The 144,179-nt window shown below is 37.5% G+C and overlaps 1 protein-coding gene across 1 annotated transcript; it reads left to right on the top strand.

Annotated features, from left to right (window-relative positions):
* Positions 1-50,845: 50,845 nt before the first annotated feature.
* On the top strand, positions 50,846-141,203 carry LOC140170453 (uncharacterized). The gene is made up of 11 exons (XM_072193820.1): positions 50,846-50,998; positions 94,420-94,555; positions 98,506-98,838; positions 127,027-127,347; positions 128,965-129,069; positions 129,678-129,713; positions 136,338-136,433; positions 136,558-136,646; positions 137,405-137,597; positions 137,866-137,994; positions 138,579-141,203. The coding sequence occupies exons 2-11, from the start codon at positions 94,486-94,488 to the stop codon at positions 138,656-138,658; spliced, it is 1,452 nt and encodes a 483-aa protein (XP_072049921.1). The 5' UTR covers positions 50,846-50,998; positions 94,420-94,485; the 3' UTR covers positions 138,659-141,203.
* Positions 141,204-144,179: the final 2,976 nt, after the last annotated feature.

The following is a 144,179-nucleotide window of genomic DNA, read 5'->3' as shown; positions in this document are numbered from 1 at the left end:
GTAGGTTGTGTCATATTTTCCGTGATTTTAATCTTATCTATTGCTTATCCTTTATTCTCTGCTGGTCAGTTGGAACAGATTTTCCCTGTTTTTATATCAACCCTTCACATCATAACAGAAGACGTTTTATGTTAACATTTTATATAAAACATGTTTTACAGTACTTCGATATTATTTTTTAACTTTGTAACTTTATTATGATTAACATAACTGTATTTCAAAGCGTCAAACTATATCATTATTTTGTCCCAACAAAGATAATCCAGGGAATAAAATTTTCATTCATATGTTTATTTATTTTATTCAACCTGGGCCATTTCTACTGGTGCACATGCATTAATACATAATAATTTGTCTATAATACCTTATACAAGCATCATCAAAGCACAATTTGTCACAAGATTTGAAAAGTAAATAGCCTATGTACACACTGAACACAATGTACATACAAGCTGTATGTAAGTCCATACAGAGGCTGTCAGTATAAAATGATATATATGACCTTCACGATGCTGTTAATTTAGCCCAAACATTAGGAAAACTAGCAAAACTGGTGAACTGGCACTGTTCAAATAAAAACATCTGCAAATCTTGCTGCAATTTCCAAATAGTATTTCTATTACTTAAATAATTATTTTTGTTATTTCTTTTAATACAAACACATTACTGCCTATGACGACTTTATCGTATTACTTACATATCAAAATCAAGTAATAATTACAAAACTCGCCGTAAACTATCACCTCTGTGGGTGTTTGAGATATAACCGGCACGAATATTTTCTCAACACTGCGGCATGTGAAAAAGTAGGTCAATAGTCAGAGAATACAGGGCGGGTGCGGCACGCCGCACCCGCCCAAAAAGCAATAGCTCTCTGGGTTATTGAAAAGAATTATAAATATAAATATAAATAACTTGATAAACTTGAAAATTTGTCAGAAAACTTTCAAGAGTATTACGAAATATTTCTGTATAGTTTCTCAAGTCCAAAACGCGAGTAATTTACATTGACTCAGGGGTAGAGCGAGCTTAATGTTAAGAGTCCAGTTGATTTTTCCGGACCCTTTAAGCCCTGCCAAACCCTAATTTAAGGGGCCCAGTGAGAATCTAAGGGGTTTATTTGCATGCGCAACCAGAAATACATGGTAACTTAACTTAAGTTAAGTTCTTAAGGTTGATGTTATTGCGTTGGCATTGCATTGACCGATTATTTTCATAATTTTTGAACGCCTATTCGGAATATTTTTTAGGTTTTCTGTGTCATAATTGGTTCTTTTTTTGCATCGACAATGACAAAATAAGATATTCCTGAAAAAAAAATTGGTGTCAGTTCCTATTTACAAATGAGGTGGCTAATTTGAATATTTTGCGACAATAACGTGGGATCTTAAGACTGCCCCTTTACCACCACCCTACCAAGTTACATCTATATACCCCCTACCAGTTCCGAAAAATGGCAAAAAGCGTTTTTAAAAATAGAAAAAAAGGAAATGAGGTGGCTGATTTGCATATTTTGTGACAAAAATAGCATCTGATCTTAAGAGTGCTCTTAACCATCACCCAACCAAATTACATTTCTATATGCCTCACCAGTTCCGAAAAATGGCCAATAGCATTTTGACAAATGTGATGACTAATTTGCATATCTTGCGACAAAAATCGCATCGGATCTTACGACTTAAAACAATTTTTAAGTTAAATATGCAAATTATCTACCTAAAATTTCATCAAGTCTTAGCCGCTTACCACCACCCTACCAAGTTACACCCCAATACACTTCACCAGCTCCGAGAAACTAACTTGGAAGCCAAAGGCATTTAAAAACAAAGTTCACACAGTACAAATGTATAAGACCCCGTTAAAGCATAAGGCAATTTATAAGTCATTTTAAATGATTTTAAATGTGACGTATAAAATTTGTCTATAACACAGGGAGATATAAAATGTAGGGATTTGGGTACTTTTTGTTCAATTTTCACAGAAATTGAAGGATTTTGACCCATGTTTTTGTTTGTCTGTTCACCCCCAGGGTCGCTGAAACAAAGAATTATATTAATCAAATCATCATCACCTAATTTAAGTTTCTAGTTAAACAATAGTAACATCCCTGTTGTGCACAAAAAAATAACTCTATACGACAATGCAAATCAGGATCAATTCATGGACTACGTGCACAGGGAAATGTTGATTTCTCAGCGGATGGAACAGCCATTTTTTTCAGAGGGAGTATGTAAATTAAATGGAACAGCTGTTTTTGGAGCCATTATTTTTAGATGGAGTATGTAAATTAAATGGAACAGCCAAAATGCCAATAGGTATGTAATTTAACTAGAGAAGCCTTAAATTGATATTGATATCAATATTGACGTCACAGATTCGATTTGTCACGTGATCGTCAAACCTGTACTAGAAGGTGTCAGTTCTCCAGGAACTGACACAAAAATTTTATGACCAACTTAGCAATTAATTACTTGATAAAAGCTTCCGTGCATCGTATAATTTAAGGGGTCCATGAAGTTTTAATCGGACCCGTTGGTCAGTTTCAACTTGTTATTTCATGGGGTTCAAAACAAAATGTAAGAGGTCCATGACGCACAGACGCACAAGAAAGCGACCCCTTAGAGATAGTGATCTTAATAGAGACGGGGGCCTGCCTCCAGTAAAGAGAAATAAAAAATAAGAAACATACTATATGCTTTAAATTGTTGAAAGTAAACACTTACTAGTTATGGCACATATTATGAGCGGCAATAGAGCCAGGTTACGGAAATAGCAATCGAAGAACATGGCTGTAATGAAAAATTAATAATATGTGGTAAAGAAGACAAAGGGAAACGAGCTCAAACAAGACTGATGAAACATGAAACAAGTGGTACTGGTAATTCATGGAAATTCCAAAAATTCCTAAGCCCGATCTTTATTGATATTCAAGTTTTAGCCAAACGAATGTTAAGGGCCTCTTGCTTTTCCTTTATCAAACCTCAGTCAATAAGATTTGATAGCATTTTTAATATTATCAGTGGGTTATACAGGGCATCCTATTTTTTACGTCAGCTTGGGAAGGTTCTGTATTTTTCTTTGAGCAATCTGCCTCGTCAATCTCAGTGTTAAAGTGGTCGCAGAAGACACTCGTCGCTAATTTGTCTGTTTCTTCATGATTAGGTCCAATATTCTTTCTCACCATGAAGAGCGTCGATCTTTTTATCATCATCTTCGATTTGTTTTTATTGAGCGCTTTGGGGGTTCCAGTCATTTAGTTGCATCTTTCGATTGCTTTACTTGCATCGTGTTCGACGCTCTCACTTCAGTTTTATTTTATCACAACACACAAGTAAAGTACATGTATAATATAATACAGAGGACACAAATACAAAATGCAATACATACTAATTAATATACAAATGAGATTATAATAAACACAGCACCAAAAGATAGTCCTCGCTTATGCAGTCAGCCACCTGGACAACCGATTCTTTAGAAATGCTTAGTCGTGCTAAAAGTCGATCGATACAATGTTAAAATCAGCACAATTCAGAGATACACCTTTTTGCTATGAAATTAACTTTCTCGGTCAAATATAAAGCAATTTTTTTTTTTTTTTTAATGTCAATTAAAAACTTGGTGCTTGGATATACATTTTTTTTTTAATCCTGGTGTTAAAATTAAGCCTCAAATTGTGTCTTTTAGTGTGATATTTTTAATTTTTATAGGCCTTGAGTTCGCCCGCGAGCTTTTTACGGAATTCATGTTTTAGCGTCTCAAACTAATATAGTTTGCTAAAGAAAGATATTTCCCATCTCTGTAAGGCACATCGTGTGGGTCTATATGTTATAGTTTTGTCAGAATTTCCGTTTTTATTTTACCCTTTTCCCTTCATGCTCCGAAAATGTCAAACTCAGTACTTTTATCTCGAGAGCAACCAGCGGAAATAGTCGATATTTCCTTTGTTGTTATCCAGGTCGATTTTTCATTGAAAGCAAATTGCCCGACTAGCGATTTGGTAGCCCAAATCCCCAATTGGGTGTTCTGGTTAAACATGTCAGTAGGAGCGCTATAGGCCTGGGAATTTCTTTGCTATATTGAAGTTCTGGCAACACTGTAGCCATGCCGGTATTCCTATTAAACCCAGGGATATCGATCCACAATGCTAGTATTAGCCTTAGATTTCAATGTTGATTTTGAAAAATTTTCAGCCGACAGTAAAAGATGGTGAAATCAAACGGAAATTCTGACAAAACTATGATATATCGCTCACGGTGATGTGCGTTAGAAAGTTGGGAAAAATCCTTCATTAGCGAACTATCTTACTTTGAAAAGCTAAAAGGTTGATACAAAAAACGCTCGCGGGCAGAGTTTAAGCCTATCAAAATCGAAAATCTTACACTAAATGACTAAATTTCACGCCTAAGTTTAACACTAGGATTTGAAAAAAAAATACAGTATCAAGCACTACAATTTTTCCTGACATTTACTGAAAAATGAAAATGATTGCTTTTCATTTGGCCGAGAAAATTAATTTTACATTGAAAAGGTGTAACTCAAAATTTAGCTCATTTCAACACCAAATTCGATCATTTGTATTGCCTCATTAAATGACTGAGTGAGCCTTGCATAACAAAAGAATCGGTTGTCCAGGTTGCTGAGTGTATGTAACCTGTCATAAATCTAAACCTGCTTATGTTGTGACAATTTGATTGACACAATCATGTGCAACATCTTGCCAGCTCCAATTTGATCAGTGCTTATTTGTTACCCAAAACTCTAAATTATTGACAAAGATTCGGTATCCATAATTCCTGTATGGTTGTTTCAATGTGCTTGGTATATAAATCCAAATTTACCATCCACTTATGGTTTGTTTGTTGTATCCAAGCCACCTTTATTTCACATGCCTGATACAGGCTATGGATAAATAATGGTTCAAAATGATATCTTATGTAGTTTTTACAAATGTATGTATTGTTGTTTTAATATACAATAATTATGAGCCTGATATAATCATTGTTAATTCCACAATTGATAACTTTGGCATATCTTTAAAACCTTGTAGGTTAACATGTACAATGTTTTGATATACTATCTCATTACGGTTCTAAATAATATCTATGTTGTATCTATGTAGGTTAATATACCATTATGTTCCCGATAGGAATCCATGTTCAGTTGGATACAAAATGATTAATTTTACTGATGAACGTGAATTCCAACTTGTATTGTGTAGCTGTTTTGAGGACATGTCGGCTGATACTATAATGGAATCTCATTTTGAAAACATCAAATAGAATTCGCTAGACAATAATGATGCATCTGAAGTAAAAAAAAAAAAGAAACAGCCGGTATAAAAAGCAGCAATTTATCATTACTTTGTAGTAATGTAAGAAGTCTGAATTGTGATGCATTAAAGGAGTTACTCTCAAAAATTGATGTCAACTTTCAAATCATTGAACTGGTTAAAACTTGATTGAAAGAAAAACCTCCTGATTACGATCATCTCAGACGATATAACCTCAAATTGTATAATAGAAATGACAAGAGAGGCGGTGGTGTATCTGTGTATGTTGATGAGAATATTGCTTATAATTTTAGACATGATATTAATGATCTGAAGCATATGCAGTGTACGAATGTACATTATATATAAGATATGTCGTAACAGGTTAAACTCCTTATTGAGGAGGTCAAAACAAAATTATTTTAGTTCTCAACTGGAAAAAGAAATACGTAGAAAATTCTGAATTCGGTATTCAGATCTCCAAATAAAGATATCTTCTCAAAAGTTTGTAAGTGACAATGATCCTTATAGTGATCCCTCAAAAGCATTGAATTCAATCAATTCTTTGCTGGCATTGGACCTACACTTCCTGCCTCTATAAAACACTAAGGAAATAATCTTGATGAGTATCTACCGAATAGTTGCAACTTTACTTGTTTTTTCCAACCGACAGGCGAAAATGAAATCCTGAAGATTTGCCACTGAAATTTTATATCCATTGAAAATAATTTTCAGCAAGTCACTCACAGAAGGAATAGTTCCTGATGCTTTGAAAATAGCAAAGGTTGTACATATAAGAAAGACTCTCCACAATCATTTGGTAATTATAGAACAGTATCTATGTTGCCTTGTTTTTCCAAAATTCTTGAAAGAATTGTTCATGAAAGATATAGTAGCTTTTTAAATGCCAAAGAATCACTGTACAATAGGCAATATGGGTTTCGCCATAAACATTCTACGTATATGGCTGTATTAGACTTAATTAAAGATACAAACATGGCTATTTATGGAAATATGTATACTGATGTTTTGAAAATAGCAAAGGTTGTACCTATAAGAAAGACTCTCCACAATCATTTGGTAATTATAGAACAGTATCTGCAAGGAGATCTATCTTCATGGACATTTCAAAGACTTTTGATACTATTGATCATGACACCTTATTACAAAAGTTGTACCATTATGGCTTTCGTGGTGTACCGTATAAATGGTTTGAAAACTATCTGTCAAACCGTAAACAATATGTATCTTTTAATTCTGCAAAATCAGCGTATACCAGTGTGAAGGGTGGGTTGCCACAGGGCTTCATCCTGGGACCACTGCTATTTATTGTATATATGAATGGCATTAGCAGAACATCTAAAGGTCTATCTTTTATATTATTTGTAGATGACACAACTGTTTTTTCTTTCTGATAACAATATTCAAAGGCTTTGTGATAATATGAATAAATAATTGAAGGAGATTGTTAACTGGTTTAAGTGGAACAAGGTATCCTTGAATGTCAGCCAAACAAATATTATGTGTATTGGAACACCTCATCAAATAAAAATATAACTGATATCCACAATGTACTTTTTGATGGATGCAAACTTTCACGTGTATGACGTTAAATTTCTGGACATTACACTAAGTCAACCTAATTTGGAGATCACATTATTGTTGTGTGCCCCAAATAAAAATAGTCCATGATATGGATTAAAAGTTGTGCATTTTGTCATCAGACATTGGTTAATATTTATCTCAATTGGTTTGTTCATGGACAATTCTGGGATGCTAATGATTAAAGTGAACAAGCAATTCATATCTAGTTATGTGTAGAAGTTTCTGCAACATAATAGAATCAATTAGTATGGTCACCACAGTAGTGAGTGCTGGCACTATGCCAATAATCATGGTTAAGTACACAATGAATCTGATTGGTTTGTGTTGAGGTATTGTGTTATTTTTAGAACTGATGTATACTGACTAATGAGTCTGATTGGCTTGTGGTGATGTAATGGCTTATTTTAAGAAATAATGTAATGTGCCATATATGGGATGATTAAAATGTTGTAATATGCCATAAATAGTTAAGATTGTTCTGGAATGATAAGAAATGATATATAAAACCTGGATAAAGCCTGCATGAAGTTCTAAGAGGGAACTCTGTGAAATTAATGTCAACCAGTAGTGGTTAATGTTACTCTTTGATTCAGGAATACAAACCTTCTCGTAATCTACGTTCATCCTCTAAACGCTATCTCGTTTCTACATCAGTTGCTACTGTATCTTATGGTCAGAGATCTTTCTCCTCAATTTGTCGGGAAAAAGACAATCGCCGAGATATCGTGTCTTGTAAAGTTATTGTTATCCAAATCTTTAGCTTATTGTGACTGAAAATTTGGAATTGTCATTTTTTGTGTGTGTTTGTCAAAAAATTGTACGTTTATTATCAAATATTATTTCCACGTAAATTATTTTCATATTTTCTTTTATGTGAAATAGTTCGGAAATATATAACTGTAAATTTTGATGTATATATATCTTATGTTGTAAATTATGTGAAACAAACGAAATCCAAAGGCATAAAATTAACAGTGACCTGGTGGTGAAGTGATGTAATATAATGTTGTTTTGGTTTTAGCCATTCAAATATGTTTTGTGATATGAGAAAGGTTTTTAACACAAGTTTTGTGATGTTTAGAATAAAAGTAATAATTGTTTCTTTTAATTTAAAATCATGCAGAAGTTGTTTAAAAGATCTTGTTGATTTTAAACATGATTAACATCATGATCAGATCTTTTTTTGCAAATTTTTTTATTGCAGCGTTTCGGGGCTGACTGTAAATTGTAAATGAGTTCATAAATATCATTGCCAAGACAGCATGAGCAAGACAGCATACTCCAGACTATGGAGTAGCGTCGTCTGAGGTGGTTGGAAAGCATCGTCTTGTGTGGCTGAATAGACCAATGCGAGAATTGTAGATTCTGTTGCAGACCTGGCATCTGAAGACTGATGCATTTAGTAAGGTTGGTTTGAATGTTTCACACTGACTGGCTTTGCGCCTTGCTCGTTTATCATCAGGAGCTTTCTGAATGAGGTCTTCTCCACTTTTCAGGCCATCAGAGAGATATTGCCTCCAAGTTTTTCTGCCACTAGCAGCATATTCCCAGGTGACCCAGTTCATGTCAAGTGCTTTCAAGTCACGCTTACAGACATCCTTGAAGCGGAGTAGCGGTCGACCCTTTCTTCTGCGTCCTGAAGACAGCTCTCCATTGAGGAGATCCTTGGGAATGCGACCATCTTCCATTCGACTGACATGTCCTAGCCATCGAAAGCGACCTTGATGTAGTAGCGTATATATTGATGGGATACCCGCCTTAGACATGACTTCATTGTTTGTGACCTTGTCTTTCCAGGAGATTCCAAGAATGCGGCGTAGACATCTCAGGTGAAATACTTGCAGCTTCCGTTCTTGTGGAGAGTAGGTTGTCCATGATTCACTACCATAGAGGAGCGTGCTAATTACGCATGCCTTGTAGACCGCCATCTTTGTTGTATTGGTGAGCTGCTTGTTCTCCCATACTTTCTTAGATAACCTGGAGAGAGTACAGGCCGCCTTGCCAATCATTTTGTTTAGCTCTGCATCCAGAGATAGATTGTCTGTGGCAGTAGAGCCTAGATAGGTGAATTGGTGAACTACCTCAAGTTGCTGATCACTGATGTGGATTGATGGTGGAACTATAGTGCCCTGTCCCATGACTTGAGTCTTCTTCAGACTTAGGCTGAAGAGGTCGCAGGCTGATGCGAAATGATCCATCATCCGCGAATAGCATGTCTCTAATCAGCAGTTCCTTTATTTTTGGCGTGCAATGTTAAAGAGGTTACCGTCAGATCGTGAGTGAAGGTACACTCCCTCTGTGGTTGCCTTGAAGGCGTGCTTGAGAAGTAGTGCAAAGAAAATGCAAAACAGTGTTGGTGCAAGTACACAGCCTTGCTTTACTCCACTTTTGACACCAAATTCTTCAGACATTGAGCCATCGAACTGAACAGTACTCATCATACCATCATGGAAAGAACGAATTATGCTGAGTAGTTTGGGTGGACAGCCAATCAGAGGAAGCATCTTGAATAGACCGTTCCTGCTAACAAGATCAAATGCTTTAGTCAAATCAATGAGTGCCAGGTAAAGGGGGTTTTGCTGCTCTCTGCATTTTTCTTGCAGTTGCCGTAGCGAGAAGATCATATCAATTGTTGATCTCTTGGAGCGAAACCCACACTGTGACTCTGGATATATTCTGTCAGCCAGCTTTTGTAGACGCAGTAGAATTATGCGAGCAAACAGCTTCCCGACCATGCTAAGCAATGAGATGCCGCGGTAGTTGTTGCAGTCACATCGGTCTCCTTTGTTCTTGTAGATTGTGACGATGTTAGCATATCTCATATCTTGTGGCACACTCCCCTCTTCCCAGCACTGACAAAGTGGAGTGGTTCCAACAAAGTGGCCTTTCCGCATTGAGTAATGTGCTAACCATCTCTCCATCCAACTGCTGTGTACAACTGCTGTGTACAACTGCTGTGTACAACTGCTGTGTACAACTGCTGTGTACAACTGCTGTGTACAACTGCTGTGTACAACTGCTGTGTACAACTGCTGTGTACAACTGCTGTGTACAACTGCTGTGTACAACTGCTGTGTACAACTGCTGTGTACAACTGCTGTGTACAACTGCTGTGTACAACTGCTGTGTACAACTGTGTGTACAACTGCTGTGTACAACTGCTGTGTACAACTGCTGTGTACAACTGCTGTGTACAACTGCTGTGTACAACTGCTGTGTACAACTGCTGTGTACAACTGCTGTGTACAACAGTTTAATGTAAACATACCAAATACTGCAGTCTTCAAAATATTGAGGTTAAATTGGATTAAAATCAAAGGACCAACTACTCTGTTAATTTAAATTATATTATATATACTTTGTATGGTAAAATATCTTCATCTTCATTTTGAATTCAACGATTTCCTGGAGAAATAAAATATTATTATTTATAGTGTTTCGCTGATTGAATCATGTCTACACAATTTAGAATGAACTTTAAATTCAACAATTTTCCGGAGAAAAATACATTTGTTATTTTTTCACTGACTGGATTATGTCTACGCAATATAGAATGATTTTTCATTTGAATCATCAATTTGCATGTGAATAATTATCGTGAACTTTAACTGTATCATTATTATAATAATATGAGACTTTGTAAAAATTGAAATTATTATAAATGTATATCCTTTTGCTCTTGTCATATATTGTTGTTGAATCTAGCACTTATGCTTCAGGTATTTATCATATATTATTGAACTTGGTCATGGTCACTAACTGTAAATTCAAGTTAGCAGATAGTAAGGTTACATGCTTTATAATTGATAAAAAAAAAGGAAGCATAAACAATGTATAATGTTGCAGCAAATATCAAGTAAAATGTAACAAAATGTATTTAAAGAAATAATAAATTTAAATGCAAATGGTACCAAGGAAAGCACTGGCATGGAGGACATGTAATAAGCTCACCAAAATCTGGAAATCCCATCTTAAATAAATAAATAATAAATAATAATAAATAAATTTTGGATTTATAAAGCGCCTTTCTCCAGATCATAGAGGACTCAAAGCGCTGTAATTTCGCTGCAATGGTGAATCATCACAATCAGATCGCGTCAACTAGGTTGCTGCCGAACGGCGCACACCTATCCGCATTTAGATTGTAACATCCACCAATTATCTGTGCAGCTCCCCAAATTCCATTGGGTGAAGGAAGTTTTTGATAACCAAACAACTAATCACCGATTTTTGCGATACAGGAGGAAACCGGAGATCCCGGAGAAACCTGCGAGAGTGAGCATGGAATCAGGATAAACCAAGTGCACATGAGTCCTTGGGCCGCGCCGGGGCTTGAACCCGGGACCTCAGTGGTGCAAAGCGAGGGAATTACCGCTGCGCTAACTCGCCCTCCCTTCTTCCAAGGCAGATTAAAGTCAAGCTATTCCAAGCAACAGTAGAAAGCATCCTGCTCTATGGTTCAGAAACATGGACAGTGACAACAAAGATCCGCAAGTTGTTGGATGGTTGTTACACAAGGCTACTTAGATCAGCTCTTGATATAAGTTGGAGGACACATACCACAAATAAAGAACTGTATGGAAAACTCCCAAAGGTAACTGATAAAATCGGGAAAAGGAGACTACAATTTGCTAGTCACTGTTTAAGAAGTACAGGGCAGGTGGTGTCAGACCTAGTGTTGTGGAAACCCAGTCACGGCAAAAGAAGTGTGGGGCGACCGAGCAATACCTATGTAGATCTTCTGTGTGAGGACACTGGACAGGAACCAAACGAAATCCGGAGCTGCATGCAGGACAGACACATCTGGGGAGCCATCATAGGAGTCCGACAGAAGTCGTCCGAGTGAGTGAGTGATTGAATTTAGTTATTTTGCGTTATTTACAAGCTGAAAGTAAATGTCTAAATCTATGCAACGCGCCCATTTTTCAGGACTAAAAAGTCTCATTTTGAAAGTAAAGTCATGATGTATGGATGTAGTGATCTTTAATCTAGCAAAATATATGTTTTGTGGCAACTATAATATTTGGGCGGCACAAAAAAACAAAACAATTAAGGGCTGGGGTATGAACGTTTGGACAGTATTTATTTTGGGACATTAGAGCACATCAGACATATCGAATTGCATTCTGAATACGAAGAATGTCATTCTGATATCAAATAATTTTGATTTTTGAAATTCGCAATTTAATACACATTTTATGGCAAATCATTAAAATTGATATTTTTGATATTTAACAGTACTTGAAGTAAACTTTATAAATCTGATGATTTATACTTAAAGTGTATGTAGGTGGGATGAAAAGCCGACGATCAATTGAAAATTTTGACCTTTCGTATTGAAGATATGGATTTTTTTCCCAAAACACCAACAAAAAAAATTAGGTCTTTTTGGGAAAAAATCCATATCTTCAATATGAAAGGTCAAAATTTTCAATTGACCGTCGGCTTTTCCTTCCTGCTACAAACACTTTAAGAATATATCATTAGATTTATATATTTACTTCGAGGACTGTTATATATCACAAATTTGAAAAATATCAAATTTTTATAATTTGTCATAAAATTTGTATTATATTGTGATTTTCAAAAATGAAAATTATTTGATATCAGAAAGACATGCTTCGTATTCAGAATGCAATTCGATAGGTCTGAGGTGCTCTCATGTCCCACAAAAATACTGTCGAAACGCAATAAACGCTCATTTTAGATCCCTTAAGTTTAATCAGCATGTAGGTCAAAATTTTAGTCAAAATCAAAAGCGGCCTGTTTGAATTAAGCAGACACTCAGCTTACTGTTATTTTTTCAACCACTATGCCCTCTATCGACCTAGATTAGATAAGATCAAATATACCAGTCTTCATTCCAGCTGACTTGTTCTCCTTCGTGACGAATGAGCACAATCCAGTTTGGAACCGAGACTAGCAATATTTAACACCGTATTAACGTACGTAAAAACGCAAGTGAAAATTAAACGTACGTTCCACGTGCTGCGTTTGGAACATCGCAATGTCTCTGTTATGTTGGAAATTCTGTATTTTCTTGAAAATCAAATAAAAACCGCGATTTGCTGTTGATGTTCAAAATGGGACCAAGTTTCAAAAGGTGAGCCGAGGTGGGGGCTTTTTAAACTTGTTGATTTCTAAACGTTGTCAACGGGTTTTTTTTAGATTTTCTTTCTTTTTATGAATGTAGCCAAGCAGCCCCAAGCTTGGAAAGTCATCATGTTACGAAGTACTCCATAAAAGGAATAAAACGAAAAATAGATGTTTGAAATTTTGTTATCCTTGATTTATGACAATAAATAATTATATAAAACTTTATCAGTCGTTTCTTTTTTTTAAACTTGCTGGTCACAGCTACCGCGTGAGACGTGACTGTAATGTTAATTGGGATACATAATGATCTATATACATTTCAATATACTTTAATTAATCAAGGCAACTTGAAAAATGTAAATATGAACAACACATACCAAATTTTGACAATGAGACACAGAGTCAGTCCGATTTACTTCAAGTTGGAACTGCGAAATGCGCATATGTAGCTAGGCTAATACTACGGAACTTAGCGTCCAAGTGCCACGACTTGGCAAGATAATTATGTTTTAATGATTGTTGTTCTTTGCAGCCCTACGGGACAATATAGTTGGATATCCCGCGGTTTGTGGTTCTATGTAGCCCAGCTGGGCAATATAGTTGGATCTTCCGGTTGAGCGGCGATTGTTGACGGTCTTTCGCTGTTTGTGGTTTTATTTTCCCTCATTCTTCAAGATATGCCTTCTATTTGGGGTTAATTTATAGCTTAAGCTTGTTGGATAACCATACTTTGCGGTGTGTGGTTCTCTGTAGCCCTGCTGGGCAATCTAGTTGGATATCCAAATTTCGCGGTTTGTGGTTCTTTGTAGCCCTGTGGGCCAATCTAGTTGGGTATCCCTAGTGAGCGGCGGTTGATGGCGTTCTTTCGCGGTTTCTAGTTTTAATTTTTCTAATTTTCAAGTCCTGCCCTCTAATTGGTGGCTAATTTGTAATTTAAGCTTGTTGGATATCCATATTTCGCGGTTTGTAGTTGGACGGTACAATCTAGTTAGACACCCGTATTAAGCGGCGGTTGTTGGCGGTATTTCGCCGTTGGTGGTTTTAATTTCCATTATTCCTCAAGCCCTGCCCTCTATCGATGGTTAATTTATAGCTTAAGCTTGTTGAATAATCATACTTCGCGCTGTGTGATTCTATGTAGCCCTGCTGGGCAATCTAGTTGGATATTCAAATTTCGCGGTTTGTGGTTCTTTGCAGCCCTGAGGGGCAATCTTGCTAGATATCCCTATTGAGCGGCGGTTGTTGGCGGTCTTTCGCGGTTTCTAGTTTTAATTTTTCTAATTTTCAAGCTTTAATTTGTTGGATATCCATATTTCGTGGCATGTGGTTCTTTGTAGCTAGCCCTTTCTTATTTCCAAACCGTGTTAAGTCTACAATCATTATGTTTCTCATTTTCAAGAATGCTGGTTAACAATATGCAGACCATTGTCTCATTTCGTAAACAAAAGCCCACATGGTATCGTTACCTTGCGTTTGATTTTGTAATCGGTTACCCAACTGAAACTATAATACAAGCTCATTGCAATTCCCCCAGGTAAAACAGAAACATGTGTGGTGTTGATTTAACCACAGAAGGTCTGATTTAATCAGTTGAGCTGTTTTCAATTAGTGTTATCTTGGTTTAATAGCTTTTAATGGGGTTTAAGTCCTACAAAGGTCGTGGTGAATTCTACTGTAGACATGACTGCATCATGGAGAGAGAGAGAGGAGAGAGAGAGAGAGAGAGAGAGAGAGAGAGAGAGAGAGAGAGAGAGAGAGAGAGAGAGAGAGAGAGAGAGGAGAGAGGTGGAGAGAGGGAGCGAGTAGATAAAAACTACAATTAGTCCATATAGCGCCTATAGAGGTTATACACTTCTCTCATGTGTGACTTCTAACAAAAGACGATGATTACCGTACTATTCCTCATTCAAACCAATTCAATGCATGACTCTTGGCGGGCTATTCTGAAACAGTCATGGTTTCACATGCAGGTACTTTTTTTGAAAGTCCTAAACAAGGTATAGAAGTCGTTGATAGGATATGCAGCTTATAGAACACGGATAACATCTATTGGGCCGGTTGCAGGCGCGGTGTTGAGGTGATGCAGACAAAGAACTAATAATTTTGCAAGATCGGCAAAATATGTCATGTATATCTGCGCATTTCATCACCAGTGATCACCCTCACAACGAGCCATTAATCAGCATAGGCGTAGATCCTAGGGGATGGGGGATAAATACCTTAAATATATTGCTTGGGAACCCAATGTTGACGCCTGTATGTAGGTTTCTGACCAAACTAACCACATACGGTATTTGACCACTTTAGCCACAATGGCGCGAATTTATTCCACTTTTGCACAATATTTCACTAGTTAAGCTTCAATATGGCAAAAATTTTCACGCACTTCATCACGAATTTATTCTGTCGCCAAAGGCTGCTGGATTCACTATACTTCACGATTTTTTCAACCCCATGCAGCTACCTCAATATCAAAAAGTGATCTACGCCACTGTTCATCATCAGATAAGTTGTGACAAATTTACGATTTGCATCTTCCTTTGGGTCTATTTGGTTTGCCATTCACCTCCAATCTGTCTTGGTCCAAACACATCATCGGTGTGACAGCTCGTGCAAATAAAATCCCGGGGCTCATCCGCAGAAATCTGAGAGGATGCTCTCGCAAGTTGAAGGAACAAGCCTACATGTCGCTCGTTCGACCTCATCTTGAATACACGTGTCCAGTCTGGTCTCCATACCATGAAAAGGACATCAATAAAATTGAAAATATACAGAGGCAGGCTGCAAGATTCGTCCTCCACCGATACAGACGGCAAGACAGTGTTTCACCAATGCTTCAAGAATTACAGTGGGTCTCCCTCGCGAGCAAAGGCGCAAAACATCCAGTCTCATTCTCATGTACAACTTGTACAAGATATGTAACAACCTTGTGGCAGTCAACCCGGCTCTTTACATGACTCCAATGCTTCCATCCTCCACAAGAGCCTACCATCCTAGTAAATTCAATCCACTACCAGCCCGTATCCAGCTCTTCAAAGCTTCGTTTTTCCCGCGTATAGTCGCCTGGTGGAATTCTCTACCAGCGAGCACCTTGTCTTCTTCAACTTACGAGGTGTTCAGGGGAACAGTTACTGGTTCAATGTACTTCCAGGTCCAATTTTATTCGCACTTTGTATATACCAGCACCTTCATTACCTGCACTGCACGTCACACAGACTTACTCATTACGTGAAGCGAATTTATTCATTAAGAATTTGCCAGACGAGCGTCACGTAGCTGCAAGATATCCTCGGTCACGAAAGTTATGATTCAAAAAGTAGTTTATGAAAAGTACGAACCGACTTATTATTAAGATGGACATGAACTCATAAGAAACTCATACAGTATTGTACATAACTATATAGCTAGGCAGAGTGGTGGTAAACCATGCACACAGTTCTGCGATTTGCAGTGTATCGCCGGGAGCTAATTTGTATAACTTGCGCGGTGTGGCCTGCGGAATTCGACCTTCAGCAAACTGCAAACCAGTTCGGATTTACTTTATATACTAGTAGTAGGCCATACATACTGTAGTTACTGTCCGCTTTCCTATAAGTTTACCGTTTAAGTCCTTAAAAGGTCGTGGTGAATTCTACTGTAGACGTGACTGCATCATGATTATTTTAAAGTCAACAACATTCAACAATATGATCACCGTGATAGTATGACAGCAGTACCGTGGGTGTCAGTGATCCTGGCCTGACACAGTAGACAAACAAACAAACAAACACGCCACACACATGACACATGCATGCAAGGTAACATTGACTATACACTAATCAAACAATGGTATTGATCCTGTACAACTGGTCGTGGTTTATTTACAATCGATTCATTTAAAATCCCCATAGTAAACATTAATTTTGGCAAGAGTTTTTTCTCTCTGGAACGAGGATGCATCCACTGGCTCCGCGTAATGAAAAGATCTAACATGATTGGTCAATTTAGCTCCGCGAAGCGAAAAGTAAGCTACGCGTAGCAGCTCCACGTTGTGGCGGTTACGACCAGCCATATTCTGATCATGCGAAAATCGTAAAACATAGAATAGAAACAGTGTGGCAGGCTCTCAAAATCTCAAATTGTATGCTTAGCCTGAGTCGCACGGCCTATCTCGAACAAGATCACCATGCGTAGCTGTTGAAAAACGTGAGGAATCATCGTACTATCACGGCAATTTTTGACACGAAGATATAGGGATGATGACGGTGTGCGTCAGCAACAAGTTTTCTTCCTTGGCACTACATCCAGAGTTTTTCGGAACTACAATCCGCAAAATTAATAGTTGGCACACTTGCGTGCCCTATTAAAATTGGGGAGGCGAGGGAAACATGCATGCAATATATGTGAAGTACAGACTCCCCCTATATCTCACCCTTCCCCACTCCTTATCTTTCAATGTTGAAGGGTCTCACGGACCTGTTGATAACATGGCTTGGTCCAACATTGAATTGGGGGGAGCGGGGTGTGGAGATATACCAAAAGATAGATAAAGTGTGCCAACCTTTTTTTCGTGGATTGTCCGAGTCAAATCCTAAATATTGCATCTGTTTTCCGTTTTTCTCAATAACTTTGCAACGGAATGTTGTATCAATTTCATATTTCACACAAAAACATATAAGTGATGGGGCTTTACGATAAGTAAAATAATAGAAAAAATGTATTTGTTTATTTAGAGAGTGGTCATTAAAAACATCGCTAAAACCTGGTTTTGCGTCTTGGCTTGGGTCTGAATTACGCGAGAACTCTTTGGCAAAAAAAGAAAGAATGATTTTTAAATACAGTATTACATCGAATTGCTTCTAATTCAAATGATAAATAAAAAGAACTGAATGAGCAATTTTCAATCAGCTATTATTACTTCAAATTAATGTAATTGCACCCGTATCATAGAATTTTACGTATGTCTATGTAAAAACATCATCATTGCGTCAATTACGATGATATTTGTACAGTGCCGTAAAATATAGGTAGACATACAGAAAAAAGACGGACATTGGCAAAGATTAATAGAATGACAAATATATTATGATGAAGAATATTGTAAAAAAAATAATGAAAAAGAAAAGAAAACGAAATCTAAAAACATTCAGGGGCTCGAACACATGTTCCACTGCGCCTGTGGTAGATGCCGTAACCGTAACCATTGCGCCACAGAGCTGTAACAGGCTTAAACTATAATATAATGCTATAATTCAAGATGCATGTATATAAATATACGCTCTACAGACGATATACAGTCCAAACAATTACATTTTTACGGCATTTGTTTCATTAACTGAATATTTATCATATAGCAGGTGTTGGCTGACATTGTGCTCCACATTTAGTTTAGTTTTTGTCCGGGATAAATGACTACGGGACAAAATCGGACGGTATACACGTCTTTAAAGAGTAAAGAATTTTAATATAATATTACTTTCTTTTTTATTTTTACAAACGTGTATATCGTACAGGCGTAGTGGAACACGGGTTCGAGCCTCTGAATATATTTAGTTTACTTTTTCTTTTCTTTTTTGTTATTATTTTACAATATCCTTCATCATATTATATTCGTCATTCTATTCATTTTTGCCAATGTCCGTCCTTTTTTTCTGTATTTCTACCTTTATTTTACCGCACTTTACAAATATCACCATAATTGTCGTACCGAGTTGTTTGTCAAAATGGAAATTCGGATGGCTTTCAAAACAGAGCAACACGTGTCCACGGCCATGATGATTGAACTTGAAGTTTTAAATTCACAGTTTTTAATAGATTTCCTGTTTATTTTGACAATTTACCCTCTCATGTCAAGGACCAACTCTTGATGAGTCTTCCTAGCTTTTTACAAGATACAAAAAATATTTAAATGAAATCAGCTGACTGGTCCAGAACTAATCCTGATTTCTTTTTTACCTTTTTGGGTGCAATAACTGCAATTTCCTTTCTGTACTTTTGCATTTTTGTTCTTTTTATAATTTTACATAATATTTTATTTACAGTTTTAGATGTTCATATGAGCTGCCTGGCCTGGTGGGAGTTTTGTCTTCATCCTGGGGGTCTCTCAGCCCTTTTTGTTGTTTTGTGTTTGTTGAGAGCCATACGGTTAGCCACTTTGAAAGTTGACTTCTTGTCACTGTTTGGCTTTCCCTGCCAGGGTTCTCTTGTTTTCCGTCCTGTTTTGTCAATTTGTTGCTCCAACCCACCCTCCCGGGGGTTGTTGCTATCTGCCCAGCAGGCCATGTTGCTCAATTCCCATATGTGTACATCCATATCGGGGCGGTGCGCTTGTCGCTTGCTGCATGTGTCTCGTTTCACATGATAGCTGGGGTGGGTGCCGGGCTTGTCTCGGGTGGGGGTCGCTTCGGGTCGTCCACTGGTCGCATGGTTTGGGAATACGTTTCTGTATTCCTGAATCAGGTGAAATCGGTATGGCTTGGGGTGGCTTAGGCTTGGGAAGGGTCTGGTATTTGTCCCTGGCTGTTTGTGTGGAATGCAACGCGTGTGGCGGCCGACGGGTGCATCGTTTTGATGTGGATGTACACATATGTAGTGCTTACATACATGTTGTACTATTGGTGAATTTTATTTTGGGGGTTCGGTAGTTAGCTCGCGTTTTGGACGTCTCATCTTCCGGTCGGGGGACGTCATTGGTGATGCTGGGCTGGCGGCAGTCCTACTCTCGTTCCGGAGTGTGCAGACTTTGCTGTGGTTGGTCATATGCATGATTTGGTGGGGGTGTCCAGGCCTTGCCGTCTACATTTCAAAGGCGAGTGGTCAATCGCTCGCAACCTCGATGCTAGACGAGAGTAATCGAATCACTCGCTAGTGGTCAAATCACTCGCTAGTGGTCGAATCACTCGCTAGTGGTCGAATCACTCTCTAGGTCTGAAAGAGCAATTAGTATGAAACACTTTCGCAGTGCTGACATCCTGTCTTCCAGAAATCGAGACTAATTTATTACGATAAATTGAATACATTGGAAGTGCTAAAACTTGAATGTAATTTAGATTCAATTTGGGTGATTGACAGCGAGCGATATTTATTGTCTATGGTGAGTGGAAAATCGCTCGCTAGAAATTGAGTTTGGGCGAGTGGTGGTTCAAACGGCAAGGCCTGGGTGTCCCTTCAGCACCGTTATTGGCGGTCTCTTCCATTCGATGCTTTGGTTTTGATGTGACGCATGATCTGTGATGGCGGACTTGTTTATGAAGGGACGGACATGACCACTAAGTCATGTGTGTGGCTGGCTGCTGTGGGGAGCTGTGCGCTCTGGAGATGGGGGTGGGGGTGTTGCTGGTTCGTCGTGTTGCTGATGGGGTCCTCCGATCGGGGGTGGGACGTCTGGAGAGGGAGTGAATTGTTGTACTCGTGAAGCGGTTTACCATTGGTATGTTATCCAACAGTCCTGATGAACTTATTCAAGGGGCTTATATTTAATCGTTTTTAAATATCTAATTATTTTTAATGTAGTACTTATATATGTGCAATATTGTATTTTATAATGTTTTGCTGGCGAATAAAATGAAATGAAATGAAATGAACTAAAAAAAGTTTGAAATTGACAAACACAATGCCTAATATGGCCATTATATACCATGAGAGATTTTTCAATTCAGAAAAAAATATTTGAACCGTATTTTACGAAAAATTTGAATTTTAAGGTGGTACAATCCAAACCGGAAACAAGTTTCGTTCCTTCAGGTTGCATGAGATATGATGTGCATATAAATGGTAAAAAAATGATGCTTTTATAGCACTTTGGAGAAAGGCATATTTTCAAATTGAACTTGAACTTGAATTGGCTGCGTAGGCCTATACATTTTTAAACATTGACTATTAAAAGATGATTTATTGATTATCGATGATCGATAATAATTGATTATCGATAATATTTTTGATTAATTTATTTATTTTTTGCATATTGACACGAATATGAGGGTTAATCCCTGAACATTTGTTGGCCATATGCTTAATGGTTTATATTTTATAAGCCAAAATATGAAATTAGATGCATTTTTGGAAGAATTATCATAGCTTTAAACTACGAAAATAATCGGCAATCATATCGTCATGAACACGGCAGAGTGCCGAATACGCAAAATTGCTGTTCTGAGTAAACGGCGTTTGAAAATCTTGGTACCATTCCATTGGTCCTTCTAAAAATTTAGAACATTCGTGAGCACTCATTTGAAATGTATATTATAGAAGTGAATGTACACGAATTATTGGCAATACTTGCATGTTCTGAAATAATCGATATATCCCTCAGAACGCGTTTTAACAGCTATTCGGCTTTATGCTGTATCCAAAATGTGTCTACCACTGCGCAGAGAGAGGTCGAATACGCATTCAACTACGTGTAAACCATAGCACGCATTCTTGATTTGGGGCTTTTGTGTAGAAATTACTGGTTGTTCTAAGGCTATGTAGACTAACTTGCTATATAATTTATATATAGTCATCCCTGTAATATTTAGCAAAAACTCGAGGATTTTAAAGCAAAAATAACAATACTGGCCTATATTTTGCGTATGATTTTCAGGGATTATCCAATTTCACGGGCGCGCACTCACATTATTAAGACACAGCAATATCATGTGGGGAATGTTTGTACTTATTTTGGTATCACTGGATAGAAGATACCTACAGCTATACGTTGGTATCAAATATATTAGTATAGGACATGTAATATAGAAACTTCGGGGTTTCCCGCTATACAATACTGAGATCAACATGATTTGTACAGCTGAGTATACGATTCGTCTCTCTGCCGAATTCATTTATCGCACTTAGGCGCGATTCGTCCAAATCAAAAAACTACGTCGGTGACTAAGATTTAACATTAATATTTGGTGAAAATAAAAGATAACCTGAAACATAATCATAAGCATACAAAAACTCTGCCGAATTCATAACGATATAATATTCTTTTGACTTATCCCTTATTTCACAATATGTTTTGTTTTTAATATGTTTTATTAATATGAACTTTACATATTGATATAAATGTGAGGATTATTCCCTGAAAATTTGGTGGCCATACCTTTAATGGTTTTTATTTTACAAGCCATAATATGAAATTGAATGCATATTTTTGGAATTGATTCGGACAATCCGCCATATTAATAGTTGGCACACTTGCACTAAACAATGGAAATGCGTGCCCTATTAAAATTGGGGAGGCGAGGGAAAAATGCATGCAATATATGTGAAGTACAGACTCCCCCTATAACTCACCCTTCCTCACTCGCCATCTTTAAATGTTGAAGGGTCTCACGGACCTGTTGACAACATGGCTTGGTCCAACATTGAATTGGGAGAGCGGGGGGGGCAGAGATATAACTAGAGCTACTGTGGCTCAGGAGCCACGAATGTCAGGCGGTGATTGATTCTGATTGGCATCGTTTGACCTTAGACCTTGGGTAAACTCATGCTATACTCACCAAGTGTCAAGGATCATTTTCTGCAAGTTGCAGCTCGATTGGAGCAACTTTAAATTTGACCTGACCTTTGACCTCGGATGACCTTTGCGGTTTTATACTCCTGAGGTATTAGGGATTGTTTTCCCGGAGTTACAGGCTGATCGGAGTAACTTTGTATTTGACCCGACCTTTAACCTTGGATGACCTTTGCGGTTTTATACTCCTGAAATGACGGGGATCATTTGTCCTGAGTTGCAGCTCAATCGGAGCAACTTAAAATTTGACCTGACCTTTGACCTCTGATGACCTTTACTCCTCCAGTGTCAGGGATTGTTTTCCCTGAGTCACAGGCTGTTTGGAGCAACGTAATATTTGACCTGACCTTTGACCTCAGATGACCTTTGCGGTTTTACACTCCTGAAGTGTCGAGGATCATTTTTCCTGAGTTGCAGCTCAATCGGAGCAACTTAAAATTTGACCTGACCTTTGACCTCAGATGACCTTTATGGATTTATACTCCTTAAGTGTCAGGGATTGTTTTCCCTGAGCTACAGGCTAATTGGAGCAACTTTAAATTTGACCTGACCTTTGACCTCGGATGACCTTTGCAATTTCATATTCCTCAATTGTCAGTGATCATTTTCTCGGAGTTACAGCCCCATCGGATTAACTTTGAATTTGACCTGACTCCCCCTCCTCCCCTACCCACGCTGCCCTCCCGCACTTTCCCATATAACCAAGCAAAAGTGCATTCCTAACACAGTTCCCCGTGCCTATTACAAATAGACCCCCCCCCCAAAAAAAAAAGAAAATCTTATGTGAGATCCACTGTCAGCTATCTTCCCAAAACCACACCACTGCCCCTACACTAAACAATCTCTGACATGTTCAGTTTGGTCTAGACTGTGGTTAAGATTTAATATATATTTCAAAATATTTACTATGCTTATCTCTCGTTATCAAAACAGCAGACAAGCTGTCTCCCTGCCTAAGTTATCTGCAAAATTGCTGCCTCTAATGATAGCTGCTTCATTACATTTCACGCAAATATTTTCACAAAATGACCCCTATCAAGCTTTACATTGAACTTCGACCCCAATCTGTGGTACAACTTATTTGAAGCTTGGGCTAGCAGTTCTTGCTGACCATGTTTGGTGGTCATAGCATGTCATTTAAAGGAGCAGTAACATTTTTAAGATTTTCACAAAATGACCCCTAATAACCCTTATGTGACATTTGACCCCTATCAATGTAGGAGTTATATTAAGCTTGGGTCAGTGCTTCTTGTGGCCAAGTTTGGTCAAAATTGGTGCAAGCGTCTGGCACTAGTAGCAATTTTTGGTTCTACTAAAGAAGAAAGAAAGAAAGAAGAAGATTTGAGAGCTAATCCGCCTGACATAATACCAAACTAGACTTAGCTGTGGTCTAAGACCACGAACACAGCCGTGTGGTGACCCCTTAATCACCTTTGACCCCAAAATATATGAAAACCCCATAGACATTGGCTAATGTCAATGCACGTGTCCACGTGGCATCACTTTGCTATGCTTTTTGTGGCAGAAGGGCCATTTTGAAGGTATATCGTTTTATACCGGAAGTGACTCCTTACTGACCATTGACCCCAAATGTGTGTACACCATATAGACACTGTGTTATAATAATGCATGTGTGCAAGTGGCGTCACTGTCCTACGTAATTTGTGGAAGAAGAAGCATTTTAAAGGTATTTCGTTTTATACCGGAAGTGACCCCTTAATGACCTTTGACCCCAAATAAAATAATACCACATATAAACTGGGTAATCACAATTCATGTGTGAACATACCGTTACTGTCCTATGTTTTTCTTAGCAAATAAAATTTTTTGAAGGTTTTCGTTTTATACCGGAAGTGACCCCTTAATGACCTTTGACCCCAAATCTGTGTACACCCCATATACACTGGGTAATAACAATGCATGTGTGCAAGTGGCGTCTCTGTCCTACAGAATTTGTGGAAGAAGATGCATTTTAAAGGTATTTCGTTTTATACCGGAAGTGACCCCTTAATGAGATTTGACCCCAAATAAAAAAAATACCACATATACATTGGGTGACTGCAGATAATGTGTGAACATACCGTTACTGTCCCATGTTTTACTTAGCTAATAACATTTTTGAAGGTATTTCGTTTTATACCGGAAGTGACCCCTTAATGACCTTTGACCCCAAATCTGTGTACACCCCATAGACACTGGGTAATAACAATGCATGTGTGCAAGTGGCGTCTCTGTCCCACATAATTTGTGGAAGAAGATGCATTTTAAAGGTATTTCTTTTTATACCGGAAGTGACCCCTTAATGACCTTTGACCCCAAATAAAAAAATACCACATATACATTGGGTGACTGCAGATCATATGTGAACATACCGTTACTGTGCTATGTTTTATTTAGCTAATAAAAATTTGTAAATGTTTTTTTTTTTTTTTTTGAAGTGACCCCTTAATGACCTTTGACCCCAAATCTGTGTACACCACATAGACACTGGGTAATAGCAATACATGTGTGCAAGTGGGGTTGCTGTCCTACGTAAGTTGTGGGAGAAGATGCATTTTTAGTTGAAATCACGTTTTTGACCCCTGTGACCTCTGCGTGACCTTTGACCCCGCGAGTTTCATGTGACATGTAGGGGCATGGTCAATGATCATTGTGACCAAGTTAGGTGAAAATCGATGTAAGCATGTGAGTGCTAGAGCAAATGTAATGGTTGACAGAAGAAGAAAGAAGAAGAAAGAAGAAACTAGACTTAGCTGTGGTCTAAGACCACGAACACAGCCGTGTTGTGGCCCCTTAATGACCTTTGACCCCAAAATATATGAAAACCCCATAGACATTGGCTAATGTCAATGTATGTGTGCACGTGGCATCACTTTGCCATGTTGTGGCAGAAGGGGCATTTTGAAGTGTTTTTTGTCTCAGACCGGAAATGACCCTTAATAACCTTTCACCGCAAATAAAAAAAATACCACGTATACACTGAGTAACATCAATTCATGTGTGAATGTACCGTATCTGTGCTAGATTTTTCTTGGCTGATAAATTTTTTTGAAGTTATTTCGTTTTATACCGGAAGTGACCCCTTAATGACCTTTGACCCCAAATCTGTGTACACCCCATAGACACTGGGTAATAACAATGCATGTGTGCAAGTGGCATCACTGTCCTACGTAATTTGTGGGAGAAGATGCATTTTAAAGGTATTTCGTTTTATACCGGAAATGACCCCTTAATGACATTTGACCCCAAATAAAAAATACCATATATACATTGGGTAAACACAATTCATGTGTGAGCACACCATCACTCTCCTATGTTTTTCTTAGCTAATAAAAATTTTTGAAGTTATTTCGTTTTATACCGGAAGTGACCCCTTAATGACCTTTTACCCCAAATCTGTGTACACCCCATAGACACTGGGTAATAACAATGCATGTGTGCAAGTGGCGTCACTGTCCTACAGAATCTGTGGAAGAAGATGCATTTTAAAGGTATTTCGTTTTATACCGGAAGTGACCCCTTAATGAGCTTTGACCCCAAATAAAAAATACCACATATACATTGGGTGACTGCAGATCATATGTGAACATACCGTTACTGTGCTATGTTTTACTTAGCTAATAAAAAATTTTGAAGGTTTTTCGTTTTATACCGGAAGTGACCTTTTAATGACCTTTGACCACAAATCTGTGTACACCACTTAGACACTGGGTAATAACAATGCATGTGTGCAAGTGGGGTCGCTGTCCTACGTAAGTTGTAGGAGAAGATGCATTTTTAGTTGAAATCACGTTTGTGACCCCTGCGTGACCTTTGACCCCGCGAGTTTCATATGACATGTAGGGGCATGGTCAATGATCATTGTGACCAAGTTAGGTCAAAATCGATGTAAGCATGTGAGTGCTAGAGCAAATGTAATGGTTGACAGAAGAAGAAGAAGATCCTGTAAGAAAAAAGACACAGCCGTGACTAACGTCACGGCTGTGTAACTAGAGTCAACAGACGCTGAATACAAGCCGCAATTTGACCCCTATAACTTGACCCCTGGGTTACGGATGGGGTCAACTGCTCTTACATTGTGCTTAGGATGTCATAAGAAATATTCCTGGTGAATTTCAGCTTAATCGGAACTTATACATGGATTTTGATTTTTGAAAATTTTTGATTGACCTTTTGGCCCTCTTAATGACCTTTGACCTCAATGAAAAAAAAACCTTATATACACCGACAAAATGCATTGTTCTAATTTTAATTAAAAAATTCTAACATGTTTAGTTCTTGAGATAAAAATTCTTGAAGTTATTTAGCTAAAAACAGGAAGTGACCCCTTAATGACCTTTGACCCCCAAAATAAAAATACCATACATACATCAGGTAACACTGATTCATGTATGATGGTTATATTACTCTGGTCTGTCTACATTTTGAGACAAAATTTTTTTGAAAATTTTTGATAATTTTGGTTTTTGACCGGAAGTAACCCCTTAATGACATTTGACCCCAAAACTGTAGGCATCCTAAAGACCCTGGCTAGTAGCAATGCATGTGTGCTAATGGCGACTCTCTGCTATGTAATTTGTAAAGACAGTGATTTTTTGAATATTTTTAGACTTTGACCGGAAATGACCCTTAATGACCTTTGACCCCTTATCTGAGCACACCCTATAGACACCGACTAAAGTCGAGTCATATGATATAACCATGTCCTCATCGCATGAAATTTGTGGAAGGAGTAGCATTTTTTGTGAAATCACATTTTTGACCATTATAGCTAGGTCAAAGGTCACAGGGAGGTCAAAGTCAAATGGAAGGTTTGGCCTAGCCCAATGGTCATTTGGGTCAACTTTGGTTGAAATCTGTCAATCCCTTGCGGAGCTACATGCAGTTGATTGCGGTTGCCAGAAGAAGAAAGAAGAAAGAAAGAACTAGACTTAGCTGTGGTCTAAGACCACGAACACAGCCGTGGTGTGACCCCTTAATGACCTTTGACTCCAAAATCTCAGAACACTCCATAGACATCTGCTGATCTCAATGCATGTGTGCACGTGGCATCACTCTGCTATGTTATTTGTGCCAGAAGAGGCATTTAGAAGGAATTTCATTTTATACCGGAAGTGACCCCTTAATGACCTTTGACCCCAAATCTGTGTACACCCCATAGACACTGGGAAATAACAATGCATGTGTGTAAGTGGCATCACTGTCCTACGTAATTTGTGGGAGAAGATGCATTTTAAAGGTATTTCGTTTTATACCGGAAATGACCCCTTAATGACCTTTGACCCCAAATAAAAAAAACCATATATACATTGGGTAAACACAATTCATGTGTGAACATATCATCACTCTCCTATGTTTTTCTTTAGCTAATAAATTTTTTTGAAGATATTTCGATTTATACCGGAAGTGACTCCTTAATGACCTTTGACCCCAAATCTGTGTACACCCCATAGACACTGGGTAATAACAATGCATGTGTGCAAGTGGCGTCTCTGTCCCACATGATTTGTGAAAGAAGATGCATTTTAAAGGTATTTCTTTTATACCGGAAGTGACCCCTTAATGAGCTTTGACCCCAAAAAAAAAAAATACCACATATACATTGGGTGACTGCAGATCATATGTGAACATACCGTTACTGTGCTATGTTTTACTTAGCTAATAAATTTTTTTAAAGGTTTTTCGTTTTATACCGGAACTGACCCCTTAATGACCTTTGACCACAAATCTGTGTACACCACATAGACACTGGGTAATAACAATGCATGTGTGCAAGTGGGGTCGCTGTCCTACGTAAGTTGTAGGAGAAGATGCATTTTAGTTGAAATCACGTTTTTGACCCCTGTGACCCCTGCGTGACCTTTGACCCCGCAAGTTTCATGTGACATGTAGGGGCATGGTCAATGATCATTGTGACCAAATTAGGTCAAAATCGATGTAAGCACGTGAGTGCTAGAGCAAATGTAATGGTTGACAGAAGAAGAAGAAGAAAGAAAGAACCTGTAAGAAAAAAGACACAGCCGTGACTAACGTCACGGCTGTGTAACTAGAGTCAACAGACGCTGAATACAAGCCGCAATTTGACCCCTATAACTTGACCCCTGGGTTACGGATGGAGTCAACTGCTCTTGCATTGTGCTAAGGATGTCATAAGAAATATTCCTGGTGAATTTCAGCTTAATCTGAACTTATACATGGATTTTGATTTTTTGAAAATTTTTGATTGACCTTTTGACCCCCTTAATGACCTTTGACCTCAATGAAAAAAACCCTTATGTACACCGACAAAATGCATTGTTCCAATTTTAATTTAAAAATTCTACTATGTTTAGTTGTCCAGATAAAAATTCTTGAAGTTATTTAGCTAAAAACAGGAAGTGACCCCTTAATGACCTTTGACCCCCAAAATAAAAATACCATGCATACATCAAGTAACACTGATTCATGTATGATGGTTATATTACTCTGGTCTGTTTACATTTTGCGATAAAAATCTTCTGAACATTTTGGTTTTTGACCGGAAGTAACCCCTTAATGACATTTGACCCCAAAACTGTAGGCATCCTAAAGACCCTGGCTAGTAGAGATGCATGTGTGCTAATGGCGACTCTCTGCTATGTAATTTGTAAAGACAGTGATTTTTTTAATATTTTTTAGACTTTGACCGGAAATGACCCCTTAATGACCTTTGACCCCTTATTTGAGCACACCCTATAGACACCGACTAAAGTCAAGTCACATGATATAACCATGTTCTCATCGCATGAAATTTGTGGAAGGATTATCATTTTTTGTGAAATCACATTTTTGACCATTATAGCTAGGTCAAAGGTCACAGCAAGGTCAAAGTCAAATGGAAGGTTTGGCCTAGTCCAGTGGTCATTTGGCTCAAGTATGGTTGAAATCTGTCGAAGCATAAGAGAGCTAGGGCAAAATGTCACGAGGTTGCCAGAGGAAAGAAGAAAGAAAGAAAGAAGAAGAATTGAGAAGAGACAGAACAAGCCGACATTCGTCGTCGGCTTGTAAGAATTGAGAAGAGACAGAACAAGCCGACATTCGTCGTCGGCTTGTAAGAAAGAAAGAACCTGTAAGAAAAAAGACAGCCGTGACTAACGTCACGGCTGTGTAAAGACAGGCAAAGTGTGCCAACCTTTTTTTCGTGGATTGTAGAGATATATGCCGTTGGTGGCGTCTGGCCAGATGAAGGGGGCTATACCCGGCTACCTGTACATGTATAGACCCGTGACGTCAGGCAGACGTCACGGGTCTATTAGATCTGTCGATTAAATGCACTTTTTGGCCCAGATCTATGCTGTTTCGTATATTTAGCAGCGTTTTCAACCCTTTTGAAACCATTCTAAGGCATTCCATGCGCTACAATGTCATACTTGTGGCTACATCATAGATATCTCGGGCATCTCAGAGCATTACCTGGTCTGAGCATACGAAAGTAATTCAGGTGTTCAATCAAAGCTTTCGTCGTGTGCTGCCAACTAGCGGTGGTTCCGGGAACTTGGCGTCCAGACTTAATGGACCTTGCCAAGTATTTACGTAGAGGTAGAGGTGACTGTAGGATCTGTATCACTTTTTAGATTAATGAGTTGTTAAAATATTACACTTCGGACAGTAAATAAGATTTAGTATAGTTTTAGATATATTTTGTACCCAGCGAAAAATATCATAGAACAATAGAACTGAAGTGTTTTGTGTTCCGTGTAAATATATCGTAGGAGCATCTGTTTATTCTTCTTTATCAGTCGGGTTTTTTAAAACTTGCTGGTCACGGCTATACCGTGTGATTCAATGTGGACCTGATTGTGTCAACTGGTATCAATTTTGTGCATGAAGATTCTAGGATCCCATCTAGAAGATACCCTGGAATACCCAAATGTTAATGGATTTATGTTGAAAACATTTCCATCAGAGTTGTTATATTTTGTGGCTATCTTGTCTATCTTGTTTGGTTCTTTATTCATTAACAATGCCACTGTACCAGCACGTATATTACATACTGCAGTTACTGTCCGTTTTCCTATACACAATACACAGTGCTCTTCCCATTGACGCGTGACCTCTACAAATAGCGTACGTTAGAAGTATGGGGATTTTCCTAGTTAACGTCGCTGTGTGAAAAATAACCGGCCGATATTAAAAGTACTCTTCTAAAATTCGAGAAAATATAGTTTTGTAACATGTCCTAAATTTTTAGCTAATTTAGATGTTTGGAAATATTCGTACTTTGGTGTTTTAGGAAGGATATGTAAACGACAGATAACACCAAAAATACGAAGAAATTATTTCCAAACCGTGTTAAGTCAACAATCATTATGTTGCTCATTTTCAAGAATGCTGGTTAACAAAAAGCAGGCCATTGTCTCATTTCGTGAACAAAGGTCCACATACCATTGTTTCCTTGCGTTTCCTGTATAATCGGTTACCCAACTGAAGCTATAATACCAACTCATTGCGATACTAGGGGGTCATGGCAGAAGCGTTTACGTTCGCGACTCCTACCAGTTTTGCTAAGCAACTCGGCCAGTTTTGTTAAGCAACTCTGCTAATTCTGCCACCACCTTACACCACCACTGTATTGTGTACTGCTAATCAGCTGCAATGCCTCGAGACTGCAACAGACGTCAGTGTCATCAACTCGGGCCTTTCTCAAGGCCGGCATTGACAGTATTGTCTGCCAACGTCGAGGGGCTCTCTAGGGTGAAAGAAGAGCTCATCACCAACATATGCAAGGAAACTGATTGTGACGTCCTATGTCTCCAAGAGACTCACCGCGGGAAAGGCAACATCCGACCCAAGATCAGTGGAATGAAGCTTGCCGTAGAAAGACCACACGAGAAATACGGTAGTGCAGTGTTCGACAAGGAAAGTACAATCATTGAGTCTACTTCCAAGTCAGATGAGAACAACATAGAAATCCTGACCATAGAACTCAGTGGAATCATCATATCTTCTGTTTATAAACCACCTGGCTCTCCGTTTGACTTCAAGGACCCAATGGGGAATACCCAGACTAAAACAAGGGTAATCATTGGAGACTTCAACAGCCATAGCACGGTATGGGGCTATGATAAAACCGATAAGGATGGCGAAATGGTAGAGGAATGGATAGACCAACAACAGCTAAGCCTTATCCACGACCCTAAACAGCCTAAGTCATTCAACAGTAGCCGATGGAAACGTGGATACAACCCCGACCTGGCCTTTGCTAGTAACAGAGTTGCTCAACTGTGTCACAAGATGGTGATGGATCCCATCCCCGCACTCAGCACCGACCAATCGGTCTACAGATCAGAGCAGCTGTAAGCCCAGCCTCAGTACCATTCCGTAGAAGATTCAACTACCAAAAGGCAAACTGGGAAGGTTTCTCTAGTGACTTAGATGCAGCAGTCTCAATGGCTCCTCCAGTTCTTCAATGAATGCATGCGCTGCCACAAAATCCCGAAGATCTGGCGACGGACACGAGTGATAGCACTCCTGAAACCAGGAAAGGACCCATCAGAGGCAAAGAGCTTCAGACCAATATCTCTGCTATGCCATAGCTACAAGCTGTTTGAGCGGCTCATCCTGAACCGCCTTGCGTCACATGTAGATGGTCTACTGATCCCTGAACAAGCTGGCTTCCGCCCAGGGAAATCAACAACCAGCCAGCTGCTAAACCTCACCCAACACATTGAGGATGGATTTGAGAGAGGGCAGATCACAGGTGCTGTCTTCGTCGACCTTTCTGCAGCTTATGACACAGTCACCCATCGCCGGCTACTCGCCAAAGTGCTTGAGATGACTAAGGATGTTCACCTCACCAGGCTTCTACAAACCCTGCTCCAGAACAGAAGGTTCTTTGTTGAACTAGGAGGGAAGCGAAGCCGATGGCGCAGACAACGAAACGGACTCACCCAAGGAAGTGTCCTAGCTCCTCTGCTATACAACATCTATACCAACGACCAGCCAGTTGACAGCCAAACCAAGCGGTTTATATATGCAGATGACTTGTGCGTAACCAGCCAGAGTACCAGCTTTGAGGTGATCGAAGACACTCTGACAGATACACTGACTGGACTAGGAGAGTACTACGACGAGAATCAACTGCGCGCAAACCCAGGGAAGACCCAGGTCTGTGCCTTCCACCTTATCAACAAGGAAGCCAAGCGACAGTTGAACATCACCTGGTCTGGTACCAAGCTCCCTTTCTGCTCTAACCCAGTGTACCTGGGGGTCACACTAGATCGATGCCTATCCTACAAGGCCCATGTGGAGAAGACCAAGGCCAAGGTCAGCACACGCAACAACATCTTGCGCAAACTTGCCAACACCAGACCGGGGTGCTAGCCCAGATACCATCAGATCAACAGCACTGGCTCTGAGTTTCTCCACCGCGGAATACGCATGCCCTGCTTGGGAGAGATCATCACATGCTAGGAAGCTAGACTCTGCACTCAACGCAAGCTGCCGCTCCATCACAGGATGTTTAAGGCCTACCAACATGGACAAGGTCTACCTCTTGGCAGGTATCGCACCACCTGACATCCGGAGAGCTGTGGCAAGCAAAGAGGAACGCCGTAAACAGACCATGGACGTAAGACACCCCCTCTTCAACCATACACAACCAACCAGACGGTTGAAGTCAAGGAAAAGCTTCATCACAAGCACCCTCCCTCTGCAAACAACATCATCAGAGGCTCGCACCAAGATGTGGAAAGAAAGGCCTTCATCTGAAGCAGCCACCACTGAGATGGGGATTCAACCCACAGAATCACTACCTCCAGGAGCAAACGAAGTCTGGGCAAACTGGAGATGCCTTAACCGCCTCCGAACCGGTGTTGGGCGTTGCAAGGATACCCTTCACAAATGGGGATACATCAGTGGCCCGACCATCTGGCGCAATTTTCTCAACGGGCACAAAAGTGTGTTTCTCAGTGGATAAGTACAGTTTGATGTAAGGACACGAAAGAAGAAGAAGAAGATTGCGATACCGCACATATAAAACAGACACGTGTGCACAACCAGAGAAGATCTGATTTAATCAGTTGAGCTGTTTTCAATGAGTGTTATCTTGGTTTAATAGCTTTTAATGGGGTTAAAGTCCTGCAAAGTTCGAAATGAATTCTACTGTAGACATGACTGCATCATGATTAGAAATGACGCTAGCAAGTCTCTGTGACCTTGGATGATCTTCAAGGACGTTCATTCCATCATTGAACTCTAATGACCACTCCGTTGCTGTTGAATACAGGCTGTATCAAAATGATTGGTACCCATCAGTTTTGATGGTTATTTAAAGGTCTGCTTCTTTGAAATGCAACGTAGGATCTTCTTGAAATGACCATAGTTTATAGTTATGACTGTTTATGACATTAATCAACAAATCATGTGGATCCTATCGTCGGCCGTATCACATACTGACGTATTCGACATTTTTAATATTTTTGAGAAAATTGGTATATTAGTTTGTTATGTTCTACTCTATATATTCACCAAAAACCATGCCTCAAAGTGGCTTAATTAGTAAGATATTAATTAATTAAATTTTGACGTATTTACAAAACCTTGAAATGTCTGTATCACATAACGACGTATTTGCCGATCACCTATACTGCGCAAGCCCAGTATGTCGTATCTGCAATTTGAAGGATTTGCCGTTTCACATACTGACGTATTTGCGCGACGTATTTGCGCGACTTTGTCATTACACGATAAAATCGCTGTTTTGTCCTTTTCACATACTGACGTATTTGCGCAACTGTTTCACATACTGACGTATTTGCGCGACGTATTTGTCATTTGAACAGCGAAATTGTCATTAGTCCTTTTCACATAGTGACGTATTTTATTTAATATTGTTTTTTGCAGAATAAGTTATGCTCTGATAGTAATAAGTGAATTATATTGAAAATATAGTATATTCGCTTTACTGCTAACCTGGATTTAATCGACAATAATGTTTTAATCAAGATTATGAAGCAAATGAAAATCTCTAAATTTTCAACTTCGATTTTCTCGAAATGCGTATTTTGCAAATACGTCAGTATGTGATGCGGCCGACGCTATGTTGCATTTTGATATGGTAGTCATGTCCATATCACTGGTAACTGATGGGTACCATCATTTTGATACAGCCTGTATCAAGGACTTCGTCACAATTTACACCAACTGTACGTTTCATTTGAGTTTTCATCACCGTCGGGAGAAATTTCCAAGATGAACCTGTGTGTATTTACTTCTGGTAGTACCTGTGATTTCAAGGAGCTAGACTTCTTATGCAGAGTGTCCTGCCCATATAAACTCCTCAACGAAAGTTTGGAAAGTTTTTTCAAGCATCTGTATCTCCAATTATTTGTGACATATTCATATCGTGTTGCATATCACTGGATAGCTACAATACTCCCTTTACAATGACACCCCATTTGAAACAATAACATTTTTCACGGCTGAGTACATGCCTTGTGATTGTAGTGGGGTCTCAAAATGAATTTGCCAAATTGACCATTATTCTGTGCAGCAAGCTGCAATCCCATAACTTCACAATCTGGGACCTAATGCAATCCTCCAAGATGACACCGCTCGCCCCACATAACCAGAATATGGGAGTAGAGTCAAAATGGCCTGCCATCAGGCCAGACTCAGGGGCCAGACCTCAACCCGATTTAACACTTGTGGGACCAGCTTGATCGTGCTGTGCGTGCCAAAGAAGCCCATAGGCAACCACATTGAATGACCTGCGACGAATCCTTGTGGAAGAATGGAATTCCATCCCACAGTAACGTGTAACCAGGTCGGTGAGCAGCATGAGGAGAAGGTGCCTGACTATTGTGGCTGCCTGTGGTTTTTCCACCCGCTATTGAGGTTAGTGGCTAGCTTTGTTTGAGCACAGAATAATGGTCAATTTGGCAAATTCATTTTGAGACCCCACTACATTCACAAGGCGTGTACTCAGCCGTGAAAAATGTTGTTGTTTCAAATGGGGTGTCATTGTAAAGGGAGTATTGTAGCTATCCAGTGATATGCAACACGATATGAATATGTCACAAATAATTGAGATACAGATGCTTGAAAAACTTTCCAAACTTTCGTTGAGGAGTTACATTGATGCAAAAAACGAATATCTTTAGATTATTTTTTCGAAGGAAACAGGCTTTCAAATAAGACCAACTTCATTACCGTGCGACAAAGTATAGCGTACCTTCATAGGGCAATCTGTACTAACAAATTTCTTCATAGAATCGGTAGAGCTGACTCACCAAACTGTTATTTTTGCAACAATTTTCCTGAAACACTTGTGCATTTATTTTGTGAATGTGTTAAGGTTACTCCTATATGGGATGAATTTTACTTTTTTTAAATCAATAATGTGCCTGGGGAGTCTTTTACATTTACCAATTTAAAAAAATGTTTGGTGTTACCAATTTGTCCGAACATGATAGTTGTATCAATTTTCGTTTTTTATGTTTGAAATTTTATTTGCACAGATGTAAATTTAAAAAAAAACAAGCCAAATTTGGTTGCTTTTTTAAATTTGGTTAAAATTAAGAGAAACACCGAATATAAAATTGCTGAAAGCAAGGGAAAACTTGTAAGAAATGGACCCTTGATCTTGAAGCCTCTTAATTTGTTTTACCCTGTTAATATCTGTTTTTCTTTGCTATTGCTTTTAGGCCACATCATTGCACCATCCGTTTCTATTTGTCTGTTTTGTATGTTGTGTTGTGATTGTTGTTTTTGTATTGTTTTGTTTGTGTTGGGATGGGTGGGTTTGGGTTTATCTTCTTACCCTGGTATTAAAGGTTTCACTTCTTTTTTACAACTACTGTGTACAATTAATTATGTGTTGTTTTCGTATGAAAAGTGATTCCTCTTCATGATTTTGTTGTTTAATATGTCAATGCAACTATTGGGTTGATATATGTCTGTAATTTCCCGGCTTTTTGGCTGTCCGTGCTTCTTACCATGTGCATTCCCTTTCTACTGGGCACAGATCATTTCCATGTGTTTTAATCGTAAATAACTTTTCATGATGTGTGATTTGATTGTATGAACAGTAGTTGATTAAGAGCAGGGGGTTGGTGGTTATTGTTTTTGTACCAGAGATCTAAGGTTTCGGGAAACCTCCTGGGTTTGTATTGGGTTGGTTCGTTTTGGGGCATTTTCAGGCTTTTCGCAAAAGTTTTTTTCGTGGCTTACATCTCTCTTGTGTGTCTTTTTCACCCACCAGTCCCAAGTACAGGAAATGAAAAAAAAAAAGTATAGCGTACTTACCTTGTTCTACAAACTCTTTGACCGCCCTCGTATTTCAATAGATAGCGAAAAGCCGGCTTTTCAACTTTTTGGACTTCGTTGATCTTTTCAATAGCAAAATATTTTGAGGGTTTTTTTTTTTAAAACTTTTTAAACGTACGTCGACTTTAAAACTTGTTTAGGCCTCATCGATATTTTGTCAATACGAAAATTGTTTTGTTACATTCAAGTTTTCAAATTTTCGAAATTTGCAAGTCGGCTGTTATGCCTGCAACCTTTTTTTCAATTTTTCTGCATTAGGCCGGCTACCTAAGTAGCACAGTTGTTTGATGGCATGTAAAACGGGAGTCATTTTAAAGAAAAGTTAAACAATGATAGCGCTATTTATCTTAAATCTTGTTTGCATCTTTACAAGGGGTAGACATTTTTATAATTGTATTGGAACATCAGCAAAAATACTACCAAATGACAAGGGCATTTTCAAACAACTTTTTTATCTTAATATGTAAGGTACAATTCATATCATTAATTTGGCTAATTTAAATTAAAAATATATGCAAATAGCGCCCTCAATTTGCGCACAAATGTACAGTTAATACTAATAGAATAAAAAATGCCAAAAAAGCAGAAAAAATTAATAATTTGATATAGAAACGGAAATCTATGTTAACAATTGCTACAAAATATGTGTATATACAGTTTATTATTTAGATCTAGAATTGAACATTATAATATATTGTTTTGTTAGAAAAAAAATGATCACATCAAACAACGGAGGTAGAGAATGAAACATCAAAATGTATCAAAAGACTTTCCTAACATGCGAAATGTATTAATTATTTGCTGTATATTTATTAGGCTAGGCCCTAAATATTATCCCAGTAGATACGGAGAAACATGAAATATCAACTATTATACAGACCGCAAAATAATTAAGGTACCAGTTGTTTTTTACACCTGCATATGAAGAGCTTGTTTCCAAACCATGTTAAGTCCACAACCCAATGTTTCTCATTTTACAATTACTTGTGAGATACAATCACAATTACGGTGACAAGTTTGACAGTAGCAACTGTGAGTTGTACCATCAGCAAGCCATCATTTACCACAACAATGCTGTTAAACAATGCAGACTATTGTTCTCATTTGGGAAACAAAGGCCTCACACAGTATTATTACTGTGCATCCATCCACTGTTTGCTTATAATGGTGCATCCAACTGAAATTACTATACCTACAGCATAACAATCCATTGCAATATCGCACAGGTAAATCAGACACATGTGTTTGTGGACTTAACATGGTTTGGAAACAAGCTCTTCATATCCAGAACAAAGACAAATTAAGCAGCAGCCAATAGGCATAGCTGTATCGTTTAGATTTAAGACCTCATTAGTTAACATCGTTCAAGAAATAAAGACACAATAAAGAGGCAATCGGCCTGAATTGTCAAAAAGTGGCTGAAAAGAACACAAAATGTGTCATTTTGCAAAAGGTGGGGGTACGTCCCCCTTCCCCCCGGGATTGACGTCCATGCCTAGACACACACCCCGACCCACCCCATACACACCCCGACAAACGCACCCCAACACACCGCATAGACATATACACCAAACACCATTACACGCACATTCTCATACTATCATAATAGACTTTGAGCGCAGAATGTGGAAAAATACATGTAGAGCTCACACATAATGCCGTGAAACTCAGTAACCGTTGCCTTTCTACTTTGAATTTTGTTTTTACGCTCTCCTGTAATGGGATTGAGCACTCTTAAATTAAGTTAATTGCCAAGTTAGTCTACCTGTAAATAATACTGTTATTATATATATTATCATTAATATATAGAGATGTGTGGCTAAACATTTCTATACTTTACGCCTTACCTTTCTAATCTTTGCACGACGACTTTAGGAAATAACTACATCATTAACTTCTGTCTCTGGAGAAGTTTTTTATTGTTCAATTGCGGTAGACGGTGTATTTCCCTCGTCAAGTAGCACACATTGTTTGCTACAAAATACAAAATCCGATAAAGTACTTTAATCACAATGAAGTTACACTATTTTAAAGGAAAATGTTATCAAACCATTATTTTGACGTCGATTTTTAACACGGGATGGTCCATAATGGGTTGTACTGCACATAAGTGTAGAGCTAGAGGGAAGTGCACCACGTCAAAGTAATAATAACAAAAAAGTGTCCCATACAAACTTTGAGGGCGGTAGCACAAACTGCAAAGTAGCCCAGGCGGCATAGGAAGCGCAACACGTGACGTACCAGGCTGGCGAAGATACAGGGCTGACAGCCCCATTCAAAATACACGGTTAGCAATTACAAATGGAAAATTAACATACTTGCAGTGTGGTACATTGTCGTACCCCGACGGTTTTAGAGTAAGATAATTTTGCTTTGACACCACATAACAAATTTAGAATTGTTTGTGAAGATTTCATGATTATGTGTTAATCCAATGGCGACCTCAAAATTGGCGATATCGCTTCCATCACCGCCTGAAGTTGCCATCGGCTCAGGGGCTGCCCTGCATGGCCTGAAAGTATCAATCAAGTGGTGGGTCAAATATTTGGAACTATTTTAATTCTAGAATTCTTACGACAGCTGTCAAAAAGTTGGAATAATTTTATAACGTCGGGTTCATGCTATTTTCTTAAAGGAATCTGATGAGGGGAAAACCCTGAGTTGGGCTATTCCAGAAAATAGATGCACTCCCCCTATAGAGGAGTTCGGATTTCCAGACTTTTTTGTCCAGTCGCGATTGTTGGAAATCCAGACTTTTAAAGTTACCAAAGCCGAACAAATCCAGCAGAAATTGTGTTCAAAATCAAAAATCCTCAACTTGAGAGCTCATTTTGGACAAATCCGTGATTGTTCATTGATTTAATCGCATTTCCAAGCTTTTTCCAGTAACATCGGCAACTGGAATTCCGGTTATTTTCAGAAATCAAACTTGAAAATCCAGACATTTCTTTTATTTTTAAGTTACTCCTCTATAGGGGTGTCCCGGGTGTGCACTTATTTTCTGGAATAACCCAATGTTAAGCTACCGTTTTGGGTTCGGGCAGCCCTTGAGGCCTATGACCAACCAGAAAACCAAGAATAGTAAAACACTTATTGATGTTATAATATTATTGTACAAATCCTTCCAAGATATCGGTGATTCTGGAGTAATTCATTTCGGTATAAGTGACCATTCAATATCATTTTATTAAATCAGCCAGTTTATTCTCATACATTACATATACAAAGACAAATAATGATACATGAATAAAATAAATATAGCAACAATAAAATACATAGAAAGTAATACAAACTGGCAGTGAAAAATCTAGGACACGGAGATACCCGACCAGTGAGTCTCCGGCAAGATAGAATATTATTAAAAAAAACACCAATTGTTAAAAGACATTATAGTTTAAACAGTGGTGGATCAATCCATGATGGTTCGGATTTGGAACAATATAAACTAAAAGATGTGCACAGGACGATTTTCATAAGATTATTCCGAACGTTCTTAAAAGTTGTACCAGAGAGATGTATAAGTGACTTAAGAGTAGATGTATTTTCAGGAGATAGGTAACCTCTACTACCAATTTCAAAAGCATGAATGTACAAAGACACTGAGGAACATAAACCCCAGAAAAGGCATCTAAACCCCACATAAGGTGCCTTAACTCTAGATAAGGGTCGTTAACCCCAGATAAGGGTCGTAAACCTCAGATAAGACATCTAAACCCAAGATAAGGCGCCTTAACCCCAGATAAGAGACGTAAACTCAGATATGGCAGTCTAAACCCCCGATAAGGCGCCGTAACCCCAGATAAGGGACGTACACCTCAGATAAACCAGTACCAACCCCAAATAAGGCGCCTTAACCCTAGGCCTAAATAAGGAACATAAACCTATAAGAGAAGTAAACCCTAGACGGCGCCTTATCTGGGGTTTAGACTGCCATATCTGAGTTTACGTCTCTTATCTGGGGTTAAGGCGCCTTATCTTGGGTTTAGATGCCTTATCTGAGGTTTACGACCCTTATCTGGTGTTAACAACCCTTATCTAGAGTTAAGGCACCTTATGTGGGGTTTAGATGCCTTTTCTGGGTTTTATGTTCCTTATTAGGGTTAAAGCACCTTATTTGGGGTTTAGACTGCTTTATCTGGGGTCTACGTCGCTTATCTGGGGTTACGGCGCATTATCTGGGGTTTATATGCCTTATCTGGGTTTAGACTGCGATATGCTAAGGTTAAGGCATCTTAGCCACAGGTAAGGAACGTAAACCCAGGATAAGGCCGTCTAAACCACAGATAAGGCGCCTTATCCCTAGATAAGGGATGTAAACCCAAGATAAGGCAGTTTAAACCCCATATAAGAGACATGAACCCCAGATAAGGCGGAAATGACACACTTATGCTTCTGCTCTCATTCAAAAATCACATTTACGTTCTACCAAATGGGGGCCATCTTGGATTTCTGGGCAAAAATTATGTTGTAACGTCAAATTAATGTCAGATTCGGATTTCTTGGGGTCGACTTACCGGAAAAAGTGTCTTTGTACACGATTTTAGGTAATCTGGTTCAAAACTTTCCTTGTGGTCGACTTATCCAAAAAAGTGTCTTTGTACACGATTTTAGGTCCTCTTGTTCAAAACTAAATTTTTCAAGATGGTGCCGGCCACTATCTTGGATTTCTGGGTGAAAATGATGCCGTAATGTCAAACTAATGTCAGAATCGGAATCCTTGTACTCGACATATCCGAAAAAGTGTCTTTGTGCATGATTATAGGCCCTAGGTGCTCTGGTTCAAAACTTAAATTTTCAAAATGGTGGCGGCGGCCATTTTGGATTTTTGCCTCTAGCGAAAAATGCCGGGATTTTCGCGAGGGACATGGTTGCTAATTTTTTCTAAATGGTCCATAGAAGTCGAATCAATCGTCAAACCTTACTAGCCAGAGAGTGGTCACCAAATTGAACTTTTTCACCTAACTATTAAGATCAAACCAGGTAAGGTGAACTGTTTTTCTGAGCAAGTCTGGCGTGACGCATAATTTCAGTTACCGTTACCGCCCGCACCGCTTGCGCGACCATCCACACACGTAACTCCCCGCGCAAGCATTCCAGTTATTTTATACCCCGTTTACATTGGGCAAAAGTCGTAATCGACTTAAGCTGTATTTTGAATTATAACGACAGCAGATATATCCGTTTGGTGGGTGTTTACACTACATCGACTGAATTCGATTCCAAATTCGCATTCACGAATATCGAATTCGTTTGTTACCAGTGGTTACGGCAGGTAAATACGAATTCGTTTACATTAGCGAAAAGTCGTAATTAAGGGTACTTTCTCTTTTTGGTTGAAATCTTTGGCGGGAAATAATCCCGCCAAAATATTAAAGTAATATTTTTCCACAACTAAATATCATATACCCCGTTTACATTGGGCGAAAGTCGTAATCGAATTCACTAAAGTCGTAATCGACTTAATTCGTATCATACGTGTAAACAGGCACAGTCGTAATCGTAATTCAATAATTCTTGATTTGTTTTTACAGAGTGTTGAATTGTCGAGGCTATTTGTAAAAAAAGGTGCACTCGGTGTATTTTGAAACTTGAGGCATAACTCTTCTCAAATTAACCCCAAATCATAATTTATTATATACGCGTGTAGCAAACCCCTTTGGGAATAATTGGACGCTGTTTGCGGAGCCTAAATTTGATTCGATTTTATTTCACAATATTTCTGGGGTGAACATTTTGACCTGACATTTTTTTTCGGATTTCCCAGTCGGATTTTATAAATAAATACATTTTGAATAAATAATGAGTACGCTTACCTTTCTGCAACACTTCCTGATACCATTGGGCATCTGCTGATAGCCAACATTTTAGCTGAAAACAGTCCCTTCCTATCAATTTTGAACAAAATATGGTTCAAAAGTAAGAGAGCTATTTACGGTGGGGTGTCTATTGTAAGCTATTAGGGTATAGTATATCTTCCCGCAAGTGACAAGATATGTCAAGCAGGTGCATACATAAGGGCGGTATATTCAAATGGTATTGTCTGGATCATTGAGTATTGATTGCGCACGTATACACGAGCTTACACGGATGTGTGTGGTCACTCCCCAGGTTTTGACATGAATTACAATGACGTCGTGAATGACCCAGCGTTTTCATTTTATTTTACAAAATTAATCGTCGTTTATGACGAGTCCCAAGAGTCATACCAGTTCAATTCATTAAAATTAATTTGTATTAAATGAAAAACAAACAGACAAGTAGAATCATATGTCTTTCTATGACTGTATTCCTACCAAAATCTGATTTTCAATACACTAGAAACGTGTTGATATGTATATATATATCTTTGAAAATCGCCGAATATTAACCACAGTCACCGTGGCACAGTAGGCATGTTTAGCATTCATAGTGCATTGGCAGTGGTTCGAACCCTGGTGTAAATTTTAGTATTTTTTATTCATTTTACTAATGCGCTATGCCGTTTTTCAAACACGCCCCTGAATGAAATTGATGGGCAAGTACCCTTAATGACGACTTATTCGAATTCACTTGAAATGAATGATGATACAAACTATCATTGGAATTACGACTTTTGAATTACGATTAATTGCGACTGTACCTGTTTACACTTATGATACGAATTAAGTCGAATACGACTTTAGTGAATTCGATTACGGCTTTCGCCCAATGTAAACGGGGTAGGCCTATTACTAGTGTCATTCCCTGATGACACATGATGAGAGGTAGGTCCGCCTAGTGCGCCTACTTCGAAAAAAATTGTCGGAATGGATGTATAAAAATATTATATTATGATTATCTCTCGAATGTTTTTAATATTGATGTTGACTGTTGCTGCATCAGATTCTTGGAATTGTCGAAATTCTGGAATTTTGACAATTCCAAGATTCTAACGCAGCCTGTTAAAAACTTGGAATTGTCAATATTCCAGAATTTCTACAGTACAGGTTTCTGACGCAGCCTGTCAGAAACTTGGAATGGTCAGAATTCTAGAATTATAGAAGGATGCTGATTGGACCATGCTGCCAGAACGTGCTTGTCACTATATAAAAATGATGTAGGATAAGTTCTTCTAATTATAGAAGTACGCAAATAAAATCTTGCAAAGACAGATGTAAGGAATTGGGAACAATAATTTCTAAATAGGCCTACTATAAGTAATCGACTAAAAAAACTGTACGATTCCTGAAATTTGACAGATAACTAATACAACAAAGTAAAGAACATTAAGATATTTCTGTGACGCGTCCCCGGGACGCGTCACCACCACCAGCTGGGTGTGGCTGGGAAGTAAGAAAGACATTATAACGTAGGCCTATGTGAGGGATTTCAATACACTTAGGCTATATGGATATTATCGATAAAGTGATTTAAAGGGGTACGGTATTTTGCATGGCATTCTGGAGACCAAAACATCAGAAGCATTGTAAAAAAAAAAAAACGTTCAACTTTTTGACAGCTGTCGAAATTCCAGAATTTGGACACCTCTCAGAATTCTAGAATCCCGACAGTTCCAATCTGACACACAACTGTTGAGTATTTTTGACTCAACGTGAATCGTTTTTAAAAAGAGCCTGGGCCATAGGGGGCCTACCGGTACCTAATAATTGTATAAAGTAAGACGATTATCTTTGATTTTTATCCTTTAGCCTACATTTATGATACTCGGCTCTCCATTTAGCCCCCTGTAATATATCTCATTTCGTTCGTATTATGTACAATCCCATTCGATCTGTCGGACACCCGCCGCGTTACCTGCTAGATTGCCTGCCTGAATCGCTCACTTTGCTTACGCCCTCACTCAGTGGCCTTAACGTATATGATTGCTGTTGCGCCTGTGTCGCCACAGCATCGCTGGCTAGTCATTCAAGAAGGGGGGGGTGCGAAGCCCAACAACGAGACCGAAGGCCGAGTAGCGAGGCCGAATATGAGTTTTAAACTTCTGTCAGCCCAGAGTCATTCTTGAAGGACTATCGCCCTGCCGGCAGCATCCCGGGTGTCCAGTTCGCTTTCAGTAGGAAATTTACAGGTTTTGTAGTTGTTGGAATTTTCTCTTGTTCTTTAGGCTTATTATATTTTATAATATCAGTAGGCCTACACCGTCTGCCTGGGAGTTACTAATAGGCTATATATAGTTGTAAACAATCCGCGTGAGAGAAAACGCGGATTTAGGGTGGTTTTGAAAAGCAAAACGAGGATCCGCGCGGATCCACCATTAGGATCTCAAAACACTCATTTTACTAAAACTAAAAGAAGGGGTGTTCACATGATGGTCACTAACTTTTGCATTTGGCGCCCAATTGGGCGCTTTTTTATTTAAGGTGCTATGAGGATAATGCTTATATCAATTAAAGTTTATAACAAGGGCTTCCACATGGTGGTCACCAACTTTTGGATTTGGCGCCCAATTGGGCGGTTTTTTATTTTAGGTGCTATGATATGATACTTATATCATTTAAAGCTTATACCAAGGGGTATAAGTTTTCGTTTTGTGAATAGGGGAAGGGGGGATTGGGTGTGGTCACGGGCATAGATATTCGTGTTTGGTCAAACACAACTGTGGTTTCTAGTTGTCTATCCTTGTTTAGGGGTAAATTTCAAACCAATTCCTCGCTTTAGGGTGTTTTTATTTGGGTAAAATCCTTGTTTAGGGTTAATTTCACAATCTCGACTTTCTAGCTTAGGGCATTTTTAAAAGTCAATTCATGCTGATGCTTACAACTTTTATACATCATTGGCCACGGTGACCCTTTGAATGAAAAAGATGCATCTGTTCGCTAATTGCAAAGGCTTGCTCGCGCCGGGTGCCTGTTCATCACTGGTATTATAGGTCACATTTTTAAAACGTTGTATACGCAAAAACACTACACCAACTTCTTTTAGTATATGTTCATTGTTTAAAATTGCTTCTAAATAGGAGAAATAGGCCTATATAATATTTTTTCGCTTTTTTCGCTATTTTTGTCCGCTTCATTTACTTACGTAATCAGCCCGCTGCCTTTAATGTCGCTTCAAACAGGGGAAAGGACACGTACGAGCCCGAACTTTACCAATACAATTTCTCTTTTTTCAGGAGAAATACACACTGAAAAATTGCAATGAGTGTCAACTTGTAATGTAATATTGAAAGATAAAAAAAAAAACTTGTAATGTAATAATTATTCTATTCGAATTGAGATAAACTTGTTTTTGCAATAGATATGCCCTTAAGGGGGTCTCCCAGGCCCGTACGCAGGATTTTTTTGGGGGGTGCTGATTTTGAAAAAGTGGACTTTTTTGCCAAAGGGGGGGGCGATTTTGTGAAAAGTGGACTTTTCCCCCCAAATTTGGACCTTTTTTTGACCAAAAATAAAAACATGATTTTTTGGCTCGCTACGCTCGCAAATTCTTAAATTTTGGGACTTTTTGCATACTTTTGCAAATTTGGGGAGGTGCGGTCGCACCCCCCGCACCCCCCCTGCGTACGGGCCTGGGGTCTCCTCCGGCAATCACAACATTATGCCTTACCGTATATCATTTATATGTAAGAAAAATAATTATCAAGCATGACTCTCCCGTGGTTTTATTTAAAACAAACTCATATAGTGACCATAAAAATTAATAAAAACATTCCGTCTTTCAACACGCGGTAGGCCCTATTCAAAATTCCCGGGCACTACGGTACTCAAAATATTGGACCTGCCTGTCGTCTATCACACGGTAGAGGATAGTCAAAATAAAAATTCCTATCGTTTATTCTCCCATTCTTCTTCATAAAACCCAGGTGGTGAGTGCCGCGCATTCTCTAAATTCAGTACATTTCCGTTGTCAACCGTTTAATTGAATGGGATTATTTTGAAATTTTAAAACGCTTAAAATATCACACAAAAAGATACCCGGTACCGTAATAAATAATAAATACAAGCTAAACCGTTGGGGTTCGATAATGAGTCCCACAAAACTAAACCAAGTGTGTGGAAAATGCCCGGGGGCACTTGGATACAGGGCCTAGGTGTGCGCACTTTCGCACTAAGGGGCATTCGGTGAGAGCAAAATGTACAAAATATGGGGTCAATGGGCGAGAGCATGATTTTTGGCATTCGGTGAGCAAAATGTAAAAAATATGGGGTCATCGGGTGAGAACATGAGCTTTTTTTTTTAATGGAATCTTTGGGTGAACCGAAACAGCGCCACAGAAACCTCGAAAATGGAATTTCTAGTTCTAAATGGCTTCAAATTTCTTTGTTTTTCAAAATAAGTAACAAAATCAGTGATAAATGAAAGTTGCTGTTCAAATCGAACTTGTAAGGGTCTTTGGGTGACAGATCAGATGGAAAAATAGGGGGTCTTCGGGTGGCAGAGCATGTGTTCGTATATGGGGTCTTTGGGTGACAGCGATGCTGAAAAAGGGGGTCTTAACAGCCCTACGCGTCACCTCCAAAGTTGGAGTGCCTCCCCCCACACCGACATCGCCTGGCTAATAATTATTTGGTGCAGCAGAGACATTAAAATGAATACACGGGATCCATACACGTGAATTGCTATGCACGATTTTGATATCAGACGAAAATCTTCGGATACTGGGTTACAAAATGATGAATATCTCCCGTAAATGAATTTTTCTCAAGAAACCAGATGTGGTCTCATACACTTGAAAATACGTGTATTATAGTCGTTAGCGTGCGCTTTGAAAATTGGCCGTGCGCTTTGAAGTCAAAATTTGACCAAAACTCTCAATTTTATATTGCGTTGGTCCTATATGGACTACAGCGCGCAGCAGACTATAGCGGCACTCACTCAAGTGGAGAGTATAACCATTGACCGCAATGTCGTATGTACAAGCTTGCTCACAGAGCGAGGAATCAATTACCCCGTCTATACAGTAGCCTTAGTCAAGTCACTTCGCTAATAATATGCATCTCATAAGGTCCGAATAAAATGGTCATAGGTGGCTGTGGATTCAACCTACCATGGCGATTTCTACTATGAAGATATCGGGGCGATGTCACTGTGCCCCCGAGGGAAAATGCCCGGGGGAAATGCCATAGGCCTAAAGGCTGAGGGGTTTTGCCGGCTCTCTCCGACCTGCTCCGACCATCATGCCACTCGCCGCCTGATAAAATTGATCGAAACTGGCCATATTTTCTAGCTAGCAAACCAGCGGGATTTGGAACTCGTTTTGCGTGCTTAAATAGAACAACCGTGAATTTAGTGTCACCCGTTGGTTGTTCCATATATACTATTGCCATAGATGAACTCCTGGATGGGGCAGCTTTAATTAGCATGAGGCCACATTGATATGTAAATAGCGTATTGTTATTTAAATTTGTGCCCAGACGTATTGAGGGCGACAGTCATGTTATCCAGACGGAGAATGGCTGCATATGCCGGGCATGTCAATATGCTGAGTGAAGGCTGATAATCACCTTTCTGTATAGGTAATAAGCTAGTATATTTCGTGTACCAGTTGGTTATAACAAAAATTAGTATCATATTAAATATATTAAATGTATAAACTTTGAAATTTACATGAATTTGAAGAGCAGAGCTTCGAAATCTAGCTAAGTCAGGTGATGTGAAATTCTGCTGCGTAACCCCCTCTGCGTGGTAGAATTATATTCATAAAACATTGAATTTAACAGATATCATGGTCAGCCAACCACGATTTATCAGCATTTAAAATATATGCATATCAAAACCTTTCTATGTGAAAAGTAACATGTTTTTACCCAAAATAATATTCACTGCGCAATGAAAAGCGAAAGTGACCTTGATCAACGCGAGCTGTGTGGAGTCATGCTAAAAATAGATCGTATAGTCTACGCAAAGTCTACGCTTGGTCGCATTTCACTGTAATGCGAATTATGCTGTGCCATATAGACTGTGACTAAGACTAGTGGGTTTTTGTATGCGGCGAGACTAAATTCAGGTCTCACTGTTGGCAGGGCACCCTTTTAAAGGGTGCCACTTGGAAATTTGGAAAATCCTTAAAAGGGTGGGGGTTTAAACTTTGTTGGTAAAAAGGGTGGATTGATATAAAGGGTGGGAGTAAAATAAAAAGGGTGGGAGTGCCAGCTTACAATATAATTATTTTCATTGAATGATAAAATCATCCTAGTTTCCAAGAATAAGTGCATGCCAAACCACTGCCAGCAAACCATATCGCAAACCAACTTCGCAAGATAAAATTCCATTTGATGCATATTTACATCCACTAGGTTATCGTGTGATGATAGGTGCAGAATTCGCCGTACTTGATTTACTTCGAACCAAATTGCCTATGACTTCAATGTAGGCCTATACAAATAGGGGAAAAAGCAAAAAGTGATGGGGTCAGGAATTTTCATTATAAAGGGTGCCTCAGTAAAAAGCATGGGGGTCAGGAATTTTCAATATAAAGGGTGCCTCAATAAGGGACCGCTCATTATTAATGTCGGGGGGGGGCCGGGAAAAATGTAGGGGGGTTATGTGATTTTCACTTTGACAAATAGGGGGGTTATGTGATTTTATTTTTCCTGATAGGGGGGTCATGTGAAATTTAATAGTCATTCACTATTTTTTTAATACCAAGTATCCAGGAAGGTCTTGCATGTACAGTAACAATATATCGGAGGGGGGGGTTATGTGATTTTGTTTGATTCAATAGGGGGGGGTTACGTGAAATTGATTCATCGCAATAGGGGGGGTTAGGTATTTTTCACCCATAAAGCTCAACATTTTCCCGCCCCCCCTCCCGCATTAATAATGAGCGGTCCCTAAAAAGGGTGGGGGTAAAATAAAAAGGGTGGGGGTCAAACCCCACTGCCAAGTATGGGTCTATCATAATAAATAAATTATAAATAAATTTTGGATTTATAAATTCATAACCATTAGGGAAAATGTCTATACAGTCGATTAACCCGAGGACATTTTTAATAGCGTAGCGCTATTTCGTAGAGTGACTGTTGGAACAGGGCAGGTTTGACAGGAAAACCCAGAAAAACTTGATTCGACGCAGGGAAAGGAACACAATTTAGTGAAAACATGGAATAAATAAAAATTCAGACGGGTTCGTGGAAGCACCTACAGCTTCAAAAAAATAATTTTAGGGTTAAGGAATATCTCAAGGTAATATAAACGTGGGAACAGAATTCTGAGTTCACTAGTTCGAAATTGACGGCGATTTAAAGAAAAATTTGGCAATTTTTAGCCAGTTTTCTGTTGCGTTTTGAATGGCCAAGTCTGTCGTGGATTCACTGATTCTGAAATGTTAAAGGTTTTGATATGTTAATTAACAAAGATAAATAATAAAGAGTAGGCTACAAATGGCAATTAACTAGTAAACAAGCCTGAAATCTTAAAATGTTGCCACGTGATTTCCCGAACACATGATATGTCATATGTGACCACTGTGCATTTCTTTACCTCCGTATAAAATTAATCAATAATTCATGCTGGGAGCCAAGTAACATTCTGTGATTTTCTGTCTGCTTTGTGCAGATTGGTATTTTATTTTACTTGAGAGCATAATAGAAATACATAAGACGAATAAGGCGCCATGATGGAAGGTCAGGTCGGGTATCAAAGGTTATTATAACTTAAATAGGCCTACTACTTGTATTTCACACCTTGCCTCTGTCACATATTTCCTTCATATTATTGACAGCAAGTCCTAATTTTGACTTTACTATTGCAAAATGTCATTTCATATCAAATTAGTAGACTTTCTTTGAAAAAACATATCACTGGTGCCTAATGGGAATACCCGTCCGCCATTTCATTAAACTGGATCGTTTTCGCCTGGTTTGTGCCCAGATGTATGAGGGAAGTGCTATACTCTCATTGAACAGGCAAAGTTCGCAAAACGAACAACGTTGTTATTTGCCAATATCAATTAACATGATCCAAGGGGTCGAACATGAATTATTCATAACGGATCGATAACTGGCCTCAATTTCTAGGTAGTACTGTAAACCAGCGGAATTTTTCATAGGTTTTGCGTTGCTAATAGAACAACCGTGAATTTAGTGTCACCCCCTTGCTATTGCTACTATCTATTTTTCTCGGTTGCTACATCCTGATTCTTTTATCCATGGTTTGGTTGTGGCATCCGCATACACGGCGGTGTGAAGTTCTCGCTTGCCTTTGCTGCAGTTTAAGCTAGATTTCCAATTTTCACAAAGCTCTGGCGTAGCCATAAGCTATACATGTTCGACTGTGACATTCATGCATTTGGACGTTAATATCATGTTGGATATAGTGATTGTCTCTGTCTCTGGAAAATGGTAAGTCCGATCAACTGTCCGATCCCGGCCATCATGATCATGATCATCGGGGTTGTTCCAGTGTTGTTGTAATGCTTCCGTCAATTGCAAGCCCGGCTACCAGGGACCCGGGCACTGTAGACACAATACCCGGGACTGTCACCCTTAGTACAAGGAACTTATCGCTCATTCTACAAAATCCGGTGCCAATAGCCTTTTTTCCATTCTTTGGTCCACAAACACTTTGTCGAGCATTTAGGTCATCACATATGTTGTTTTTCTGGTAGAACTCAACGAGATCTACACGGACATATATAGTTTTCCATACTTTAAATGCTTTCTTCAGCATGATTAACCCTTGCAAAGGCTCAAAATCGCTAAAATGCGTTTCCACTGCTCAAGTGTCATATCTGACCCTGAATATTTTCTTTGAATAAATGCGATTTCTTTACATATTTGTTGTTTTTTAATTAGATAACGCACCATCATATTGTTTATCAACATTATTTTTTAGTTTTTAAAACGTCTTTGTGTAATTCTAAAATAAATTGCACTTTCCACCAAAACGCTGTGAGCTACGGTACCCTTTTTTAACACACGTTATTGGAAAGAAGTAAAACAGAGGTATCAATGTAATTTGCGGTTTTTGAAAGGAAACACTCATAGGTTTTTAAAATCACAGTAAAAATCGTGATGCTGTAGCATTTTTGGCATAGAAATGTTGTAAACATTGAAATTTCGACCGACCATGTTAAGATTGGTGAGCTACGTTACCAGGATTCTATAGTATGCACTTGTATTACATGTACTTCCTAATAATATGTGAAAGCTACCAGTGGTCGAACCCCATTTATATTAGAATTAACCGACATAACGTTCTAACGTTCGCAAATCACGTTTAAAAAACATTAAAAACCCGTGAACTACGTTACTGTGAGCTACGTTACACACTCATTTACGCATCTTCAAAACTTCTATGAAATGGTGAAATCGGTTTTACATTTCACTCAAGTGATCTTTAGTTTGCATTTTATGACCTTGGATTGAGTAAAACCAGCCCATTTTGTAGTCGGTTACGTAGCTCACATTACATTGAGTTTTAGTGTTAAAAACATCATGACTTCTTGAAAGAAAAATATGCAAGTGGTGTTGGCAATTTTTTACATCTGAAAGTAGTGATACATTTACTCTTAAAAAACACTAAAAGCAGGTAATTTTGAACAACTTTATTTTTTTCATTTTTTTTAGTGGATTGGCACCGGATTTTGTAGAATGAGCGTTATACGATGTCCTCATTCACAAACTGATACTATCTGTCCATCGTATAAGACTGTTACCGCACGGCAACTGGTTGAAGGAATATTACACAGTCAAGAATAGGCTCCATCATTTTTGTGTTCTGATTCCTCCCAGTCTCCCAAAACATCAAAACATCAAAAGCGTTGCACTTATACTTACTTAAAGGAGTATTTCGTGATCCTAGCATCCTATTTTTATGACATTTTTCAGTACATATCCACGAAAAAAGCATATTCCCAAAATTTCAGTTGATTCCGATATTGCGTTATGCGAGTTATGCATGATTATGTGTATTACACTGCTCCATAGACAATGCATTGTAATTTCGTTCTGGTGCACCAGAACGAAATTCAAATTTCACAATATCTTTGCAAAACGAATCAATCTGCAAGAAATATTTTGTACATAAACATTATGTAGCCAGAGGTTTCCAGTGATATAAAAATCTCAACTTTTTTTGAGAAAAGTGGGGGGATAAGGCTGTGGATCACGAAATGCCCCTTTAAGACTGTCCTTTTTCATATAACGCAGACAAAGTAGGGCCAACTTGCCTAGAAATGGTCATATTTTGGCAAGAAATATCTCTGTGTAATCCTATGTAAGTCCCATATCACATCGTTATCGGCGATCGAGGACGAGGTTTTTTTCTTCTGAAGTTTGGTTGGTACCCACCAGCGTCATGCATGTGATGTGACACGGCTAAAATAAGCGACCGGGAATCGGGGATCGTTAAAACGTCAACAAATTTCAAAACATAGAAAGCAGTAAACTTATTGGCGAGCGGTCCGAATTTTGAGCCATAAGTTTACGTGGCGTGGTGAACTATGTCACCCTGAAATTACCAGAAAGTACGTCCCCGGTACCCGGGATGTACAATCAGTCGTCCAGGTAGCGGGGCCATGAAACATGAAAATACTTAAATTTTGGATTTGCTGATTAAAAACATTGAAAATTAAATAATTAATACCGGTACAGCACTTTGAAACCCGGCTGGCATGGGCGGGGCCGGGGACAGTACCGGGGGTTTCACCCACAATTTGTGACCCGGTACCCGGGGCATGGCGGGGATTATTACAATTGCCTTTGGTAATCTTCCCCGCTACGTCCCCGCTGTGCCCGGGTCCCTGGTAGCCGGGCTTGCAATTGACGGAAGCATAAAACTTAGCCCGAGGTAGTTAACTGTAACCATCAGAGGTGTAAAGCTGGTTTCATACTACCCTGCCCCTTGCCGCTGAGCGGTGTGGCGCCGCGCACTGCAGACAAACAGACACAATCAAGGCTTGTCATTGGTTGAATCGCCCTGCCGCTTGCCGCTGCGGCAGGAAAGTATGCTGGGGGGCATAAGTCTTCCGGAAATTCCCGGAATTCCGGAAATGTTTTTTTTTTACATTTCCGGGATTGGATGATGATAATTAGTCATAAAAAGAGCAAAAAAAAAATAAAATTTGAGGGGGGGTGTGATACCTAGTCCTGCCAGCAAGACTTCAGTCTTTATCATAATGACATCTACGGAGCTGGTATGACGAGTTACAGTTACTGGAACTAGGGTGATACCCTGCAGCCTATTCCCCGGACAAGCCCTGTGCACTTCCGGAAATTTGGCGAGGTGCTCGCCTTTGGCTCGCATGTTTTTCAGGGAGTGGATCGTTACCTCGCTTACACTTCTGAACCATAGGTCCGTACATGTATGTACATGTAGATGTCATTATGTTTATGATAAAGACTGAAGACAGAAAACACAATAAACTTATCCCAATTATCTTTTACAATTAAATTAAAAAATGTTTTTGGTTTCCTATGCATTACACACAATTTCTGACATTAAAAAGTGTCATATTAACAGGTCATGGCAAAAAGTTATCTTTTTTTCACTTTTTATTGAAAGAATTCATGTACGGTATATCAACACATTAAAATAGTTTGCATTGGTCTGGGAACACTTTTTAAAAAAAACCTTGACTTGCCGTTTATTGGGTTTTCTGTCTGAATTAAGTCTTGCTCAAGACTATAGCCCGAAACATCATGGCCCTGTTCCTTCGTACAGAGAAGGACAGTGGAAATCGTAGTGACGGAGTGAGTACCTCGGGCTTTAAGCAAGACTAATGCCCTCAGCATACTTTCCTGCCGCTGCGGCAGGCGACAGGGCATTTCAACCAATGACAAGCCGTGATTGTCTTCGTTTGTCTGCAATGCGCGTGAGCCATGCCGCTCAGCGGCAAGCGGCAGGGTTACAGTATGAAACCAGCTTTAAGCTGAATATATATACTCAATCGCTGAGCGATTGTGATTACACGCTTTTGAAAAGCAATGGGTAATCGCCGAATTTTGCGATGTATCGCTCGTCGCTTTGCATTTATATTTATCACGGCGATAGCGATTGCAGACGACAATTAAAATATTCTAAATGCCACAAAATACATTTTTAAAACATCCGTTGCTGTCAATAATTATTGCTTTGAATTAACAATTCATCACCAAAAATTAATAATCGAGAAAGGTAAATTAATTAGCAAAATAATAGATTCAGATGGTTGTATATGATTGGTTGACGCATTCACGTGTCAAGCGATATCGCAGGGAAGTTGAGATTTCTTCAACTTGCAATTTAAGCGACATCGTTTTTGCCTCGGCGATTTGAATCGATTGATCGGCTTGACGCTCTGGAAATGTAAGTATAAACATTGAGCATGCGTGAAAATCGCTTTTCTGCAAAAGCGATTGAGTATAAATTCAGCTTAAGCCCGAGGTACTCACACCTCCGTCACTACGATTTGTGCAGTCCTGTGAGGAAAGAACAACTATAGGGCCATGTAGTCCGAATAATCAGACCCAGAACAAATTAATTTCTGACATGATCGTGTTCTGGGTCTGAACTGTTTCCATTCGAAATCTTGATGCCAAATTGGACAAAAGAAGCACATGGTCCTTTCAAACTTCACTTTTTTTTTTAATCCCCTATTCATGTTGCGTGAATCACTCTATTGTGGACCATCCTTTTGATACTTGAGTATTTGGACAAGCGGAACAGTTTTGACGGGCCCTTTGTCTACCTCTCTGTTTGTAAACAAACGAGGAGGTCGAAATTGTCCTCCTCTGCGAATATACGAAAGGCAGCGTAATAGTACGGCACTAAGGGCCATGATGTTTCGGGCTAGTTGTAACTACAAATTTCGTTTGAGGACTTCATGACTTGTTCTCAGGTTGTAGTAGTCAGAATAATCAGACCCAGAACAAAATATTAATTTCTGACATGATCGTGTTCTGGCAGCAGGTGCATCTATAGGGTGTCTTCAGTGTTAATTTTTAATTTGTTTTCATCCGGGTGGGGGGGGGGGGAGGGGGGACTTCAATATGAATGGTAAAGGTGTAGGGCTGGCACTTTCGCACTAAGGGGCATTCGGTGAGAGCAAAATGTAAAAAAATATGGGGTCATTGGGTGAGAGCATGATTTTTGGCATTCAGTGAGAGCAAAATGTAAAAAATATGGGGTCATTGGGTGAGAACGTGACCTTTTTTAAATGGAATCTTTGGGTGAGAGCTGAAAAAGCACTACAGAAACCTTGAAAATCAAATTTCTGCAAGTTCTAAATCAATCTAAATGGCTTCAAATGTCTTTTTTTTTTTTAATAAGTAACAAAATCAGTGATAAATAAAAGTTGCTGTCTTTGGGTGACAGATCAAATGAAAAAAAATAGGGGGTCTTCGGGTGCCAGAGCATGTGTTCGTAAAAAAATATGGGGTCTTTGGGTAACAGCGATGCTGAAAAAGGGGGTCTTAACAGCCCTACATACGCGTCACCTCCAAAGTTGGAGTGCCCCCCGGGGTTTTCATTATACATGTAAAGGTCGCAAAATATTAATATTGACAATAATTTCCGGCCCCCAACTCAACACAAAAGTTGACAACCATGAGAGTTACCAAATCTTTGAAAGGCCCCTTTGCAGTGATTTTATTTTTCATCAAATTTTATACCACCCTTTTTCATGCAAAATCTAGGACAAAATTTGGCCAAAAACAACCCCTTTTTTGTGGTTTTCAACTATAATTTTAAACATCCCTTTTCAATGATTAGAATTTCAAACACCCCTTTCAATTACACTATAATCAAGTACTGCGGGTACTCCTTTTATCCTATTACCCCTATTTTGTTGATTTCACTGTCAAATTTCATGGACAGTGCAAATGAAATACCCCCTATTTTGCCAATTTCGCGGTCCTTGGTACTGGTAAAAAAATTACCCCTTTTCCGCGCAGGCGCAGGGCGGTCGCTAGACCATTTTCTCAGGGGGGTGTCGAAATATTAAAATTTTGCTGGTTAAGGCCTATTATGGCCGGATTTACCTTTTGCTGGCCCTTCAGCAACATGATTACCACCCCTGGCTCTTCGGATAGAAGACATCCCTCCACCACACTGAAGTTTTTCCAAGCTGCCCCCAGAATTCCTTTACTGAGGAAAAATGCACAAAATCTTGATATAAAGTGCGCGCACAGTGCACAAAAATTTGCTATTTCAATCCTAAAATTCAATGAGGGATGAACCGGAGTCACCGAGCCCGGGGGTAAAATTCCCTATTGTCCCACTGATCTAGTTTACAAAAGAATATTACTGGGACTTATGCGCGCGAAGCGCGAAAACAATGCAATTTCAATGCTAAAATGAACACAATTGAGGACAATTGTGGGTCCCAGTACTAATATTGTGCGAAAGGAAGATATCTAGGCCTTTCACATCTTTTTGTTAATTTAGTCCAGGTATTTTGATCCAGCTCATGAGTTTTATGCTTATATGAGTTTTATGCTTTATACAGCAATTTGGCAGTTTAATGCTAAATGTTTCAAAATGGTCTTAATTTTTTGTCTAAAATAGACCAAAAGGAAGATGCAAATCGCAAATTTTGTCGCAACATTTCTGCCGACTGAGCAGGGAAGGGACTAACTTGCCACCATGCCCATATGGCCAGTGGCGTAGAATTCTTTTTAACATTAGGGGATGGGGTTGAAAATATTTCTTGAAGTATCTAGTGAATCCGGCACCTTATCAGATTATGCTATGCACGCAAAGCGCGGGAAACAATTACCATATTGAAGCTAAACCAGTGGTGAAGTGTGGTACAAAAGTGGAATTAATTCTAATTTGCACTTTTTAGGTTTATATGGCCAAATGTGAGGTTAATTCGGTCATTGGGGTTCTCAACTTTTAACTGTTAAATCAGCAAGTAATTTAAAGTTCTGCTTTCTTTAAAGTCTCTGTTTGTCTTGGGTTTTTTCAAGACATTTCTTATTTCAGTCTTTAAACATGTGTATTTTCACAATGTTTACATTGTTAAATAAACTGAAAGTAAGTTTCAACTTAACTTGATTGTCTCTTGTATGATTATTTCACTTTTCTGGTTATTTTGATGGCTTTTCAAAATATTATGAAAATAATTATTTCCTGAAAACTAAATTTCTTTTTCCTTTTAAAGAAATTTCCAAAATATTTGCATATTTTAGCAACAAAATAAATTCCAAAATATTTGCAAATTTTTTTTTTTTTTTTTGTTTTTTTTGCAAATAGCTTAGGCGTTTTTTTTTCCTGCCTATTTTTTTTTTTTCTCCTGATTTTTTTCAGGATTTTATGATGAAGTAAGTGTCCTTTCACAGTTCATAGTTCTTTCAGTGTCCTTTCACAATTCTTCATCCAACAATCTTCAATCTTGCACTGATGATTCTCAGGTTTCGTAGTCACTCAGGTACGCTGGTTTCCGTCGACTCCTTTGTAGCCTTGGTGTCTTTGTCGTAGCCACTGGTTCCGGATCTGAAGTTAGTTGTGGTGGTTCTTCTGTTGTTTCTTGTGGTTCTTGATTTTGCTGAACCATGTCTTGAACAGGTGCTTGAATATTTGCCAACATGTGTTCTCTCCAATCTGGCGTTAACTCAGCTTGAACTTCATCTTCTCTGTTTTGCACTACAGCATTTGCCAACTTAAATCTAGCTGCATCACGGTAGATCTCTCTTCCATCCGTGACTCTTCTGGCTGCAATAGATGATCCATCAATTATATAACATAGAATGCTGGTTCATAAGCTGTTGTCCATTTAGTCTTCTTTGTTTGCTTCAGCAATACATAATCTCCAACAACAAATGTATGCTGTTTAGTGTTCTTGTTTTCTGCCTGGTGTTTCACTTTGTCTTTGTAATCTTGATCTTGCTTGTTGATATCTTGCTGAATGTCTTCTTGATCAGGATTTGTGATCTGATCTAGCTTTGTTCTGACTTTTCTGTTCATGAGCGCTTTGTATGGTGCTATGCCAGTTGCTGGGTGTGGTGTTGAGCGATACCCAATTAACATATCTTGCATAGCTAGAATGCTATTTCTTCCTTGTAACTTGGCAATTTGTTCAGTCTTATTCACCATCTTCATGAAACTCTCTGCTTCACCATTAGCTCTAGCATGCTCCGGTGTCACTTTGTGATGTGTGAATCCCTCTTCTTTTGCAAAATCTGCAAATGCTTGTGAGTTGAACGGTGGGCCGTTATCACTTTCGACTCTTCTCGGAGTTCTGTGCGTTGCGAACATCTTCTTTAGTGCTTTCTTGGTAGGTTCTGCACTTGTCGAATAGGTAACTTCCACTTCAGGATATCTGGTTCTCTTGTCAATGCATACAAAATTGTAATGTCCATCTGGATATGGTCCTCCGAAATCTATCGCAACAACATCCCATGGTTTCTCTGGTATCGGTGTCATTTTAACAGGTTCGGTCTTGTGTTCTTTAGTTGTAACTCTACACTCGTAGCATTGGCCTATAATCTCTTCAACCATACTGTTCATGGTCGGAAACCAGTATTTATCTCTCAGTAGTTTCTTGGTTTTAGTCATGCCAAGGTGTCCTAGACTATGTGCCGCCTTGATCACCTTTCTCTGAAGTACTCTTGGAATTACAATCTGACTCATTCTGAAGATTATATCTTCCTCGATGTACAACTCATATCTGACGTTGTGGAATGGCTGTATGTCTTGATCTTTCTTGGAACAATCCCAGTCATTCTTCAGGATTCGCTGCTTCACCTTCTGCAGTTGTTCATCTTGTGCTGTCTCTTCTTTGATTCTGTCTATCACTACTGCATGATCTTCTTCAATGTGCTTAACCATGTGCTCTGTTTCCTCGCTTTCTGTTTCTGGCAAAGGATGTCTTGATAGGAAGTCTAACGGATCTTGCTCATCTCTACCTGGCTCATAGATTAGTTCATAGTCAATGTCTTGTAGATCCATAACCCACTTCTCAATTCTTGGTGGTAGCTTAGCAGTTGCCTTATTGAACATTGGAATTAATGGCTTGTGTGCTGTTATGATCTTGAACTTCGGTGCTCCTAACAGGTACATTCTGAATCTGTTCTTCGCCCACTTGATGGCGAGAGCATCTTTCTCTGTCTGACTATATCTCTTCTCAGCATCTTCCATTGTTCTACTGATGAAGTGTACAGGCTGAACTCCTTTATCAGTTTCTTGAAATAAGCCAGCTGATAAACCTTCATGGAAACTAGCCTCTGCTCTAACTATGATAGGCTTCCTTGGATCAAAGAACGCTATAGTCTCTGCACTTGTGATTGCTTCCTTGATTTCATTGAAACATCTGTCTTCTTCTGGACCCCATTTGAACTTTGCATCCTTATGTGTGATAGCTCTCAGTGGTGCTGTAAGACTTGAATATCTTGGTACGAACTTCGCAAGATACCCGACCATCCCGAGGAAGCTCATCACTGCTTGCTTCGACTCTGGAGGTTTGCTTTCTCTCACAGCTCTCACTTTCTCTTCTGTTGGTTCTAGGCCTTCTTTTGTGAACTTGTATCCATAAAACTCCAACTGGTCCACGCCAAATTTACACTTCTCTGGGCTAAATGTAATCCCATATTCTGCTGCTCTTTGTAGAACATTCTTCAGTGCTTCATTATGTTCCTCTTCAGTTGCTCCACCAATCAGAATGTCATCTTGTTGGTTCAGACAATTTGGGATGTCCCCAAATATCCTGAAGATGGTCTCGTCAAACATGTCCTGTGACGACTTGGCTCCGAAAATTAATCTTTTCGGTCTGTAATTGCCCCATGGTGTACTAAATGTAGCTACCTTCCTGGACTCGGGATCTAGCATTAGCTGGTGATACCCTGCTTTCATATCCATCTTGGAGAAAATCTTACAGTTGTGGAATTTGTACGTAAAATCTTCCACTACCGTTGCTTGCGTAAATTCTGTTACGGTCCATATACTTGTTCGGTACTCAGTAAATCAACACTTGCTCTGATCATGTGTGGCTCTAGATCTTCTTTCGGTGTTGTCTTGAATCTTGGTTTGGGTTGGACTACCAATGGGCTACACCACGTTACTGACTCGCCTTCCGGTACCCTCTCAAAAATCTCTTGCTTTTCGCTGTCATCTAACCATTTCTTCAACGGTGCTTGCAAATAATATGGTACTTGTCTCGGCTTCTGAGCTACTGGTGCCACTCCAGCTTGCATATTCAGCTTTGCATATATCTCCTTGTCTCCTTTAATGTCTCTAATTTTCCCTATTCCATTGAAGACTTGTGGATACCCATCAACGATTTCTTGGATTGATGATCCGCTTGTCTTTGCTGTATACTTCACACTTGAAATTTCATCTGGAATTCTGAGGTTATTTATCTTCCCAAGTGATCCATCTGGTCTTATCTCCAGCATGCCTAGATCACGTAGTGTGTACTTGCCAAGGAGTGGTGGTGAATTTATTCTTCCATAAACCACGACGAACTTGGTCTTGACTCCCCGTGTGCTGTTTCTCACCACAGCTTTGAACTCCCCTTTCACTGATAACTCGCTTTGAAGAGCACTCAGTTTGACTGTACTTTCAGTAAGTAATTGTTCATTCTCTGATCTGTGAGTGAATGCCTTGTATTGATGTTCATCCATGATGTTGACATCCGCACCGCTATCTGGGTCTATTTGTACTTCCACGTCATTGATCATTACAGTTACTGTATCACTATTATTGTCATTGTCATGTATCTTCTTCACCGGTCTGACTAAGTGTTTTGCTGACTCTCTGAAAAACTCATCATCGGAACTAGTTGATTCCGTATCTTGATACGCTTTTCTGACTTTGTGTTTCTTCTTCACACCTTGTGTTTCTTCTTTCTTCTTGCTTGTATCCTTGTGATAACTTGCTTCACAACATATGGCAAAGTGGTTATACTTGTTACACTTTCGGCATCTCTTCCCGTATGCAGGACAATTTTCACCTGGAGCGTGGCTGTCGGTTCTACCGCAGTACTTGCATGCTTGCCCTGTCCCTTGCTTGGGGTAAGACTTCTTGTACTTTGATGTGTATGGCCTCTGGTATTTCTTGTACTTTGATACTTTGGCTGACTTGACATCGCTTGACTGCGCACCCATCTCTTTCAGTTGCAGTTGAGTATCTTCCAGTTGACCTGCTTCCTTGAGAAGTTGACTCAGGTTCCACTTCTTGTTAATTGCTTTCTGTACTAGGCTTTGCTTTTCTATCATTTGGATTAAATGTTCCAAAATACGTTCCTCGTAGCTATCGCCAAACTCGCATTCTGTTGCTTTTTCTCTCAGCCTGGCTGCATATGCCACAACTGTTTCCTTATTGTTAGGTTTCATCTTCAAGAACAGATACCTGGCATGGTGTTTATTTTTCTTAGGAGTATAATAGTCATTCAACTTTTCTCTCACTTTCTCATACTCATTACTCTGTGCTGGATCTGGTAGACTCTTTGCTAGTCTAGCTATGTCTTTGCCTCCATAAATTATGAGAGCATCTTTCTTATCTACTGCCTCAGTTATCTTGAAATATCTGAACTCCCTTTCTATCTCTTCTAACCAATCTTGCCATGCTATACCAACGCTAATGTGATCATCCACCGAGTGTGTAAATGGATCTATTTTCAAGTTCCTATTGACTACTGTAACGGTTGCTTCTTGATCACCCATTTTTCTTGTCTTCTTCTTCTCTTATTTTCTCTAATTTCTTAGCGTCGACTCACCCTAACAATGCTTCTGGCGATGGAGGAAATATTGCTTTACATGTACCTTCCGCTGTAGGAATTGTTCATCCTCGTCGCCAATTTCGGGACTTAGGCTTGGATAACAAATGACACAAATCACACAAATGATTGTTTAAATGTCTGCCATGTTGTTAACAAAGATTTACCGTATCATTGATGCATAACTATACCGTGCACTTGATGTTTTACTTAAGGGTGCACAACACTGGATATTACAGTATATGACCATCCCCTTATCAATATATTGGGTGATTTATCCCTCATCACCCCTGGGATCTACACCTATGCCTATGGCTAATCTCCATTGGTGCTGATGAAGGGCGCGGTGCAGAAGGGTGATGAGATGCACACATATTTTGTCGATCTTGCAAAATCATTAGTTTATGTCCACATCATCTCAACGGAGTCAACACGCCTGACGACCAACATCATTGTAGGTCCATTATACCCATCCAATAGGGCCTATATTACGAACTGAATGAAGTTTTCTCCCCTTAGTCCCCTCCCTCTCCTCTCCCACTTCTCGTCTCTTTTCCCTCCCCCCCTTTTCTTTCTGCCTTCCCTCTCTCTCCCCCTTCTCTCTCCCTTTCTTTCTTCCTTTCTCTCTTTCCCCCTTGTCGCACCCCCTACACCCTAGACCCTCCCTCGGGTCCATGGAGAACAACTGGTAATGTAGATTACATAGCATTAAAAATCAACCCAATACATGGACCCTCCCAGTCTGTAAGCAATTTGCCTTCCAGTTCCAACAAAATGCTGGGAGTTCACTTTTACGGATTTGGAGTCACGCAATCTTTCTACATACCACGTTCATGTTTTCACTACATTAACGTTTGTGTAAGCGACTAAAACAACGATATTGTATCCGACCAATCAACGCAGCTTGGCAGCGCGGGGATATTTGAAAAGGCTTCCCTAGCTAAATAATGTGCAAACATTTGCAAGCCGCACGCGATAATATACGCAATAGGGACAAGAGGCCTAAGTCCGAGTCGAGTGGTTGCCTTTTTTATTATTGCGCTGCACCATGGGTCTATCAGACGCGTGCCACTTGAGCTCAATACCTCTCAGTTGTTGTTGACAAGTGTCCCATCCGATCTTGTGTCACATCCCGCGGCATAGCTTTGTGCTACCATATTTGAATTGAAACTGGGCGGGCTTTCGTAATTGACATCGAAACAACGTGCTTCGTTGAACGAATATTTGGAAGGAAGATCTCTGACAGATTGGACCAGTCTCGGAATCAGCGCTCAATGGACTTTCGCGTTCACTTATAATACAAGTATATTTCTATATTGCTGCATGGTTGACTGTGGTGGGTGTAATTAGTGGGCGTCGATTTGTGGATGAAGAGGAATGGGTTTTTTTTGGCATAGAAGAAAATAAGGGGGGGTTACAGGACTTTGGCATTTTTTTCATAGGGCATTATGTAATTATTTATTGTTACATTATCCAGAGATGGAACCGAACCGAGACTGGGGGCCAGTCTACCTACACCCCCATCAGTCCATGCGAAAATTAATTCAAGCTTGATCAGAATTGCTGGAAACTTCCAGCTTTTACTTGCATAACCAAGCTTATCTAAGCTTTGGCCAAGGGGAAAATCCCGGTTAAATTCAAACCTTCTGGTTTTAAGCCAGGATAAAAGCTGGAATAAAAATAATCCAGGCTTTTCCAGCTCGTTCTACCTGTAAGAGCTTGGACTTCTCAAACTTGGAGAGAAAAGCTTGAACTCCAACATTATGAGCATGGAAAGCTTGGACTTTAACAGATGAAGCTTGTAGTTTATAACACATTAAAGTCCAAGCTTTTAAGAACAGTGCATTATTGGAGTGGAGGTCAGAGGTCGCCAACTGACAAGGTGAGTTTTCTGGAATACTCTCAGAAGCTACCATTAATTTCAAAAATTTCAAAGTTTAAGGATCATATTTTACAGATGAAATTGTGATATACCAAGACTATAGCTGGAAGAAAGATCAGCTTGTCATAAGTTTATAAACTGTATTTTGTTCCTTTGTTGTTGTTTTTTTGAGGAAACATTCTGGCTTAGAGGTTGTTGAATTCAGCAGACATGCACTGCATTATACATAGGCCCCTACTACAGCATTGATTTGGGTCATTTAGTGACCTGGGTGACCCTGGTAAAAATGTTAGGGTGGTCATGCTGATGTTGTTGGGGTTTATGTTGATGTCTTCAGTCCTGGGCATGTTTCCAGGGCATGTTTGTACTTGTACTTTGAAGTGGGAGAGGTTTCAAATAGGGAGTTCAAACATGGTGAGTTGTCACATCTTCACTGAATTGGAATAATATTTGGATCATAATGGTTTATATATGTTTGTACTTTGAAGAATATGATGTATGGATTTTTGTACTTTGAAGTGGGAGAGTGTCATTTAGAAAGTTCAAATATGGTGAGTTGTTAATTGGTGAGTTCAAATATGGTTAGTTGTCACCTCCGACATATCATTGGACGAGGGTTTTTTTTTGATGAAGTTGGAATGTGGTGTATGTATTGGGGATGTTTACACCTTGAATTGGGATAGGGTTATTTAGAAAGTTCAAATATGGTGAGTTGTTATTTGGAGAGTTCAAATATGGCGAGTTGTCACCTCCAGCATATTATTGTACGAGTTTTGTTTGATAAAGTTGGCATGTGGTGTACTATGTCAATGTTTTGGGGGATGTTTGCACCTTGAATTGGCCTTGAATTGGGAGAGGGTCATTTAAAGTTCAAATATGTGAGTTTGTTATTCAGAGAGTTCAAATATGGTGAGTTACAAGTCACCTACAACACAATAATAAGATTTTTGGTAATTAAAGCTGGGATGTGGTGTGCTAATTCAATGTATTGGTATTGGGGTTATTAGTTTTTTTTCTCCATTAAATTGTTTGATCATTTTCGTTGGATAATCCAAGCTTTATCAAAGCTCAAAATGTCCATTTCAACCACCACAGGCAGCCTAGAAAATGCAGGGAATTCAAGCTTTATCCAAGCTTTCAAATTTCCTGCAGAAAGCCAGGATTTCAATTTTTCTTCCAGCTTTATTTATTCTAGCTTATCCCCTCCAAATTACAACCAGCTTTTCCTAGAAAATGCCGCGAATTCCAAGCTTTCAAATTTCCTGCAGAAAGCTAGGATATCAATTTTTCTTCCAGCTTTATTTATTCCAGCTTATCTCGTCCAAATTACCGCCAGAAGCCAGCTTTATTCAAGCTTTCAAATTTCCTGCAGAAATCCAGGATTTCATTTTTTCTTCCAGCTTTATTTATTCTAGCTTATCTCGTCCAAATTACCGCCAGAAGCCAACTTTTTCCACGCTTTCTAATTTCCTGCAGAAAGACAGGATTTTTCTGCCAGCTTTATATATTCTAGTTTATCCTAGCTTATCCCATCCAAATTACCGCTGGGTTTTTCCAGCTTTTTGCTGGGATTATCCTGGGTTTTTATTCTAGGATATTCTGGAATTATTCTGGTATTTTCTAGCTATTTTTCGTGTGGGCGGGCGACGGCCCTGTTTCCGCGCAATTTGGTAACAACCTGTTTGACCGAGCTCCATATATTCATACATTGCTCACCTATGTTTTCATATCATATTTTGTGCTGAAAAATGATTACAAATGTGTAATTGATCATATGTGACCTCTTCTCATAAGACAAACTGATATCATAAAATCCTCACCGGCACTTGCAAAAGTAATAAATGAACGCTGTACAATGGTTTATACATGTACTCGTCACATGTGTAGGCCTACAATTGCCATGGTCGGGTCATGTACATGTAGGCCTATTCATGCTATTTGCATGCTTGTCATGGGTCGACCTGCCTAAAAATCCTGGGTGTTTGCGGGCAGAATGTGGCAACCCAAAATTTACGTCGACCTGGGAGAAACCGATTTTTAGATAATGTTACGGGATTTCCCCATAAATAGCGTGTTTTCCACTATTTGCAAGACAAATAATCACATGTTTTGCAGTATACATCAAGGTATTTTTGTAATTGCTCAACCCCTGGTCATGTACCACACTTGGGTTGTTTTTGTAAGTTCTGCATTGTGTTCAGCGCATACATTGGCGTACAAGCAACGTTAATCAGGAAGCGGCATCGCCTTTGTGAAGATTTAGCAATCGAGGACGCTGATTGGTTGAAAGTCAGCTAATCAAAACTTTAGCGTGGTCTTGAGGTGCGCGATTTGAGAAACTTGTAAGACCAAGAGACCGATTCGTGATGTGAGACTGATTCAAGAGACCAAGAGACCGACCGACTGTGTGGGTGCAGACCTGTGACGTGATGGATAGGCGAGTGGAAGACGACGAGAGAAGACAATTTCGACAAATGGACAGATAAATTTACCTTTGTATGCTTTCCTAGAAGAGTGAGACGAGAGTTTGGAGGCGATGGAAATTACCGTGACAGTATTTTCTGTAAAAGCCTGAGCAAATTTCGACAGCAGCAAATGGAAGATACAAATTTACCAAGTTTGACGAGTTTTGATTGTATACATTTTAACTTCGTAATATGCTGAGAAATGGAGAAAGATTCACATTTTTCCTTATTTGAGTGGATATTACTGCCTAGATTGGGGTTATGTCTTCAATGGAGTTTTGGCAGCTCATGATGCAATGGATTGGACATGGTATTTTAACGATGATTCAAATGATCAGCGAAGACATCATTTTCTGCATCGCATGTTTCTGCAATGGACATTTCACGATTAAAAAGCTGGCCAGCAAAATGTTGGATTTTAATTACTGCGAAAGTGCACTTCGCGACAACGACAGACAAGCATGATCGACAGGCGACGACATGGGACATTGAACATTGTGTGTATAAATTTAATGTGAGTTTGTGATTTCATGATTTTTATATGCATATCTAAATGTAAACAAACAATTTGTGCTTCTTGAGGGGGGAGGAGTTAAACAAATGTTTGCCAAATTGGGATGTGTTTTGAGCAATGTTTTTGGTTGTATTTGTTTTGGACATTGTTTTGATGAGTAAAACAGTCTGAAATTGGGTCAGAGTTCAAGTTCAGGTCATTGTTTGGTAGGGATTGGGACAAAACCTTGTGGAAAGTAAGTGGGTTCAAATATGATGTTTTTGAAGAACAAGCAGCACAGATAATTGCAAATTGTCATGACATTTTGTGTTTAAAGTGTGATGTGCCCTGAGTAATTTAATTTGATGATTTATCTTTGTTTACAAAGTTACATGAGTGATGACATTTTGGGGAATTCCCTCTCAAATTGAGCAAAACAAGTTGAATCATATCTAATTTGGAATATTTGGAAACCCCCCTGAGGTTGTAAAGTGAAGATGACATCGCATGATTCCCCTCAGGAAATGATGTCATGTGAAAGGTTAATGTTATAATTAAGGCTTGGGAATTTCCAAGATCACATTTGGCTATTAATATTTGGGATTTTCCACTGCTTGATATATAAGAAAAGGTAAACATAATTCTTCACAGTTTGTAGTTGTTGATCTGGGCTAGCTATAGCTAATATGCTTACAGTCCAATTCCTTCAAAGAAAGGAAATTGCGAACCAGAATTAATTTAAGTGGTCAATGCACTACTACATGTACCTGCCAGTGTTGTCGGAGAAGATCTAGAATATGTCAAAGAACGTACTTTATCCAAGAAAGGAATATAAATTCTTCTGTCAACTCGCTGAAGTCTGGTTCATGCATAGATTATCCAAATATGATGATCTATGATTTTTGATACAACACAGCTGTCAAAATAAGTAGGGACAACTGCATCGCAGTCCTGCTTCCTGAAGATATTGTGTGAAAGGTGGAAATAGCACCAAGTTTGGAGAAAGCAGCGCAAGGAGTTAAGTTTAGAGAAAGCAGCGCAAGAAGATAACGGTTTGGAGAAAGCAATGCCATTTTTGTGTGAGGATTTTATACGCAAGGATATTTATAAACTCAAGTGTACACTGGACTTCGCTGATTTTCGCAGGACAAGTGAATAAGGATATATTACATCAGTCGTCCAGAACATTGCAAGAACTTTATGATCACCAAGAAGAAGAATGCTGGCTAAGTACTAAATAGATAAAGAGTGATTATATTTGATTATTGTGTATGTGCATTTGTTGTCATATATATTATACCAATCATAACATGCTTTCAATTAAAGACTTAGATTTTGTGCATTCATGTGAGTTCGGGTAAAAGGTGATTTTGGCCTTGAGTCAAATACGACTCGTAACAAAAGAAAGTCAAACTTTGTGTAAATAGAGATTTTTAAAAGCTATTGACATTTTATAGCTAAAGTATGGTGCGCCAAAAGCGTCATAATTGCGATTGTGAGCATAGTTCAGATATTGTGCACTTTGCGTAAAAGTAGGCCAGGTTGAAATAATGTGTGACTTTTAATAAGTATAGTCCAACCTCTCTTATCCGTACCTCTTTTATATGGATCTCTCTATTGTCCGGATGTGAAATCTTCACAGGGAAATATGTTTTTGTGGCGCCCTCTACGGAGGGGCCACAATATAGGCATGAAGTTGTGAACGGCTTCTAATTTCACTCTTGCTAGATTGCCTTCGCAATTGTTTTGCTAAAATTATGCCCAGCTCAGAAATAAAACCACAATTTGCTTGGATTTTATTTTATTATTGTTTTCTGATATGCACGGGATAAAATGGTGAGCGTATATTCTTTGTTTAAAATACAAAATTAGGATTTATAAAAACACCAAATAAATCCTGACCTTTGTATGCGTTCAACCAGTTTACCGTGTGCCTTAGAACCCGATAGAGCGGTGACATTTGACACACACTAGGATCCACAACATGCTCATCTATCATGGGAACAGTTCTTAAACCCTAATACATTTGTACATTCATCCTTTGTACACAAACTCATACTCTGCAACTTGAGGTCAAATTTTGCACTATGATTATGTAATTGAGGTTATTGGACTATGCCATTGGGATGAGACTCTTATGGTCCATAGTGTTATGATCAATTAACGAGCTTTCTTAAACTGATGGCTTTTGTTTGCTAATTACCATAGAATCTATATAGCGGTTACTCCATGATTGGATTAAGTAAATAACTAAATCCTGTTATCTATCCAGCAATGTTTGCTTATCTTAATTATTGTAACAAACTGTAGTGTACTAAATGGCACAAGACAGAAAAGGCAAACAGGCTGAAATTTAAAGTTTTAAATTAGAGAGTTGACAGGAAGTTGTAAGAGTTAAATTGTTATGGATATATGATTGGTGTAAGCAGGGTTTTCTTTAACGCACAAAACACGCGTATTTACGCGTTCAGGCACTTTTCTGACTCCTTCAAATCCCTAGTCCCAAAGTCCAATGCGTACAAAATCGTGAAAACGTACGCGTTCAGATATTGCAAGAATTGAATAGAGAAACACCTGATATTGTGTATTTATTCTCGGCTTTTGGCATTTAGGACCTATAATCCCGATATGTAGCACAACGAAAGGCTTTATGGACCGGCATTTCACAATTTTCAGCTTTTCAACTGTTCAAATTTAAATTTTACACAGTAATAGTGCCAAAATGGTCCACCAAATCGCTTCAATTAGGTCTTCATTTTGCAAAATTTTCCAAGTTCTAAGGGGGGAACATCACCCTGCGTAGTTGATAAACAAATGGCCACTTTCACTTCTGCTTTCGACATTTGCCAATTTATGTTTAACACAATATATATGCCTACCATAATAGGGAAAACTTGCCGTCCACGAAAGACTCCATGGACTGCTCATTTCACAAATGTTCAGCTTTTTTAAACTAAAATTTTACACATTAATATTGCCAAAATGATCCACCAAATTGCTTCAATTAGATCTTCATTTTGCAAAAGTTTCTTACTTCTCGGGGGGCATCTTTAAATAGTATTATTTTCTTCTAAAATTGCCCTCACCCCCTTCTGACTGCTCTAGATCCGCCACTGCTCCAAGCAGTGGTGTAGATTTCTTTGACTCGGGGAGGTGTCTTGAAGTATAGTGAATCCAGCACCTTTTGGAGAAAGAATAAGTTTATGGTACAACAAATTTTACCATTTTCAACCTAAACTGTTAAAATATGGTGCAAAAGTGGAATATATTCGCGAGAAGCGCGCAAAAATGTGCACTTTTGGGGCTAAAATGGCCAAATATGAGGATAATTTGGTCAGAAACCCACATACAGGCGTCAACATTGGGGATGATTGTATGGACCATCCCCCTGGCAAAAAAGATCCCCCCCCCCCACCACCCCAATCCGGATACATCTATGGCTCCAAAAACACACATATTGTTAAAAATGTCTTCAAAAATAATATTATAAAATACCCCTTGGGCAATGTTTTGACTCCTTCAGAGGAAAAATGCACAATTGAAAGGGTCAAAAAAATTTGAAAATACCCCCTCAGCAAAATGCTTAAAGAAAACCCTGGGTGTAAGCGCGAAAATGTTGAATGTCATATCAAAGTCATCCGAGGTGAATTAAGTAATGTCAATCACAAATTGTTACAGGTCATTTGAGGTGGACTAAGTTTATATTTGGATTGTCAGAACACCTTCCCCAATCAAACACATTTCTCTTGCATTTGATCATCTTCTACTCTTCCCTAGAAAAATCATTTATAATACCAAATCTACACACCATGGAATTCACCATATCACGTCCAAGTTCACATTGGGCGCCACATTCCTTTTTTAAAGGAATTTTTATTGATGATTTACCACAGTTAATTCCATGCTCTGAATGCTTAGAATGACATCATTCATTGCATATTGAAGCACTCTAAAGCCATCTTTGAGTGTTATTACACCATGTATAAACAATCTTTTGTTGTCACCATTTCAGTACTAATGGGACAGTCAATGCAGAATTACATGTAATTCACTTATCTGGACTTTTCACTTATCCGGACAATGCATGGTCCCATCATGGCCGGATAAGAGATGTTGTAATTTGTAGTGGCATAATTTACCAAATTTGTGCATGCTGATTGCGTAATCATATTTTGGTTTAGGCTAAAAGGGGTAGCGCTACATGTAACTTGCGCCATGGGGTCATAGGCGCATTGTTTTAGCTTTTGGCACACAAAATTACCATTTTGAGGTTGCTAAAGGGTCATTTTCACGCTTTATTTCTATTGTTTTGGATCCATAGCTTCACAAAATTCAAAATTTTTGACCCCTTCTTTGAAAACCTGCTATTATTTACTGCTATACCGGAAGTTTCACTGACTTCTATGCGAAGGCTATGCAAACTCCTCTTGCACTTTGAAGTCTGTGGTGGCCCTAATGTGTCATTGTATTATATGTACATGCATTTAGTGAGCCTATACAGAAATCTTCTGAATCTGATATATATTATGTTGAAAGTGTTGTTAATCATAATTGTTCTGGTGGTACTATTAATAATTTTGTTTGTAAAGGTTCTGCTGCATGTGATGATGATAATGGTCATTATACAGATATAGGCTCTCAAAATAATGAAGGGTCTAAAGACTCTGATAAAGATGTTTCTAATTCTAATGATATTACTTTATATACAAGTGTCAATTCTTCAAAAAATATTACTAAAAATGAATGTATAAATGTCAAAATTCTCAGATAACCTCCACCTGTGGAGAATGTTTTAAGAAGGTATTTGTAAACAACTCAGTTTCTTGTTCTCAATGTTCTCTTGATTTTCATTATGATTGTACTGATATTGACAAAGTAAATTCTATTCATCACCACTCAAATTGGCTTTGTAATTCTTGCTTCACCAGAATTTGTTTAGATGAACTTCCTTTCAGTGAGGGCCAATTTATTGATCTTAAGTGTCATTTGAATAGAGGTTTAAAAATTTGTCACATTAATATTCAGAGTCTCAGATACAAAACAGATCATCTCCAAATTTTTCTTTTTACAAATAATATTGATATCTTATGTGTCACTGAGACATGGTTAACACCTAACATTGATGATAATGAAATTGTTATTGATGGATACAATTTATATAGAAAAGACTGTGTTGGTATGGAACATGGTGGTATTGTTGTGTATATAAGAGAAGGTATTGATTACAATGAAGAGGTTAATATAAGTATTGATAATGATGTTGAAGTTCTATTCACTGAAATCAATTTACCTTGCACTAAACCAATTTTGCTTGGTACTGTTTATAGACAGCCTAATTCAAATGCTGAGTATTTAACTAAAATTGATCTTGTGTTACAGAATGCTGTGGCTAATTATAATGAGGTTATAGTTGTTGGTGATTTTAACCTTGATTTATTTAAAAGTAACTTCTCTAAAAAGGTTAAAAACTTGGCTAAAAACTCAAACTTTACTCAATTGATCACTGAAGCTACAAGAATTACTCCTGAAACAAGATCTTGTTTAGATCTTGCTTTTGTAACACATCCTGACATGATCACTGCTCATGGAGTACATCATCTTGGCTTGAGTGATCATTCATTAATTTTCATTGTACGTAAAAGTAAGAAAATTAAAAACCCTCCTAAATTAATTAAATCTCGCTCATATAAAAATTTCAATGATATTGATTTTATTAACTCACTTAAAACTAAAGACTGGGATATAGTTACTAGTTACTCAGATGTTGACTCTGCCTGGGCAGTCTGGTTTGATATGTTCAACGAGGTATGTAATAATCATGCCCCAATTAGGGAAAAGAAGATTAGAGGGTATCTCCCTGAATGGGTAACTACTGACTTCCTGAAACTTACTAAAGATAAAGAATTCTATTATGATAAAGCTCATAAAACTAATGACCCACTTGATTGGGATAAAGCCAAAACTCTTCGAAATAAAGTCAATAACTTACGTAAAACTCTTAAGAAAAATTACTACAACACAGAGATTGAAAATAACTTGCACAATTCTAAGAAATTATGGAAAACCATTAGGAAGGTTATTCCTGGTAAAATAAGAGTTCAGTAGCTAACATTAAAGTTGATGATAAAGTAACTACTAATGACAAAGATACTGCAGATGTTTTTAATGATTACTTTACTACTATTGGCGCTAACCTAGCTAGTAAATTTAACTCTCATGATGAAGATAATAGTCAAGTTAATAATTTGGGTTATGATCATAATGCTGTGAATGATGCTTGTAAATTTAATTTCTATTGTATATCTGCTGATTATGTTTTTGATCAAATTTGGAATTTCTCAAATAACAAATCTCCTGGACTTGATGATATTGATGTCAAATTATTCAAAACTGCTGCTCCTATTGTTTGTAAATCACTTGCGTATATATGTAATCTTTCCTTAGCTACTGGTGTTTTTCCTTCTGTTTGGAAAAATGCAAAAGTTGTTCCTATTTACAAAGCTGGTTGTAAATCTAATGTTGAAAATTATCGTCCAATTTCTGTGCTAAGTATTGTTTCTAAAATAATTGAGCGTGCAGTTCATGATCAAATGTATTCTTATTTGTCTGTAAATAATTTTCTAAACCCATCTCAATCTGGTTTTCGTTCACAATATTCTACTGCAACAACAGTTATTAGTGTTGAAGATTTTATTCTTATGAACATGGACGAGGGAAAGGTAACTGGTGCCATATTTCTTGACCTTAAGAAAGCCTTTGACACTGTCAATCACAGTCTTCTTCTTAATAAGCTCAAGAAGTTTGGCATCAGGGACAATGAACTCAACTGGTTCAAATCGTATCTCATAAGTAGAATGCAGTCAGTAAAAGTAGGCAGTTCTTTATCAGATTTAAAACCAATTAACATTGGAATTCCACAAGGGTCTATATTAGGTCCTTTATTATTTATTATTTTTGTAAATGATCTGCCTGATAGTGTTATATGTAAAACAGTAATGTATGCTGATGATACTTCATTGCTTGTTAGCTCATCAGATCCTTTATGTCTTCAAAACAGTCTCAATTTTAACATGTGTAAAATTGCCAGCTGGTGGAAAAAGAACCACCTCACTTTGAATATCAGCAAAACTAAATTGATGCTTTTTGGTACCCCTCAAAATCTTAGTAAGTACCAAAATATTTCTTTACTTTCTGAGGGTGAGACTATTGAGAGAGTTGACAACTTCAAATATCTTGGAATTATTTTTGATAGTCACATGACTTGGTCACATCATATAGATTTAGTTGCTTCCAACGTATCTAAACGTTGTGGTGTTATTCGTCGCGTGAAATATTATCTTCCAAATTATATTCTCAAAAAACTTGCTGATTCTCTTGTCATGCCACATTTTGATTATTGCAGTCATGTTTGGTCCAACTGTTCACTTACTCTGTCAAGTAAGTTACAAATTCTCTTGAACAACCTTGCCAGAATTATTCTTTCTGCTGATATCAGAACTAATATTGATTCAATGATGTCTTCTCTCAAGTGGCTTAAACTAGATAAAAGGTGGAATAATCATATTCTTATTATGTTATTTAAATGCCTTACTGGCAGAGCTCCTGATTATCTTTGTTCCAAATTTTCATTTACCAAATCCACCCATGATCATGTCACAAGAGGTACTTCCTCCAATTCACTTGTTGTTCCTCAATTTAACAATAACTCTGGTAAGAGATTGTTTCAGGCGAGAGCAGCAAATCTGTGGAATAGTTCTGTTGATGTTGACACTCGCACTAATTATATTTCCTTGAGCCTAAGTGAATTTAAATCAAGAGCTCTCACAATCCACACTGTTCATTGATTTTCATATTTTCATGATTCTTGTAATTTCTTTATAATATGGTATTGCATATTTTTCTTGTAATATTTGTGTAATAAATGTATTTAAGTGAATTACACCTGTACATGTATGTCACAGGGCCTCCAAGAATAGCAGTGCTTTTACACTGAAGGAGCTACCCTGTATAAAGAAATTTGAAATAAAAATAAATAAATATAAAAAGCTTGTTTTTATATAAAAAGATTGTCTTTCAAGTGGAAATCTGCGCAGTGGTGCAGAATGTGTTGATGTCAGTGGCTCCCAGCATCAACTCCTGGAAGGTTGTGCGCAATATAGATTTCCATGAGGGCAATGTGTATGCAGTGTGTAGGCATGACATGGTTTCAAAAATAATGATTGCAGTGTGCATTCATAATGTCATTTTGTGAAATAAGTGTAAAATGTAATATTAATGTTGGCAATTGCGCTTTTGTGGTTTATGCATTTAGGAGTTGCAGATTTTAAGGGAGTTGTGAGAGAGCATTAGTGAGAGTTTAGGGACGCGAAGGTTTGAGGCGCTTAAATTGTGAGTTAACATTTGTGTACAGTGTTAAGAGTTATGTATTGTTCAGGATTGTGTGAGATTAAAATAGTCAGAGAGTTGGCAAGTTCATGGTAAAAAGGTGCTCAGGTGATACCAGGAGAAGGAAATAGTGTACAGTTGTAGTAGACAAATTGGGTTCAAGAGTAAGGTACAAATTCAATTGTTGGAGGTACGGCATTTTAAATAGTCTGGTAGGTGCATGAAGTTAATAGTGCAGTGACCTTTGTTTATATGCATGTGTCAGGTGCTTTGATGAATCTAGAAAAGGGTACCACGTATTGTAACTTGTCATTGTGTAGGATAGGATGCTTTGATGATGAACCCTATAAAAAGTATTCTCTGTAATGTAAATTGTAAAACTTTATGTAAAATGATGTAATGTGTTAAAAAAGCAACATAAAGTATGGCAGGCCATTTGCGTCATAAAATAAAGTATAGAAGGCCATTTGCCTCATAACACAGCAGATAAAAACACACTGTTGCTAATTAAATTAAATTAAATCATTTCTTTCAGCCAGGTAAATTGGTAAGCCATTTGTGACATAAACTGTTATTCATGTAGTAGAGTAAGGTGCATTTTGTAGAGTAAGAACCTTTAATTAAACTTGTTAACAAATAATAATGTTCATTGTTTGTTGTGTTTATAAGCCTGGCCGGGATTCCTTTGACGGATACCGTGGTGTGTTCTGTCACACCAACTTTCCCGGATGGTGGCAATATTTTTGTTTGCATAAATCTGCGCTTTTAGAAACCAGCCTTCGCTACTTTTATTTCCCTAAAAGGAGGGGTGGCGCTGCTCCAAAAATTGTGGCAAATCCGCTCGACCATCAAACAAATAAGGTTACCCAGCACTCACCCCCTATTCCTTTCACAATAACTTGGTGGTCTATCATGTGTGATAGGCTATTTTGGGTCGACCTGGGATTTTTTTCTCCCAGCTTGACCCAAAACTCCTAAGTGTGTATGTGAATGAACATTAAACGCATATAAACATATACACAGCACCTGTTGGAACTCCCGGTCACCGGCGGTCGGAGCCAGGAGTTTCAATTATTGGAACTGGGGTTGTTCCATCTTCATATCGTCGGCAGAGTGCTACACATTTAAAACCAGGTTTTAAGTTTCAAAATTGCTTAATTATGTTTTTAATTAATAAAATAAAATATCATACGAAGTGCAATCCAATTTTATTAATGCCTGCAACACTATCATAATGTGCCACTGCCAATACAGTAGTCTTGCACGCTAATATACTGATCATACCATTACTTTAAAATATTTATCAGCCCATATGATACAAGTTTGGTAAATTAGGTAGCGTCATTCAGTTTACGCTTTCTCAGATTAGGTGTCTTTTCTATCTTGCTCTGGTTGCAAGACCTTTTGATAATGTTCCTCACTCTGGGCAGCAGGTAGGTTTATCTGCACTGAATTTCGCGCCACGTTCTGCTGCATCATTTACCACATTGACGGCTCTAACATTGCTAAGCGATTGCAGGTAAGCTGCGGACTCGGGCCAAGTGGCAACACTGTCTGCTAGCAATTTGTCATTGATCTGCAGGATGTTCATAGTGAACCAAAAGTCCCTGCCTGCAAAACCAGCTAGGACTGTTGACTGGATGATATTCTCAGGGTCTATACAATTATGTAGCCTAGAATTATGTAACTTGCACATATGTATCGCCTATATCCAGTGCCCATAGGGTGTAAACAGAATTGGGGTTATAGATAAATTAAAGGAGCATTTCTGGTATATAAACAAATACCTTCAAAATGCTTCTTCTGCCACATATTACATAGCACAATGACATCACTTGCACATGCATTGGTGCCTATAACTTGAACATGGAATTGGGGTCAAAGGTCTTTAAGGGGGTAAAATATTACAGTTGCATGATCTGGACATCTGTAAGGGGTATGGGGCTCAAACTTGGTGACAACAAATCTTATGACCAGGGTAACATTTTGTAGGGGTCAGGTCAAAGGTCATGCAGAGGTCAAATTGTAGAAATGCATTTCCTGGACATCTGGGGTACAGGGCTCAAACTTGGTGACAATAAACTTAATGATCAGGGGAACATTTTGGAACACTCTGCAGGGGTCAGGTCAAAAGTTATCTGGAGTTAAATCTTATAATTTCATTTTCTGGATATCTAAGGTGTATGGAGCTCAAACTCAGTGACAACAAATTCATTGACAAGGGGGATATTTTGCAGGGGTCAGGTCAAAGGTCATGCAGAGGTCAAATTTTGGAAATGCATTTTCTGGATATTTGTACGGGCACGGGCTCAAACTCTGTGACAACAAACTTAATGATCAAGGGAATATTTTGAAACACTTCAGGGGGCAGGTCAAAGGTTATCTGGGGTCAAATCTTAGAATTTCATTTTCTGGACATCTGTAAGAAGTACAGGGCTCAAACTTAGTGACAACAAAACCTCAAGACCAGGGGAACATTAAGAAACATGAATGGGTCAGGTCAAAGGTCATCGAACTTGAAAATCTAGCGATATATGCAAGTACGTCAGTATGTGAAACAGTTGCGCAAATATGTCAGTACCGTATGTGAAAAGGACAAAACAGCAATTTTGCCGTGCAATGACAGAGTCGCGCAAATACGTAGCACAAATATGTCAGTATGTGAAACGGCAAAATTTGTCAAATTGCAGATACGATATACTGGGCTTGTGCAGTATAGGTGATAGCTGATCGGCAAATACGTCGTTATGTGATGCAGACATTTCAAGGTTTTGTAAATATGACATAAGTAAATTAATTAATATCTTACTAATTAAGCCACTTTGAAGCATGTTTTTTTGTTTTATATAAAGAGTAGAACATAACAAACTAATATACCAATTTTCTCAAAAATGTTAAAAATGTCGAATATGTTAGTTAGTAGTATGTGATACGGCCGACAAAATATTATGACCAGGGGAACATTTTGCAGGGGTCAGGTCAAAAGTTATGCAAAGGTCAAATTTTAGAAATGCATTTTCTGGACATCTGTAAGGGGTACGCGAAGGGTTTCAAACTCTGAAAACAAACTTAATGACCAGGGGAGCATTTTGGAACATTTTGCAAGGGTCAGGTCAAAGATTATCTGGGGTCAAATCTTATAATTTCATTTTCTGGACATCTGTAAGAAGTACAGGGCTCAAACTCGGTGTCAACAAACTTCAAGACCAGGGGAACATTAAGGAACATCATGCATGGGTCAGGTCAAAGGTCATCTGGGGTCAAATCTGTAAGGGGTATGGGGCTCAAACTCAGTGACAACAAATTTTAGAAATGCATTTTCTGGACATCTGTATTGGGTACAGGGCTTAATGCGTGGTGAACATTTTGGAACACGTTGCAGGGGTCAGGTCAAACGTCATCTGGGGCTAAATCTTAGAATTTCATTATCTGGACATCTGTAAGAAGTATGGGGCTCAAACTCGGTGGCAACAAACTTCATGACCAGGGGAAACAGGGGAACATTAAGGAACATCATGCATGGGTCAGGTCAAAGGTCATCTGGGGTCAAATCTTAGAATTTCATTATCTGGACATCTGTAAGAGGTACGGGGCTCAAACTCGGTGGCAACAAACCTCATGACCAGGGGAACGTTATGGAAAGTGGAATATCATGCAGGGGTCAGAGGGATCAGGTCAAAGGTCATCTGGGGTCAAATCTTAGAATTGCATTTTTTTGGACATCTTTAAGGAGTACAGGACTCAAACTCAGTGACAACAAACCTCATAACCAGGGGAACATTTTTGGAACATTTTGCAGGGGTCAGATACCTCCACAACACCTACACACCCCAGCTAGGTTTGTGGTCTATGACCACCATTTGCCACTAGTTTCTTTTATTTTTTTCTTTTATAAATGTTTCTTGCATTTCTCTTGATTATTTTCTTCTTTCTTCTACGCTTGAATCAACTTTGATTCGCCTATGTACCAAGGGGGCATGGGAGTCTTTTGGAGAAAAAAAAAACTTCGCCCACTAGTGAGACATAAAAAATTTGCCTCACTGATTAGTAAAAAAATTCTGCCTTACCCAAACTCCCATGCCCCCCCGAGAATCTAATGGTGCGTCCCTTAGGGACATAACGCCATCTCGTATGTGCAAGGATTCTCGAGTTCTAATATACTATAGGATAAGCCACTCGTTTACGCAAATTAAGTCAGTCACACACTCAATGCGCGATTATGCATGTGATGGCTTGCGCTGTGTAGGAGTGTATCACCTGTGGAAGAGATGATACATGTTTACGTCATTGTTTCAAAAAAAATTAAATTGCGAAAACCGACGAACATTTGGTTGTTTTTTCCATTACTATCATATTGTGAAAAACCAAGTAGTTGAGAAGTTAGCTCAATATGCTAGGAAAATATTCTCTGTGATGACCCCATGACGAGACTGGCTAAATAAGCTGTATTTTTGCTGGAAAGGGTCCGAATGATTGGCAGTCGATGTACGCCATCTTGGAAAAATTTAGGGTACCAAAATACCAAAACTGTCAATCAATTACTATGGTACCAAACTCGGTACCAAACTCCCTACCAACCGTCACACAAACTGCCGATGTGTCAATCGAACTGCCGTAAAGTGACTTCACTTTTTATACAGGGATCAAATACGAGTGTCACAGCCCTGGTATGAGGCCTGAAGGGAGTGTTCATAAATACTTTGGTGGGGGGGCTGAACAAAAATTCATGTCGGAAATTTTTTTAACCCCCCTCTTTGTGCACCCAAAACTTTTTTGACCCCCCTCTTAATGGACCTAAAACTTTTTGACCCCCCTCATATTAGGTTCAAAACTATTTTGACCCCCCATTTTAATGTAGCCTACCATTCTACATCAAAGGACAGATGAAACATTAATGATAAAACTTGTATGTGTAATGAAATTGTATGTCCATATGTCATTGATATAAAATATGTGGAATTGTTAGATCATTTTGTTAAAAGTAGCTCATAAGTATGTTTTATGCAACCTAGTATTAACTAGACTTAGCTGTGGTTTAAGACCACAAACACAGCCGTGTTGTGTAGACTGCTGCCCTCAGTCGTCAACCGTCTGGATTGACGACTGAGAAAACTACGTGGAAAAAAAGTGACGGATTTTGCAACAGGATTCCTGTGGCATAGAGCATGCGCAGTTGTGTCCAAATTGACCTTTTGACCGAGTTTGTTGTTTTAGAACTTCAGAGCGCAATCTGTATAGCTTGGCGCGCGGTACAGCGATTATCGGATACGCTGGCGCCGCTAATCAGTCGCGCTACTGGCGCATAACTAAAGTCGCATTGAATAGTTTTCAGAAGTCCGTCATGATATTGGCTGTAAGATAATCAGTCGTCACTACGAAGCATACACAGTACATGCGAAGTGTAGACGGCTGATTGGAATTAGTCTACGTGTTGTGACCCCTTAATGACCTTTGACCCCAAAATATATGAAAACCCCATAGGCATTGGCTTAAGTCAATGCATGTGTGCACATAGTATCACTCTGCCATGTTATTTGTGACAGAAGGGACATTTTGAATGTTTTTCTTCTTGGACCCGAAGTGACCCTTTAATGACCTTTGGCTTCAAATCTGTGTATGATTCATAGACACTGGGTAATAGCAATGCATGTGTGCAAGTTGTGTCACCGCCCTACGTAATTTGTGGGAGAAGTAGCATTTTGAAGGTATTTCGTTTTATACCGGAAGTGACCCCTTAATGAACTTTGACCCCAAACAAAAAAATAGCACATATTTATCAGGTAAACATAATTCATGTGTGCACATACCGTCACTCTCCTATTTTCTAAGCTAATAAAAGTTTTTGAAGGAATTTCGTTTTATACCGGAAGTGACCCCTTAATGATCTATTATATCACTCCGCCATGTAATTTGTGACAGAAGGGACATTTTGAATGTTTTTCGTCTTGGACCGGAAGTTACTCCTTAATGACCTTTGACCCCAAATAAAAAAATACCATATATACATTAGGTAAACATAATTCATGTGTGCACATACTGTCAATCTCCTTTGTTTTTTTAGCTAATAAAATTTTGAAGGAATTTGGTTTATACCGGAAGTGACCCGTTATTGACCTTTGACCTCAAATCTGTGTATGATTCATAGACACTTGGTAATAGCAATGCATATGTGCAAGTTTCGTCACTGTCCTACGTAATTTGTGGGAGAAGTAGCATTTTGAAGGTATTTCGTTTTATACCGGAAGTGACCCCTTAATGACCTTTGACTGCAAATAAAAAAAATACCACATATACATTACAATGTAGGTAAACATAATTCATGTGTGCACATACCGTCACTCTCCTATGTTTTTCTTAGCTAATAAAATTTTTTGAAGGTACTTCGTTTTATAGCGGAAGTGACCCCTTAATGACCTTTGACCCCAAATAAAAAAAAATACCACAAATAGATTAGGTAAACATAATTCATGTGTGCATATACCGTCCCTCTCCTATGTGTTTCTTAGCTGATAAAATTTTTTGAAGGAATTTGGTTTTATACCGGAAGTGACCCCTTAATGACCTTTGACCTCAAATATGTGTATGATTTATAAGCACTGGGTAATAACAATGCATGTGTGCAAGTTGGTGTTACTGTCCTACGTTATTTGTGGGAGAAGTAGCATTCAAGTTGAAATCACTTTTTGACCCCTGTGACCCCTACGTGACCTTTGACCCCACGAGTTTCATGTGACATGTAGGGGCATGGTCAGTGATGATTGTGACCAAGTTAGGTCAAAATCGGTCTAAGCATGTCAGTGCTAGAGCAAATGTAATGGTCGACAGAAGAAAGAAAGAAAGAAGAAGAAGATCCTGTAAGAAAAGACACAGCCGTTTGTCATGGCTGTGTAAAAAACCATCACGCTAACATGTAACACTCCTGACCATATATGGGAAAGAAAATTGGGCATATTATTTTTTACATTACAGCTATGACACTACAAATTGCTGTGGTTAAAGAGCCTATCATAACACACTTTTTGAAAGATGAATTTCTTTGCTGGTCTTTTTCTTTTCATTTGCACAGCAGGCATCAACAACCAAACGGTGCCATTATTTTTGACTTTACCCGTATGGAATATTCCCATTAACACTTTTTTCGTGTAATGTAGACCACGGGGTGTCAGGAAAATGCTAGCTCAAACAGAAAATATTTACCTTAGCCAAATGGCATTTGGCTATTAAAGCGTCTCTTTTTCTTAGGTTCTGATTCTTTCTTTCTTTCTTCTACCAATCGTATAATGAGGCATCGTAGTATGCGTTTGTCCATTTTGATGAAATTTGGTTATTATGACCGGGGGGGGGGGGGGTTGCCACAAATGTCACGTGAAAATGTCTGGTGGAAATGTCATGTCAAGGTCATTATATGGCCCAAAACGTGTTTTTCACTTAAAATGCAACTCCTTCTCCATATTACATAGCACCGTGACATCACTTGCACACATGCATCATCTAAGGCCAGTGTCTAGTCTAAAAATTGGGGTCAAAGGTCATTTAGGGGTCATTTTTGGTATGTAACGAAATACTTTAAATCGACCATATATGCTTTCTGCCATGTTGACCATAGTGGTCAATATGACCATTGGGGGTGCCACAAATGTCACATGATCATTTCCGGTCAAAGGTCATCCACTTCTGGTCAATGGCCAAAAACGTGATTTTTACTGAAAATGCTATTCCTCCCACATATTACATAGCAGTGTGACATCACTTGCACACATGCATCATCTATAGCCAGTGTCTAAAAGTTGTAAAAAGAATTGGGGTCAAAGGTCATTTACGGGTCATTTCCTTTATGTAAGTAAATAAAAATCAGCCATCGTAGTCATATGCTTTCAGCCATGTTGACCACAATTGGTCACTAGGACCATTGGGTGGTGCCACAAACGTCGCGTCATCATTTTCCGGTCAAAGGTCATCCACTTGAAGATCGCAAGTCTGAACTTGAAACTGAACTTGAACATCAACAAAGCACAGAAGAAGCTAGTGATTTAGGATCTGAAGCTGACAGTGTTGAAGACAATGATATTGACGCTGAAACTGAAATTGAAGTACTTACCTCAAGCCTAGATGTACAAAGAGGTTCGACCACATCACAGATAGAAGAACATGAAATTCACATGACTTCACCTGGAAGAGTGGAGACCGAGAGCAATGAGGTGTCGGACATATCTGCTGTGTCAATGTCACCCAAAGAGAACAATAAGAGGAAGCAGAAATCAAAGTCACCTCAACGCTCTAGAAGATCAAGACAAAAGAAGAAATAAATCACCTTGACTGTATATCATAATGTCACTTCACCTTATATCTCTAAATGTGAGGGGTTTCAGGAACAAAATCAAAAGACAAAGTGTTATTAAATGGATAAATAATCAGAATGCATGTATTGTGTTTTTGCAAGAAACATTCTTAGATGATAAAATTAATAATCATTTAGAACAAGAATGGGGCGGAAAGTAATAAGTACATATGGGTCGTTACATAGTAGAGGTGTATCTATTTTGTTTAAAAAGGGTCTTGATATAGAAATTGTAAATTATCACAAATCTGAAGATGGGTGAAGACTTCTTGTCAATGTAAACATGGGTAATGATAAGTATACTTTTGTGAATGTTTATGCACCTACTGTAGCATCTCAAAGAGAAATATTTTATAGAAAAATAGGTGGATAAGGAAAAATGCAAAATATAATGTTGTTATTGGAGGTGACCATAATTGTGTACAAGACTCAAAATTGGATACATTAAATGTTAAAAGTAAATACAGTGAATGTAAACAACTTTTAAAGATGCAAAAAACCTTAAACTGTATTGATATATGGCGGCAAAAAAATCCAGAAAAAAGACACTTTACTTGGCGAAATATACCACTCAAAAAAGCCTCAAGACTTGATTACTGGTTTTATACAACAAAATGTAAAAGATTTCGTTCAGTCTGTAGACATTAGACCTGCTCCTAAAAGCGACCATAATGCAATATCTCTCAAATTGAATTTGTTACGACAGAAACACGGACCCGGATATTGGAAATTTAACTCGTCATTAATACAAGACCCCGTGTATAAAGAGAAATTGAAAGGTGTTATCAAAGGTGCAAAAACAGAGGGTGAAAAATGTAAATTATCAAAACAATTGAAATGGGAGTTGTGTAAAATAAGAATTCGCTCATCATACAGTATTGACTATTGTAAGACTAAAGCAAAACTTCAAAAACAAAATTATTGAGACTCCAATCCACTGTTGAGCAATGTGAAAATGAATTAAATTCAAACATTCAAAGCACCAGAAATACAAATGAATATAATAAGAATAAGGAAAAACTTGAAAAATATTACCTGCAAAAAACAAAAGGGCTATTATTCGGTCACGGGTTAAATAGTATGAAGAAGAGGAAAGGAACACGAAGTATTTCACAAGCTTAGAAAAAAGTAGAAGTGTTCAAAAGTGTATAAGTGAACTCAAAATAAAAAATGGTAAAACAGTAACTGGTGTAAATCCAATCCTAAAGGAAGTCACAAAGTACTATTCTGACTTGTATACATCAGAAGATATTGACCCAAATGATATGGATTTGTATATAAATGATTGTCATGTAAACACTTTAGAAAGAGATGACTCTGTACTTTGTGAAGGTGAATTAACAATTGATGAGTGTACAGACCAGTGAAACGTCTCAAAATCAATAAGACTCCGGGTTCTGACGGATTGACTCCAGAATTTTATAAAACATTTTGGGATGACATTAAATACATGCTTGTTTAATGCAATCAATGAAGGTTTTCAAGAGGGACAACTGTCGTATACACAGCGTAAAGGAGTAATAACCTTACTGTACAAAAAGGGTGATAGATCGAATTTAGATAATTGGCGTCCTATCTCATTGCTCAATTATGACTATAAAATATGTACGATGGCTCTAGCACTGAGATAACACAAAGTTCTTGATAAAGTAATAAATCCGGAGCAAACAGGGTATGTGAAGGGTCGTTTTAGTGGCCAAAATATTCGTCTGATAGAAGATGCGATAGAATTTTGTACGAATAATAAACAGGAGGGTGCAGTATTATTTGTTGACTTTCGAAAATACCGTTTATTGATAAATGTTTAATCAAAATGGGTTTTGGTGAACAGTTCCGAAAATGGGTATCTACTCTATATTGTAACATTAATAGTTGTGTTTCTGTAAATGGATGGTTATCCGAATCTTTTACAATCAGCAGAGGTATTAGGGAAGGATGTCCTCTCTCGGCCCTTTTATTCATAATAGCGGTAGAATTTTTATCTGGGGATATTAAACAAAACCAGCAAATACAGGGTATTGAAATTGGAAATGAGTCTGATTTAGAGATTAAGTTAGTCCAATTGGCTGACGATACTACTTTACTTGTCAGAAATGAAACATCAGTTGTGAAAGCATTGGAAGCAATTGACAAATTTAGTGATTCTGCGGGAATTAGGCTTAACAAAAACAAAACAGAAGGTATTTGGTTGGGAGACAGTCCCCCTAACATCTATCTACTATACTAAAATAACCAGCGAAGTCCGTGTGTGTGGTTGTCTGTGTGTCTGTGTGTCCGGCTATCGTTTACGCCGTGCTGGGGACGCATCAATCGAAATTCGGTTATGGATAGGTGGCGAGAAAAGCATGTTGACCGGGTGGTTTTGAAGGTCATCGGAGGTCAAGGTCAAAGGTCAAAATTTCAAACTTTGTCCAATCGGGCCCAAACTTGTACTAATAAAATAATGAGCTCTGTGTGTCTGTCCGGCAATGCGTTTACGCCGCCGATGCATCGTTCAATATTTCGGACATAGATGGGTACCGTGCAGGGGCGCTGTTTATCGGGTAGTTTTGAAGGTCATCGGAGGTCAAGGTCAAAGGTCATGGATTTCAAATTTTGTCCGATCGGGCCCAAACTTGGTGGATAGATTCCTTGATAGGAGGGGAATATATGCGCAAAATAAAATCGAGGTCAACCAAGGTCAAAGGTCATTACGGAGGGGTCAAATTTCAAACTTTGTCCGATCGGGCTCAAACTTGGTGTGTGGAATCCTTCGTATGAGAGGAGCATGAAAAACATTATATGGAGGTCATCCGAGGTCAAAGGTCAAAGGTCATGGATTTCAAACTTTGTCCTATCGGGCTCAAACTTGGTGGGTGGAATCCTTGATACTGAAGGAATATATGCCCAAAACAAAATTGAGGTCAACCGAGGTCAAAGGTCATGTAGGGGCTAAATTTAAACTTTGCCCTATTGGGTGGAATCCTTCGTATGAGGGGAGCATGAAAGAAATGACACCGAGGTCTTAGGTCATCAAACAGTATCGCTATCATGCCAGTGCTCTCACACAGCATCAGGGCTCTCACAGCTGCAGGTGCACTAGTTCCTCAAACAACTATCTCGTGGTCAACACAACCTATTAAAAGTCTAGGTATGTATTTTGGAAGGCCAAAATAAGATATAGTGAAACCAATATATTTACTCCTATACCACTGCTCTTTATTAATGAAGTAGAAAGATTGAATGAAATAACAACAAATGCAGAAAATGTGCCAACAATTATAAAAGAAAATGTCTGGGATGAACTTAAGGGATCTAAAATAAGCGTTTATTGCGTTTCGACAGTATTTTTTGTGGGACATGAGAGCACCTCAGACCTATCGAATTGCATTCTGAATCGAAGCATGTCTTTCTGATATCAAATAATTTTCATTTTTGAAAATTACAATATAATACAAATTTTATGACAAATTATAAAAATTTGATATTTTTCAAATTTTTGATATATAACAGTCCTCGAAGTAAATTATATAATTCTAATGATATATTCTTAAAGTGTATGTAGCAGGAAGGAAAAGCCGACGGTCAATTGAAAATTTTGACCTTTCATATTGAAGATATGGATTTTTTCCCAAAAAGACCTACTTTTTTTTTTTTTTGGTGTTTTGGGAAAAAATCCATATCTTCAATCGAAAGGTCAAAATTTTCAATTGATCGTCGGCTTTTCATCCCACCTACATACACTTTAAGTATAAATCATCAGATTTATAAAGTTTACTTCAAGTACTGTTAAATATCAAAATATCAATTTTATTGATTTGCCATAAAATGTGTATAAATTGCGAATTTCAAAAATCAAAATTATTTGATATCAGAATGACATTCTTCATTATTCAGAATGCAATTCGATATGTCTGATGTGCTCTAATGTCCCAAAATAAATACTGTCCAAACGTTCATACCCCAGCCCTTAAGGTTCATTTGAATATACAGTACTAGTTATACATAATGTTTTGATAATGTTAATTTACATGTCGTGGCTTTTGAGCTGCAATATTGTGGAATAGCAAGTTTTTGAGCTTGATATTATAAACTAAATAAAATAAAGGCGTTTCGCCAACTTCACTGAGGTGTAAAGAAAAAAAATCCACTTGCGGTCAATGGCCAAAAACGTGATTTTTACTGATATTACATAGCACCGTGACATCACTTGCACACTTGCATCATCTGTAGCCAGTGTCTAAAAGTTGTACACAGCTTTGGGGTCAAAGGTCATTTAGGGGTCATTTCCGGTATGTAACCAATACCTTAAATTGGCCATCGTAGCCATATGCTTTCTGCCATGTTGACCATAGTTGGTCACTAGGACCATTGGGTGGTGCCACAAATGTCACATGATCATTTCCGGTCAAAGGTCATCCACTTGCGTTCAATGGCCAAAAGCATGATTTTTACTAAAAATGCTATTCCTCCTACATTACATAGCACTGTGACATCACTTGGACACATGCATCATCTATAGCCAGTGTCTAAAAGTTGTAAAATGAATTGAGGTCAAAGGTCATTTACTTCCGGTCAATGGCCAAAAACGTGATTTTCACCAGACGATGGTGGACTACATTATTCACTGTGGCAACAGCCAATATCGTAAACAAAGCGGACAATATGGCGGCAACACTGCCTGGACATTGGACGCCCGTGCTGAGTTGTGTTTTTAGCTCTATTGGCCCGTGACAGAAAAAAAAATGCACAAAATATATTTCTCAGTGAATGTATAAATTTTCACATAAAAATAAATATTTTTGGATTCAAAATAAATGTGAAGAAAAAAAAAAAAATTATAGCGGGAGTGAGCGGGACTCGATCTCGGGACCCTATGCACCGCAGGCGAGACCCGTTACCATTAGACCAAGCGAACCGTGATACACAATGGGGAAATTTTAGGTATATATCATAAACATACCGTCGTTATTCATACAAAACATTCAAAAAACAGTACTTACAATGAGGTTCACTGGCGAACCTCAGCGGATTTAGACTGATAAAATAGTGCTTAATAACATACGTACAGTTTTGGAATAATTTGAGACATTTTTTGTGTTTACGTGTAAAACCAATGACAACGTCAAAATTCAGCCAATCTTGGCCGGCCCCCCCTGATTTTCACTAAAATTGACTATGACCCCCTCCCCTATGAAATATTTGCACACATACGAGGGGCGGTCAATAAGTTCATAGAACAAGGTACTTGAAAGAGTACTACAATCCCCGAAATATGTCCTTGAAACGTTTTAGGCATCTTGAATGAAATCAAAAGTGTATTTTTAATGTGGATAAAAATGTTCAAAATTTGGAATTAGAAGAAAGCTGGATGGGCCATCAATTAACACTTTTCCCTTCCCCACCCCCCATCATTCAATATCATTTCAACATTGCGGGGAGTGGGGGACTTATTTTCCCTAAAGGCGCTTTAATGTTTCAAGACATATTTGGGATTGTCTGAGGCAATCGCTAAAATTAACATCTGATTTTAAACTTTTGGCTGTAACTTTGAAACTACTTGATAGAATTACTCCAAATTTATATCGCCCTGCACTACAAGCAGGTTGCACCCATCACCTGTGTATGTCTACAATCATAGATTGAATACAATAGCGCTCTTTTCAAACATACTAATCTTACAGATGTGAGTGATCAGCATGATATAGTTCAATGCATAGGTATCGCGTGAGCGCTGCAGTGCAGGGCAATATAGTCAAAAACAACCTTTTCACCTTTTTTCAGACCAATGCCCTCCCCCAAAGCAAAAAACAAAAACAAAACGAACCAATAAAAAACTCGCATTAGTACACTCATGAAGTAGGCCTACTCATGCAGAGATATCTTTAAAATTGATCATTTTATTTGCGTGAAATGGTAAAGTGCGATTGTAAATAAATCGTCCCATTGAATCACAGTGATTTGACGGTTTACCATAGTCTAATACTGAATATTAATACAAGGGGTTTCTTTAATTTAGAAATGGTAAACCGTTGACAAAATTCATAATTTAGGCCGATTTGGTGTCAACTTTTATTTGTAAAGTGTTTTGTTTGAAAGCTTGTTAAAAACTACATCTAATTTTACTATTTTACGTTTTGTTAGCTCTAACATTATTTACATTTTACTGATTTTAGCAAATGTAAATCGTCTGTCGAGATTTACCATTTTCATAATCACGAGAATGCAATGCGCACCCATATATCACGGAATCCCGTAATTATTTCAACATGACAGCGTGGTGTAATGGACAGTACTTCAGACGGTGAAATGAAAGGCTAGTAGTTCGAGCCCCAACAGTTTCACCTTTTTTTTACAATCGCGAGTGTTCTGTTTTTGGTCAGTTCTTCTTTCTTTCTTTCAAACTTTTAACGAGCCATCGTAGCCATATGCATTAAGCCAATGTGACCATATTTGGTCACAAGGACCATTGGGTGGGGGCACAAATGTTACATGACCAACTCGGGGTCAAAGGTCATCCAAAGGTCATTTTGGCCAAAATGTGATTTTCACTAAAAATGCTTCTTCTTCCATAAATTACATAAGACAATGTCGTCACTTGCATACCGGTACCTGCATCGCCTTTAGCCAGTGTCTAAAAGTTGTACAAAGAATTGGGGTCAAAGGTCATTAAGGGGGTAAAATGTTACAATTGCATTATCTCAACATCCATAAGGGGTATGGGGCTGAAACTCAGTGACAACAAATCTCATGACCAGGGGAACATTTTACAGGGGTCAGGTCAAAGGTCATACAGAGGTCAAATTTAAGAAATGCATTTTCTGTACATCTGTAATGGGTACGGGACTCAAACTCTGTGACAACAAACTTAATGACCAGGGGAATTTTTTGGAACACTTTGCAGGGGTCAGGTCAAAGGTTATCTGGGGTAAACTCTTATAATTTCCTTAATTTCCTTTTCTGGACATCTGTAAGGGGTATATGGGGCTCAAACTCAGTGACAAATCTCATGACCAGGGGAACATTTTGCAGGGGTCAGGTCAAAGGTCAAATTTTAGAAATGCATTTTTTGGACATCTGTAAGGGGTACGAGGCTCAAACTCTATGACAACAAACTTAATGACCAGGGGAATATGTTGGAACGCTTTGTATGGTTCAGGTCAAAGGTTATCTGGGGTCAAATCATATACTGTAATCTGTAAGGGGTATGGGTGACAACAAATCTCGTGACTCTGGAAACATTAAGGTCAAAGGTCAGGTCAAACGGCCATTAAAGGGTTACATGCCTTGCGATTGTCTGCGCTCTGTGAGCGCAAATTGTCTCTAGTTTTTTTGTCTTTTTTGTGTGACTTATTCAAACCAGTGAACTTTTCTTCTGTATTCATGACAATTGACATTGTGAAACACGAAATAAGTTTTAAGATCCTAATTTATCTATGGCATGATAATTGATTGATTTAAAAAAAAAATTGTAATAAAGACACAAATAGATCCGGACATCTTTAAAGGTTATGAATATGGGCACTATAGCAATTGAATATATGAATACAAAAGCCACCTAAGTCCATACTTAAACCAAATTGAGTTAAGCATGGGAAAGTGTTGCTTTACATAGGCCTGTCATATGAATAAAAGAACAACTCAAATTCATCCTCTGTGTCTATTGAGCATGTGAAAAATAGCATGTATGAAAGAATCACCCAATTCCATGATTTGAGTCTTGTAACACATTGATTAAAACCCAGTATGTATAAAAGTCCACTTGTAACACATTCATTGCTAGAGAGTGACTTTTGACAAAAATGGGTTTAATAAAAGAAAGTGTGTGGTTTATATTACATGGCAGAATGCTTATCAACATTATACATACCTGTGCGCTTTATTTTGTATTATCTTACTAGTGGTAATCTCATTATAACATTGTTGTCTTTGTATATGATTAAAAAAACCACCTAAGTCCAAAATTTAAAATGAACCCCACGAAGTCCCTGAAATGCTAATCGTCATACCTAATACAGGTTAATCCACTCATTTGCACGTAAAACTTACCATATTGACCAGGTAAATCTAACTGAAGGAATTAAAATGATACACAGGTTTTCTCTCAAAATCACTTCCCATGGACTTAGGTGGCTTTTGTATTCATGTATTCAATTGTAAGATAAACTATTCTTCTGTATTCATGACAATTGACATTGTGAAACACGAAAATATGTTTTAAAGCCCTAATTTATCTATGGCATGATAATTGATTGGTTTGTTTTAATTGTAATAAAGACACACATAGATCCGGACCAGGGTTCGGTTTTACCTGTTTTTTGCCGTTGCCAGTGGCAAAAACTGGCAAAAACCTGTTTTTGCCAGTTTTTTGCCCGGTTTAAATTGTTGCATCTGTGTTTTCTTTCTCTTCTTCAGGCACACCAGTCACCAGAACGCAATTTCTGCGAGTGTATTGTTGCAGATCTTCCACTGCTTTTGATCTTGAGTGCAGCTGATTCGTTAAGTCGATCTGCCCTTAACATTTCATCTTTCTTGCGTTCATGTTCAAGTTTTTCTTGCTTACAAAAGAGGTCGTGGTCCCCTCTCAATTTCTGCAAGTCCTCCTTCAAGTCGTCCACCTCAGTCCTGAGTGCATTCACATCACTTACTAGGGTTTTCATTTTCTCTTGCACTGCCTCCTGCATTAAGTTCTCCAAGGAATTTAGTTTGATGCACTCTTTCTAAAGCCGTGTGATCTAGTGTGATTTGCAGGTCTTGATTCATCGATGTAATTTTGGGTGTGCCAAGTATCATGATATTTGTTTTGGTAGCATTAATTTGCAATTTATTAGCTTTAAACCAATTCATGGTTGTTTGATGTATATAGAATTGGCTTCATTATTAACTAAATGCAAACTATAGATGGCGCTATTTATCATAAATCATATTTCTTTATAATTTTTGCAAGGGGTAGGTGATTAATACTGTCATTAAAACAGCTGGAATAGGTGAAACAAGCAACAAGGAAATTTTATAAACATATTTTATTAAAGAATAAAAGGAATTTTCGAATAGGCCTAAGCATTTGTAACTTATCTTTATATTTATATGTTTTGAATATTTGAAATTTTTTGTCATTTGGAGATTGAATGTATTGTTTATATTTAACATATTCTTTTTATTAATACTTTTTAACAATCCCTTCGTAATCCATGGCGATATTGGTTCTTTTTTCCCATTACCAGTACATTTCTTTAGCGGAATACATTCATCGTAAATCGTATTAAAGGTGTCAATGAATTTATTATAGTCATCATTTGCATCAATATATTATCAAGAATTTTACCCCATTTAACGTTGGATAGTCTTGTTTTAAATTGAGCAATATTCTTACTATTGTGATTTCTTTTGTAGATTACGTCATTCCCTTTACACGTTCGATTTTATACTTCGAGGTTGGTCGATAAAGTAGTTGGAAAGTGGTCGCTTATGTCAGTAACCATAATTGTTGATTTGATAATATTGTCATTCCCCTGCGTTTGCACAGCATCGGTCATCGCCCGTTTTTACGAGCCCTTTCCAATTAAGAGTTGACGGAGAAGAGCTTGAGTCTTGTACTACTATCCCAGATGACCACTGGCACTGACAGCATCATAGCTAGGTAGGGGGAGGCCATAAGAGTACATGAGAGTTAGGACCGAGTTTCTCATTGATCGCAGCATACGGTCCGAGACTGATAGTCTGATCTTAAAAACTCTTCGTACCGATTCAGAAAAAAAAGAAACCAAATATATTTCCCCTTGCAATATGTACATTTCAAATGAATGTAAATAATTTTGGGTTTAAAAAATGGAGCAGAAAAAAAAACTATCACTACCGGGATTTGAACCGGGTACCTCTGGGTCAATAATCGACGCTCTAACCAACTGCGCCATACTAAAAAAGCTTATTTCCAAAATTTCAGTTGATTCCGATTTTGCGTTTGCGAGTTATGCATGATTATGTATTACACTGCTCCATTATAGACAATGAGTAGTAATTTCGTTCTGGTGCACCAGAACGAAATTCAAATTGGCGATATTTTTGCTAAACGAATTTATCTGCAAAAAATATTTGGTACATAAACATTATGTAGCCAGAGGTATCCAGTGGTGTAAAAATCTCAACTTTTTTTGGGAAAAGTGGGGGATGAGGCTGTGGATCACGAAATGCCCCTTTAAAATAGCGTTGTTGATCTGAAGTCTCTTCAGCAGTTATTGCGGTTCGCTCTTTTCATACAATGTGAATGACGCGAAACCAAACTAGCTGTTGAGGAGACTATAATTATCTACGATAAGCCTGTCCAGAATTCCAGAAATTGGTAGCCACCAAGGGAGGTACATGTATATATGAGCATGAATTCTCCGATTTCTCCAGAAATACATCGACTTGGAGTGTCAAATTTCAGAATAGGAATAAGAAAAATGACGATCTATTTTGTGATACCAAAAACTCATTAACAATGACAAAAATCGGGGGATGATGTTGTCGATCAGGTTACGGACCTTTAACTCACTTCTTCTATTTATCTGTTCTAAATACATTATGATATTCATTTTGTTTGCAGATATGTTTTTCTTCTGTGTGCATTCAACCTATGGATTGATGTTGAGTACTGTGTTTTGATAGAAGTATGCCACGCTATATGCCAAGGATGAAAACTGGGTGCCTGATTTTAATTATTCTTTCTGCATTATCAACATGTAAGTCAATCTATTTCGTCTACTTTTTTTTACATGCACAGTAACGCTTGTGTTCGAGCACAGATATTGGTTAAAGTTTGGGTAAAGTTTTACACTACTGTCTGTTCAATTAGCTTAGATTCTTGAATTTTTAAGATATTTGAAAAAATAAAAACTTGTGGCCAAAGTCATCAAAGAAAAGTGTTAGCACAGTCTTAGACCTACATGTAACGTGATTTATACTTTTCAAATTCCAAAGTTTAATTTAAAACCCCATTTCTTTTCAATTTTGCCTCATTTTAGGCAGTTACTTGGGTCCACCGAAAGGGTTCGCGACCTTTTTACAAATCGAGTGGGACGGTCCATTCTCAACTTAGGGCATAGACCCTATCCAATTTAGCAAAACAATCTGTCCAACAATCTGTCCTGCCATTTCAATTGTTATACCGTTCCGGTTATTGGATAGGTTCTATAGGTGATGATGGTCCACCGGTTACGTTTTATGCATAACATTATTCTGAGCATTATATTTTCCTAAACAATGACATTAAAATTATGGATTTGTTCTTATTTCAACTGGTTTACAATGTAAATTGAGTTTTGTTTAATACCACAATTCCTTCCCAGGAATATCAGCATTCGCTTGACATTTTCAGATACAGTTTTTTTTTTGTAACCTGATTGTTTTAAATAATATTTTCTTGTACAAAAGTTCTTTTGGTTCACAGTTTTGTCAGTTTGTTTCAACAAACAAAACGAAATAACAAATTGAAAATAAATGTGTAGCTTTATAATAGGCCTATAGGCCTACACCTTCTCAGACCCATTCTCCGACCCATTCGCAACAATAAATAAATAAATAAATAAATAAATAAATAAATAAATAAATAAATAAATAAATAAATAAATAAATAAATAAATAAATAAATAAATAAATAAATAAATAAATAAATAAATAAATAAATAAATAAATAAATAAATAAATACATAAAGGCATTATAAATATAAGCTGGGCCTATTTTAGAAAATCTTAGTTCATAAATAATAACGTAATGTGGGGTTTCAACACAAATTAGGCATACTGGCCAATACTTTGCTGGACAATACTTCCTGATGCGGATGGTCGAATAAATACTATCGTCCCCATTGCTCTAAATGGATTGATTCAAAAAAGTTTATGGTACCCGACGTTCTACGGCTTTTTGTAAAAATATCGCGGGAAAGACCAAAATTGAAAAGAAATGGGGTTTTAAATTGAACTTTAGAATTTGAAAAGTATAAATCACGTTAGGTCTAAGGCTGTGCTAACACTTTTCTTTGATGACTTTGACCACGATTTTTTATTTTTTCAAATATCTTAAAAATTCAAGAATCTAAGCTAATTGAACAGACAGTAATAACCAATTACTGAGAATGCTAGTCTCCTGCTGGCTATTGTTAATACAAGGCCCACTCAAGTCATTTGTGTGTATCCATATCAAAACGATGCAATTGTCGGCTGCTACATGTACATGTACATGTTTCTCTTTTCGCGTCTGGCCCCAAGGGTAAAATCAAATCAGAGAAAACACCTGTCACTGCTCCACCAGCATATTACTATTTCACTCTGTGAAGCTCCTCGAATTACTGCTTTATGGGTCTAACCTCCTTGAATTCCTGTGTTTGTAAACACTCAAATCCTGGTTTCCCACGCGGTGCACACACGCATTGGCCGCGAGTCTCATGCCAGGGTAGTATAATCTCACTCCTAGGTAGTAAATCTCACAAAAGCGCTGGAAAATGAGTAAAATCTCACGCATCATCAAAATAATTTGTTGCTCCTACACCCCCCCCCCCCCAATATGAACATTGTAGTAGACAAATCCCGGTACGGCTCTGTCTCACGCCAAGCAATTCCAAAAAGTTGACAGCCCTGATCAGGAAGTCAATGTGCTTTACAGTTTGTGTTAACAAGTTAATTTCCATTTTGGGTTGTCCGATGTTCATTGTGGTTGTCCTGGACAACCATTTATTTCGAACGCTGGACATAACTTAAGTGCATCTTATATCTCTAATACAACTATAATTGTCCAGACGTCAAAACTTTCTTATCATTTTTATATTTAATTACCACCAACTACATTTAGTTTTATATGTCGACTAATAAAATGCCATGAGAGTACATAATTATACTAGTATTTGATTCCTGATTCTTCAAGTCTGTTTCCATGCTTGCAACACACCCAATCTTCTCTCTGGACCAGACGCATCCCTTTTTAAAGGGATTTTTATTTTAAGATACAAGGTTTGAAGTTTGCCATATTTTCACAATTATGTGTACAACCTCGTGGGGCTCACCCGCCCGGCTCCTCCATTGCCACATCTTACATGTATATATTGAAGTATAAATATCAAATTAGTTGTCCAATTGACTTGTGGTTTTTTGTATTTGACAAAGAACATAATTATCTACAAAATGACACCAAACTTTTTACAATAGGTATTATACTTTTAGAATAAACCAAACTTGAAGTGTGAAGAAAGCATTTTCATGTTACGGCTCATCCATTTTTGGGTGATCAATTTGTGACATGCGACCATGACCATTGACTATGGCGTTCCCCAAGGCTCTGTCATCTGACCCAGTGCTTTCTCAATATACACATTACCACTTGGTGACATTAAACAAAGCCATGGCCTTGATTACCATTGCAATGCGAACGATACCCAGATATATATTTCTGTAGACCCTGACCATGCAAAGTACTATAGCGTTGATATGTTGGTGCTATCAATCGCTTGGAAACATGTATTGATGAGGTAAAATTGTGGATGTCACATAACTACTTGAAACTAAATGATGACAAAACAGAGTTCATGGTTATTGGCTTAAAATATCAAACTGCAAAAGTCCATGTTGCACATATCAGGGTAGGAAATGCTAATGTTGATCCCATCATCAGAGGTTCGAAACCTGGGGTGTTATATTTGACTCATCCCTTTCTATGGAGCAGAATGCGTCCGTTAGAAACATAGGTCGTATTCATAGACATGTAAACATGGAGACTGTCGAAATGATGGTACAATGTACATGCCTTCATGACATCCAAGATAGACATTGACAACTCTGTTGCAGGGCATCACAAAGACCCAGCTGCACCGACAGAGAATTCAAAACATTGCTGCTAGACTTATAACATGTACATTGTATACACAAAACCACATGTGCACATTACACCTGTTTTTAATATGACTTGCATTGGCTACCAGTTGAACAAAGAATTTTGTATATATCAGCTCCAGCATATTTAAATGAACTTTTAGAACTGTATTCACCAGCTCGTAACCTCCGTTCTGCTACAAAAGGACTTCTTCAAGAAACAGTTGCCAGAAACCAGTGGGGCAGCAGATCATTTCATGTTTCAACTGCAAACACTATACACTTGCAATACATGCTTTGAGATATGTGTTTATAAAGAAAATGGTTGTTATACGTTCAGACCAATTCATGGTATGTTACAGATATTAGATGATATAAGCCTGCTTGATAGCTAGGGCTACATAGTAAAACATTCCATTCCAGCCGTTTGGCCCGCGGTTCCATCTCAATTTTAATTGACCAGGGGACACTTTTCTCACAAAACTGGTCCCCTGGATAGTGAACCAAAAATATCAAATTACAAGCAAATAGTGCTTATTTAACTCATCCAGCACATCTTTATTTTTATTGGCCAATTGGAAATGGACCCTGGTTCTTCCAAATCTTGGTAAATCATAGGGGCCACTTTTTTTGCCAAAGTGGCCCCTGGTTCAAGTTCAAGCTCTCTTATTTTCACCCTTGAATGTGACCAGTTTTACTCTAAGTGAGTTTAGTTTTTTGAAAGTGTATATCTAAAAACCAGCTCTTGGACAGCAACAAAAAACAGACATAGTTTTGTAGAACTTTATTGCATCCGTAATTTTTTTTCATTGTTTCCCATTCTTTTTTTCAGCTGGAAGAGCACAGCTTGTTGTTGAGGTGATAGCCCCAGATGCATTGGCTGGAGCAGAAGCTGTGTGGTCTTGCAAATTTGAACATACTGGTATTGCAGATGTCAAAACTGTATATTGGAAAGTAGGAGATAAGCCAAATTTAGAAACCCTTATATATTATAGATTTGGAGTAATTGATGGCGATCAGAAAGACAGACTTCAAATGAGCAACACTACCTTTGATCTTACCATACCAATTGTTGAATATCCATTGGATGAAAACAGGTATTGGTGTTCTGCTTCAACAACTTCAGGTGGATCTAATGATGATGATGCCATAACATTTGTGTCAGGTAGGTAAAGTTATTTTTTTTTATTAATGGCATCTTTATAGAGGGTAGCCCAGATCAGTGAACAAAGCACTGCTTTCCACTGGGGCCCTCTTTACATATTAAAATAATACACAGATATACAAAGTTATAAAAAATATACAAATATTGAAAAATAAAATGTCCTTAGTCTTAAATTACAAAGCACTTAAAATACCTAAAAACTGTATAAATTGCACTTTTGTAAATTGCATGCATGTGCATATCAATAAAATAAAGTCTGCACAATAAGCAGCATAGCTGCTACACAAATACACGCCATATTGCTCCAGAACCAAATATCTGCTCCCACAATAACCCAACATAAAAAGGAAGGACGATCCACCCACGCGCACTCTGATGCCCAATCTATCCAACTTGGTTCAACATCAACAACACAGTAATGCCTCGATAGAAAAATACCCGAACTCAAAAGCTGCAGCTATCCGTATGTCCTGTATGATATTCAACCTTTTTTTAATTTTTTTGATAATGAGTGTCATCTCCGGGTGGGGAAATATTTTTTATTATATTCCTTATTAATATTCTCTTTCATGCGACATTACTCGGGAGGTCATACCTTCTTGCAGTTCTTGGTATTTCAAGATATGTCCATTAAAACAAGACAAAAAGGTTGCTGAGTGCAACAACAAGGAAGTAAGAAAGTGAGATACATGTATAATATAGGCTGAGACCATTTCATGGTTCAGCAAAAAGCATGGAGGTTATTTCAACTTGCAATATAATATTTTTTGTTGAGTGATAAAATCATCATATAACACTGAATTATTTCATCTGTAGGATTGTTCGTGAAAATAATCCAACTTTTGATAGACAAATCCAGAGAATAAAACTCATATAGCTTTCGATAGCAGGGTACCATATAGACTGGCCCCCAGTCTCGGTTCAGTTTCATCTCTGGATAATGTAACAATAAATAATTACATAATGCCCTATGAAAAAAATGCCAAAGTCCTGTAACCCCCCCCTTATTTTCTTCAATGCCAAAAACCCATTCCTCTTCATCCACAAATCGACGCCACTGAATACACACACAGTCATCAACCATGCAGCAATATAGAAATATACTCGTATTATAATTGAACGCGAAAGTCCATTGAGCGCTGATTCCTCGACTGGTCCAATCTGTTCGAGATCTCCCTTCCAAATAATCGTTACAAAGCATGGTGATTCCGATGTCAATTTGAGTAAGATGGTGGGTGGACATGGTGGAATTAAGTTTTCTCCACTCCCATTCATTAGGTTTGAGACCATCACAGTTGAAATCCCCTATACGAGGGGGTATCAAAAAGTTTTAGAAATCGTCCAGAAGTGAAATAGCTATATCAATGAAATTTTGTCAGTGCAATCACTGGTCTTTATGTACACTGTGGTGCAAAAATGGTCTCATAAGTATGTTTACTTTTTTTACAGGCGACGCTAGATGCTAATAACCTGCTGGCCCAGTTACTGCGCATAAACTGCAAGATTGAGAAAATTGAGGCAAGCAGCATTATTAAGATCCTGCATTTGAAGGGTTGCAGTGCCTAGAAAATCGATGATGAAATGAAAGTTATCTTCGGTGGTGATTGTGATATTGTCACTGTTGCTTTTTGGAAAATGAATTTTTATTTCATCATAGATTTTTTGGCCACTGTAACCCTTAAAATGGAACTTAATCATGCTACATGCCTCAATTTTCTCCATTTTGCTAGTTATGCGGTTACATAGGCAGGTACTGGCATCTAGCGCCTGTAAAAAAAAGTAAACATTTTATGAGACCATTTTGCATCATAGTGTACATAAGACCAGTGATTGCACTGACAAAATTTCATTGATAGAGCTCTTTCACTTCTGGGCGATTTCTAAAACTTTTTGATACCCCCTCGTACAGAGGGTTTCAGCAGATGTTCTTGACATAACACTTATACCATCAACTTCTTTAAGTACAGAATCTAGATCTTCAAAAAGTTCACAACAAACTTTTGGTCCATTGACAATACCAGCAAGGATTGTATGGGCGGGAGCATGGAAGAGTCAGTTTCACCCAAAGGGTATCGATCTTACCATGTAGAGACGGAGACAATGTGATCAAATTAGTCTCCAGTCGGTGGATGTGGGTGTGCAAGATAACTCCTCCATAGCCATCTGTCCTATCCTTGCGGTATAGATTAGTAGTTAGGAATATGAATTTCAGAGTTTGTATGGCTATCATTTAGCCAGGTTTCTGTAATTCCGAGTATGTCCGGTTCACTTTCTAAAACTATGATTTAGATTTAAAATTTTGAGTCCCTTGAGATGTTTTATATTAGTTGCTGTAAAAGAGTCATGTTGGGGTACTTCCAAATTAATAGGAACATCATCAATCTGTTGAGGAAGTTCATGCAGTAAACAACGAGGGCAAATCCAGGAGGAATTTTGAGACGACATCCATCTAAACTCGGCTGGTGAAATTCTACCGCAGGTGATGTGACACTTCCTTTTACATGTTTCACATGAGAGATGGCGATGGTTTTTAGCCACAGGGCGGTCACATTATGAAAGCCCCGCCCCAGTTTCAATTCAAATATGGTAGCACAAAGCTATGCCGCGGGATGCGACGTAAGATTGGATGGGACACTTGTCAACAACTGAGAGGTATTGAGCTCAAGTGGCACGCGTCTGATAGACCCATGGTACGCGCAATAATAAAAAGCAACCACTCGACTCGGACTTAGGCCTATTGTCCATATTGCGTATATTATCGCGAGCGGTTTGCAAATGTTTGCACATTATTTAGCTGGGGAAGACTCTTCAAATATCCCCGCGCTGCCAAGCTGCGTTGATTGGTCGGATACAATATCGTTGTTTTAGTCGCTTACACAAACGTTAATGTAGTGAAAACATGGACGTGCAGGTATATAATAGAAAGATTGCGTGACCCCAAATCGGTAAAAGTGAACTCCCACAAAATGCTGGGAACTGGAAGGCAAATTGCTTACAGATGGGAGGGTCCATGTATTGGGTTGATTTTTAATGCTATGTAATCTGCATTACCAGTCGTTCTCCATGGACCCGAGGGAGGGTCTAGGTACCATAAACCGGGGATAATTCAGCCACTTCTTCATACATTTGATTTTTTTTCTCAGAGATGACATGTCTTTTCTTTCTGCAAGTTGCATTTTTTGTTAGTGCCTTTCAGCCCCTTAACCATGAGTTTTTATCTTTGAAAAAATTAATAATATTAATTTTTTTTTTTTGATAAATGGGTGGCGAAATAACCCTGCCTTTGGTTATTTCGGCCGCATTGTGTGCCGAAATTAAAAGTTTTAAAAAAAAGTTTTGAAATAAAGAGTTTTAAAAGAGTTTTGACTCTACTTACATAGCATCTCAGAAGTTTATTATATCAACAAGGCATACATGTGAACAAGAAATTAATATAGAATGGTAAACAATTATATATATATGACAGCGTTCAAGATCTTGGCACCATATGATTGGGGGTGGGGGGTGGGTAAAAAGTGTAAAAAGTTTTTAGCGGTGAACATTTGTTTTATATATCATATTTAAGGTAAAGTTATGTGTAGATTCATTTTTATCCCCCTGGCTTTAGCAGGAGGGTATTGCGATAGTGTATTCCTTCTGTATACTGTTTATGTGTGTTCCATTTTGGTTAAGTTTTACTTTGCGCCTATTTTCACAGAGACTAGGGGTCGCACGTTCCTTAAACTTGGTGGGTGTGTGCATCTTGACCCGAGACAGAACAAGTTTGTATTGGTTATGCTGAGGTCATCTGAGGTCAAATTAGTTAAACTGTCGTATGGGCATGAAACTTGGTGGGTACAGTCAACAGTAGAGCCAAATTTTTGGAAGGTTATTTTGGGGTCACCAGATATCATCTGAAGTCAAAATAGTAAAAACTGTTGGATGGGCATGAAACTTGGTTGATACAGTCTACATTTTGAGCCAAATTTTTGGAAGGTCATTTTGGGGTCACCAGGGGTTATCTTAGGTCATATTAGTAAAAACTGTCTGATGGGCATGAAATTTGGTGGGTACAGTCAACATTTAGAGCCAATTTTTATGGTCATTTCAGGGTCACCAAGGGTCATCTGAGGTCAAATTGGTAAAAACTGTTGGATGGGCATGAAACTTGGTGGGTACAGTCTACATTTAGTGCCAAATTATTTTTTTTAGTTCGTATGGGATGGGAGATGTTCAAAGTTAGTCCAGAGAGGTGGGGGGTTGTAATCCAACTGGGTGGTGGGTGGGTGGAGTAGGTATGGGTACTAATTGGTTACATTTTACTGACTGTCCAGCCCGGGGGATTGTGTGGTTTGCGAACAGCTATTTTTTAGAACTAAAAACCTGGCATCTCAATGTATTTTTTTGAGGACAAAAATTGATTTTGGGTCTTTTTTTGCCGAAAATAGGCATTTTTAGTGACAATTTATTTTTTTCAGAGATGTCAAATATGCTATTATTTTGTCTATTAAAGGTCCGTAACCCGATCGACATTATAACCCCTTGATTTTTTTCAATGTTAATGAGTTTTTGGTATCACACAATAGATCATATTTTTGTCATTACTATCCTGAAATTTGACGATGTATTTTCTGAGAAATTAGAAAATTCATGCAAAAATAGCTTCCTTGGTGGTACTGGCATGGCTACCACTTTTGGATTTCTGGGCAGGGTTATTGCAGATGATTAAATAGTCTCCTCAACAGCTAGTTTGGTTTTGCATCATTTACATTGTTTGAAATGAGCGAACTGGTCGTGGTCACAATAACTGCTGAGGAGACTTCAAATCGATGATGGTACTATAAAGCTTTAAAAATTCCAAAATGTCTGAAGCATGGTGTGTGGCGCATAGTATTTTATGCAAGAGGTACCCGATATAATACCCGGTAGTGGTAGGTTTCTTTTTCTTAACTTTATTACATTCATTTGAAATGTACATACTATTGCAAGGGGAAATATAGTTTGTTTCCTTTTGGTTCTGAATCAGTACGAAAAAGAGTTAAAAAAATCAAAACTATTTGGTCACTATGGGCCCCTACGGACATTTGCAGCATTGTTGTCAGTACATTTCTGTTTTGCTTTCGATATTGGCTATTGAGCTTTATTGCCATTATGCCATAATTTATTAAAAGCATTGAATGGGATCCACATATTTCTTTATTTTTGTAGCAGGGGTAGAAACTTGAGGGTTTGGGTGACAATTGATTCAGAAAAAAATACAATATTCGCATCATTTTCGATTTGAAAAGGCCATATCTCCACAATGGTATGAGCTATATGGATGCTTTAAGTGTTTGTTTGCTCAGTATTTCAATAGCTAAATGGTGATATAACAAACAAGTAAGCTAGATATACAGAAAAGAAAATAACTTGCAAAATGCTACCACCCCTAAGGATTTTAAGGGCGTGAAAAAAGTCACAGATTTTGCAACAAAAAATAAGTCCTTCAAAACTGGGAGGTTTGAGGCTAAACAAAATACATGTTGCCCTTACCAATGCCTCCCTCTAGAGCAACATGTTTTTTGTTTAGCCCTTAGTATCCTCATTTTGAAGGACTTATTTTTTTTTGCACCAATTTTTGCTCAAATTTGAAGCAGAAATATGCCTGTACAGTGCTATGGGGAAATTTTCAAGTTGAATTTTATGCATTTTTCTGCCTCCGCCAGGAGGTAGTTTGATTTGAAATTGACACCTTAAATGCCGCACATTGCGCGGCATGTAGGCCGATTGTACAAATTTATATTCTGACAAGTACTCTAATTTCCGCCCAATATCGAGAGCCCAATATATATCCCCACCTCTCTGCGCCATACATAAATTCGCCTATCGCCATTTCCGAATGTTCAAAAAGGTAATCACGCTTCCTCAGCATGTGCAATAAATTAGCATTAAAATTAATCTTATTCTATAGGGATTCTAGAAACACCTAGCACGTGGCGCCAATGGTGCGGGTCTCAAGTTCATGAATTATTATGCAAACTCATACGTTGTATAATTGAAGACCGAATTAAAAAGACTAGCTTGCGTATACCATCCCGTCAACCAGCAACCAATCACGGCGCGCCTTTGTCATGACGTCAGACGCAAACTAGTCTTTTTTTAATTCGGTCTTTAATTATAGGTTGTAGCCTCAGCGCTCATCAGCAGCTTTATCGTTGAAGGCAAGATGGAAAACAGTTATGCTGTGACAATGGGAATACACATCAAACAAGGTTTAATTTCATGATTACATGAAATCTGATTATCAATGGAAAAACTTTGGCTGGAGAAGTTGAAGCTGACGTTCATGGCGACACTTTGGATGTGATAATTTGACATCATGGATTGTTTTGTGCAAAATTTGAGGTATTTTTGTGCCATTTAATACGCGGTGAGTCAGCAGGCCGACTGGCATGCATGCTAGGCTCGACTAGGCCGCATCATCGTGCATGCGGGTCTACATCATAATAATAGGTTGAAATGATGGGATTGAAAAGACCGGCTAGCTATTTGATTTCTCTGCATACGAGATGTATGTGCTGTAGTGCCGTGTTCAGCGTTACACGGCATGTCATGATCATGATGATGTTTGCAATGTATGGTATGATACGCCTAGCCGCGCCTATGGCCGGCTTCATTGCTGTACTAAAGTATTGCAATTTTATTTCGTTGATATAATTCGAAATAATTCGTTTTAAAGTATTTGCTTCCCCAATTCCCATGCGTGGTTGGTCATGTTGGTGGTATGTAGGCCTATGTCAGTTTTTTTACATTCTACTGACTACTGTTGCAATATTTTTGCATGCATACCTATGACCGTTTCAAGACTATGACTGAGAAATTTGCTTTTTGTTTATAAAATAAAATACAAGAATCATATTTCCCCACACAATAATTCTTACAAACAAGGTGTTGATATTGGCCCTTTCGATGCAAAACAAAGCACAAATGAAGGAAAGAAAACAAAACAATAATGTTTTTGATTTTTTATTCAATTACACATAGGCCTATACAAAAAAAGTAATGGCCTGTGAAAAGACTCCCCTAAATATAATAATATTAATATTATTTTAGTCCTGAATACAAAATATAATAAACAAGCCTAAAAGAATCTGATACAAAAATGTGTTACTCTGAAATGTTACAATCGTAATTTTCAGTCAAAAAATCCACAAGAAATGACTCTTGATACAACTTAGGCCTATATTTAAAAAACAGAAACGGCTGCCTGCATCTGGAACTCTTCATATCTGAAAGTTTGAAGGTCTTATTTCATACATCAGAATTATCTGCAAGATTGCAAGATGGCTTTAGGTGACCGTGGCCCTATTGGCTAATGCACAAATTTAGATTTTCTTTCTATTTAAATAATACTATAGTATGTTAAAACTTATGCCCTGTAGATTACATTCGGTTCTTGAGATATGGCCTGTCAAAATGGCGCGAAACCAAAACAAAAAATTGGGAACAACTTTCTTTTTATTTTCTATATTTTTGACAAGTCCAGTTGCCAGATGATTTTCTAATTCATGCATGAATTATGCAAAGTAAAGATTTCAGATAATCAGATACAATTAAAAGAGCTATGGTACTGAGGCATGGTAGGCCTACATGGGTAGAACACACACTATACTACAAAATTACGGTTGCGTTTGGCAAATTTCAATTTGCATAATTAATTAGGGCCACTTATTAGAAAAGTTGATTAGGGCCCTAATTAATTATGCAAATGGAAATTTGCCAAAGGCATCCATTTTATTTTGTAGCCGATCTGAACATTTTACTTTGTATAATTCTTGCATATATAATTAGAAAATAAGGCCTACCTGACAACATTGCATAACAAAAATAAAAGAAAGTTGTTGCCAACTTCTTGGTTACGTGCCATTTTGACAGGCCATATTTTTGTAACCGAATATCCGATTAAAATAAAATTTTCAGTTTTGAAATCAGGAGAGAATGGGCTCACATATTTCAATCAGACAAAAATCTATATCCAATAGCGTTACCTTAAGGTGGCTGTGTACTCTCAGACATGCATGTAGTAAAAGTGCAATAACTTTGTAATCATTCGCGCAAAACGTATAAAAGTATACATTTTTAAGAAGGCAAGACATCAATAAATCTTAATATAAATACAGATTTGGGGTAAAAACAACAATTTTGAAGAAAATCACAAAAAGTGAGTTTTTGGCAATATTTATTAGGTACATCATAACAAAAAACATTCTTTCCAAAATATTTTATTTTGTTTTTAGCTCAATCTTGAGGCTCCATTCCAAAAACTTTTTTTTAATTTTTTTGATATTGGCCTTATTTTTTGAGATATTGACCATATAAGGCATCAAAATGAACTTTTTAAAATTCAAAAACGCCTATTTGCACAAAATGATGCCCCAAATCGGAAATAGACCAAAATATAAAAAATGAGAAAACCGTTTCTTGAGTCGATCATGCTTTTTACGATGATCATATTTGCTTACCTATAGATGCTGTATTTATTGAGTTATCGTGTACCTAAATCGTCATTTTACCGAGAAAATGAACATTGAAATAATGGCAGTTGAAGTTTAAAGTGGTCACATTTTGCACTTTCATCGAATTTCACAGGAGAATGCGACAGTTTTCGTTTTTTGTAACTTATATTACGTGAACATCGGGTAAATCCACAGCCCCTTGAGAAGTTTGAGCGAAATCCATTCATAACTTGATATTTAAATCGGGGGAAAGAACTTGAAAAACCCACATTTTATCAGCTAAAACGGAGCCATTTGACCACTAGGTTTTTGTGAAATCAGTGCTTCCGTGGTGTTTCCATAAGATGTGCCGCGCAAACAGATAAGCGTCGCGTATGCGTCGCGTATTTGTGCGTTAAGAGCCAGTCTCCCTTATTATGTACCCAAATCAGGGGTTGTGATACAAAAAAATAGAATTTTCTCTAAAAAATAATTTTGGTACATATTAACACCAACAACACTCATGTAAAATATGAGCGTGCACAGCGCCCTCGTTCAGCTTAAAAAAATTCTTGAAATTTCACCCTCTCTGAGCCTTACTTGCAAATGGTAAACTTTGGAGGTGCGTAACATCATGCGCCATCATTATCCCAACCTGCATTTTGCATTTTTTTGAAGTACCAAATGGTTACATTACAAAAACCAAGAAAAAAAAATGGGATCTTGATGGCGCACAAAATCAGCAAATCCAATGATTTGATGAAAAGCGCCCTCGTGCAAACTTCAAAGCATCATAACGGGCTGCGCCATCAAGATCCCAAGTCCGAACAAGTTTGAAAGTAAAGACCTCCATGGCAAGTTTCATTTTTGAGTAAAAAAATTCTGGGATTTCGGTGGGGCACAGAGTTAACAGAGGTCAAAGGTCAAAATTTCCTATTTTAGCACATTTTTGCACGCCTGTATTATTGGGCGCCAACGTCACCTGACTCTCTGAATAGGATTTCATCAAAGAAGAGGTAATTCTCTGCAAGAACTGAAAAAATTAGCTTGGGATCTCTTGATCTTCATATTTTTCTGATTTTTTGAAAATGGACTTAGCCTCATTTTGGAGGTGAATTTGACCTCTTTTTCCCACTCGCTGCACAATGTGGGCTTTTTACTGCATCACAAGAAGATGCGCCAACAAGATCCCAATTTTATTTTTCATCGTCTAGCTTCTTTGGCGACCAGTAGACAAAAAACAAGCAACAGCTAATTGGGATCATGTGGGGGCGCACTAATATAAAAGAGGTCAAAGGTCACGCTTTGTGCCAAAGTGATGCATATTGCCTATGTGCAGCACGAAAGTGGAACTTTGACCCGCAATAAAAATGTGCGCCAACAAGATCCCATCTTACTTTTTGGATGATTGGATAAAGGGGCTTATGTATAACTGATAACAAGTAAAAAAAAAAGTGGGATCATGTGGGCGCACTAATTCAATAGAGGTCAAAGTTCATACTTTGTGCCGAATTGGCATTACATTGCCTATGTGCAGCACAAAAGTAGAACTTTGACCCATAATAAAAAATGCGCCAACAAGATCCCATCTTACTTTTTGGATGATTGGATAAAGGGGCTTATGTATAACTGATAACAAGTAAAAAAAAAGTGGGATCATGTGGGCGCACTAATTCATTAGAGGTCAAAGTTCATACTTCATGTTCTCATTGGTTCAAGAGGTGTACACACACATATCCTGAGCTCTCATTTGATTGACTTGTTGTTGCTGAAAATCTATTGTGTTGCTGTTAAATTTTATATCATCATCTTGGACTTATCACCAGGAATCTCTACATATAATTTTTATTGCTGATTTTGATATATTTGTGGAGATTTTAATGAATTTAGTTTGAAATTCTGTGCTGTCTTCATATATATTCTACATATTAAGTTGTCTTCATGTCTACCAGCTACATCCTGTATTGATCCAAATTTACAAGGAGTAACAATTGGTTATTGATTGACAATGGCATCTTCCTTTCATCAGACAATGCACTCAGCATGGAGTATTATGCATAGAACCCTGGCAAACTTTAACCTATCTTTTGCTGGTTTTCTCAAGATGACATTTTGGAGATTCAAAATGGATTATTGAACCCAAGTCTATTTCAACCACTGTATCAATTAACCCAGAATATTTTGACTCTGTTATAAGAGAACTGACATCACTGTATCCATCACCAGAAGACAAGGGCAAGCAACATGGTCTCATCTTTAGATGCTGTGAACTTGCTGTCACCATCACTTGCTATCCTACAAGGAACACTATGTCTGTGCAAGGAATCCAGCATTCTACATGGGTATCCTCTGTTCTTCAAAGCCACATTAGTAACTTACTGGACACTCACACCAGCAATGTATCAAGTGTCTCTGCAACTTGTGACTCTGATGATGAAATTTCATTCGCAGCAGGTGTACCTGTTACTTCCACACCTGTTAGATATCAGCAGATATGTAAGTCAGTTGGCACCCAAACTGATCAGCAGCTTGTTACCATGACAACATCAACTCAGACTACTCATCAGTGTGAACTCAATACAACAGGAACTCAGACTAGTCATGCCTCATCTCCAATTTGTGAAACCATTTCAACTCCTGTAACATCAACCCCTACCACTCAACATATTATGATAGATATTCCTGAACCAACTCATGTACAACTTAATGTGACAACTTTTGATATTCCAACCATACCTACCAGCAACCCATTTAGTGTTCTTGAAGTTGAAGATGTGTCCTTTGCAGATTGTGTTGAATCTGATCTTCCCCCTCTGCCCCTTCCATGGATTAGAAAAGATCAGAAGAAACCCAAGAAACCTACAGCGACCAAAACAGTGAAAGCTAAACCACCATCATCACCACCTCCATCATCTGCAACACCTGCACTCCCCCCCTCTGACAGCCTCGGCTCCCCTCAGTCACCCCAGAAGAGAACAATTCTGATTGTTGGGATTCGATTCCCAAGGATCTTTCTGGTCGCAGGATGTCTCGAAGATTCAAAGTCATCAACAGGTGCATTCCAGGGACTACCCTCACTATCTGGTCTAAATTACTTCCAACATTCATCGAGGAATACAAGCCTTCTTCTATCATTATTCACTGTGGGACTAATAACGTAAACTCTCGTACACCTTCTGAGTGTATACATCTACTGTGTGACATTGTGTGCAATATTCCTGTGGGAATTCATGTTGCAATCTCATCTCTTACTCGTCAAGAACTTCGCTCTCGAAATGTATGGATTACCGACTTCAACAAGAGACTGGCAATTCTATGCCATAGCAATGGATGGACATATATTGATAATAATAACATTTCACTCAAAGACTTAGCCGATGACAAGCTCCATCTTAGGAAACAAGGATTGACTATTCTTGCACAGAACTATATACAGTTTATTAGGGATTTTCATGTCAACAGAAATCAGACTGTGAAGTAAATAATATTAATTACATGTACAAAACAAAGGATACTGCAAAAGGTAAAGTTTCTGATAATATATTCAATGTTGAGCATACATTGAATCCTGATTGTATAATATATATGCAAAGTGAATGTAATATTGATAATGTTTCAACAAGTTTTGATGATCATAATAGAGACTTGAACTCAAGTGGGTTTGGAAAAATTAAACCCAATCAATACATGTATGGGTCTGCATGTACAGGTAATAAGTCATCTTGTGGTACATGTCATAGTAAAATTGTTAAGAAAAAGAAGATTAATTTTGTAACATGTAGTAATTGCACACTTGACTTTCACATTCATTGTATTGATAGTTCCCAGGTAGATTCATGTAATAACTGGGTCTGTGCTTGCTGCTTCTTTAAAATTGCAATAATCAAATTCCTTTTGGTGAATATTTTATGAGGAATTCACAGAATTTGAATGTGTGTGGTAAATGTGTTTGTAAAATTAAGACCTGTGATTATAAAGTATGTAAAAACTGTGATCTTCACTTTCATGTGAAATGTATTGAAAACAATTCTGATTACACATGTAACTGGCTTTGTGACAATTGTTTTTTCAGAATAGCCAATGATGAGCTTCCCTTCAAGGATAGATTTATTGATTTTAATTGTTATTTATCAAAAGGTTTTAAAATAGGACATGTTAATATTCAAAGTCTTCGCTACAAAGTAGATCATATAAGAATTTTACTTAATGACAACAATTTTGATGTGTTATGTCTCACTGAAACTTGGTTGGATAAAAATATTAGTGATAATGAGATACAAATTGATGGTTATAACATAAGTAGGCTTGATAGAACCCATATGCAACATGGTGGTATGTTATGTTATGTTAAAGATGGTATTATTTTTAAAGAAAATTCCAATTTGCATAATTGTTCATATGATGTTGAAGCTTTATGGATAGAGCTAAATTTGCCTCATACCAAGCCTATCCTTCTGGGTACTGTTTATAGGCCACCTGATTCTAAAGCTGAATACTTGGACAAGTTGGATTCAATCTTTCAAAATAATACCTCCCTTTATGATGATGTTGTTGTAGTAGGAGATTTTAATTTAGACATAAGTAAGAAAATTAACTCACGTAAAATTAATAATCTTTCTTCACATTGTAATATGCTTCAGCTTATCAATGATTATACTAGAATAACTGAGACAACTAAATCTAAACTAGACTTAATTTTTGTATCAAAACCTGATAAGGTATATTCATCTGGTGTTCACAGCCTAGGACTTTCTGATCACTCTCTTACATACTTAATTAAGTAAAAATAAAAAAAGTAAAGGTACCTCCTAAGATCATAAAATCTAGATGTTTTAAAAACTTCAATGAGCACAAATTTATTGACACAGTTAAGAAAACTAATTGGGATAAGATACTTATGTGTAATGATGTGGACAATGCCTATAAAAGTTTTCAAGATATGTTTGACCAAATTTGCAATTTGCATTGTCCTGTGAAAGAAAAAAGGATAAAGGGATCACTTCCTGAGTGGATTACAAGTGAATATATAAAGCTTTCTAAAGATAGGGATCATTACTATTCAAAAGCACATAAATCCAATAATCCTCATGATTGGGCAATGGCTAGAAAATTAAGAAATGATGTAAATAAACTTAATAAAACATTAAAGAAGAACTATTGCAATGATGCTATCAATAATAATATTAATGATTCAAAGAAATTATGGGGTACTATAAGGAAATTGATTCCTAAAAATAAGTCTTCTGCTACTAATGTTCAGACTAAGGATGGTTTTACTTGTAATGATGCTGAAACAGCCAATCAGTTTAATAGTTATTTTACTTCTATTGGTAATACGTTGGCTGATAAGTTTAATAATGATGATTGTAATAATGTTTTGTCTAATACTGGGGATTACATGTATGAAGATTTTCAATTTGATATCATAACTCCAGATTTCATCTTTGATCAAATTTGTAACTTTGCAAACAATAAGTCTTCAGGTATTGATAACTTCAGTATTAAACTCTTGAAGATAGCTGCACCAGTAATTTGTCACCCCCTTGCATATATTTGTAACCTTTCCATGTTCACATCTACCTTCCCAAGTGAATGGAAGAAAGCAAAGGTTACTCCTATATTCAAGAGTGGTGATAAAAATGATGTCAGCAACTTTAGGCCCATTTCAGTTCTTCCCTGTATTTCAAAGATTTTGGAGCGTGCTGTACATGATCAATTGTATAATTATCTCACATGTAATAATATTTTGAATCCATGTCAATCAGGTTTTAGGAAGAATCACAGTACTAATACTGCTCTTTTAGATGTAACAGATCAAATTCTCAATAATATAAACAATGGTAAAGTTACAGGTTCAATTTTCTTAGATTTAAAGAATTCATTTGACACGGTGTACCATGACCTTCTTATTTCTAAACTTAAATCATATGGTATTAAAGGAAATGCAATTAATTGGTTTCACTCAGTATCTTAGTGGTAGATCTCAGGCAGTAAATATAAACTCTACCCTTTCAGATTTTAAGGAAATTGGTATCGGTGTTCCTCAAGGTTCAATCTTGGGACCGTTATTATTCATTGTATTTGTTAACTCTCTGCCTGAGTCTGTAAATTCTAACTGTAAGTGTGTAATGTATGCTGATGATACAACTCTTTTACTTAGTTCATCTGATCCCAATATTCTGCAAAATGATCTTAATGCTAACCTGAATAACATTGCTGATTGGTTCCAGGCCAACAATTTAACTCTTAACATAAAGAAAACTAAACTGATGTTATTTGGAACAAGACAAGCTCTTCATAAGTTTAACAATGTTTCTCTTGTCTATGGAAATGAACAAATTGAAAGAGTGGAAAAGTTTAAATATTTAGGAGTTACCTTTGATTCACATCTATCATGGAATGAACATGTAAATTATTTATCTTCTAACATATCCAAGCGTATAGGAGTTATTCAGAGAGTAAAGCAATACCTTCCATGGAAAACTGTCAAAATGCTTTCATGAAGCCCTTGTCTTTCCTCATTTTGACTACTGCAGTTCTGTTTGGTCCAATTTCAGTGCCTGTCACAAAATGAGCTCCAAATTTTGCATAATAGGCTAGCCCGAGTTTTGCTCTCTGCAGACATTAGAACTTCAGTAGACAATATGATGAGGGACCTAGACTGGGTTAAACTTGGCTGTAGATGGGAGCATCAATTACTTATTTTAACTTTTAAATGTCTTTCACAAATTGCTCCTAATTATCTTTCATCTCATTTTACTTTCACTCATTCTACACATTCCAAATGTACAAGGGGTCAGTCTCAAAACAGTTTGGTTGTTCCAATATGGAAAACCTCTTCTGGAAAAAAACTTTCCTTTACAGATCTTCAGTTGCTTGGAACAATCTTCCTCCAAATCTTCGTATCAATTTTAATTCAATGAGTTTGAGAGGAAAAAAAAATGCAATTGGTCTGCTGTAAGTTTTGTATTTATATTTTGAGCTCAACATTGCTGCATTTTGTTTTGTATCATGCATGTTTGGTTCTTTCATTTTGTATAATATATATATTTCTTATTTTGTTATTATCATGTTCATGTATTATGTATATATATAATTTTAATCAGGTCTTCCAGGGAGACCAGTACATTTGTATTGATGGAATTTCCTGAATAAATAACGAATAAATAAATAAATAAAATACAAAATTAAACGATTTTTAGCCTAAAGTTGCCGAATTCAGCAACCTTTCACTCAAATTTTGCAAAATATTTTGACAATTTTTTTTTTACTCTCACTAACTACCATGATGGAATCAGCATCAACTGAAATGCACTCACACAAGTTTCTATGAGACATGTCTGGTGATCCCCATTGAAAAAAAAATTCGGCACAAAGTATGAACTTTGACCTCTATTGAATTAGTGCGCCCACATGATCCCACTTTTTTTTTACGTGTTATTAGTTATACATAAGCCCCTTTATCCAATCATCCAAAAAGTAAGATGGGATCTTGTTGGCCAACATTTATAGGAGGTCAAAGTTCCACTTTTGTGCTGCACATAGGCAAAATAATGCCAATTCGGCACAAAGTATGAACTTTGACCTCTATTGAATTAGTGCGCCCACATGATCCCACTTTTTTTTACTTGTTATCAGTTATACATAAGCCCCTTTATCCAATCATCCAAAAAGTAAGATGGGATCTTGTTGGCGTACATTTTTATTGCGGGTCAAAGTTCCACTTTCGTGCTGCACATAGGCAAATATGCATCACTTTGGCACAAAGCTTGACCTTTGACCTCTTTTATATTAGTGCGCCCACATGATCCCAATTAGCTGTTGCTTGTGTTTTATCTACTGGTCGCCAAAGAAGCTAGACGATGACTAATAAAATTGGGATCTTGTTGGCGCATCTTTTTGTGATGCAGTAAAAAGCCCACATTGTGCAGCGAGTGGGAAAAAGAGGTCAAATTGACCTCCAAAATGAGGCTAAGTCCATTTTCAAAAAATCAGAAAAATATGAAGATCAGGAGATCCCAAGCTAATTTTTTCAGTTCTTGCAGAGAATTACTTCTTCTTTGATGAAATGCTATTCGGAGAGTCAGGTGGCGTTGGCGCTTAATAATACAGGCGTGCAAATATGTGCGAAAATAGGAAATTTTGACCTTTGACCTCTGTTAACTCGGTGCATGTGAAATCCCAAAAAATTTTGCTGAAAATTGAAACTTGCCATGGAGGTCTTTAATTTCAAACTTGTTGGACTTGGGATCTTGATGGCGCAGCCCGTTATGATGCTTTGAAGTTTGCACGAGGCGCTTTTCATCAAATCATTGGATTTGCTGATTTTGTGCGCCATCAAGATCCCATTTTTTTTTCTTTTTTTTTGTAATGTAACCATTTGGTACTTTAAAAAAATGCAAAATGCAGGTTGGGATGATGGTGGGGCACGATGTTATGCACCTCCAAAGTTTACCATTTGCAAGTAAGGCTCAGAGAGGCTGAAATTTCAAGAATTTTTTAAGCTGAACGAGGCGCTGTGCACGCTCATATATTACATGTGAGTTGTTGGTGCTAATATGTACCAAAATTTTTTTTAGAGAAAATTCTATTTTTTTTTGTATCACAGATGGGTGGGTACATAATAAGGGAGATTGGCTCTTAACAAATTGCGCGATACGCAACGCGATGAGTTGTTGCGCTCGTGTACCTTGCTGGTACAACAAAGATTTTCTTTCCTTTTCAATTTCAAACACGAGTGGAATAGTGAAATAAAATCCTTAAAATATTGCAGTTGGAGTTTACAAATCTGGATTTTCATTCCTTGTATTTATAAAAAACATAACAAGGTACAAACATATCATAAAAACTCAATTGTGAGAAAGAAACAATGGCTAGAGTACACAGCCGCGTTAAAGCTAGCATTATAAGTGTCTCCTTAACTAATAACAAAAGCTGCCCACTGGTATCTTGGAGGCATTGTCTTTTTTAAAGACATTTCTTGTTTATGTCAGATTCAGTTTCTACACAAACTTTCACCCTAGAAAATGTTCCTATAAGTAGGATATCTTTCACTTTAAGTTCTCACCATTCTGGCCACCAAACGTAAGTCAAAGCTTGAACGCTGTCTTACGGATGTTGAGATAATGCAATTGTAAGATTTTACCCCCTTAATGACCTTTGACCCCAATTCTTTGTACAACTTTTAGACACTGGCTAAAGGCGATGCAGGTATGCAAGTGAAGACATTGTGTTATGTAATTTGTGGAAGAAGAAGCATTTTCAGTGAAAATCACATTTTGGCCATAATGACCTTTGGATGACCTTTGACTCCGAGTTAGTCATGTAACATTTGTGCCCCCACCCAATGGTCCTTGTGACCAAATATGGTCACATTGCCCTAAAGCATATGGCTACGATGGCTCACACTCGCAAATTGGAAAAAATGAGTGTCACCCGCAGGTGTGGAATTACCTAGCTGGGGGGTTTACAACCCCCCCAGCTAGGTACTGTTTTGCTATCGGATCTTTCTTCTTTCTGGCAATAAATTTGAAAATGCTTCTCCTCCTACATGTTACACCCTACAATTACGTAACTTGCACATATGTATTGGCTATATCCAGCGCCCATAGGGTCTAAACAGAATTGGGGTTAATGGTCATTAAGGGGGCATTTCCTGTATTTAACCAAATACCTTCAAAATGCTTCTGCCACATATTATATTGTACAATGATGACATTTGCATATGTGACCGTACACCACGAATGAGCCGTAAATGTCCTCAATTGTATTCTGAGTTACAGTGTAAAATGGGCATAAAGGTCGTATTCATAGGTACCTCAATTTGGTGCTACGTGTACCTCATTTAATGAGATACACGTAGCACCAAATTGAAATACCTATGAATATGACCTTCATGCCCATTTTACACTGTAACTCAGAATACAATTGAGGACATTTACGGCTCATTCGTGGTGTACGGTCACATATATGGATCGGCTATACCCCACGCCTAGAACTTGCATACAGAATTGGGGTCAAAGGTCATTAAAAGGGTAAAATCTTACAATTGCATTATCTGGACATCTGTAAGGGGTATAGGGCTCAAACTCGATGACAACAAATCTCATGACCAGGGGAACAATTTGCACGGGTCAGGTCAAAGGTCATGCAGAGGTCAAATTTTAGAAATGAATTTCCTGGACATCTGTAAAGTGCAGGGCTCAGACTTGGTGACAACAAACTTAATGATCAGGGGGACATTTTGGAACACTTTGCAGGAGTCAGGTCAAAGGTTATCTGGGGTCAAATTTTACAATTTCATTTTTTGGATATCTGTAAGGGTTATGGGGCCCAAACTCTGTAACAACATATCTCATGATCAGGGGAACATTTTGCAGGGGTCAGGTCAAAGGTCATGCAGAGGTCAAATCTTATAAATGTATTTTCTGGATATCTGTAAGGGGTACGGGGCTCAAACTTGGTGATAACAAACTTAATGACCAGGGGAACATATTTGGAACATTTTGCAGGGGTCAGGTCAAAGGTCTTCTGGGGTCAAATATCAAAATTGCATTTTCTGGACATCTGGAAGGAATACGGGACTCAAACTCGGTGACAACAAACCTCATGACCAGGGGAACATTTTTGGAACATTTTGCAGGGGTCAGATACCTCCAAAACACCAACACGCCCCAGCTAGGTTTGGGGTCTATGACCACCATTTGCCACTAGTTATGTTTGTTATATACTTTTGGGCTATAGGCTCATCGTTGAAACCCTCGCTCCCCAGGGGATTTTGGAGACAGGTATTTTTGGAAACCTTATCCATTGAGGTTTTGAAACCTGCTTTGTATGCACATTGGCCATTGGTCATTGAAGCTCCTAGCAGCATAATTCTGATGTCTACACCTATGTTTTCAGGGTCAAGGATTCCAACAGTATCACTTACAATGGCAAAAGGACCTAAATTTCCAATTTTTCCAAATTTTCTAAATGGTTGACACTGAAAATTAAGATTGCCTATCTCAAGTTCTTGCAGCGCCTAGAAGCATGGTTTTAATGTCTATACCTGTGTTTTCAGTTTCAAGGTATCCAGTTACCATATTATTAATATCCCTGGATTAATAATTGTAAGATGGCAACACAAATTTTAAAATGACTCCTTGCGAAAAACCTAATTCTTGCTGATTTATCAATTTCTGAGACTCATGTGAGGCTGATTTTCGGATGTATACCCTTGGAAGTATACATTTGTATGTACCCTTGTTTAGGGTCAATAAATCAAACCAATTTCAAAATCTCCTCAGAGGAAAGGGTGTCAAGTGTCAGCCCATTTTATTCTAGTACCTGATTCTAACTAGGCTCTTTAGGGTTGTCTTCTTGGTCTTCAGGTTCCTCTTCCTCCATCAGTATGTCTAACTCCTGTCAGTGGCATTAAGTTATTCTCAATCCACTGCTACTCCAGCTTCCCATCCTCAATATCTGAGCCATGACCATTGAGTTGTGGAATATTTGGATCAGCCTGATCTGCTTTGTGACAGATGAGCAATAGGAAGCTACTATATCAACACCAATTTCAGTAGTAGATGGCTAACCCAGCAACAAGCAGCAATTGGTAGCTACTTCATCAACACTGATCATCAAGAGGAAGTTACTTCATCAACACCAATACCAGCAGTAGATAGCTTACCGAGTACAATCAGCAATAAGAAGACCGCAGTGGATAATGTGCTCAAGTGCCATTTTGGCGAAAATGAGTTATTGACTGTTTTGAAGTCTTAGGGTTTAGCCATTTTTTTCTCAAAATTTTGGCCGATATGACCCCTCCGAAATAGGGGTCATGTGAGGGGTCAACTGGGGTCAAATTTTCAAATTGGTCGTTGGGTCACAAGGATTACAAAAATATATGGTTTGTCATATCTACAACATTTATTTAAGGAGTTATAAAAGCTCAAGGTCAACCAAAGGTCAAACGAGGTCAAATTTTAAGCAACATCCGATTTACACAAATGATACATCAAATTGTTCCTCTCGATATGGGCATTCCAAAAATATATACTTCTAACTTATATTGCCATTCAATTTTGAGAAAAATCCATTTGTTTCCAGCTGACCAATGATTATAGTGGAAAAAAGACTCAAGTGCAAGACATCGATTATTGATTATAGAAAATCAATAAGCGACAATGTATTAATTTATAGCTGTAAAAGAATAATAGTGAATATAAAATTACTCCTGCAAGTTTTAGTACCAAATAATAAAGTTTGTGATCAGCAGATAAATTTCAAAACTTTAGACCCCATTTTCTCTAGTATTTTGGCACTTGAGCACTTCTTCCACTACTTATTTAATTTGGTACCTAATTCATCAACACCAATATCAGCAGAAGATGGCTACCTTAATTAGTACCATTGAACAATTGAAAACTTCAACACCAATCAGCATTCAGCAATATGTTTCTACTTCATCAACACCAACATCATCAGCAGTAAATGGCTTCATTTGGCAACAATCAGAAATTGGTAGCTACTTGAAAGTACTACACCCCTCGATAAATTTGTGTCTATTTTTGCATTTTTTCTCAAAAATAATAACACACTGGTAACAAAAGTTATGTATATTATAGGGGCAAGGAATCCAGTTACTACACTGGAATTTCAGTGACCCAAGACAAGCGGTTCGTTATTTATGATAAGAAATAAGGTACCGCTAGGATGTACCTCATTTCCTATCATATTTACTGAACCGCTTTTCTTGAGTCACTGATATTTCAGTGTAGTAATTGGATTCCTTGCCCCAATAATATACATAACTTTTGTTACCAGTGTGTTATTATTTTTTTGAGAAAAATGCAAAAATAGTCAAAACTTTACCACAGGGGTGTAGTACCACCAGACCTTTGATGTTTGCTTCCATTTGATCCTTGACTATCAATTGTCCATTTGGGATAACCACACTTAGCTAGAGCCCATGTCGTACATGTATGTGTTCTTCCTCTTTGACTTTATCGTTCTCCACTGTAACTATTTTGTCTTTCCTATCAAATAATGTGCGCACAACTCCTATTTTCTGATGAAGAGGGTGATGGGATGTGAAAGACAGATATTGGTCTGTATGGGTCTTTTTTCTGTAGACCATGAGTTTGATTGAATAGTCAGGTTTGCGGATTATGAGGGTGTCCAAAAAGGGAATTTTGTAGTCCTGTTCTTCCTCATACATGAACTTAATAATGCTGGAGGTAGTGTCGACTTGGTTCAGATGTTCTGTCAATGTTTCAGCTGAGTCTTTTTGAACTATTTCTAAAATGTCGTCGACATAGCGTTTCCAGAGGCGGGTTTACACTGTAGGGGGGGCAGTTAGGATGGTGTGCTGTTCTAAATGAGGAGTAATGACAAGAGGCGAGGGGATCTACAATCGTGGTCATGTGTACGATCCACTTCTGAAGACTGCTAGCAAGACTAACATGTAGTAACATCGCTACAGCCAATATCAGCAGTAGATAGCTAACACCGCAACAAGCAGCAGTTGGTAGCTACTTCATCAACACCACTATTAGCAGTAGATGGCTACCAATAGCGCCAATGAACAGCTACAATTAAACACTGCTTCATCACACCAATCAGCAATTTAGGATGGTACTTCATCAATGCCAATATCAGCAGAAAAGGAAGAGGCACCAGGGATCAAATTGTCAATATGCGAAATATCATTGAAAAATGCAGAGGACATTCCATCCCACTCTACCTTTGTTTCATCGATTACAGCAAGGCTTTTGACTGTGTCAACCATCAAGACCATCACGGGGGATATAGGATTCCCCGGTCAGGTGGTAAAGCTCATCAGTACGCTTTACCATCAGGAATCTTCAGTCAGGGCGAGTAGAGGTGACTCAGAGTGGTTCCAAATTGGCAGAGGTGTGAGACAAGGGTGCATTTTGTCTCCTCAGCTCTTCAACATCTATGCTGAGAGCATCATGAGAGATGTTTTGGAAGACTTTGGAGGAGTGTGTTACCATAGGTGGTCAGCGGATCACAAATCTCAGATATGCAGGCGACACAACCCTGGTTTGCAGTAGCAAAGAGGAATTGATGGATCTATTGAAAGCAATAAAATCGGCAAGTGAAAAGAGGGGACTGATCTTGAACACAAAGAAGACGAAAGTCATGATTGTTGACGTAGGGAGAAATGACGCAGATGCAAACTTTTCCTTAGAGGGTGATTTCATTGAAGAGGTGGAAAGCTTTGAATTTTTGGGTTCCATCATTAACACCAAAAGTGACTGCACCCAGGAGATAAAACAAAGATTGGCAATAGCTCCAGGTGTAGTCTCAAACCTGACCAAACTGTGGAAAAGTAAACTTCCTTCATCCCTCAAGGTTCGTTTGCTAAAATCAACAGCATTTGCTGTGGCATCATATGGATCTGAATCCTGGACGATGAAACTATCTGACAGGAAGAGGCTGGATTCTTTTGAGCTGTGGTGCTATCGACGAATCCTGAGGATTCCATGGACTGCGAGGAAAACAAATGAGTGGGTTCTCCAAGACCTTGCGAGCCGATATCATTTCTAGAAAGTTATCATACTTGGCCACATCATCAGACATCACTTTCTTCAGAAAGCAATTCGTGGGCTGTAGTCCATAGTGGCGTATAGTGATTTTTTTTCTTTTTTTTTAAAATTGGCACATATGTTTTTAATGATGTTCTTTTTCATTTTTCTAAGTCTCATCAGTCAAAACTAGCTAATTAATAAGTAATTAATTAATTAAATGTGTCGTATAGCTACAAAGTGACATTTTTTGTATTCCATAGTGGCGTATCGACACACCACTTTTTATACACATTTTATAATTATGAAATATCGGCAAAAATGAAAAACATTGTATGTCATAGTGGCGTACACGTATCGGACCTATAATACGCCACTATGGAATACAAACGACGAAAAGTAACGCCATAGGGATTACACGGCGACCGAGGTGGCATACGGTTAACGTTAGGTTAGGGTATTGCGTTCTGTTTGTTTTCCATAGTGACGTTTAGTTTTTTGCTTTTTATTTTCAGTTTGCCAGCAATAGTATGTATTTATTTCTTTTGAAAAATATTTAACAATAGTGATAGGCTGTATAAGGGTGTAGTTGCAAACAGCTTAGGGTACCAGCTTATTTGATGCAGCTTGTTGTTCTGAGTAATTTGACACCAATTTCATTGAAATCGGTCAAAAAAATTGAGACAGTGCCGGCCAAATAACGACACACAAAAGGGGGGCAGATTTGTCCCTTATTTTCTAGTTTTAAGGGAATTTGATCACATTAAGGATTATGTAATGCATTTTTGGTATCTACTTACATAGTTTTAGGTCCAGGAAGGTCATTTATTCACTTTGTGTCAAATGAAATCTTTTAGTGTCCTTAAAATTAACGGTTTTGGGTAAAATTAGGCCGTGAGGGCGCTTTACCTTTTAGCGACCCATTTCGCAATTATTTTGGATTTTTAAGTTAATCATACTAGAGATAATCATCAATCATCCATATTCTGAAATTTTCAGCCATTTATCACATTTGGTGTGGCCGTGGCACTAATTTTTAATACAGGGTTAACCTGCCCATAGCAATATACAGGGGTCAACGAACTTTGTATCATATGTAAGTCAATGGAAGCATCTCTACACATATTCAAATGGGTACCACGCACAAGTGAAATAAGGTTGAGAGTTCAAATTTGGACAGAAGATGTTATTTATTCAGTAACTTTGATTTGATAATAAGAAATGATAAAATTTTAGTAGGGGGATACGTAACAGCTATTAGGCTGAACAGCGCCCTCACATCCTAAATTGGCTCTTAAACGTGCATCAAAACATACGATTTGTGTAAAAATTGAATAAATATATCCAGGGGACCCAAAATTATGTAAATAATCATTAGAATCCAACAAACAGCAAAGAAAATGCCCATAATTGTCAAAATAGTGAAAAATAGGGGGGGTCCCAAGAAATCCCCCTTATGCGTCGTTTTTTGGCAGGCACTGTCTCATTTTTCAACCGATTCTTTTTTAAAAAGTGTCAAAATGCTCAGGAGGATTAGCTGCTTCAATTCAGCTGGTACCCTAAGCTTTTTGAAACATCACCCTTTTTTTTGGGCTGTACAGCCTATCACTATTAACAATAAAATCTATTTAGTTTACTACAGGAATTTCACATCATTTACAAAATATAATGAATGTCTGATTTACACAACTCGATTTTAAATTGGCATTTCTTCAAACCCGATTTTCTCGAAAAGTTGTTTATTCGCGGCGCCCACTATATGCCACTATGGAATACAGGCGACAAATTGTCCAAGGATTAGTTGAGGGCAAACGCAAGAGAGGCAGACCTGCAGCGAGCTGGCTTGATGACATCAAAATTATCACAGGCCTGAGCATCACTGAGGCTACCAGGGCTGCCGCTGACCGCATTCGATGGCATACTCTCATACGAACCACACCTCATACGTGTATGCAATGTGACCTTAGAGAGAGAGAGAGATAGCTTATACAGCAACAATCAGCAATTGGTAGCTACTTCATCAACACCAATATCAGCAGTAGATAGCTAACTATAAGTTACAATCAGCAATTATTGGTAGTTACTTTATCAACACCAATACCAGCAGTAGATATATACCCCAGTACCAATCAGCAATTGGTAGCTACCGGTACTTTATCAACACCAATATCTGAATACCTGAACAACAATCAGCAATTGGTAGCTACTTCATCAACACCAATATCAGCAGTAGATAGCTAACTATAAGTAACAATCAGCAATTATTGGTAGTTACTTTATCAACACCAATACCAGCAGTAGATATATACCCCAGTACCCATCAGCAATTGGTAGCTTTCGGTACTTTATCAACACCAATAACAACAATCAGCAATTGGGAGCTACTGCATCAACACCAGTATCACCAGTACAGTAAAACCGGCACCAATCAGCAAGTGGGACCTATGTCATCAAGCTACTCTTAGCTATCGCTTCATTTTTTTCGTCTGAAGAAGCTCTTGGAATTAATTTTACAAATAGAGTTACTAAATATGATTAGATTACTTGTTGATCTTGGAGTTGGGACATTGACTGCTCAATGCCAGAAGTGGGTATAAAGTGCAATAGCTGCCATGTGTAGCTGCCATGTGTATAATTATGAGCATAATATACAATATATTGGCAAATGGGTAGTTTTAAAGGTCATCGGAGGTCAAGGTCAAAGGTTAAAATTTCTAATTTTGTCCGATCGGGCCCAAACTGGGTTTGTGTAATCCTTGATATGAGGGGAATGTATGCCTAAAATAAATAGAGGTCAACTGAGGTTAAAGGTCATTACAGAGGGGTCAAATTTCAAACATTGTCCAATCTGGCTCAAACTTGGTGGGTGTAATCCTTCATATGAGGGGAGCATGAAAAACATGGAGGTCATCCGAGGTCAAACGTCATGGGTTTCAAACTTTGTCCTATCAGGCTCAAACTTGGTGGGTGGAATCCTTGATATGAGGGGAACATGAAACAAATTACATCGAGGTCATCCGAGGTCAAAGGTCATCTGGGGTCAAAATTTAAAACTTCACCCAATATGGCTAAAAGTATTCTTTATATCACAGGAACATGAACAAAATCAAACCATGGTCACTCGAGGTCAAAGGTCGTATGGGGTCAAACGGACATTCCGAGTGAAAGAATCATGTGAATTAGACAAACTTGTTTTCGTTGTTGAAAGGGATTCAATCGTGTTTCACTGTTGTTAATTCATCACTGATTAACAACTTGCGTCCGGTGCGTCTTCATGGTTTACTTTGCTCGGGCAGCGTCATGCATCACAAGTGTCATGCAAGCCAGTAATATCGATCTCCTTTATACAAACCGTGCAATGTAGCGTAAGACACATTAGGATAGGGCTGCTAAGAATACGCGATTGCGTTATTTGCGCCGCAATTTGCGTATTTTGGCTCCAATTGCGTTTTTTGACATTTTTGAAAAAATCTATCAAAAAAATTAAAATTTTTTTTTTTTTTTGCGATTTGTTGCGGATTTGGAGAGTCCCTGGACCTAACATCAAGTGCTACATCATATAAAAAAATAAAAATAAAAATTTGGAAAAAAGTTACAAAAAAATTACAAGTTTGTATCCAAATGGGACCAATTTGTAACTTGTGTTCACTTCAAAATCTATCTAAGATATAGACTTGTGTACAAAACCAATGCATTTTTATATCTTCAATAGACTATGCAGTGAACACAAGTTACAAATCGGTCCCATTTGGATACAAACTTGTAATTTTTTTTTTTTTTAATGATTGCAGTACTTCACTCTAGGTCAAGGGACTCTCTAAATCAGCAAAATAAAAAAAAAAAAAAGCATTTTTTTTTTCCCACATTTTTTTAAATTATGTTTGCACTTGATGTTAGGTCCTGGGACTCTCCAAATCCGCGAAAAAAAATTAAAACTCGCAAAAAAACAAAAAACGCGTATTCTTAGCAGGCCTACATTAGGAGGTCTTCTTGTTATCTACAGTAAGCCAAATAATTAAGGTACCAGTTACGTTCACCCCCTGTATATCCTAAACAAAGACAGATATGTCATAATTGGAATCAACAGCCAAAAGCTGCATCTTTTAGCTCAAATTTAAGACCTCATCCGTTGAAATTGTGCAAGAAATAAAGACACAGCGATCAAAAACCCAATGGAGATTCAAATTTAAAAGTTGCAGTTTAATAGCCACATTGCATGCATGCCCTATTGATTTGTACACAAAGCGTTCGCAAACATTAAGGTAATACACTATTTTAAAGTGTTGCAATTTGGTAGTTCACAACATCTTGCGAATGGTAATGAGCTTTGGCAAGAATTACATTGCTCATTTCCTTGCGAGCGTGTAGAAGAATTTAAATATCACATAAATAATTTTGTAGGTCCTGTGGTTCTTGAGTTATGTTGTAAAGAGGGCTGAAACAACAACACTTTTGTAAAATGTACATAACTCATTAACAACAATAAATTAAGCAAGTTTTCAAATTATATAGTTTGTAGAATGAACTTTTGCAAAACATCAATGTGTTATTTGCCAATAATTTATTGATCTAGAGACTGAAAATCGATTTTTATGGTTGCTTCGACCAACAACACCTCGTCTACCCTTAACAAGAGAACTGGCGCCGTGCTTTCATTGATTAGCACGAAAAACTAGCATCATGCTTTCATTGATTAGAACATAAAAGTGCAACTTTTTATTTCATATCTTCATTAGGTTTTGGATCACAGTTTCTTTAATTCTCAACTAATTTCAACAAATAAGGTCTTAAATCAGAGATAAGGAGTACAGGCATCGGCTGCTTGTTTTAATTTTGACACGTTTGTCTTAATTTAGGATATACATTTACAGGGGTGAACACAACTGCTACCTTAATTATTTTGCTTGCTGTATAAGATCAATTGATATAAAAATAATATAACTGCACTGCACAGTTTTTTTAGTGAAATGGGTGAAACTGGAAAAAGTTGGCTTCTGCCATCCCAAGGTAAATTTATACTTCAGGTACAATGAAATAATGAAATATAATGAAAATGCTTGCTAAAATGAAATAAAGGTGGGAAATGGGAACCAATGAACAATCAACTTTCAGTAGTATTATCATCATCATCGTCTTGTCATCACATTATCATTATTATTATTATTATTTGTAGTGTTTAATTGTTATTCCCTTTTTGCCAACAGTTCAGCCAACTGTAACTCTAGAACCTGAAGAGGACATTCAAATAGATCCAGATATGGAATATACCTTTTCGTGTAATGCCATTAAAGCAAGACCCACAGCTACCATAATATGGACTTTGGGAGATATACCCCGGGAAGACATACTGAATTGTGAGCCCCCAGTAAATACCCCCAATGAAGATGATCGGTTTAATGATACTCTCAGTGTGTGCAAACTGAACTCTAAGGATATTACAGAAACAGCAACTTTGCAGTGCAAAGCAAAAGTTCCACCAGCTGATGAGGTTGGTGTAACAAAGGAGATAAACCTCATAGCTCCAGGTAAGAATCACTGCATTCTATATTCTGTGTACTGATCTGACACAACATTGAAATTGTTTGCATTTTAAAACCCAATGTCTTAATAAACACAGTAAATTTGACACAGATCTATAATACATTAAGCCAAAAGAGAAACTTTTCACAAGGTCATATCATAAAATCCTGTGCATCAAAATGAACCAAAATTACACACAGGATTACTTCAATACTCTACCCTAAACACATGTCAGAAACCAAGCAGTCGTCCAACTGACATAACAGCAAAATGCACAGACATGGAACATCTTCCTTGACCACATTCACTTCACAGCCCAATAAGTGGCATCTGTGAGTAAGTGGAATAGTGTAGAACAAGACCTGTTTCTTGAAGAAAGTGTGTGAAAAACAGAAATCAGCCCTGTTCCACACTATTCCACTTACTTTTTGGAAATTGTCATCTGTGTAAGGATCTTATATATGCATTCTCATAGATTTCTTGTGCTGGGTGCCAATTATTGGGCTGTGAATGTTGTCCATGAAGCTGTTTAATGTCAGTGCATTTTGCTGCTGTGTCAGTTACACAACTGCTTGGTTACTGACATGTGTTCAGAGTAGAGTATTGCAGTAATCCTGTTCATTTGCAAAACCATATCATAAAAACTGCTGAATGTTTATGTGCTTGGAATCGTAAATTTTTCTGCCAAATATATCTAACAGAGGCACGGTCTGGTTGATCCTTCATGTAATATTTTGTGTAAGAAAGCCTAACCCTACAAGTAACCCTAATCATAACCCTAACCTCACATAAAATTACATGAAGGCGAAACCCACATTCTACATAATATTGCAATTAGTTCATCAATCAATCAATCAATCAAACTTATTTATAAAGCACCAGTTTCATTTTTATCATTTTTTAAAGAACTGTTCAGAGGCACTGTGATAAATAAAAATACATTATTTACAGAATGCTGTAGAGTACAAATAGGTTCTCAGTGCGTTTTTAAAGAGTATTACATTTGGTGCAGTCGTATACATGTAAATGCAGTTCATTCTCGAGGATAGGTGCAGCACTGCTGAAGAGCGATGACCAAATGAATGAAGTTTCCATTTGGGTACATCAAGAAAATATTTTAAAAGATATTGATCCGATGAGCGCAGGTTGACATATAAAGGTGTATTTAATAGTCCATTGATTGCTTTGTAAGTTGTATCAGGAGTGACATTCGAAATGTTAGTACATTCTTCAGCTTCTGGAATCTGGATAGCACTCAAAGGAGGGGTTACTAAGTAAGTCCACACTTATTATTGCCCAATTTCATAGGCCGGAGGTACTTTTACCCCCATAAACCTCTTCCTATTATCATAGTATTATGAGGGAATTTAAAAAAGCAAGAAAAAAGGTTACATACTTGTCATTTTGCAAATAGAAAACAAAAGATCGACAACATTAAGTTCACACAGCATGACATAGATATCTGAACAAAAGAGGTCTGTATAAAAGAGGTTGAAATTCACATAAAATCTGGAAGTATTAGGTAGCAAATTTTAGTTCAAAGTGTAAATAATTGGTACTGATCATTCTGGGACACCCTGTAAACATGATGAATGAGAGTTATTTGTCATTTGCAATGATAGAATATTTCACTTCAACTGTACAAATGACCCAGGAGACAACTGAAATTGAAGTTACAACCAATGAGGCTGCAACTACATCCATGAAAACAGAAATAACAACTTTGGGTAAGAAGACAGATATCCAGAGCGTATCGCTCGAATACAACATACACTGATTTTTGAGTGTTAGAATATTCTAGTCTGGATTATTTTTCAATCAGAAAATATCGTTCTCTAAAGATGACATACATGTATGACCTCAAGATATTGAAACAGGCTGAATGGAAAGCACCACTTTACAATGGTGTTGCCAAGGGAAGGGGATGGTGCATGTGGGAATGGGACTTCTGTTCCAGCCCTCTCCCCACTTATGGGATCCTGGCCACTGTGATACCTGTACATGCAATGCTACAATGGGAAAAAAATATTAAAAGCAATTATATTTGGAACATCATGTTATTACCAATATGTCCAAGTTCAAATAAGTAGATTTAATCACTTTAGTAATCAAAGAATAGAAATGAAATTTGAAATTTAAATAATGCACACCTTTATATATCTTCGTATTCATTTTGAACTATAAACTATAATATAATTGTAAAATACTTGGAAAAAAGGAAGCCATACAACAACAAAACATTGATTCATTTGATGGATTCTGTGGAAACAAATGTGCCCCAAGATGTAAAAAATGTTGTTGTATCAACTCTGATTTTGGTGATTACATGTTGCAGCTACCACTACGGAACTAGAGTCTGTGATTAGCACTGGTAAGCATTTATAAATTTTATTTTATTTTTCTTATGTGATCTTTATATGTCCTGTCTGCTGCAAGGAAAACCATTTCCATTTCTAATGGTACATTTTTTGTGTAGCAAATACAATTTATGCATTACCTTATGTAAACTCTTAGACCAGCTTTTCTTTGATAATTGAACAATGATTTTATTCCCATTCAAATAATTAAGTCACTGTTAATTAGCTTTTCCAGCACATGGTTCTTCACACATTATTTTAATAGTCAGAAAAAGTACATTGTTCAGTTATCAAAGATGATCGCATTTCCTAATGTGGTTTTATTTTGTTATGGCTCTTTTCCACTATCTTTCTTGTGAAGTGAAAATATTTCCCTAATTGCCACCCATAATAAGTCACACAATAAGTAAGATTCAATGATGCAAAGAAAAACAAGTTTTGTATTTTAAATTTGAAGTAAAAAAATTATTTTCTCCCTCAAAATTTGCTAACTTCGCTAACTAAAAGGTACAAGATTATTTAAGTTAGGCGGGCAGCCTAACTTATTTCTTTCTTTGCATTTCTTTAAGTTAGGCGGGCTAGGCGGGCAGCCTAACTTATTTCTTTCTTGCCATTTCTTTCTTCTTTCTTCTTTCTTTCTTTCTTTCTTCTCACAATTTGCTACTACTTCCACATCCTTGATCGGATTTCGACCAAACTCAGTCACAAGCAGTATTGTGTAGCTGGCTACAAAAGTTATGGGTTGTTTAACGTCGGAGGTCATCCAAGGGTCACAGGGGTCAAAAAGGTCATGTTAACCGAAAATACTCCAATTGAGCTGAAATTTATATGCAATGATCCTTATGACATTCTAAACATGCTTAAAATATTTTAATATTCATTAAATGTCATTAAGGGTCATAAAGGGGTCAAAGGTCAAGTTTTTGAAAATGCTCCAATTGAGCTGGAATTTAAATGCAATGATCCTTATGACATTCTTAACATGTTAAAAATATTTAAAAATTCATTTAAGAACATTAAGGGGCAACAAAGGGGTCAAAGGTCAAATTTTCAAAATGCTTCAATTGAGCTGAAATTTAAATGCAATGATCCTTATGACATTTTTACATGTTTTAAATATTTCAAAATTCATTTCTGGTCATTAGGGGTTATACAGAGGTCAAAGGTCAAGTTTTCAAAATGCCAGCTTTCCACGATGAATGTATACATTAAAAGCGGCAATTTATGAAACAGTCTTATTAAAATTAATACTATCCAGCACCCAGCACAGTATTGCTTGATCAAATCGTCACAATCATCCGCCTAACTTACCTCGTGCCCTTGCAAAGGGCACAGTTGCTCTAGTTCTTCTTTCTTCTTTCTTCTTTCTTCTCACAATTTGCTACTACTTCCACATCCTTGATCGGATTTCGACCAAACTCAGTCACAAGCAGTATTGGGTAGCTGGCTACAAAAGGTATGGGTTGTTTAACATCAGAGGTCATCCAAGGGGTCACAGGGGTCAAAAAAGGTCATTTTAACCGAAAATGCTCTGATGAAGCTGAAATTGAAATGCAATGATCCTAATGACATTCTAAACATGTTTAAAATATTTTCAAATTTATTTAAGGTCATTAAGGGGCCATAAAGGGGTCAAAGGTCAAGGTTTTTCAAAATGCTCCAATTGAGCTGAAATTTAAATGCAATAATCCTTATGACATTCTAAACATGTTAAAATATTGTAAAATTCATTTCAGTTCATTAAGGGGCAAAAAAGGGGTCAAAGGTCAAGTTTTCAAAATGCTTCAATTGAGCTGAAATTTAAATGCAATGATCCTTATGACATTCTTTACATGTTTTAAATATTTCATAATTCATTTAAAGTCATTAAGGGGGTCATACAGAGGTCAAAAGTCAAGTTTTCAAAATGCCAGCTTTCCACGATCAAGGTATATTAAAAGCGGCAATTAATGAAACAGTCTTATTAAAATCAATACTATCCAGCACCCAGCACAGTATTGCTGCTTGATCAGATCGTCACAATCAACCGCCTAACTTACCTCGTGCCCTTGCAAAGGGCACAGTTGCTCTAGTTACCTTTTGTTTTTTTCCTTGGGCATTGACTGAATGAAGATGTATCTTCACCATTTTGATTTCAAATACATGTACATGTGCAGTATTTTTAATGTACTAAAAGGCCTAATATTGCAAAACTATTTTAGGCTCAATTACACCAAGCAGAAGTGCAGACGCTACTAATTACCACTCTGGTGTGTGTGTCACACACAAGGGTGTTTCAATGTATTATAGCTAGGCCTACAAATTAGGCCTGAAAATACTTTGAGAATTCCCATCTATGCAACAACTATGTGGATTGAAGTACCCTTATTCTACCTAGTTAGCACCCTTCCCTAATTTGTGCCACAGAACTTTTCTGACTTACGTTTGTGTAAAGCCCCCTTTCACTTTGCCTAGGTTTTGCACCCAGGGGGGTCACTCCCATTGTGGCCTGTAAACCATCCGCGATAATCAACTTTTGAAAAGCACCCTAAACAAGGATTTAACCCTTGGCTAAAACAAACAGGGATTTTATTCCTTGCATCAAATTTCATACCCTAAATTTCATTTCCAGCGTATTAGCAATATTGCAATTTTGCTACCCCTTTTCCCAATATTTCATGTTTTTGACACCCTAAATGCGTTACGCGCGTATCGTGCTTACCCACGAAAAACTACCCTTTTTACGCGTTTTCATTATCGCGGATGGTGTACAGGTCACAATGGGGTGACCCCGGGGTTTTGCATGAAAACTAATAATTAAATCACAAAAAAACAATTTGGGTATCAGCTTTCAATACATATTTCTTATTTAATTTCAGCATTATTTTGTATAGAAAATATCCAGTTTGAACTTCATAACACAGTAACTAATAAATGCCCCCCCCCCAAAAAAAAATCTACTTACCGTACCTAATCGTCCAGTGGGCTTATTTGGTGAATACAAGTAATTTGTTGTGGTCAAGATTTAAAAATCATAATTATTAGGTTTTTCTTTGACCATATTTAGGTCCAGGAATTCTTTTAGTTTACAAGTATTACAGCCTTGAGAATGAGGACTAGGGGTAAGGAGATCAGAATTAAAGGGATAATTCACTTTTGACCGTAGTTTTAAATTTTGTTTATAAATGTGTTGTACAAAATATATTCTGCATTTTCGACAAGAAACAAGAACATTTATGTAGCAAAAGAATTTTTTTCTAAATTGCAATGCAAGGCCATCTTAATTAAATGTCTCAAAACTTGTGAGAAATTGAAAACCTAATGCGGAATGTGGTGTTTTTTACTGTAATATTTTGTTTAATTTTAATTTTTGTTTGTTTGTCAGTACAGGATTTCAGACAAGCATTTTGAGCAAAAAATATCCAATGCTGCAAATGTTAGAATAGCAGACAAGAAGTCTCTGCTACAAACTATTCTTCTTCTCTTTTATTATTTTCATGTCCAAAGTTTGCGAAAAAATCGAAAACTTGAAATCAAATACGAATTTTGAGTTTTATTTTCGCCTTTTTGTTTAAAAAAAATAAAAAGAGATAATAAAAAATGAATTTCTTGATTTTCAAAGAGGACTAGATGCACAATTTTACTTTGAGACACGGGATTTAAATAAGATGGCTTAACACTCAATACTGCCAAATACTGACAACATTGAGCTCAGAAGTGTAAGCTTATTTCCAATGAAGTCCCAATCAATGAAAGCAGTTGCTGTGAATGAGAGTAACAGGAACCAGAGAAATAGACCTAGTTTGTAATTCACAAATAAATCTATATCAATGGTCTATTTCAGTATGCAAGTCAGCCATAGTCTTTGATGAGACAGAAAACTTACTGAAGGCAGCAGAATAAGAAGAGTGCATATGCTAGGTAAATATCAGTACTGTCCATTTTACACTTACCCAATGTAAAATAATCAATTATTTACATAATATGAAATGTAGAATTATTTAACCATTATGGTTTCTTGGTGTCAAAGAAATCTATCCTCTCACATCGAAATATCCAACGTGGAGATATATTGGACCTTTTAAAAGCGATCAAACTACATTTGAAATAATGGATCAAATAAAGGGATCGAATTAAGGGGAAAAAGGATCAGTTATTGTGTGACTCACATTCGGGAACTGTTTTTAAAAAGCTGCAGTGTGAATCTTTGCATTCTGTTTTATTCTTTTGCTAGCTACATGTAGTGTGTGTGCAGATATTTACATTCATTGTACAAATTCAATGAGCAGTGAATATACTTTGGTTCACCTGCATGAAGTTCAGTCAGTTTTGGAAATAAGGTGGGTCCTCAGGCCAAATGCCGGTATTTTCCTTTTCAAGATGTAATTTGTAAAATTTCAAAATTTGAGTTCAAGTCCGTACAAATTGCCGAGGCCCCCTAGAATTTTAGACTTATGGGGCCACGGCCCATGAACATTTCAGCTTAGTTCAGTAGTGATGTCAATAGATTTTTGTGAGGCATTTTATGATGCAATTGTGCTAGTAACAAATTCCCCCATGCTTGTGTATCTTAATCTCTGCGGGATTAACTTTAAAGTACCTACATCACAACTGAACTTGAGGTAAACCAAACTTTGGTGCAGCTTTGCTATGATACATGATGGTGTAATTTGTTGTCTTGAGTGTGCCTGGTGCCCGTATTGTAAAGCCCCCTATAAATTTAAGCTTAGGCCCTTCACAATTAATTCTTAGTTTCCTGTTTCATGGTTGAAAACCAGGGATGAGGCGACTTTTAATTATTAATTATTAATTATCTTTTATTTTCTTTATTTTAAAATAAGTGGTCGCAACCTACATCAAGCGATTTTGACAAGGAGCATGCATTTAATTATTTTACTACGTAGGCCTATGTTTGATTTTATACATAAGTAATGGTACAATTAGGTTCTATGTTTATTCATCATTATAGATGATATGATCAAAGTCAGAAAGTAGCAAATGGTAGTCATTAAAAGTTATTTTTAAAGAGAAAATCCAAAATATAAATAAAATAATTAAATATTTTGCAATTCTCTACTTTGGACGCGGGCGGGAAACAGGAAACTAAGAATCAATTGTAATTGGCCTTAACACTACATGGAGCATTTGTGGAGTGTGAAACACTTCACATATTATTTGGTGCAATGCATCACAATGAGGATCATTAAAGGAGGTTGTTCGGACTTCATCACAAGTCTTTTTCGGCTTTGGCAGAATGAACTTGACTCCCAATCCCCACCTATGGTTAATAAACCTCAATCAGACATAAAAAACTTGCCTTTAAGAATCCATAAAATACTTTGCGGGTTAACCCGTTTAAGACATATCAATCCTAACACAACATTTTTTGATAGCCCTAAACATTTCACAGGGTCGAAAAGAAAAATACAGGCTCTCCACTGATGCCATATTAGGCCGTGTAAAATTAATATTTTGGTTCTCGTCCCCTCCCTCCTCAATTTCTGGGATTTGTCAGTTTTTTGTTTTTTTTTTAGATTTTTCAATTTTTTTAGACTTTGGAATGATTTATGAAATCTTCATACATATAAATAAGTTTATTAGAGAACAAGCATCACTTCCAAGTCTTTTTGTGGTACTCTAGGGGGTTTATCCCTCAGAATCTCACATTTGAAAAAAAAAAAGGGCCTCATCGTTTCCTCGAGCACTGTTGGAGAAGACCGAAAACTACTGACAATGCTAATTTTACATTGAAAAAAAACAAAAACAAAAAAAACACCTCCCTCCCTCATCAATTCATGAAAATCCTCTGACGAGAACCAAAATATTAATTTTATACGGCCTTAGGAGTTTATTAAAGGAATAGAGATTCACAGTCAACCATTCATTTTCAGATTTACTGTTGATTCAAGTTGCCATTTCTAATCACACACTTGCCAACCTTTATATTGTAATCAAAAACCGCACTATGTCCATATCAAAAGAGACAAGTATCAGAACTTGGTAGCCTACTGTCACTAGGGACAACTAGAAACTTGGTAAAGTAATGAAGGTTCTTGAGCACTTACAGCAAAGAATTATGCACAAAATACATGTATCTCTGAATGTTGCTTTTAAAGGGATATTTGTAAATTATAAGAGGGTGCACATCTAGAGAGTGTTTCATTAGCACCATAGGCTCAGGAACCAGGGGGGCTTTAGGGGCTCAGCCCCCGCAATTATATTGTTGGGGGAGGCTTGAATACCTTTCATCCCCCCCCAATAATCCTAGGTGAAGTTAAAAAATTGTGATAAAATTGAGGGGAAATGGGTGTTTGTGACCTATATTTTGCAAAATTTTCTGGCTCGAGGACACCCCAGGGTAGCCCACCAATTTTTTTCTTCAATTTTAGCCCCCCATGTTGAAAATCTTCCTATAAAGCCTATGAGCACTGATCACAAATCATGATGCAGCTTTGTACAAATATGCTTGATGAATTGTTGATGTGTCCCAGTGTTTTGTGTGTGGTTTCTTGATGTTATCATAAACTTAAAAATGACACAAAATTCTTACTTTGTGGCAGGATCAAGGATTGCTTTTAAAAAGCCCAAGTTTTTGTGTATAAAATGTATTCTTTTGCTCACAACATCCGGGAATATGGTTATGACTTTATATGTTTCAGAATCAGAACCTACTGACAAGTGCATATGTGAAGATGATGATGCCTTGTGTTGTTTGTGTGGAAAGGGAAAGAGGTGCATTGACGGAGTGTGTACAGGTAAAGATTTGAATTATGCAACATTTTTATTATTATTATTTATTCTCTGTTTTTTAACCACTAAATATAACTGGCAGCTTTTGCATTTTTACTTTTTAATCTTTATGTAATCTAAATTTCACAGAAGTTAAAATGTTGTATGGGTCTGCCAGTTTTGAACGTATGTGCCGTGAAGAGGACTTAGACATTGCAGCACGCAATGCATCTCGCATGGTAAGTTTTAAGGGGCCAGGTGAATGGTAAGAAAAAAAATGTGTTTACTCTTTGAATGAGTTCATCAGGACTGATATAATTAAATTAAATTATATCTTTATTAGTTAGTTCACCAGATCCAACAATATTACAGAATACAGACCAATCTCAAGTGTAACCTTGATATGATAGCATGCTGGTGTAAATATAACAAACTCACCTTAAATATGTTTAAGTAAACTGTTAACATTGTTTGTTTTATGCAAATCCAAGAAAAATGAAGATGACATTTCCCCACTACACTAGTGGTTTCATCAGACTGGCAACTCATCACATCTGACTGCTTCCTTTTATAGTCAACAGGAACCGCTATAGAGGCGTGATGAGTTGGTCAAAGATGTTGTAGAGTGAGTAGGCCCCCTCGTCCTTGTCTAAACTAAAGATGTGAGTTTAACATCTTCATTTTTCTTGGATTTGCATAAAACAAGCAATGTTTTAAACAGCTAAATCTAACAATCCAAATGAACTTGTTCAAAGATGTTTAAGTAAATATTAAGAAGATTACGATCATGCTATTTGGCTCTAGACAGAAATTAAGTAAATTTAAGGACACATCTCGTACCTTTGGAAATGAGAGCATTAAAATTGTAAATAAATACAAATATTTAGGTGTTGTATTTGAAGTATTTTGGTATAAAAATGCTGGAAATTAAACGCTGCTTTTTATTGTTATTAGTAAATATTAATTAAATTGTTTTGTGCATTGATTTTTCTACCAGTTGGATGAAGTATTTAATCATACTGACTATAAAGGAAACTGTCCAACTGATGCTAAATGTGGAAGCCTTATTGTTGAGTTCCAGATATTCTATGATATTAATAGTGATCTTACCATAGACGAGATAGAACAGATTATCAATGACGGATTTGAAGAAGCTGGTGTTCCAATCTCAAAGCCATTCAAAACATTCCGTAAGTTTGTATAATAAGAAAACAAGTATGTGAAGGTAATTACACGAGCAATCGGTGAAAAGATTCTGAAAATACAATAATGATAACATTGGATATTTTTTCACCCAATGCAAAATTTATTGTTCTCGCAAAGAAATTTATTAAGAGAAAAATATGAGCTTTCTTCTGATGCCAAAATCTCAATTTTGATAGGGGGTGGGGGTGGGGGTAAGGCTGTCGATCAAGTCACCCATCTTTAAGACAATTGTTTTGTTGTTGTTATTTTCAGGTGCAGGTGTCAAAAGTAAAAACCAAGGCTTAATAATTGGATTATGTGTTGCATTTGCTGTGCTGGGTGTTGTGGTAATAGTTGGGGCTATAGTATGGATCAAACACAGAAGTAAGAACAAGGTTGCAGGCAAGTGTCAATGTTTTAGTGTCTTTGTAGATATACTTTTTAGGTGCTAGAATATTTAGATGTGATCATTATCTAACATTGGTTACTATACACATGTGGTATTTCTGTTTTTAATGCTTTCCAATATCATAGCTTTCTCTTCTACATGTACATTGTAGATAGTCAATACTATATTAAGGCCACAAAAAGAAAATTGTTTGATTGGTGTAACAAAAAAAAACCAATTAGGCTAGGTAGGTCAGGATTTTTAAAAAAAAAACTTTTAAAGCTGTAAATTGCATTAGATTAAGGCCTTGGAACTTTTTGCGTCCTTAAAAAAAAAATCAATAAATTCATTAATTAATAAATTCATTAATTTTGTTGGTCGGGCCTAATTTTAGGGTCAGTCGGGTTTCGCTAATCAAACAATTTTCTTTTTGTGGCCCAACTGTAAACATAATATAAAAACCAAGTGTGCCAAATAGTATTACATGAAATTAAATAATTTTTCAAATGATATTTTGTCAGAATAAGGTCACTATTTAATATTTTGAGCATTTAGCATTCATTTCATAATGTTCAATATAACCTATGTCTTCTTACAGATGACTCTTCCTCCACACCCAGAGCAGAAGAGAAAAGTGATGACAAGAAAGAAGACAAGAAAGATGATGATGACACATAAATAACTTGAGCATAAAAAAAAAACGTTTGCAAACTGTTTGCTGTAACTTAACCATGTTAACTGCGTGGCCCAAAAAACTCAGAAATTTTTTATTTCTAATTTTGCAGAAAAAAATACATATCCTTCATGCAGGTGTTAAACACGGATGAAAAAATATTTAAATATTTTTGTATTTTGAAATTCAATGCTCTATAGATGAGCTGACCTCAATGTTTATCAATAAAGGCAAGGGACTGGTATATTGATATACTTGAGTGAACCCCATGCAACTACTACAATGTTCAATAGCCTTATTGTGATGTGGCTGGAGTTTTAAAACACAAGGCCTGAACAAAATATGATGCGTGCGCATACTGCCAGGCTAAAAACAATGGAAATTGTGATGATGCATGCGCATTCTGCCAGGCATTGTCATCAGAAGTCAACTCACCTATTTGATATTTTATTAAATTTTGTCTTATTTTCATTGCAATGTCCAATACACAACAATTTTTCCTTCTAGTTCTAAAGGCTTTAAAGTTTCATGAAGATGAACAAATTTTGTACAAAAGGACTTCAAATTTATTTCATTATTTAACAATTTAATTGCAATCTGGAGACTCAACTGTATATATTTTGTAGTCATTCTCCTGCAAGCCAAAATAGAACATTGTGCAATAGAGAAAATGTTTCTGTATTTTGTCCAGAATCAGCGAGAAGCATAAAAACATGAAGGAAACCATATTTTTGTAGGTTATTTATTTCATGTAAATTGAAGATTAAGTATAGGAGAGACCAAAAACATGCAATAATTATGTACATATTGTTAATAATTGTTTTGCTGTATGTGTTTGTAATTCTTGCAAATCTAAGATTTGCCAATCTGTGTATGTTTTAAAGTGTACAAAATGTACATACAAAGCACACTTGGTGTGGCATTTAATTTATTATGAAATAATATGTAAATAAAGCGCTTGGTGTATAGGCCTTTATGTTTGTGTTTTATTGTGTGATGATCAGCCAAATGCCGAAAACAGGCGTGAACATTTTGATACAATAGGAATTCAGATTTTTTACAGTCAAAATTATGTGTTTTCATGACTGTATTTTTTTAACATGATTTTTTTTGCCTGGTTTTTCACATTTTTTCACTATTTCCCTACTTTTTGAGAAAAGATCAGTATCATGTCCATCAACAGCAATATATCAATATCTATCTGTACAAAACCTACCAAGGAAAATCACCCACCTTTTGTAATGTTTATAACTACCTTGTAAGACTATTCAGAATAGAGTAAAATAAGTTTTCTGCCAAAAAGTAACAATGTACAGTCCAACATTTTTTATCTGACAGGACCAAGCACTGTATGTTTCACTGGTCCGATATAATCAGAGCTGCCATCTCTATACTTGATGCTGTAGGAAGTTTCCTAAATATATAAGTTGATCTTTCACTGATTTTGAAAATTGCACTGATTATAAGGAACCCTTTTTTTGCATTTGATTGTTGTGCAAAATGTCACTGATTGCTGGTTGTTGGCAGTTCTGTTAATGTTTGATCCTGCAATTTCTGATTTAGGAGCTAGGACTATAATATAATAAAATTGTGACGTGTCATGTCAACAGGAGACACTTTTGGGCAGGATCGTAAATGGAGAAATAGCCAAAAATCTGCCCGGGGTGATTTTTTTACAATTTGGGTTTATTGCGAATTTGTGATGTTATTAATGTTGAAAATATTGTCTGATAGTTTCAGACCGGAATTGGCATCTTGTATTTTTGAGGTATTTTTCAAGGTAATTCCTACTTCTCAACATTGTCAATAATATTTTTAAAGCCGATATCTCAATTTCCAATTTTATAATACCATAACTTACGAACTCAATATCTTCGCTTAGGAGTGTCCGATATCATTGGGGAAAACAGCGTTGTGGACCACAATATCTCTACATTTAAGATAGGAAAAAACCTCAAAATTGATAACCTGCCCATAAGTGTCTCCATTTGACATGACACGTCACAATTGTACTCTGGTCATTAAAAAAGGGGGAAAAACCTGTTCCACTGGCTGGACCGATGTTTGCCATGGAGATTTTTTTCCAGCTGTATGAAATTAAAAACAGCAATTTTTTGTCTGAATTGGGTTGATTTTGCTTGAATTTTAAGGGAAAAATGCAGAAATTATCAGATTTATTTTTTACAAAAAATCAGATTTTTTCCAAGATTTTGGAAACTTTCAATAATAGGAGTGATTATTATTGGGAGGAGCGTCAACCCAAAACCATAGGGACCATACTTAGTTACAAGTGTGCAAATGTACTTTTTTTATGCACAGCCCCAAGGAAGAACATTTTTGTTGAAAAAAAGTCTCCCTTTGTATGAGGTATTTCCCTGCCAAGCTGGGGGAAGGCTGTGCACAAGTATTAGGTATGGTTCCTAATACCCAAATTCATTTTCATTATGGCCATAATGTGAAGAAACGTTGAGTTGTTCCAGTTGAGGTGCTTATAGCACAAATATAGGTTATACAGATAAGTATCAATAAAGAGACTATTTGAAAAGCTAATTGACTTTATTTGTGAGGTGGTTGTTATTTTGTGTGCCTGTCATTAGTTATTATAACATCATTTAATTAGCTAGATTTTTTGAAATGAGACAAACAATTGAATACCTGAGTGGAAGAAGGGCCCAACTCCATCAACACTTTTTTTGAGATATTAACAAAAAAGACAATAATTGAAAACGTTTTAAGAGACTGACTGTTTTATCTTCTGGGGACCTTTAGTACAGGTACATGAATATACATTATAACATACATGTAAAATGATATAGTTTGCAATGGCACGATGCAGGTCTTTTAAAATATGATAAACTCATTTTTGTAAAATGGAGTTGGGCCCTTATTCCACTCAGGTATTCAATTGATCATATTACTGAGAGGAAGTAATTATTAAAGATAAGGATAATTCACTGTGCAAATTATCTTGGTGAAGATAATTGTATAAGACCGTAGAGTTATTGCATTTAAAATGCAGTAACTCCACGGTCAAGTGCGATTATCTTGACTAATGCACTTCTGCGAGGTAATTATCCTGCATAAACGTTTGGCGTGCATCAGATATTATAAAACAATGGGCAATTAATAGCTGATATTTTAATTTTGAAAACCTGCTTACACCACTGATAGGTGCAGTACCCTGATCAGCCTGTATCTAGGAATATCCATCACATCCAGGATCAACTCCCCAAGTAGCTGTATAGTTAAAAGCACACATAGCAATATGCAATCAGAGAAATACCAAGCCAACACAATTATTACACAAGAAAAATTTTAACTTATGATTTTGGGAGCTCAAACCTGCATTACAACAAACTTATTTTGTTCAATATACCTATCTGTGCTGTGGAATTAAACATCTTGATTGTACTAGCTATTGTAATAGTAGATGTACTTTCTTTACAACTAATCATGATTTTTGTAACACCTACCTTATTGAAAACACATCAATTAAATATTTTCTTTCTATATCTGTTCTTTTCAACAAGTTCCTCCAACAACTGGTCAGCCCGAACCTGAACCTACTACAAGTAAGATTCACTGCAAAGCTATGAAATTTCAACATGCTTGCTTTTTGCCCTCACATTTCATCATTAGTCTCTAAATGTTTCATGCATTTTTGATGGCAAGGTTATACTCTGGGTTTTGCCTTTGGAGAAAGTGGGCCTTTAGTATCTAAAATCCGAAGTACCAACAAGAAAGGGAAGGCTTTCAAGTGGCCTTTCCACATAAAGCTACAATCATCGAAAAAAGTCTTGGAACACTTTTGTGTCAAGAACAGAAAACACACCCCCTCTCACCCGTGCAATGTTAGGAAATGCCATTGTCTTCAGCAGTTTTCCATAGTGTTCCAACAGTGATTGATGGGGAGAGGGGAAGAATAAATCATTGTTGTAGATGTCATGTTTGTCCATAAACAAAATACACATCAGTTCCAATTCATTTCAAATTCTGCACAGGATTACAACAACTTGTACCAAGTATTCCAAGTACATTTTTCGAGGATTGTAGGCACTTTTTGGCACATTAGATCAGACAAAAGATAGTCTTTTAAACATGTCAGCACCTAAGTAGTGGACGATAGTGCATATTGTTGTATAAAAGTAGATAGTTTTGCAGAGCAACAGCTGTAATGGTTACGTGTACTCTTTTTTAACATTATGAAACTCTTTAATACGAAATGTGTGGGGTCACAAAACTTAGTTTGTCTTATCAGGATTTTGTCTTATCCATCACATATTGCATAGGGATTCAGTACCAGGAACCCAAAAATCAAAATCAAAACGAGTTTCCACTGTTAAGCTTTGACTGGCTTTGGCCAAATGTCATAAATTAATTTTAAAAAATGAAGGCAAGACTGCCAATTTCTGACCTATTCATGAGTCCATGGTTGTAGCTACGCTGGGCGGTGGCGGGCGGACCCGCCCGGCACTCTTAATTTCCACCCAGCACTCAAGTTAATTTTGAGCCCAAATACCCGGCACTCCAGTCTCAAATATGTTTCAAAATCAATGAACAATCAGTATAAAAATGAGCAATTCTTATCAAAATTTCAATTTTTTTACTATTTCATACAAATTTCACCCGGCACTAAAATTTGCCTAGCTATAACCCAGCATGAGTAGTCTGACAAGTAGGACCTTTATTTTTCTTAGATACCAGACTCACATCAGATTATGATCATATCTCACATGGCACAAGATAGATGAATCACGAAAGTCCAGTGACCATGCCGCCTTCTAGAGTGATCAGAGTACTAGTGTTGTTTGGTTACTAAGAAAAAAACCAGGCCCTAGTTATTGGAGGAAATGAGTGGATCATCTCATATGATATGGAATGCCTTATTTAGTCTGATGAGTTCAGTCACAGACCATTATTGTATCTTGAAAGAAAGATGAGCCGCAAAAGTCCAAGAACAGTTCACCCCAAAACGACTTTTGTTTGTTTTGTTTTGCCAGATCAGAGATTGAGTAGATGGTCTGTGACAAAGAAGAAAAAAAACCAGGTCCTACTCTTCGGGCTAAAGCTTACACCATTTATTAGAATAGCTACATGTATTGCGTAAGAACCCAATAAAAAAAAAATTTCACTCAAATCAGAAATTCACACATTTATAGTGTTATGGAAAAAGCCATTTCAAAATATGAACAGTGGTGTAGTCAGGACTTTCGGGGGGGAGGGGGGGTGCAACTTTCTAAGGGGAATTAAGCTGAAATGCACAAAGAAGGCCTAGAAAGTCTAAATATACAGGGTTGCCATCAGGTGCATGGTGACATAACAACCTTGGGCAACCAAATGTTAAGGAAAGAAAAGAAATACATAACATGATATCAATTCAAAAATATACACAGGGAGGGCCAGCTGCCCCTCCCCCTTGGCTACACCATTGTGTATGAGTTGTTACGAATATAATTATAGCAACCAACGTCACAATCATGGAATTCATCAATGAAGTTGTCATTTTTGTCATCATGAGTTTGCTTC

Source organism: Amphiura filiformis, chromosome 14 (genome assembly GCF_039555335.1).
Source record: "Amphiura filiformis chromosome 14, Afil_fr2py, whole genome shotgun sequence".
NCBI classification, from domain to species: domain Eukaryota; kingdom Metazoa; phylum Echinodermata; class Ophiuroidea; order Amphilepidida; family Amphiuridae; genus Amphiura; species Amphiura filiformis.
The sequence above is the reverse complement of the archived record's forward strand: the minus strand, read 5'-3'. Positions and strand labels throughout refer to the sequence as shown.

Excerpts from the sequence above, each read along its gene's own strand:
- LOC140170453 (XM_072193820.1), top strand. The coding sequence starts at position 94,486 with ATGCCACGCTATATGCCAAGGATGAAAACTGGGTGCCTGATTTTAATT. Across the intron at positions 129,714-136,337 it reads AGAGTCTGTGATTAGCACTG|AATCAGAACCTACTGACAAG; the intron begins GTAAGCATTTAT and ends TATATGTTTCAG. Across the intron at positions 136,434-136,557 it reads CATTGACGGAGTGTGTACAG|AAGTTAAAATGTTGTATGGG; the intron begins GTAAAGATTTGA and ends TAAATTTCACAG.